Source organism: Dermacentor andersoni, chromosome 9 (assembly GCF_023375885.2).
Source record: "Dermacentor andersoni chromosome 9, qqDerAnde1_hic_scaffold, whole genome shotgun sequence".
NCBI classification, from domain to species: domain Eukaryota; kingdom Metazoa; phylum Arthropoda; class Arachnida; order Ixodida; family Ixodidae; genus Dermacentor; species Dermacentor andersoni.
The window spans coordinates 17,332,077-17,454,768 of NC_092822.1; the positions used below are offsets into that span (position 1 = coordinate 17,332,077).

The 122,692-nt window shown below is 45.3% G+C and overlaps 3 protein-coding genes across 5 annotated transcripts; 2 read left to right on the forward strand and 1 right to left on the reverse strand.

The window, feature by feature from the left end:
• Positions 1-24,313: 24,313 nt before the first annotated feature.
• On the reverse strand, positions 24,314-83,851 carry LOC126527475 (tudor domain-containing 6-like). Of its 2 annotated transcripts, XM_055068569.2 has the most exons (12): positions 81,423-83,851; positions 77,736-77,998; positions 73,667-73,927; positions 69,848-70,042; positions 52,996-53,145; positions 48,669-48,857; positions 48,541-48,558; positions 40,363-40,737; positions 35,330-35,614; positions 32,674-32,802; positions 29,146-29,539; positions 24,314-27,863 (listed from the first exon to the last, which is right to left on the reverse strand). In XM_055068569.2, the coding sequence occupies exons 1-12, from the start codon at positions 83,698-83,700 to the stop codon at positions 24,760-24,762; spliced, it is 7,641 nt and encodes a 2,546-aa protein (XP_054924544.1). In that variant the 5' UTR covers positions 83,701-83,851; the 3' UTR covers positions 24,314-24,759. The 2 variants fall into 2 exon arrangements, with proteins under 2 accessions (XP_054924544.1, XP_054924545.1); XM_055068570.2 differs by lacking the exon at positions 48,541-48,558.
• Positions 83,852-84,189: 338 nt separating this feature from the next.
• On the forward strand, positions 84,190-85,163 carry ND-30 (NADH:ubiquinone oxidoreductase core subunit S3). Its single transcript, XM_050174896.3, has one exon. It carries the CDS (start codon positions 84,284-84,286, stop codon positions 85,091-85,093), a length of 810 nt encoding a protein of 269 aa, XP_050030853.1. The 5' UTR covers positions 84,190-84,283; the 3' UTR covers positions 85,094-85,163.
• A 573-nt stretch (positions 85,164-85,736) lies between these two features.
• Positions 85,737-121,295, forward strand: LOC126527133 (uncharacterized). Of its 2 annotated transcripts, none has more exons than XM_050174886.2 (20): positions 85,737-86,160; positions 86,622-86,753; positions 87,009-87,061; positions 87,135-87,212; positions 87,293-87,387; positions 88,045-88,137; positions 89,674-89,770; positions 98,790-98,857; positions 99,184-99,259; positions 100,826-100,931; positions 101,763-101,865; positions 102,406-102,550; positions 102,778-102,840; positions 103,110-103,292; positions 105,812-105,877; positions 106,221-106,295; positions 110,021-110,092; positions 111,469-111,534; positions 113,384-113,557; positions 114,430-121,295. In XM_050174886.2, exons 2-20 carry the CDS (start codon positions 86,633-86,635, stop codon positions 114,610-114,612), a joined length of 1,917 nt encoding a protein of 638 aa, XP_050030843.1. In that variant the 5' UTR covers positions 85,737-86,160; positions 86,622-86,632; the 3' UTR covers positions 114,613-121,295. The 2 variants fall into 2 exon arrangements, with proteins under 2 accessions (XP_050030843.1, XP_050030844.1); XM_050174887.2 differs by having other exon boundaries at positions 88,072-88,137.
• Positions 121,296-122,692: the final 1,397 nt, after the last annotated feature.

Consider the following 122,692-nt stretch of genomic DNA (forward strand, 5'->3'; position numbering starts at 1 on the left):
CTCGAGCGTACGTCAACCGAGCAGGGCAAGCCGCCGAGCCAGGAAGCGCCCGTGACCGAATGGTCACATACCACGAAATTTCACTCCACTACAGAGAGCAACGACTCCACTATCCTCCGCCTCACAAATCACTCACTAAATTAGAGCAGGTGACGTGGCGCCAGCTACAATCACGCACTTTTCTCTCCCCCGCCCTTCTAGCACTAATGCATCCAGGGCTGTTCTCTCCAGAGTGTACCTTATGCGGAGCCCCAAGAGCTGATTTCCATCACATACTGTACATATGCTCTGAGTTCCAGCCGCCATCAGAATGGCAACTCACTGGCCTCGAGCGATGGGAGGCCGCGGTGTCCAGCTCCGACCCAGCTGTCCAAAAGCAGCTGGTGGGCTGGGCTTCGGAAGTCGCCGGACGTCACCGACTGCTGGCCACTTCACGAGACCAAGGGCCAACCCAGGAATAGCTTAAGATACGGCGCAATATTTATTAACGTTTATCACCACCACCAGCACTGCAGGGACTCGACGGATTGCGACGCGTTCGCTTGAGCGCAACCTCTCCGGAAAATTTTGTCAAGCCGGTAGGATACCGAGCACTATGCGTATGGTTCTCTGTGGACTAAGTGTCTCACGTTTTCTTCGATATTCCTTTGGTAGCCACACTATGTGGCCAAAGTAGGCATACGATTATAGCCAACATGCTTTCCTTTGCGTTATTTCACTTCGCCCCCCCCCCCCCAAAAAAAAGAAAGAAGAAGACATTGTTGCGGCGCAGATATTGTCGCATGGTGAAAGTTCGATTTTGTTACTTCTTTTGCGGAAAGTAATGGGCCACGGGACGCTTCAGTTGCCGGATACTCCTATTATTGCGATAGCAGCTATGTGGAGACTCCAGGTGCATTGCTGCCGTCGCCTTCGCCCTCATGTTCCGTATAAATAAAGCCCAAGGGCGTTAACGTCCTGACCGCGCGCCGCGTGCTGTATGTGCGAGTGAAAGCGAAAGGGGGGGGGGGGGGCGGCATGGGTGAGCCGATGCTGGTGGCTGTCTTGTGTGCGCAAAGGAAAAAAAGCTTTGAGGAAGCGCGCCGCCTTCCGTCGCGCGCGATACATAGGGGGAATGGAGGGATGGAGGGGGGGGGACTGTGATCTGTGAATGTGTGGTTGCGCAACATGTTTATTTGCCTTGTTTGACGCATCATATATAGTGACTTTTTCTTAGATACGTAGATTTATTGGAGACGTATACGTATATTTAAATATATTGTTGCGAGGTTTTGTGTATATGCGCAGTGAACTTCGTTTCCAGTGGCACTTTTTGCCCTTTATCAAGCTATATCTTCATTTGTATATTCCATTGTATCATTGCATTTATTATGTACGAAGGCGAGTCAAGTGAAAGTGAGTCAACCCACCCCGCGCAATAATGGTTCGGTTCATTATTTGCGAGGCATGAACGTAGCACATAGGCATCTCATTTACAAAAGTGACATGCAGGGGGAGGATAAATGATCTTTAATGTTCTCATACACTGGCTCGAACATAACTGCGTGACATAATGGACACTCCAAAAGTTGAACAGCGTGGTGTGGTGAGGTTTTTGACAGATGAAGATGTTTCGCAAAAAGAAATTAGTCGCCGTATGGCCGCCGTGTGCGTTGAACATTGCATTTCATTGGCCACTGTGAAGCATTGGAGCAAACGGTTCAAAGATGGACGCGAAAGTTGCAAAGACGATCCATGGCCGGGCCAAAGCCACCATGAAATCACCCCCAACACAATTACAAATGCTGGTTAGACAAGAACGGAGGATAAGCATCGATGAATTGGCAGGGCGTGTGAACATCAGTCACGGTTCGAGTCACACCATAATTCATGAACATCTCGGTTATCGGCTCTTGTATGCGCAATGGATGCCCAAGATTTTGAACCATCGCCAGAAGACGGAGAAGTACGGTGCTGCTTTGACTCATCTAGTCTGGTAGCACAATGAGGGTGACGACTTTCTGTCTGCAATTATGACCGGGGACGAATCATGGTGCCACTACTACGAGCCTGAAACACGACGGCAAAGCTTACAGTGGAAACATCTGAATTCAGCAGCCCCAAAGAAAGCAAAGGCGGCCATTTCTCCCGGAAAGGTGTTGTTAACTTTTTTTCGATCGTCAGGGGCCATTATTGATCGAATTTACTAAAGCTGGAGAGACTATCAATCGTTTCTGATATTGTGAAACGCCAGATCGGCTGCATGTCGCAATCAAGAACAAACGATGTGGCAAATTGACGAATGGCGTCATCTTGCTCCACGATAATGCCCGTACCCACGTCGCTGATGTGGTTAATACAAAATTGGCAAAGTTCAAGTGGGAAACGCTGCAACACCCGCCATACAGCCCAGACCTGTCGGTTTGCGATTTCTACAATTGGGAGCATTTGAAAATGCTCAAGGGAGCCAGATTCGTGTCGAACGATAACGTAGAGCCAAATACAGATTTTTGAAGCAGCAACCCAAGGAGTTTTACGAGACGGAAATTACGCGACTCGTTAGTTAGTGGGACAAATGTCTAAATGCTCGTGGAGATTATTTTTAAATAAAAATTAAGTACCCCGTTTGTCATATATTCGCATTGGCTCACTTTCATTTGAATCGCTCCCATTTATTTTGCAGAAGTCCTGATTTTTATATGTGCTCTCTGTTGCGACTATAATTTCGGAGCAATTGCTCGCAATACACGACCGGTTACAGCTTCTCCTGCGCAATACATTCTAACAAAAGACAGCATCATTGTGATTTTTCCCTGGTCGTTGCATATCTACAAAAATGTAAACAAGGTTGTAGAATGAGAGAGAGAGAGAGAGAGAGAGAAAGAGATAGAGAGAGACATGAAAATGAGAGAAATGCCAGGAGGCTAACAAATTTTCATTAAAGAATTTGTCCTCAACTTGTACATTTCATAGCCTTTAGATTTTTCATATCAGCGGCATGCATTGCTTTGCTGGTTTCAAACTGATATAGTTCTAAAGTTCGTGTGACATTTGCTTCACTTATTAAATATACGGAAAACATGGAAGCATGCATATCAGTTATTTAGGGCACAATTTTTAGACATACGAGTGTATTGTTTTACGAAGAAATAAATACTTAACTTGTCTTGAATTGCTTTGCAGCATCTTTGGCAATGGCAAGGCAGTTATGATTAATGTTTAATGTATTTGATCTCTCGACTATTTCTATAAGGAGGAGGCCGAGCTGCAAAGTGCCCCCCCCCCCCCCCCTCCGAACGAAATTTCTGGCTACGCCACTGGTTCTGGCTACCCGCGGGCTGCCAGAATCTGCCAGGACGATTTTGGGTCTCCGGCTAGCAGACGACAAAAAGAGGCGATGAGCGCTCGCTGCCATCTTTGTGAGGACCTGACGGATCGCAGCGCGGGCGCTAAGGGCCTTGCTTTGTCAGATGGAAGAGAGGGCAGCTCAAAAAGTGCTGTCCCCTAGTGAGAGTTCAGATCTCAGCCGACCATCATCATCCGTACAACCGCCTCAAGCAAGGTCCCCAACACCGCAGGGGTGAAGGAGATTTGGGGTTCGAGGCGGAGGTCATGTTCAGAACAGGATCAAGCCACCGTACTCTAGCGGGAGCGGCTCTCAGCGCCATAGCACCGTATTGGAGCGCGCTGCCAGCGCCTTTGTAAGTGGCGATCGAGTTCTTCAGAACTCAACAACTATCTTTCCTTGTCGTTGGGACAAAAATATCATAGGTCGGCACCATGTTCGGGAGAATTGGAGTGTACCCAATTGACGTCTCTCCCTCTCCAGGTGGAACCACAGTTCCTTCCTGATTTTTGCCAGTACTTCGTGCAGTACCGGTTGTTTGTCCGTGAACGTTGCTTTGCATCTCGCCAGCCACACCTGATAGCTACACTCAATCATCAGCAGAGTAAACTGGCTTATCCCTTCTTTAGGGAGTGGGTTCATGTACCGGACAGTCAGGTATATGGCACTCCCGGCAGCTTGAAAATATTTTTCACTCTTTCAATCAGTGCTGCCGGGATCAAGCACTCGTAGAAGATGTGCTCGGGCGTCTCTCTGGCATTACAAAATGGACAGTTTTTGTTGAGACCGCCCCTGGCGGATACAAAGGCTATTTTCCTTATGGGCAGACATCCACGTGCAAAGCGCCACATGAATGATGCTCTTCGAGCATCGAGGAAGTCTGCTAATATCAAATGCCAGTTCGGCTTTTCGGCCGGTTTGTTAAGGCACCAGTTGTCGTGGTAACTTCGGTGACAGGTGCTCTATAAGCACTTTGAGCGCCGTACTCGTCAAATCAAAGTTCGGGATGCTCTTCAATGTGCATAACGCATTTGCGGCTTCTTTATAAAAGGGTAGGGGGAATTCTGAGCGGGGAGCGGAATGCGACAGTGGGGGACCAGTGAAAACAACAATTTTCGTACTGAGAAAAAACGAAGTTAGCTTCTTGGTTAAGCGAATGTCCGAGTCTAGGACCTTTTTACCTCGCTCAGCCAGCTGGCTACGGTCACCTTCGGTTGTTATAACGTTCTAATGCATCGTACCGCCTTGCGAGGCGGTGCGATACGAGAGGCGGCGAGCAATGGAAGTTGTGTGTGTGTGTGTGTGTGTGTGTGTGTGTGTGTCTCCCGTAGAGCTTCTATCCGTGCAGCGCACCGCGCTCACATGTGTGCATATTACATTCACCGTGTTCCACGCAGATTGTAGACGTTCATTCCCGCACATTGCGGTGCCGCAAATTTATCGACATCCTGTTTTTCTGCGTCTTGTCAAAGTGTATGATGAGAGACCGCGAACATCGTTAACGCCGGTGAGCGACGCGGTCGCTGCGAGCTTTCGGAGATATGATCGTTTTCACGTGTAGAGTTTTCTCACTGCGCGCGTATCGTCGCCATCTTCTGAACTGTGTTCCGACTTGTGAGATGGTGCGATAGGCGAGGCGGCGAACTTTTAACTTGCTAGTCAGCGTTTGTCTCCTTCCGTTTTCGCGTCCTGTGTATACATACATCTGATTTGTGCCTCGCAGGTTGCAGCTAGGTGCTTCTACGTTGCGGCGCCTTTTGCGGTTTCTGTGGTGGCATCTCTTCCTGTTTCTAACGGGTGGTACCCTCCTCTTTTTTTTTTTCTACAATTAGCGAAGACGTCGGGGTTGCAGCTTTCGATCCCTTGCTCACTTCGCTCCGTACGTTGCAGGATGTCTCTACGGGTGCCCCTCGGAGAAGAAGAAACCGAAATTTTCCCGGCCCTCAAAATGATGACGGACTTACTATCGTAGAAAACGGCCACCCGGTCTACATTACCGCAGGTACAGTAAACTATTCCTCTCATGATCGCGTTATTGCTATTTGTGTAGCTTCTCAATCTTAGCGCATGCAGCGTGGTTTGTGTTGTTGCAGAAGGCGTGCAAGTTCGAGTTCTTACTGAGGTGACAGAAGATGCAGTGCCAGTCCCAGGTCCCTCTCAAAGGAGAGGGCAGAGGAGATGTGGCCCGAGGCCAAAGTATTGTTCCTTATTGAAATGTACAAGAAATATCAATACGATTTAAGAAATAGGAAGAAATCGACACGACAGGTATGGGAAATGCTGGCCGACGCAATTAATCAAAGGTTTAATTGCGAAATGGCTTTTCGCAAATAGAAAATATATGGAGAGCGCTAGGAAAAAAGTAAAGGCTAGTGAAGTAACATAACAGTATGTCTGACAGTGACCGGAGGACCTGCGACGTTGAAGAGAGAAAAATTGTTTAAACCCTTCCCTGCATGTTGGTTCGACTTAATTCGACATTAATGCTCTCGCATGGCTGAGTGTTCGAGCTATATTATATATTCTGCATGGTTAAAATACTGTTTCTCTGTGTTGTTTTGCAGCCACTTGATTGAAGCTCAAAAATAGAAACTACTTCATAAGTCAGCAAATGGGCCAGATTTCAGCTTAATTCCAATTAGTCCACCGTTGTATAGCCGTCAACTTATTGTAGCGAAGTCATGCATGCAGCCGTTCGATATCTGACGCATCAGCTCACCAGAGAGACGAAGGTGAAGGGGGATGAGCTCTGGCAGGGGCAAGTCCAAATTCGCAGGTACGACGACGAGAGGTAGCATTCCAACAACTAGGTTTATTCACTTGGCTTTTAAGTTTACACTGTACAAAAATATCTACAAACAAAACGATGTCATACGGATACCCGTCGTCGACGGCCTGCCTGACCGGTCTGGTCTCCCCTGGTGAAGTCTGCTGCTGTCTACTTGCTCACTCCTCAAAACTACCCAAACTATTCCTTAAATAATTTTCCGCAGCATCCAAGGGACAGGCTTCTCCACCGATGGGTTATTTCGTTACTCCGACCAATCAGGCAGGCCGACATCATCCAATAAAGCGTCGGAGTTTAAGGGGCCAAGAAATGGTCGCGTCAGCACTCCGTATACAAAAGCAATTTGACCATAACCAATCAGCTTTTGACTGCCGAGCGTGGGAAGAGGCCGCGTCATGTGCACGTAGTGACGTCTCAGGTGCGGCGGCGGCGGCCGGGCGGGAGCACATGCGCGCGGCGCCGTCGCTATTATTTCGGTACAAAGGCTTCCCGCGCGTCGAGGAGCCCACAAAATTCCTGGGAAAAAAGCAAATAGGCCCACGGTATACTCATTACGCGGCATTATTATTTATGAAGGTGCATGCTGAAAAGCAGTGTGCCAATTAAAAGCTTGCACAAATTAGTATAGAGGCAAGTTACAATTCTTTATTTTTTAACGCGATAGCGTTAAGGAGCTCGTGTCGCAGAAAAGCCGGTGTCGTCGGCGTCGGCGGCGTTGGCCGTGAGCAAAAAATGGCGGAAGGCAATTCGCAAATAAAAACAACTTGCAAGATGGGCTGAGTGGGAACCGAACCAGAGTCTCCGGAGTGTGAGACTGAGACGCTACCACTCAGCCATGACAAAGCAGGACAAAAGCGCCTCTAGTGAATGCGGTTTTGCCTTAGAAACGTGCCGTAGAAAGTTATAGCGGTGTATATCGGTAATTATGAGCATGTAAATTACAGAAGTCGCGGTTAAACGCGTAGCGAAGTACGTTTCCACTACATTTCTTCTGCGCGTGGCGCGCACGCAGAGCCATCTTGCGGCAAACACAGAAGACCCCCTCCCCTCTTCGCAATGTAAGGCGCTGCCCCGACAGGTGGCGCGCCACTTGCCCGCGCGACGCGGCTCCTCTTTCCGCTCATAGCGCCATCCCCAGGTGCAGCGTCCGATGCGAGACGCCTCTGACGTGATCACTGCGCCGTAGCGCGTCTGGTGGGATAGCGTCCCCTGCCATGTGTGCCGTGCTGCTGGCGAGGAGTCATGCGTCTGCGTGGTGCTCCCAAGCGAGATAGAGGACGATCCCATCGAGGCGTCAGCCCCATGATCGCGTCCGCCTTCATGGCGCGTCGCGGCCCGGCTGTCCGTGCCGACCACGACGTTTGGCTCGCGTAGATCGTTTCTCCCTCCGAGACACCGAGTTCTTTGAGCGACGAGTTCTTTGGTTCGCTCAGGCGCACGTTTAGTCTTTGTGTGACTCAAGAGCATGCCGAGCGAATGAGTAGGCAGTGCGAACGGGGTGCGATATCGCTGTCGCGTTCCACTCTTGAAGGCGATGCTTAAGCGTCTTACATTTTTTTTTCTTATGGAAATGCATTGTGCGCATACCATCAATAATCACCTAGCTTCCATGCCTAAATAGCACCTCTTCCTTATTGTAATTAAGTGATGAGGTAACAAGTACTATTATTACTGCTTGCTAGTTGTTCAGTGAAGAATGCTCTTTATCTTGTAAAACAGTTGAACTTGGGGCACAATATTTTGCCACCAGTGCCCAATCAGCTGCCTCGATCAAGCCCCCAGTCGCCAGCTGTCGATAGTCCCCAGGTAACGACAAGTAGGGGCAGCATATCAGAAGACGTGATGGAGCTGGACCCAGACTGTCCATCACCACTGCCCAGTCCAGCACAACAGCCCAGTCCTGCCCAGCAACCACCACAGGGCCCTTCAGGAAGACCACCCCGACAAGACCCAAACCGGGTGCTTGTAGAAGGCTTTCTGAATTATCTAAAGCAGTCAGAAGAAAACAGAGAACGACGCCACAATGAGCGCACGAGACTTGACCGGGAGGCCTTAGCTGTCTTGAAGCAGGTGGCAGATGTTGTGCAGCAGCATCAGCAGCAGCAGCTTGCTCCTGATGATAGCTAGCTTTTTTGTAACATTTAAATTATAATTTATTTTATTTATTTGATCATGTTTTCATTCGTATAAATTCTCTCAATTTGTTTCATATATTGTTCTTTTGCCTAGCCTTTCCTTAGTACTTGAATTATAATGTTCATTTTAATTCTTTTATTGCACCTTTTCAATAGTATAGATAGTTTTTTTTTCATATATTATATATTGTTCCTTTGCACCCTTTAACTGTTGTGTTGCCTAGCTTTTCCTTAACATTTAAATTATGTTCACTTTAATTGTTGCATTGTGCTTTTTTATTCATATAAACTGCTCCTTTTCACTTGTTATATATTATTTTGTGCCATTTAACTGTAGTGTTGTACCTTTTTTATATGTGAATTATTCTATTTGTGTGAGCTAAATTTATCCAAGGAATAAACATTTCATTGAAAAAAAAATCTTGGGCCGTTGATTATCCAAATCTTGGCCATTATGCAACAAGTTTACATGTTGCAGTGCGGCCTAGCATGTTGTATAGTGTGGGCTAAATAAATTTAGAGCCTCTAATTTTGTATTGAAATTTTGGCAATATTTTAGTCTCGTAGGATTTTGAATAAAGATGCATGCAGTCAGGCAATTGTTCGGAAACTTGTAGTACGAGAACACACTAGTCAATGTAGTAGTGTCAAACACGTGCTGTATGCACATGTGTATGCATCACAAAGAATACATGAGCAACAAGTGCAAAAGTATATTTATTGTAGTTACTGAGCATCAATCAATACACAGGCCTGGTTCGTAAGAGCCATGAAGGTTATTTTTATCATTAAGAGAATAAAAGCTAACTGCCTTTCATATTTCTACTACTGCATTTCAAGAAGGGAACATCACATGCATGTACTCCGAGATGTAGCATGCAGTAAACAACCCCAGGTTGCAGGCATAATGTGGGCTCGGATGAATAGTTAAATCAAATTGCAAATTAGTTGTCAAAAGGGTGCACAAATTGTGTAACACAATGGCACAGTAATCACGTGAAAATACTAGAATGTATACAAACAATTAAGGGATCTTAATTAGTTGCATATATCAAGACTAATCTCTCTTGAGGATGAAGTGAACAAGCAACAAAAAGTACATTCACATACACATGTGCACTCGACATTAAAAAAATAAGCATACACTGAAGAAACGGAAGCTGAAAGTATATTTAATTAAATTTCAGCACAGTTACAAGACACGTGAATATTAAACAACTAGTGCAGGTATATAAAACAGTAGCATATATTAAAATTATATTGGCTTCGATTGATCAATGCGTAAGAATAAAATCAAAGTAAAAAGAAAAAAAAAAAGATGCACGCAAGTGGACGGATACTGAAAAATTACCGACGATTACGTTACTTCCTAATGCGAAATTTGAGCGCAGCAAATAAGCTGTTTCACCTTTTCGATAGATTGAGGCAAAGAAATCGAGCAACACATGTATGCGCTATCACAGAATTTTTTTTTATTTTTCACACGTATTCCTTTAACAAAGACTCCACTAACAGTTCTTGACAGTCATGAAGGAAGCTTTGTGGTCGGAGAAATAGACTGATATATGTTCGACTTGGTACACCAATGCTTGATTCTCAAAGACGAGATCTATACAAGTGCCTCGCGAGGTTGTCACAGCCGTGGGACGCGTTACGAGCGAGAGGAACGGGATGTTCTCCCGCATAAGTGTTAGGAAATTGCTGTTTGTCTTTATGTCAACATTAAAGTCCCCCACTACTAACATCGGTGTGGATCGATGGACGGTTAATGCGAGTTGCAGGAAGTGCACGACGTCTTTCGTGAGTGCGGTAGCCGGCGCTTTGACAACCGGAGACTCGCAGGAAGAGGGGGGAGGGGGGCGGCGTGTACACTGTGGGAGATACGGGTGGTTCTACTCCGTACTCTTGGGACAAAGGAACGACAACACAATAGTGCAAACAATCACAAGGGCATTTATTGCACCTTTCATGGATCAATGCCTGCTAGCCGAGTTCATATCCCCAAAACATGCCGATAGGCGCGCGACAAATCTAGAAGTCCGACTCACCGCGTCCTCGCGAGCGAATATGTTCGCTCCATGCTGGATCCCAACGCCTGGTCGTTCGCGTGTATAGTCACGCGAATCGTGGCGCGTTCCAAGGCGGCCACGCGAGGCGGTCTCGCAGATGCATCGGTCGCCGCGCGCTCGCGGGAGACGTCCTCCGCCGCGCGCCGACCCGCCGGGAAGGAGCCAGCCCCTTGTCCCTCGGCGCCCGAGTAACCCCGCCGCGGCGCGACGGTCGCGACATCTCTCGCACCACGCTTGTACCACGCCGCGGGCGCCAGGCCACGCGAGCCGTGCGGGAGAACAGCATATCAGGGGATGCGCTATGCGGGAAAACATCAGGGGACGCGCGAGAGTCGCGCATCCCCACATCCCCCCAACCTTAAATCACTTCTTATTCCGGCGAAACATGTCACACGGTCTAACATTAACCCGTGCTTCGCGAACAAGGTGGTACATGAAACAGTGGCCGCGCCGGGGAAATGTCCACACGCTGTCCGTAACATGCGAGCCGACTGTCCTTGGGGTACACCGCTGGCGTCCGCCGGTCACAGCAGCAGCTTTGCAGACTCGACGGCATCATTCCAGGCCAGGACTCCGGAGACGACGACGCAGTAGTCGGTACGAGCAAGCGTCGCTCGCGCCGACGCGCCCTGCTGGCAAGAGCCGCCGTAGCTGTTGGTGACCGCTGGCTCCTTTGTCCGCCGCCGAGGGTTGTGAGCTGGATGCAGGAGGCCGCCGAAGTCGCTGCGCCGAACTGGCCACAGCATCACCATCGCCCGGGGTGACTCGATCGTACTCCGGGCAGCAGCGCAGACCATGTGCAGGTGACAGCAAGCCAGGGGTGACTCCAATCACGCTGCGTAAACTCAACATACTCGGCAAACACTACAGTAGTGCAAGGGAGAGGAATTCTGCATGCGCATCGCCCACGTGGTACGATGTTCAACTCGGCTAGCAAAAGATCGGGCAGCTACTCAGATGCTAAGTTCACGTGAACGAAGCTCGCTTCCTTGAGCCGAACGAGTAATTTCAATTCGTGCGAGGCTAAATAGAATGAGGGAAGCAAATTGCAACGCCTCAACGCCACGGTCCACCAGGTTGTGTCCCTCCACGTGCGACAGGCAGCTTCGTAAAGCCTTAGGCCTAAATCGTCGCTACTCTGACAACCGGCATCCAAAAACAACACCCAAAATGGGCGCAAAACAGGCAGCCGCGAGGAGACGTTAGCTCTGTGAGGTGGTCCTACTCCGCTCGTTGCACACAGCATCCGAGTTGACGGCGCCCACCGTCCCAGACGGTGTCGGAGCGCCCGGTGCCAGGCCGCAATACCAGTCAGCCCGTCGTGGCACCCGTGGCCCGCGGCCACCCGGCTCCCAGAGCCGCGACTTCATCCGAGTCAAAGAGATAGAAGAAGCTATTTACATAAGAAATTCGGACCACCCACGAGGCTTCCGTACTCACTCGCTTCAGGCTTGCCACTGCTCCGCGGGCACTCAGCCTCGCTCTCCCAGGATGCAGACCACGTGGCTCTCGTACCGACGAATGTCATTAAAAAAAAAACACTTGCGAAAAGGCTTAGCATGCTGATAAGTTCAAACACACTACAGCCACCGTCGCCTCGCTCAAGAAAGCACGCCGCCGACGCTAGCGATCAAAATCCACGCTAGGCCTACGCTTCGGTTCAAACAAAGGTCTTGAACGAAGCAACACTTAAAATTATCGTCCGATGCCCCAAGAGCCCCACGTTGGGCAGCCAGATGTGGGAGATACGGGTGGTTCTACTCCGTACTCTTGGGACAAAGGAACGACAACACAGTAGTGCAAACAATCACAAGGGCATTTATTGCACCTTTCATGGATCAATGCCTGCTAGCCGAGTTCATATCCCCAAAACATGCCGATAGGCGCGCGACAAATCTAGAAGTCCGACTCACCGCGTCCTCGCGAGCGAATATGTTCGCTCCATGCTGGATCCCAACGCCTGGTCGTTCGCGTGTATAGTCACGCGAATCGTGGCGCGTTCCAAGGCGGCCACGCGAGGCGGTCTCGCAGATGCATCGGTCGCCGCGCGCTCGCGGGAGACGTCCTCCGCCGCGCGCCGACCCTACGGGAAGGAGCCAGCCCCTTGTCCCTCGGCGCCCGAGTAACCCCGCCGCGGCGCGACGGTCGCGACATCTCTCGCACCACGCTTGTACCACGCCGCGGGCGCCAGGCCACGCGAGCCGTGCGGGAGAACAGCATATCAGGGGATGCGCTATGCGGGAAAACATCAGGGGACGCGCGAGAGTCGCGCATCCCCACAACACCCAGCGGCAAACGATGGGGGCAGAAGCGCGCGCAGCAAGCGGACAACACGATAAAGGGAGGAGGGAAGAGATAGCAGCGACTGACTGATGCCGCTGACGCCGATAGTGAGTCAACCCCAGCTGCGGAGTTGGTTTCAGGGACAACGCCGCCGATGCCGACACAAACAATATGATACCCTCGCTTCCGCAGCGCTAAGAACCAGGTCTAGCCGTGGGAAGGTGGTCACGTATTCGTCGACGTGCTGGGGCCTACGTGAAATAACCGGCGCGTCGGCAACTGAAGAGCACCCTATCCACCACACAAGAACAGGGGGGGGGGACCCTTTCCTCCTCTTTCTGCATGGCGGCGACGGTGTTCTATGCAGTCACGTTATCTTGACTCTCTAGCGCGTCAGCGGCATCCAGCGGTATCAGTCGGTCGCTGCTAGCGCTGGGGGGATGAAAGGGGGGCGGAGCTGGTTACGAGGCCGACGACAACGCCGACGACGACGCGAAACCCAGGAACGGACGCCAAAGAGCTGCGCTCTAAAACGAAACGCATATGTGTGTGTGTCATGCGTACAGTAAGAGGATCTCACAGGCAAGCCGCAAATGTAAATAACCCTTGCATTTAGAGGCTCTGGGCGATGCTATCACGGAAGGCTGCTGCCGACAGGGCTGGTGCGTCATCGCCTTTGGCGGGTTCAGCAGACGAGACATCAGTACCGCTGTCGCTCGCTTCGAGGTCCTCCACGTACGACGTCGCCGCATCGCCGAGCCTTGTTGTGCAGCACACAGGCTGCAAGTACGATCTGTACCGCCTGCTTGATGCTGCCGACATCAATATATAGCAGCCGCTGGAACCGAAGCGGCGAAGATCGTTAGTTTTGGGAGCGCTTGTGTTAGTGCGCCTTCAATCGATCTTTTTTAAAAAAAAAAGAGAGAATCGATTTTTTTAAACGTGGCTCAGAGCGTGGCCTGATGGAGATGACATTTTAATCTTGCAGTTACAAAAAAAAAAAATTCTTTTTGGCTATGCATGGTCGTTTTTTTAATCTTCGATATCTTAACTTTCCATTACACATGTCCCGTTGCTGTCTCATTTGATTAGAAATCAGTACATATGCGCATGCGTACGGTGGTGTCTGTTACCTATATATATGTGTACCGCTTCGTGGAATAAAACAATTGTTGGAAGTTAGCGCTGTGTCCGCGTCTTGCCACTGTCTCTGGTCCCTGTTCGTGCGCTAAAAAACTTCAGTTATAAACTTAGGACCGGCAAGCAGCCATCGGCTTCAGCTCGGATGCGCAGCAAGCACTTCCGCAAGGAAGCTTTCGACCTGCTACAGCGTCGGAACTGCAATGTTCAGGGAGTAGCAGAAAGCGCGCACTCTGCCCGGCTAATGTCATGAAGCTTTGATCTAGGAACTTTTGATACTGCAAATTCACTGGAATGGAAAGGGAACTATAAGAAGCACACTAAAAAAGGCATGGCATACGCTCATGTTTGTGTTAGAACCAAACAATGAATCTATACTGGATTATGAAACAGCGAATTGCTCGCCGAGAAACCCGATAAAAATACAGTGCGATGTAACTTGAGAAATAATGACACTGAAAAGTCCAAGAATTTAGAAGAAATGAAAAAAAAAATTGAATCGTCGCGACGACACCTCGCAAATCGCCGTAGGCGCGCCGACGTTCCTACAGTTATAACGAAATTATTTTTCAATAGCTCCGATAGCGTCCACGAAACTATGGTTGCTAGTGTGCTGCCATATGCTGCGGCGTAAAACTCGCGGCAGATGTGAAAACGCGCTCTCTCAGTGAAAGCGAAACGCGTGCGCAGACATGTATGCAGACGCGCAGTCGGTCGCTACGAACCCGTGCATGCGATCGCTGCATTGAGGCTTCATTTTGTTATGCTCCATTTAGTTATACAGACAGCCCACTATAAAAGCATATTTCACATAGTTTGCTTTCAGCGATTGCCGACCTTTCACGCAAGCCGGTTCGGGAGACTCCATCGCGGCGACCGCGCGCAGCGGGCGTTCACAGTGCGTATTCAGCAAAGAATTAGCGTATGTAAACCATTCTGTGCTTCGTTTGCACCAGATTATTTTTGACAGTAACGAACTTCCGCCGTTTCGAGAGTACTTACGCAAATGTCCAGAAGGGCTCCCGCGTGGTCTTTTCATTGAGCGCCGACAGCCAAACCTATGAGGAGCGCGTCGAGTTATCCCTCACACTAAGCAATGCGAGGCGCTTCCGACAGATGGCGACTCCGTAAGTCCATTGAGCGCCGACAGCCAAACCTATGAGGAGCGCGTCGAGTTATCCCTCATACTAAGCAATGCGAGGCGCTTCCGATAGATGGCGACTCCGTAAGTCCTCGCCGCCAATATTACCCCACGGTTCGTCCTCCATCCACTTTCTCTTCGAAGAAATAACCAATTACCACAAAATTTAAGAAAATAAAATTCGAAGTACTGAGCCCCTCTAAGCTAACTCAGCGTTTGCCTTTAGTGTCTTCAAAGCATCACCTGATAGGAGTCCTAGAGTCTGTGTGTGGCAATCGTCTGAAAACACACGCCCACATTCATGAACTTCCCAGTAATCTTGCATGGTGAATGGGAACTTCGATACCTCAGCGTACGTGTCTCAAGAGAACTTCTTGTTGGGCCAACTTGGTATGGATTCATTATAACTATTTCAAGGCGCCAAAGAACAACACACAACACACAAGAGAGCACAATGGGACTGAGCGCCACGCACAACTGCTATATTTTTATAGAAGACATGTACCTATATACACATATATATTATATATATATGCATTCAGTCAGCGCCTGCGCAACAAGCATATTACAGCATCAAGTGCGGTAAAATAAGGTAATTTCAACAACCTTTGAACAATGTTAAGGGCGTTTAACACACAAGCTACCTTTCTTACCGCTATAAAACGCGTCCATAATTTCCCTAGCTTTCATATCTTTACTTCTGGCCAGAATGCCACGTGTCTCCATCCAAGAACTATTTCTTATTAGAGTCTGCACTACGGTGCCCTTGTCTTTCGTTACCAAGAATGCTTCAGGTCTCGCAAAAAGGGGTGAACTTAACCGCGAATTTAAGGAGCACATCGACTGACGTGATTACACATTACTAATATTACCCGATGCACATGTGCCACATAAAACACTGACGGCAGTCTTGCAAGACTTATACACGACGATATTGGGGGCGAGCTAGTGAAAGCTAGAACTGGGAAAGCTAGCGCCACCGTCGGCGTGACGTGGCATGAGGGATCACGTGGACACAGCGGCCGCATCGGCTGCTTCGGAAGCGCCGAAACGAGCTGAAAACGAAAGTCCCACCTGCGCCGCGGTTCTGATTAAGTGGCGAGGCTTTACCGCCCTGGGTGTCTGCTTGACAACATTTGGAAGTACTATAATAGGTAGTGGCTGCTTTTGGAGGCGTGCAGCATGGTAGGCTACTGCTCGGTGCCGCATTGCCGGACGTACGCAACGGAGCCCGGTGTCAGCCTTATTCACACGTAGCCGCAGGGCAAGGAGCTGCGTGAAGCTTGGCTGGCGAAACTTAGATCCGGAAGACAGCCATCGGCTACAACTCGGGTATGTAGCAAGCACAGACGCGAGGAACATTTATGCTACGGCGCCGGGACTGCGCGATATTCGGTGAGTATAGCAGAAAACGCGCACTGAGACGCTCGCCCGCGCCCGCTACCCGGCTAATGTCACAACAGTTTGGTCTATGAACTTGTTGATGCTAGATACTGGCAAGTTAACTGGAACGGAAATGGGGCGTTAAGACGCACATTAAAAAAAGGCACGGCGTATGGTCATATTTGTGTTATGAATTAATGCACTGGATTACGAAAAAGAAGCAGAGGGAAATCGCACGCTGAGAAGACCGATAAACATACAATGCGACGCAGCTTGAGAAATAATATTGAAATGTGCAAGAATTTAGAAGACAAAAAAAAAAAGATTGAATCGTCGCGACGGCACATCACAGTCGCCGTAGCTAGGCGTCGAAGCCTCTATAATGGAATTATTTTTGAACAGTTCTGATAGCGACCACGCAACAATGGTTGCTAGTGTACTGTCAAATGCTCATATGCTGCGGCCTAAAGCTCACGGCATGGTGCGAAAACGCGCTCAAAGCGAAATCAGAACATTGTGCCCGGACATGCATGCAGACGCGCAATCGGTCGCTGCGAACCCGAGCGATAGCTGCAATGAAACTTCATTCTGTTATGCCCCATTCGGTTATACAGACAGCCCACTATCAGAACATATTTCACATAGTTTGCTCTCAGCGTTTGGCTACCTTTCACGCGAGAAGCCGGTTCGGGAGACTCCATTGCGGCGACCGCGCGCAGTGGCGTTCACATGTACGTATTCGGTAAAGAGATAGCGTCTGTAAATTATTCTGTGCTTTCAGTTTGCCCAAGATTATTATATCGACAGTCAAAAACTTCCCTCGTTTTGAGAGTACCTAAATAAATGTCCAGGAGGGCTGCCGCGTGGTGTTTTTATTGAGCGCAGTAAGCGAAACCAATGCGGAGCGCGCCGCTTGATCTCTCATACTACGCAAGGGAGGCGCTTCCGACAGATGGAGACTCCGTAGCTCCTTGCCGCCAATATTGCAGCATTGTGCGTAAATGGTTCTGCGCCTTTAACGCAAAGCAATCGTCTTTCATGAAGAGCAACTTGCGCTGCAGAGAGTGAAAATAGTGCAGAAGGGTTGAACAATGTATTGGTTATACATCACTTCTGAAAAGCTCAAGTTGGCAGAATAAATTCCTTTTTTCTAGGGGTATGCACATGCTCAAAAATTTCGAATAATATGTAACGGCTGTTCGACTGATTTCGCTATTAAAAACTAGAATGTTCATTTCCCTTATGGTATGATGGATTACAACACTTCTTAGAAGCTCAAAGGAGACTAAAATTAGGGCAGTCTCGAATTTTCCTGCCTGAAGATGTCGCACACACATCAGTTCGCAAGCAAATGCACAGGGCAGCTAACATCTTGCTGCCTGCTGCCTGCGAATGTGTAGTCCTCGAATTAGGCAAAGCAATTTGGTCAGTCTACGTACCACAGCATTGCCATAGAATAAAGAACCACATAACCAAAAAGAACCAAGTAAACATGACAGCGATGGCGTAGAGGTAGAGTATCCGCCTCGCGTGCAAGAGGACTGTGGTTCGAATCCCGGTGCCCCGCACTTTTCCACCGCATTACAAAAAGAAATCTGCGTGCTGATAAAATTCCATAAACAGGCCTGGAGTGGGGCCTGATCCCGGTGACCAGAACCGGTAACGCGCTCCCTCACCAGAGCAGGATTGGCCGCCCTGGTGCAGTACTTCGCCACAACCTCCTATATGAATACAACAATCAAACCCCGGCCCTCTTACCGCTAACTCATTGATCGGTAAGAGGGAAAATACAGGAATTCCGGATCAAGCTACAGAACAGGTATTCGGCTTTAACTCGGGAAGAGGACCTTAGTATTGAAGATATGAACGACAATCTTATAGGCATCATTAAGGAGTGTGCAACAGAAGCCGGTTGTAACTCGTTAGACAGGATACCAGTAAGCTGTCGCACAAGACGAAAGATCTGATTAAGAAACGCCAATGTATGAAAGTGTCTAACCCTACAGCTAGAATAGAACTGGCAGATCAAAGTTAATCAACAAGTGTAAGACAGCTGACATAAGGAAGTATAACATAAATAGAATTGAGCATGCTCTCAGGAACGGAGGAAGCCTAAAAGCAGTGAAGAAGAAACTAGGAATAGGCAAGAATCAGACGTCTGGGTTAAGAGACAAAGCCGGCAATAGCATTACTAATATGGATGAGATAGTTCAAGTGGCTGAGGAGTTCTATAGAGATTTATACAGTACTAATGGCACCCACAATGATAATGGAAGAGAGAATAGTCTAGAGGAATTTGACATCCCACAAGTAACATCCCATATATATGCTCATGATACCACTATTTCCATGTCTGATAACTCTTTAGCAACCTTACTCCTTAAACTGAACAATGAACTAGCGAAAGTTGTTGAATGGTGTCAGTTAAATCATTGAATTTTTAACCCTCTCAAAAGTGAGTTCACATTATTTAAAACAGAGCAGAAAATCGTGCAGTTTTCCCCCCGAGTAACTCTCGACAGTCACCGTATTCCTGCAGCGGACTGTGTTTTGTTCCTTGGCATAAAATTACTCTCACTTCAAATTTACTAATCATATTGCGTTTGTTAAACAGAAAACAGCTTTCGGCATAAGAGCTCTCATAAAATCACATGCATTCTTTTCAGAACACGCATTATTATCTTTATACTTTGCGTTCATTCATAGTCATATCACCTATGGTATTGCTTCCTGGGGAAATACGTACAACTGCCACTTCTCTTCTATTTAACACATACAGCACCAGGCTGTTTGCATAATCACCAACAGTTCCTCTTACTCAAATGCTCTCCTGCTACTCCAGGCAAACTTTATACTACCAGTATCTGGCTTGCTTAAGTATCATCTAAGTGTATTCTTTTTTAAATTACTTAACAGCTTCCTCACGAATTTGTGGACTACAAATTACTCACTAATACCAACCACACTAGCTTTGCGCATAATTACAACTTTTTATTACCTAAATGTAACACAAACTATGGGAAAATGGCACTCTCGTTTTCAGCATTAAAAATTTGGAATGACCCACCCAATTCACTTAAACTACCGTCATCTTTGAATGTATTCAAACATGAGTTAAGATGCTTTATTTCTTTTTGTAAATAGTTTCATGTCCTATAACATGTTCTCTGTATAATTATGCTTTTTGATATATGTACTTTTTTGTTTTTCTCTAACCAATGTATTGCATTACAAGCATTCATTTCTTTTCCTTGTGCTTTTTTATATTTGCTGCTTTAACCCACGTTTTGTACACATCTTTTTCTTTTCTTTTTAGAACCGTGGGTCCCATTGCAGTCATTGACTTTGGGACCCTCATCTGCATACTATTTGTTGTTTACTCATTGTTTTTTGAATGACGAATAAACTGAAACGCCGGAAGTAGTAAAGAAAGCCTTGGGGGCTATGCAAAGGGGGAAGGCAGCTGGGGAGGATCAGGTAAAAGCAGATTTGTTGAAGGATGGTGGGCAGATGGTTCTAGAAAAACTGGCCACCATGTATACACAATACCTCATTACCTTGAGTGTACCAGAATCTTGGAAGAACGCCAACATAATTTTAATCTAGAAGAAAGGGGACGCCAAAGACTTGAAAAATTATAGACCGATCAGCTTACTCTCCGTTGTCTACAAAATATTTACTAAGATGATCGCAAATAGAATCAGGAACGCCTTAGACTTCTGTCAACCAAAGGAACAGGCAGGATTTCGCAAAGGCTACTCAACAATAGACCATATTCACACTATCAGGTGATAGAGAAATGTGCGGAATATAACCAACCCTTATGTATAGCTTTCATTGCTTACGAGAAAGCGTTTGATTCAGTTAAAACCTCAGCAGTGATTACGGAATCAGGGTGTAGACGAGCCGTATGTAAAAATACTGAAAGATATATATAGTGGCTCCACAGCCACCGCAGTCCTCCATAAAGAAAGCAACAAAATCCCAATAAAGAAAGGAGTCAGGCAGGGAGATACGATCTCTCCTATGCTATTCACAGCGTGTTTACAGGAGGTATTCAGAGACCTGGATTGGGGATAAGAGTTAATGGAGAATACCTTAGTAACTTGCGGTTCACTGATCATATTGCCTTGCTTAGTAACTCAGGGGATCAAGTGCAATGCGTGCTCACTGGTCTGGAGAGGCAAAGCAGAAGGGTGGGTCTAAAAATTTATCTGCAGAAAACTAAAGTAATGTTTAACAGTCTCTGAAGAGAACAGCAGTTTACGATAGGTAGCGAGGCACTGAAAGTGGTAAGGGAATACGTCTACTTAGGATAGGTAGTGACCGCGGATCCGGATCATGAGACTGAAATAATCAGAAGAATAAGAATGGGCTGGGGTACGTTTGACAGGCATTCTCAGATCATAAACAGCAGGTTGCCATTATCCCTCAAGAGAAACGTGTATAACAGCTGTGTCTTACCAGGACTCACCTACGGGGCAGAAACCTGGAGGCTTACGAAAAGGGTTCTACTTAAATTGAGGACGACGCAACGAGCTATGGAAAGAATGAAGGGTGTAACGTTAAGGGATAAGAGAGCAGATTGGGTGAGGGAACAAACGCCAGTAAATGACATCTTAGTTGAAATCAAGAAAAAGAAATGGGCATGGGCAGGTCACGTAATGAGGAGGGAAGATAACCGGTGGTCATTAAGAGTTTTACGGACTGGATTCCAAGGGAAGCGTGGCAGGGGGCGGCAGAGTTAGGTGGACGGATGAAATCGAGAAGTTTGCAGGGACAACATGGCCACAATTAGCACATGACCGGGGTAGTGTACTAGACCGGGGTAGTTGGAGAAGTATGGGAGATGCCTTTGCCCTGCACTGGGCATAGCCAGGCTGATGATGATGATGAAAGAACCAGAGCTATTGCTCAGTGGCTATGGGGTTGCGCTGTACAGCAAGATGTCATGGGCTTGAACCTGGCAGCATGCCACTCGCGTGGAATGCGAAATTGCTTGTGTACAGTCGCTTCAGGTGCACATTAATGGGCCCCCATACAGCTAAAATTAATCCGGAGTCCCCCACTACGGGATCTCTCATAGCCCAGTGGTTTTTGGATGTTAAACCCCACAATTTGATCAGTCTCGAGTTCATTCCCCTTTAAAAAATGTGAAGTGATGTATATTATTGCACTTCACTTTCATCAAATACAGATGGCAACATGCCATTTGCTTGTTTTATTGTTAGTACCGCCATGGTAGAACAGATAACTGAGCGCACTTATTCATTTACAAGTTCTCAAGCTTACTGGACATCCAGATGTGCACGGTCATTACACACACAAATCAGATGTACATAAATATTATATATATATTTTTACCACACAGACTTCACGCATACGTTTTTGTTTAAAAATGAGAAAACATTCGGTACTCGATTTGAATATCCTGGCGCCATTGCTTTATTCCGTGTTGAACATTCAACCCTGTAATGCCCAATGTATCATGTAAGCTACACTGGTTTTGGTTCGTAAAAATTGATTTAAGCACAAGAAACATAACACAAGACTTTAGCAGTCTGATATGCTGAAGCAAATTTTCAGTTGCGCCGATAATACAGCTGTAGCGTGTGGGGATGCGCGACTCTCATGCGTGTCCTATGTTGTTTTCTCGCATAGCTCCCGTCTCCTGTAATCCAGCTTCGCCGCGTGGCTTTACTGCAGCGGTCAGAGGTGGCGCGAGTGTTGCTCTGCTAACGCCACCTAACGGCAAGGTTACTTGGCCGCAAAAAGGAGAAGGCTCTTCCTCTTTGGCTCGGGTTCGGCAAGCGGCACGGACGTTCTTCGTGTGCGCTGATCCATGCTTCTGCGAGAGTCTCGCGAAACCCGCCCCGGAATGGACGAACACGATCGTTCGAACGCGCCACCGTTTAGGTGATTGTACGCACGAACGACCAGGCGTTGGTGTCCAGCATGGGAAGAACATGTTTGCGCGTTATCCGTTTGCGGCGAGTCGGACCTTCGCTATTTGTCTCGTGCCCATTGGCATGTTTTGTGGATAGCAACTCGGCTAGCAGGCATTAGTCTATGAAAGGTGCAATAAATGCCCTTGTGATTATTTGCACAACAGTGTTGTCGTTCCTTTGTCCCAAGAGCACGGGTGAGAATGCAAGCGAGACATCCATGCCAATAATGAATTGCTCTACTACTTCTTAAAGGGCCCCCGAAACGGTTTGGACAAATTTTGTAGACACGTAGGGTATAACTTAAGTAGAACATTCGCACCACAATTTAAGATGAGCGTTACGTATTAATGGAGCTACGAGCGATTACAAGTTACCCTTGTCCCTAGCCATGCTTTTCCTCCTCAACTCATTCGCCGAGCCATCGGGGCTAAGCTCCGCCTTCACTGGTTCTGTGTCACGATGCGACGTCACATTGTCCACTTCCGGTTGCTTTGGAGCCTGCCCGCGCGAGATCTCTCCGCTAGCCGCTTGGCCGTTGACCGCAAGCGAGAGCTATCGAAGCAGCGGCGTTGCGAGCATTCTGTCGCAGCGCCGAACGTGTCTGGTATTCTGTTAACCACGCACTAGCGGAACGTTTCGACTGAAGGGTGGAAGCATAAACTCAAGCTGATGAAGGAACTTTAGCGCAGACGTACCTCAGCTGCCTGATCGGTCTCCATCGTCCAGCCACCCGTTGACGCAGAGCTTAACCAGCCAAAGAAAGAGCTAATATTGCTCTAACCAAGTGTTAGAGTGTAACCAAGTGTAAAACATTTTAAACATTTACAAAAACAACGTATTAACGATTACACTCCTGCTAAAAATTTACACCAGCAGAAAAGAATAAGTTTTGTTACTGCTACTGTGTCTGGTTGAGCTCTATGCCACCAAGTGGCTGCACCGTGCAGACCATTCACATTTGCACTTCTGTTCATCCTATGAAACGACACGCAAGGGGACACGGCCAGGCCCTGTCCCCTTTGCGCTTGCGTTTACCCTAATACCGGACTCGTGAAATGCTATTGCGTTAGTAATCTTCCGGTGTAAAGTGACGGCCACAATCGCGCAAATCCTGGCGCCGATCGGATAGCAGCAGTTGGATGCGCTGCAGCCAGTCCGCTCGTGTACTGGCTTGCAGAGGGACACGATGTCGCAGCTTGACATATTGCCAGTCGCTACGTTTGCAGTCCACAACGCAACAAAGTCGAATTATAGTGCTCGCGAAAAGACAAGCCGACACTGACGGCGGAGCTCTCGTCGAAGACTAAGCACGTTGTAACACAAGCAGACGACGCTTGCTGTGTGCCGGAAATGCTTAGGTGTACTGAAACATTTTTTTGTTCATTCGCTTCATGTTACCTTCTTTTTATAAAAACAAATTAACTAACATTTCAATTATTACGAACATCATTTCTTTACCATTAAGTTGGAAAAATTATCGATCACGCGCCCTGGTCAGCCAATCGGATACCTCACCCCACTAACGTCATATGGGTAGAGGCGGCTTAAAATTCCGCCGCGCAGTGTGCTGCGATTGGCAGCGATGTGCATTTTTAAAACCTTTTAATAAATTACACGCTTTACGCGAACACTTAGATGCGTCAATTAATGATCAGATGGACCTACTCTAACGACTTGGTACGTTTGTAGAAAATCGTCAAAATCGTTTCAGGGTCCCTTTAACTCAAAATACGATTGCACTCTTCATGGCCAGAAATAAAGGTAAAGAAATTGTTCTAACTTTCCTCAACATGGAACTATATTTGGGCATTACAGGGTTAAGTTCTCCAGTTCTCCAAATTCCATGATTGCTTAGTTCCTTTGAGGATTTTTTTTCTCTTTTGTGCGCCAACTGTCATGCTGCCTGGTCATGGAAGGCTGTGGTTAAGCCAGTTCTTCAGTCGACCACATGTAGACGTAGTGCAGTGGAGGAGCACATGTCAACTTCTTGCACATGGCAGGGATGGGACATACTACCTGAATACCACCTGAATGTTGCTGACACATGTCAAAGAGCTCTCCTCTCTCTATGAAGCTATAAAGAAAGAATCTTTAAACAAGATCAGTGAAAAATATATCTTTATTTTTCCAAACAGCAAACAAAACACACTATAAATCTTATACACACAAACATATGAACTGGGAACAAAGATTGCACAACATGGAAAAGAAGTGCAAAATGTGATTCGATATACACGAATGTAGGAATGAATGATGGGCCAATAATGAAAAAAATATATTTCTGGTTAGCGTGATGAAGCTGAACATGTATTAAATGTGCATTCATAAGCGCACACTTGCCAGAATTCTTCATGAAACAGCTCAAAATTTAAATAATTATATCATAAGGATTTATAAGGTTTATATGCTGGAATAAAACTGAATGCTGAGGATGAAAATAGACAACGAAGGAAGGGCAAAAGGCAAAGCTATAATGTAAGCCCTCTTGGCAGGCACTTTCACAAACTGCCACACACTTGCACTAGCAACCTGTCAATGTCTTAGTCCTCAGTTCACATTCTCGCTGGCGACTTCCAGCAGTTCTGCGTTGGTGCAGGCGCCAGGAATTGGGCAGTCGTCCAGGCTAAGTCGCTTCCTGAAGTGACGTGGCGTGATGGGACTGGACTGTGCCATGGAACCATTTGGAGCCGCTGGTGTTCCATCCCCGCCTGCCCCGATGTTTGAGATGGTGGTTGGTACAGTGGCAGCTGCGCCCATCGCAGAGCTGTCATCCGCGTCCGCTTGTCGTGATGAGGGAAGTGCATCGCTCCCTTTCGGTGTCGGGCCAACTTCTGACACAGCGCTATGGTGGCAGCTATCCGATTCTCTCCCTGGACTCTCCTGCTGCGCCTCCTCACTCCGTGCCTTGGCAACGTGCATATCACCAGACCCTGCCAAGGCAGACTGCTCGTCAGCCACATTGACAGTGGCCAAGCCTGCCGATATTTCGGCTATGGCGTAGTCGGTGATATCATTTTCTGGCTGCACTGACACACTTATCGGCACAACTGCACTCTGATCGATGTCTGTGGCAATCGTATGTAAAGACCATCCACCTTCCTTGGCAGCTTCTGTGTCTGCTTTGTCCTTAGACACTGTGCCTTCGAAGACTGTTGCCTCGCACATGTCTTCCGTCAGGGTGCTGTCCTCAGCTAGAACCGACAGATCTTCTTCTCCAAATTCAGGTACTTCTGGAAGCATGTCACCATCAAGAATGGCTTGAGAATCTTCATCACTAACGGTGGCTTCCTTTGGAAGCACAACGTCTTGAAGTGTTGCTGAACGATCCACTGCACTGTCCAGAGGTGCAGGCACATTGGAGCGTGTGGCACCGTCATGCACTAGCAAGTTTTCTCCATCAAATTTGGCTTCATCTGAAACGTTTCTATTAGAATCTACCAGCACACTTGAGCCAGTGCACTCTGGTTCATGAAGTGCATCCTCTTTAAGCAGGTCTTCATAGGCTCCACTGCCCTGAGTATCCTTGAAAGCTACAACATCTGGCATTTCATTTAGTGGGCCTTCCTGCTCTAAAGACTCAGCTCCTATAGCAAGCCCCATGGCCTCCTGGTCTTCTAGAGCTTCTAGGCTGATTTGAGTCTCCAAGCACTGGGCAAGTACAACTTGATGTACTGGGATGGCTTCTGCTTCTGAAACTTGTGTCTCCTCGAGAGCCTGTTCAGCTGTACTGCAACTGGTGGCCGCCACTGTGAGAGATGCGTTATCTGAACTGCCTCCTTCAGCAACATGTTCAGCCAAAAGTTCCGTGAGAGCGCGATCGTCCATGTTGTCTGCTCCTTCAATGGCAGGGGCCTCGGGTACATCCTCAGGTACTTCGGTAGGTCCTTCAAAAACAGAGTCATCACCTGCGACATCTCCGCTGCCACCTTCTGAGGCGTCTCGCGCGGCCCCCTGCAACTTCTCCAAGACATCCATGCCCATGTCCAGAAGACGAACAACATAGCAGCCATTCCTCTCTTCCAGGAATTCAGCCAATAGTGAGGAGGCTGGCCCTGCATCTGCCAGAAGCTTGAGCTTCTCAGTTGCTTCCAGGCCCAACTTCCCTTCAGGGATATCAAGGGTGCAATTGACAGCAAAGAGGGGTTCAGCCAGCAGTGCATCAGGAAGCTGGCAAATTCCGGCTCGCTCCACAGTGTCAGTGTTTCCATAGTCGACAAACTTGACTAGTGCTTTTGCTGTGCCCCCGGGTTCAGAGTTATTCTTGTCCTCGACAACAGCAATTCTGTACGGAAGATCGTCGATCCAGTAGACCATGCAAGGCAGTGACGTATCTGCTGGCATGTTTTCATTTACTGGAACTTCAAGCAGCTGTTTTAACAGAGCCTCCAAGGCATTCAGACGGTCATTGAAGTGAACAAAGAAGTTTGTTGCCGACTCAACATGGATGATGTGGACATGAACTTTCTGGTGAAGTGGAACTTCCAGGGTCCTGTACCTCCTCTGAAGTGGGAGCTTGGACTGCAGACTGACGCCGTCTAAAGTGAAAAGCCGAACAGTCATCGGCTTTCCTGGCTTCACTGTTTCGAACAAAAGATCTGAGTCCAGGACAAGCTCTCTGAATTTCTGAATAGCATTGACATCGTCAGCATCTCCGACATCAGCGAGCTGACATTCAATGCAGAATGGCTCAACACGCAACTCTTCAGAGTCCAGAGACACCACAGACTCCACTATCTCAGCATTTCCATAGTCCACAAAACGAACCTTGAAGCCACCCTCTTCTGCAGGACCTTCAACCATAGCCCTGTACCAGAGGTTGTCCTCGGAGTAAAGTGCAGCATAGAGAGTGCTATTGTCGGGTGCGTCAATTATGGTGGGAGCATTAGAAGCTAGTACTTCTTGCAGCTTGTCTACTAGGTCGCTGAGAACGTCTAGCTTGGTTGAGTGCAACATATAGAATGAGCGTAGGCTATCAACGTGGCTCACTGTGCAAGCTTCACGATCCTTAGCATCAGTTGGAGAAGGCTCAGAGGTAGGTGCACTCTCTAAGCAAACAGCAGGCTCCTCTGGGGCATCCACTTTCAATGCTACAGGTTCTGAAGAGACAAATCGATTCTTGAGCGCTGTAGTGATATCCTGGCCTTCCCTAGAAAGCCTAACAGTGACCTCTGGACCCCAGGTCATCACCTCGAGCTCTAGCTCTGCATCTGCAATCATCTCTTTGAACGCACAGAATATGCCAGGAACATGGGCAAGGTCTTTTGCCCCATCCAATTTGCATTTGTAGCAAAACGGCGGCACCTCGAGAAACTCTGCAGCAATGGCTCTAACCTCAGGAACTATGTCAGTGTTGCCATAGTCAACGAACTGCACACACGGGCCATCTCCTGCAACCTTAGCACGGTACCAGGATTCATCCTGTGGGTAGAAGACCACGCAAGGCAGTTTGGGCAGTGGTTTCACAATGGGCTCGGGAGTTTCGACATAGTAAGTTTCAAGCCGCATGGCAAGATCTTCCAGGGCATGCTCTTGTTCCTTGCGCATGACGTAGAAGCAGGAGAGATCTTCGGCGTGCATTACATAAGCTGCCATCTTGCCAGATATTTTTGAAAGTGGAGGATAGCATGGCACAATCGTGTGGCTGCTGGGGCCTGTGTGAGGGGGTGGCGGTGCCCCGCAGTGAGAGAAGGGAGAGAGAAAAGCACATTCAGAAGCAGACCCACACCACAACAAACATGCAAGCAAGCAAGCCACAGCAAGTCATGGCTGGCTATTAGCTTTCACTTCCCAAGAGCAGATGCATGCAGTGAGCTAGGGTAACCCGCAGCATTTAAAGCCATGGGCAGTAAGTCAATTCCCAGAGCTAGCAATTACTTGGTGCCAGCTAAGTAGAAATGCTTAAAGGTGTCGATGAGCCGTGTGCCAACAAAACATGCAGCGCCTACTTAAGCGAGCATGCAATTAAATGTGTCACCGTGTCACAATTTTCAGCAGGATATACTAGCTGCATTACTAGAATTTAGGCATTCATGTAGCAAAGCATGGAGGATAGCCCTTGATACACCAACTGGAACATTAAAGCTGCAGCGTACATAAATGTCACTAATGCTGTGCCAATCTTCCACGCAACAGTGGCCTTACTCTGTTTACACTTATGAGTGCAGCTCCAACTATGCTTCCCCTTGACTGCTCCCGACACCAATGCCAGCACACCATTGCAGTGCGACACAGATGGAAGAGGCTGTGCTCGATTATGTTACATCAAGTGAAAGTTGTATAGCTACCACTTGCTGCAAACTCCTCACTCCTCATGTGGCCTGTAGCCACTGTCCAAGGCATCAGCATCACTGACGTGCAATTTGTTAGAATTATCAGTTGCATCACCAGCACTAACTTGTTGATCATCAACGACACTCTCACGACAAACATTGCTAACATCAACATTCTCATTTATACTTTTACAACCATCGTGGCCATCATCATCACTACTGTGCTGGTCATGAGCGTTGCTTTTGCCAACAGAATCAACATCATCGTTACCACTACCATGCTCAGCGTTGCCTGTGGTGTCACGACCACTAACTTGTTGATCATCAGCAACAATTTCATGACAAACATTGCTAACATCAACACTGTCATCGATACTTTTACAACCATCATGGCCATCATCATCACTACTGTGCTGGTCATGAGCGCTGCTTTCGCCAACAGAATCAACATCATCGTTAGCTCTACCATACTCAGCGTCGCCAGTAGTTTCATAACCGCTAACTTGTTGACCATCAGCAACGCTCTCATGACCATCAATAGTGCTTCTACAATCACCATGGCCGTCAACAGCACTGCCCTGCTGGCCACGGACACTGCTTTCGCCAACACAGTCAACATCATCATTAAAGCTACCGTACTCGTTGCGAGCATGGTCAGGCTCACCCCGATAGAAAGGTGGCCGAGATGTCATTGTAGGGGGCGACGTCCTAGCTGGAGCTGAACTCCTCTCTGGAGGCAGGCTGGTCACTTCACGCTCAGGAGGTACAGATTTGACAGCAGGAGGGGCTGTATCAGCCACGACAGCACTGTCTTCAAGCACGGGTTGGCTTTCCTGCACTTGCTCTGCTGGGGTAGGAGTTTCTTCCGGGATGGGAATTTCTTCCGGAATGGGCATTTCGTCCCGGATGGGAGTTTCTTCCAGGATGGGAGTTTCCTCTGGAGCTGGGGCACTATCTGGTAGTGGGTGTGCAAAGGTGTCCAAGATATTCACTTCGTTGTCTCCGGAGGTGTCAAACAGGGACCCAATCACCTTCGCAGGTTCCAGCTGCTGTTCAACCTGACAAAGGGCAACACTTGTGAAGAAATAGACATCCTATAACTATCCATGAAGCTTACCCTGTCCTACCTCACCTGACTACCAGCCTACACGTACTGATGCATGATTTTAAAGGATACTAAAGAGAGATACTTGTTCAATTTACACTCAAAAATTATTTTTTTGGAACCTTATTTTTTTGTTAATTTCCCTATAACGGGTTGATTTCACAAGAAAAAATGAAGACGAAAGCTCGATCGTTCTTTTTATTTTTGCACTGAAACCCCAGTGCAGGTACACCAGTGTAATGTCACGGGTTTCAAACTAGGCTAGAATTTCATTAACGGGAACTTGAAGAGACCTGATAAATGTGTTCTGATTAAAAGGAGTTCTGTATACTGAGAAAGATGTGCAGAGGAGCAGCACTATATGCCATACACGCTCTTAACACTGTTAGATATGTTAAAGGAGTCCTGAATTACCCTTTGGGCTTGGTGGGGAAAAAAAAAAGCACTCAGTAGATCGCATACGCTGCTGTGAACATCTCAGCCAAATCTTGCACTCGGGCGTGGAAGATGGGGCTCACAAGCAGAGTGCGAAATCACCTTTTCTCAAACGCTCTCTTTAACAGAGTTCTTACCCTCCCTCTTTTCTAGCTGCTATATTTCGTCATATAGCAGATTCCAATAAACTACTGCTATTGGCTGACGGCTGACATCAATCAAGTAGGGTGTTTGGATCAGTGCACTTCTTCCTAGTGTTACTGTGTATATTAATTGACGCAGTTTAATAAACAGGCTGAAGTAAGCAAAAATCTACATTTCAAATTTTGATAGGAATTACGTACTTCCAAAAGTGCGACTATCATACTATCGTCTGCTAACGCTCGCCTGCACCAGCCCCCATAGGAATAAAACTTTAGCCACACTGCTTATCACTGTGATAGCCATCGGTTCTTGCTAATTTCCATTAGACTTGAACTCTCAACTAGCCTCGAACCATGCAAAGTGTAAGGTCAGATCAGACGTACGCTTGCAAGCGCGTGCACACTTCTGGTCATTCCTGGCTAGGCGCCTTGGCAGACTTAATTTCATGATGAGCTGTTGATGGCACTTCACAATGAGCAATTTGGATGTGGCTACAATCCGTTTGTCAAGCCGGTGCAGGACAGAGCCGGTCTGCACGGCAGCACGGCCAGAATGGAGCAAATGAGCGGGAACGTGCACTCCAGCCGTGTCGTAAACATAGTTAGCCACTACAGTTGCACGTAGCTGCGTCTAACATAGCGTAGCATAAATGCTGTGGCCAATGTGAAGTGCTGTAACGAGTGCGCTCGGTGAGCTCCTGCAGCTCACCGAGGAAAACAGCGTGCTCTGATCGGCACCTATGGGTGGCATGACTCAAGGCCCTAGCATCAACATCTGACGAATAGGTCATCTAGTTTCCGAGTTGCACACGCTCGAGGTGTGTCGCCACCATGGTCGAAGCTCAGTATGTTAGGAATACCTTCAACGTGAATCCAGAGTGTGGCATCCATCGCTTAGCTGATGCGCGCGGCCGACATGCTTTCAAAATCAAACACGAAGATGAAGTTTGTTCAACCCTCGGAAATGATGCGATTGTCGTAGAGGTAAGTGCGAAAGGAAATGTGCTACTCATGTGGTAAGTAGAGCACTTTCTTTAGAGCACTTCTACATTGTTTATAGTGAAGCTATCTCGATATCCGATAGAAAGACTCATAGATACTGAAAATGCGATTTTCAAAAAATTCAATTTTGTGGACATCATTTGCAGTGTGAAAGCCGCATTCCCCCTTAAAGGGATGCTAAAGGCAAACATTAAGTCAAGCTAAAGTGGTTAGTGCTCACGAATATCTAAGACGTCAACACTATCACAAAGCTTTTGTATTGCAGAAATTAAGGTAAATGCATGGCACGTTTGGAGACTCTTGCGGGACATTGAAGTACTAGCCCGAAGATGAAGGCACTACTCATTATAATTTTGTCACCAGTACTCAACCACTCGTAATAAAAAGATCATTGTGCTGCATCATGAGATGAAAGGAAATGCTATTTGTCCAGTTCTTGTTGATATTTAGAAAAAAACTAATTGGCATTAACCCTGATGACGTCAGCGGTGTTCAAAAGGTTTCGTTTTCTTCACTCAGCGCAGTCTGCGTTTTTCTGTTTCAGTAGTTTTGTTATTGCGTATTGCTACGCTGGTTCTGCTGGCTCGCAAAACACATACAAACTGCAACTAGGAGAGAGTGCCACGTCCATGCCACTTGAGCAAGAGCAGCTCCAGAGGTGAATTTAATGCTCTGTCTTGGCTCAGTTTCTTCATGACCGCACATTTCCATGCGAGTGTGGGTGATTTGAATTGAGCTGATGGCATCAGTTGGTTAGACGGCGCGGGAATGGTACAATATTTGGTTTAAGGTAGTTTCATGATGAATTAGATGCTGATAAGTAGAGGAAAGGTAGTTTATCACATATACAGTCATAATATGCAGTTTTCTAAATACAGTGTTATCTACGAGTTTTTGGTTTTCGAAGACCACATACTCCTGAGGGTCAGCATCAAGCTTGCGAAGGTTTTAATGTCTTTAAGAAGCAAGAATCAAACTCAATGGATGACATGCTGTTAGTCATTAACAGTGATAAAAAGCTCCAACAGTGATGATGACAAACATCAAGCATGAATTCCATTCTGTGAAGGTAAAATTGTGAAAGTAAATTCTTTTTAAATATGAAAGTTGAGTGCATACTGCCTTTCCTTAATGTAAACATAGGGTGTCTATTAGATTTGAGAGCACAAAATTTATTCACTTTCAATCTGTAAAAGCTTGGTGCGTGTTTGATTCAGGGGCTCAATAAAATTGGGTGAATGTGGTGCAAGCACACACACATGACCCTGCCCAAATGTAAAAGGACACACTATGACACAGTTGGAGACTTGACGAAGACTCAGCAAATTTCCATGTGGGCAAGGCTTAAAAACTTCACGTTTTTAAAACCCAGGTAAAGATTACAGCAAAGATTTTGCCTCTACACTGGATGGCACAGTAGGCTGGCATGGAGTGCAGCTTAATAGTGAACTTGAAGGTTAGCAACAAACGACCGCCATGCAGGCAACAAACAGTGTAGAATGCTGACCTGCAGCACAAGCTCCTTGTACAGTATTTTTGCTGACAGTTCGGAGGCATCGGCAGGAAAACTGCAGCTGAGGACACACTGGAATGCATAGCCGGGCTGGGTAGTCAACTCTGGCGGTATTTGTTTCACCTGAAGAGAAAGGGAATATAAAAAAAAATTGTTTATTAGAGGGAGAGACAGAGAGAGAGAGAAATCAAACAGGCAAATCCTGCAAGATCTTTGGTTGGTTGTGTAGAGAGAGAGAGATAGAGAGAGAGAGAGAATGAAGAGGAAAGGCAGGGAGGTTAACCTGATATGAGTCTCCGGTTAGCTACCCTACACTGGGGATGGGGGATACGGGTTAGAAAGATGACAGAGAGGAAAACGCAAAAAAAAAAAAAAAAAAGGAATGCGCACACATGGAGACACACACACAAAAGGCGTTGCAGTTAAAGTCGTTCACACAGGCCGGTAGATCGCAAGAAGCGCAAAAGCGCTTGCACGGCCTTCGTTGGTTGTGTAAATTACTTCTATCATCATGCTCCTCAGAAGGCATTGGCCCATCCTGAAATGATCTAGTCAGTCACAGTAATGGCCAAGCTCTATAGCTTCCTATCACTACGGTATCACTATCACTGTGATGGTAAGCTGGAACATTCATACCAAGGCCCTGACACAGGATTGCGAAAAAAATGATTCTTGTGAAGCATGGGGACATAGGCACAAAATTAAAATCTGCATTACTTTTTGCAACATACATTTGTGGACTAAGTGCTCTTTTGAAAACATTTTTGGATTTTACAGTGTCTGATGCATTAACTCTGAAATTTTCATGCATCTTGGACCAATATTTTGGTCGTAATGGTGTTTTATTATAGCATGTTGGCAAGTTGTACGTTAACTGATGAATGTGCAAAAATGAGCCTATTTAAGTGATGCGCAGTTGCCGTTCTAAGTGTCTGATCACAGCCACCTTAGTCTTGTTTGAAAAAGCCACCCTTGTTTAGTTTTTGTGCCCCTGATACTCTGTGCACCGAATGGCTATGAATACCATGCCATTGGCGGATTTTCGGTGGCATCTGCTTGGGCAAGCGAAACTCGGCACGAGAGGATGTCAAACTCGTTCTATGCCGACTTCAAAGATGTCATTACTTTTTGTGTAGTTGTTATACTTTTTGAGTTATGTGATGCACTGTGCTGTAGCTTCTTTAGCTCTTTGTAGATCATAAAGTGCTGATATCTAGCGAAACAGCATGTACAATTACTGAAACTATGCAAGAAGATTAGGGCATTTCCAATAATTTGTTTTTCTCGATTCTCTGAAATATAACCTTGTCCTTTTGCAACTGCTCCTGTGAGATTTTCAAAGAGAATTTCAAGCAGGTATCAGCACTGTCTAAATCTTCAGGAGTATGTATGCCAAATTTCATTAGCATAAGACAATTATAAATGTTTAAGGTTATTCTCATGTGATTGTGGAAAAAATTAGTTGAAGTGTCTGATTTTTTTTTTCTTCATAGTTGCAGTTGTTGTAGATGCTGTTTGAATAGATATCCGCACTTAGTAGTCTACAAAGAGCTAAATGAGCTATAGCGCGAAACTTTTTATGAAAATTTATTACACAATAAAGGGCCCACAAAATGTGTAGGGCATGACTCAAGAACTATAGCGGCTACACAGAAACTAATGACATTTTTGAAATCTGCTTGTAATGCTCTATAAGTGGGTGGATTTTCAAATCTCTAGTACAAATATTTAAAAAAAGCTTTTTCGAGGAGTGTCTCCCCTGAAACTTTCGAAAAATGCGCAGTGCCTTTGGAAGATGCCGGCAATAGTTTGCTACCCGTGCCGAGCACCGCCGAAGCCTCCCGCAGTTACTGTGGGAGGCTCCAGCGACGCGCGGCAGCCGCTTCGCCGCCGGAGCTGATCGCAGAGGCTACGGCAGCCGTAGCAATGAATAATCGCGCCGCTCCAAGAAGGGCGGCGTTATGGACGGCTGCGGTGGTGATGACACCAACGCGGAACACAGAGCTGTTGCAGCACTTGAAAAAATTGCACATTCTACCAAAGAATGACGGTCACCTCGAGGATCCTGGCTGGAGATTAACTTCCAATTAAACAATATTACTGGATGAGGACTTCGAATTATCGAGTGATTCCTTCCATAGGATTACATGCAAAACTGACGGGACCAGCACTTCACTTCTAATCAACTGAAAATTCCAATCAAGCGGCTTCGAATTATCGGGAGTCGACTGTATGGATACGCAAAATATAATTGGATATTTAAAATCAACACCAAACACTGAATGAGCATATGCAGTTCTACCAGACTGGATCAAGGAATAACAAGGTTTTCTCAATAACCGATGTCCCCCTTCCCATTAGAAGTGCCACACCTCCACAGAGCAGAAAATTCACATTTTCCCTGGACCCAGCATCCTGTAAACTTTGTGGCTGACTGTACACTGTGGCTGGCTCCCTTTGCTGCAAATGGAACAAGTCAGATTCAGTAACCTGACAACAAAACTTGTATGAGTGTCATGTAGAGCGTGTGTAGCAGTTTATGTCGAGAAAATTCAGACCTTTATAAGGTGCTGACAAAGCATTTTCATGGTCTAAATCACCGTTCTCTAGAACTCTCATGAGGGAAGAAAAGCGCTTGTCATGCACGCACCTCAGTGTGGTGCACCACCCTGGTGCCTCCCACGTCGACAAAGAACAGCTCCAACTTGGCCGGCGAAGGGCGTGACCTCACCACGGCGCGTGCCCAGGGTGTAAGTACCGCGTCGCCTTCAGCACCCTCATTCTTTGCTGGCAGCCGTGCCACGCAGGCTTCGCCAGGCACTGGATTACGCAATTTTGGTGCTGCATCACCAGCCTCCTGGAGAGCTTTGGCCATGGGTTCCACACATTCCACAAGGCAGCACCACACTTCTGACATGGACATGACGGCTGTCACCTGTAGCGCCACAGGGGAGAAGGACAACACTGGTAAACCAGCACAAAAAGGCACAACCACCAAATTCCCCCATCTAGAAACACGTTATGACTTAGTGTGCGTCTCCTCCTCAACGAAAGTAGTCACTGTGTCTCTATAATCTCTGCTTTACAATTTTTCAGCTACAACTTCTGTTATCGGGCACACTTAAACGTGTTTACTGCAGTTGCGATGCAGTAACTCATGGATTGCAGTGTATCAGTATCAAAGGTAGTCCTGTTATTTTAACTCCTTTATGGAGGGGCCCCCTTGGTGCTAGTACATGAAGCACCAGACAAGAAAATAGTATTTAACAACGGAGGTAACATTGTTACAACACGGGTGCGTCAAGTGATTTAAACTCAATACAGTCAACCATTTTTCAGACTTCCTAGAGACTTCGAAAATGTCCGAAAGAATGGTTGCATGTCTTTAACTGCCTTAAGGGCTCAAATTGCCACAGCCATGTCCTAAATAGCTTTAAGTCCTGCCAGTACAATTATTAGGTGTCTCGGTGCTCGTACTGTGACAGGAGACTGCACTCTTGGTATGTTTCACCGTATAACATCGCATATGATTGATCGCGTAAAACCGCTGCATCGTGGCGAAGCTGACTTTCGGGAACCAGCATTATGAAACGCTTTCAACCCTTGCCATGCTTTATGCACTTTGGTGTCATCGGCAAGGATTTAGTTGGCACTAAATCTTAAATGAAGAACATGGCACTGGGGAAGCAAGAAGCTAGATAGCAAATGTCGAAGCTGTTAAGCCTAATGACGGCACAAATCGACTACAACGGCTACCAGCAGATGGGCACGTGACAGCGCTGGTTTAAGGCTGCAGGATAGTCAAAATGGCAGCGGAGATGGTTTCAGTTAATGCCGTTATGAACCAGCAGCCACTGCAAAAAAAGAGGAAGGCAAAGAATTTCAGCGTCTGAAATTTCAGATGTCCTTATACATTGTCTCCATGGGGTAAGTGGTAGTGCCACGTAGGTGTTTGAATTTTCAGGCATGTCCAAAAAATCGGTCGTTGAATGAACAATTTTGTTGAAGCTTTTGCATTCGTGCCAGCCTGGAAACAAAACCAGCAAAGCGGGAATATTCTATTGGGTCTGCTGGCAGGTATGAAAATGCACACATGTTTACGTCTTGTGGGAAGATTATGAAGATATACAACTAATTAGTCCTTGAGAAAACACGGGTTTGCTGGCACGAAATATGGTCGTGTATTATAGTACTTGAATGCAACAATACGCAGGCTGGAATTGTGTGATACTCGGTGGTGCGATACTCGACGACTAAGGCATCTATGAATATTTTGAGGATGGAGTTAACAAAACCCAGGCTGTTTATCTAGCTGCCACTTCCCTCTAAAACTGGCCTGAACACAACCCCTTTGTGGTCACACTTGGTGCTTTGGAGCAGCTTGGGCATAATTCAAGGCATTTTTGCGGTTTTGGAGCAGCAAGTTGCAAATGTAGCACTTTGGCACAATTAGAACAGCTGTACTATCCCTGCACAATAAACTCACAACTGAATGTTTTACAGAACATCCACAATATTAACACGCATAGCTTGGTACTGTCTGGTTCTTCACTGTCACTACAATGTGACAATCTCTATACGACTCAATAACAGGCATCTACGCATGTGAAAACTGTATTACAGTCAAGCCCGCTTATAACAAACCTGAGCATCATGCGGCATCCATTTGTTATATGCCGAAGTTCGTAGTAAATGGAGCACAGCTAAAGAAGGAAAGTTGCTAATCAAAACACAACATTTATTTCTTTGCAAAAAAAGCCCATGATGCTAGTCTGTTTCTGCAGTGCAGATCCGATGAGGGTGGTCTCCAGTTTATATTAAAGCAGAAGCTTGCTCTTTGCCGAGGCCCTTGGCATAGACAAGTTGCCCGAGGCCCTCTATGTAGCCCATTGCTATAGGCATGCTTATAGTTGCTGGCTCTGAAGTTTCACCGTCATCCAATTCCTCTGCATTGCTCTCGGCCTGCACTTCACAAATGATGCCCACGTCCGTGCGCGGTACCGCAATATCAGCGTCATCAGCTGAATTAAGATCATCCCAACCAATGTCATGGCCCCCCATGTTGGAGTCAACGTGCTGCCACAACTCGCCGCCTGACCATCCTCTTCGGAGAAGGCTTGAAATCAGGTACTGCGCTGACAGAGCCAGCCTTGTGGAAACAGTTCTCTAAGCAAGCTGCCGTCACGTTTGCCCAGGCCGCCTTCATTATCTCAACAGCAGAATACAATGAACTCGAAGCAGCAAGTTAGCGGCCGGGCTGTCAACAGCGACAAGCAAGTGCTCCCCAATGCAGCACCTATATGATGCCTTCAAGGCGTGTATTATGCCGAAATCAAGCGGCTGCACTTTAGCAGTGGTATTGGGAGGCAGGAAAAGTTGAGTCACTGCCATCAGAGAAGTTCGCATGTGGTGCAATGAGCAGCTGTTGAGCACAAGCGACACACACCTCTCTCGCCTCTGCATGTAGCGGTCAAGCTCGCACATCCACTCTGCGAATAAATTGTACGTCATCCACACATTAGTATTGTGCTTGTAGCGCATGGGTACACAGCCCTGAAAGCAACGCGGCGTCATTGATTTTGTGATTTCAAAGGGCACGCGCCGGTCACTGCCATACATATTAGTGCACAGAAATACTGTAACACATACTTCACTGTGTTTGCAACCAGCGCATGAGCCGCCTTTCATGGCGTGCGTTTTATCTGGCAGCATATGATAAAATAATGCAGCATTTGCATTATGCATGTCCTGCTCTGCACAGCTTGCAATAGCGGCTTGGTTTGTTACAAGCCAAGTGGCAACATCTTGGTCACTTGCTGAAGCTGTCTCGCCGACAATCAACTTAAAACCAATCCAATGCCACACTTTGAATCGATGTAGCCAGCCACTGCCTGGGCAGAAGCCAGGAAAATCCAGCAGGAATGCAAAGTTTATGGCTTTACCCAGCATCATTGGTCTGCTATCAGAATGTTGCGAGCATGTGCGTTGATGGACCACTTACAGGGACATTAAAGACAAAAACTAAGTCGACATGGACTGTTTAAATTCCATTCCAGAAACCTCGAAACTTTTTTCATGCCAAGAAAAGGCTTAGTTTACGAGGAAATTGTATCTTAAGGGTCCGAATACCTTTTTTGAAATTGAACCTCGCGACCTTGTGTGATGTTGCTATCGCATTCATTGATTGTCCCTAATGACAAAACAGAGCGGCAGATTTGCTGCTGCAGCTGGTTTTTGGTCAAGTGGTGTAGACCATTTGGGCATCCTTTGACATGACATGGAAATTGAATTCTCTGCTACTTGCAGTTTGTGCGAGTTTTGCAAGCCATCAAAACCAGTGGAGCACTATGCAATAACAAAACTATCAAAAGGCGAAAGCCTGGCTGGTGCAGAGTCAAGTGAAAACAAAACCTTTCAACCGCCCGCATCGTTGGCAAAGGCAATTTCAATGAGTTCCTTTTTTCTAAAAATGAATTAGAACTAGGCAAATAGCATTTTATTTAGTCTATAATACCATACAAAGATGTTTTTTGCATGAGTGGTTGAGTACTAATGACAAAATTTAACTGAGGAGTGCTTTCGTTGCTGTGCAAGTACTTGAATGCCCTGTGGGAGTCTCTAATCATGTCCTGCATTTACCTCAATTTCTCGATTATTAAGGCTCTATTTGTGATAATATTTCTGCCTTAGAGATTCTCGCGCACTAATCTATCACTTTAGCTTGACAATATTTGTCTTTGATTTCGCTTCAGCAGCGCATCCTCTACGTCCACATAGGTGGCCTTCCACAGGCGCTTTCTGTCCGTAAATTTGGTGATCTTTTCTTTGTTCTTCAGAATCGTCAAGATGGTTGATTTCAACACGTTGTACTTCTTCAACAGCTCGCAGTTTTTATCACCTTGAGACAGTTCTGTCAAAATTGCTTGTTTTGTTGCCATGTCCAGCAATTTTCGTTTCGTGACTGCTGCAGGCACGGCATTCCCGTTCGCCATCCTGAATAGAACTCATACCCGACTAGAATGAAGCGCTTGTACCACACAAACCAAAAGGGAGAACAAAGCACCGCAACTGATGGAGCAGACGAGCACGTGCGACAATCAAGCAAGGAAGCATGGAGACTAATGCAGAGAGGCCTGCTTCTTGGTAACAGCCAGAAAACAATCTGGACTTCAAGCTGGCTGCCGATGCCGTAGCGCGCCCGCCGACATTGAGGAAAGGGGAGTGGAGTTACGAGGACTTGCGGGAGGGCGATCTTGGAAGCCACATGCTGACACTCATGGCCAACGCTTATCCACAGGGAGAGGGGAGCTCACTTGAGAGGGACCTGAAACGGGTAGTATGCCTGTGAAGAGGCTGGGGAGAACAGCTTGCGTGCTTGCGGTCGGAAGCAGTCGTCATCGTGCATCCCGGTGCCCGGTTTACATCAACTGTTTGGTGTAGCCAATCGGCAGGGCTCAAGGACGTTCATTATACATGCGATTCTGTGCCATTGAAATAATGTATATTTTGACGGTCGCATGGGTCTCGTTTGTTTCAAGCTAAAGTTCCTCTTAAGTGGGGCAGTTACATGTGGCCTCGAGACTGTACTGCCACTTTAGCATCCCAATAGGCATGCTTTGCTTAATCAGCTAAATAATAAAAAAGTAAGTTTACAGGACCTCCCCACCAAGCGCAGCAACCCACCTTGACGTCAACATACTGCTTCGGATGAAAAACAAACTCGGCAGGTGAAATCACAGCCCTTAGGGTTTGCTTCTGGCTCTGGCTGGCCTCGGACATGGATCCCAGCTCACGGGGAATGGTGGTCACGTCCGCAGCAAGCCCTGCAGCGACCAAGGTCTCGACGAGGGACGGCCCACCACCTTGGCGTTCGAGGTCGACCAGGTGGACACCATCTTTCTGCGCGGCTGGTCGGCAGAGGAACACACCCTCAAAGGCCTGCTCCAGTGGCTTTTGGTCTACCAGCTCTGGCCATGTCGAGTGGCCACGTGGGGGAGCCACTGAACGGATCCGACACCGAATGGCCTGTGCTGGCAGCTCTGCATACTTTGCCAGGATCTGTGCAGCATGTGCAACAGGAGCTCAGTAGAGGACAACTGAAGCTGTGAGCACTTGCACATATAAAAAAATTTGGCAACTTAGTACACGGTTGCACATTCATATCCGGACTGCTGGTGCCGGTAATTTTCATAAGGCTAATTTTAGATGGTAAAGCTACAGCAAGCTGTTCTGGCTACACCACAGAGAAAGTGTTTTCTGCTAGTTATTTCAGAGCAGGTCAGTGTTTGTGACCTGATGTTTCATATAAACTTGCTTCACAGTAATCTTTTTTCACCACTGACGCTTTCAATTGAGAATTCAGGAACACAACGTGTTCTCTCAGATGTGATTGACAACTGTCACTGCTATCTGATGCAGATCATTATGTTTCCCTCTAGAAGATTTGAATCTGAGAAGTACAACCAGATACAATTTCTCGCTTGGGTGTTCATGTAGCCATTCATAAAGAGCAAAAGTCAGGAAGAGTGACTGGCTATGTTCAACTGGGCTGGTTGCTTTTATCAAGCCACTTGCAAACTTCTTCAGCAACCAGTCACGGTTTCTTGGGCTTTCGAAAAACTTCCTTTTCTATGCCACCATTGCTTCGAAGAATACAAGTTGTGGCAGTTCTTAGTGAACTGAAGAGCAACTATGGTTTTAAGCACACTGCTTTAACCCTTTGAGGGTCAATGACGCAAATATACAGCGCCGCGAACGAGTCCAAAAATGGTCGATGCTGTATACTTACGGAGCCGTCTGTACGTTTAAAAAGCGTGCCAATTTCCCGACTTTTTCTTTTCTGTCATGTGCTGCCACTATGTGGGAATACAGGGAATTTTTTTTTGTGCGCCTCCCCCTCTTGGTTTTCGTTGCATGGGTTGTTTTTGAGCTACTTTGCTCCGGTGCGTCTATATACTATCGCTCGCGCATTGGCAGGCAGCAGTTTGGGTTTGTTCCGCAGGTGGTTTCAGCTTCTTGCGCTTGCAAAACTGATGGCTATCTCGTTACTAATCGGTCAAAGGGCAATCGTCTCTTTCTCGCTCGTTTAGTGCTCACAGGGGTGCTCATAGGAAATATGCTGCTGTGCATGCGTTTCCGTTGCTTTGTTTCTTTTTTCTGACACTCGCGAAAACTAATTGCTGCTGGTTGGCAATAAGATAAAGATTAGCGGAAGTTTGTCACACATGCTTTTTTTTGACGGGCACACAACCACACAGCTTTCTTGAGTGCACGCACCTACGCAGTTCGATTATGCTATGGATGTACATATTAGATATCAGTGAGAGAGCAGGAACATTCGAATCTTGCTAAACATTCTCATGTGCGCATTTTCAAGGCCTTGAACTATGCGTATAAGAATGCATCAAATTTTTAATTCCTATAAGTTTATTTACTTTTTTATCGTTATTCATGAATTAAGAGTACAGTAAAAACTCTCTAAACCGTACCCGCTTAAACAGTAGTTTCGTTTTAAAAGTAGTAAAGCCAAATGCCCGACTCAGCGGCCATTGAGCATAACGTGTTTTGTATCCGCATATTGCATACGTATCGGCTAACACGTAGTGTTTCCTCTTTTCGTTGTGCAAACACGGTGGTACGTGGTCTCCATCGGGCGGCCCGGCAGAACAACAAGCCTCAGAGATCAGAACGGCCTCCAAGTGCCCTGTGCGTTTGTGCGTGAAGCCACATCAACATCAACGTCATTTTGGCGCCTTGCCAGAGAGCGTTGTGCAAGCGAGGACTCGCGCTACTGCCAAAGCTCGGATAATTAAAAAAAAAAAAAAAAAAAAAGAAAGAAAGAAAAAAAAGCGGGTGCTCAGCATAGAAGAAAAATTAGACATAGTTCGTGTTATTGAACGTGACACGAAGTCGGCGCTGGCACGCGACATGGGTCTACTGTTGACTATGGTGTGTGGCATTTGGAATGCGAAGAAGTTCCTCGGCAGCGCTGCTCCGACCGCGAAGAGATGTCAGTTGCGAGGTTCGACTTTTCACCATCATTGCCTCTGTTGTTATCAAAATGTCGCCTAGCAACAGTGAAGAGGACAGCACGGGGGATTTAGGCCCGACAGTTGAAGAAGCTGCGAGTTACGTCAGCCTCATGAATGCAGTAGTCGCAACGAGAACAGAACCCCGCAATGAAAAAGGCGCCCTGTGACTTCTGAAACGCCACCACACCTGTGCACGGAGAATATGCTACACCAACAAGAAATCTGCCATGCGAGTGTTTGCTGAAAGAGGTGTATGGCTGAAAAGCTGGCTCGCAGCTTCAGTAAGTTTGAGGCCGCAGTAGCATCAAACGAAAATAACACTTGTAGGGTAAATTGAATAGATACTGCATGTCTTTTCCCCCTTTCACTGCACTCTCTCTGAGTTCCGTTTTTGACAGGGAGGAGGTCGATCTCATGCTATTCCGGTTAAGCAGTACTACCGTTTAGTACATACTTTTTCCGAGCGCCAGCCAACTACGGTTTAACGAGGTTTCACTGTACATATATACCAATGCAAAATATTTTTTTCTCACTTTACAGTCACCCTAGAAAAATTGCGGCAATTTTTAAAAATATAAGTCCCAAAGAAGAATTGGAATCTGCAATAAAATAAAATCGACCCTGGGCAATCGCATATGGCAAAAAAAATCGACCCCTCAAAGGGGTTAACATTCACTTTCCTTACTGTGGCAAATCAGCTTAATAACCAACGGTTATTTCAACATTAATACCTACAATGTTCTTGTGCATTTATAGGTTATGCCACTAGGAAACAACACATCAACGTAACAGTTAGCTTCACGAATAAATTCTCCCAGAGTTAATTTCTTCCCCAGAACTATAACCAACTCACTGTTTCAAAGCCACGTCACTTTAATTTATATTGAGTTTTGAATTGATGTAACGATTTTTTGTCTCATTATATTTTGTCCCTTTTGAAAAACCTTTGTGTATCCATGCAGCTATAATCGTGGACAACATGGCAGCATAGGCAAACAAGCAAGCACACTTGACATAAAGGGGCAGAGAGGGGAAGCTAAAAACATTCTAAATATAAGCAGGGTTCAGGAGGGTGGCACTTTTCACAGAAAGGCAAAACAGCTCATCACAGATAAGCGAAAAGCACCAGTAAAACAACAATGTAACCATGGCGAGCACTTACCGTTTATCACATTGATAATGACTTGAATGAAGTCGTGCAGTAAGTGATGAAAAATTATGTCTGCTGTGAAGCCGTCACCAAGCAACACATGCAGGTGTGTATCTCCCACAGGAAAATGAGCACAATGCCAGAAGCCAGAGTTGATGTGCTCCCCAGCTGGCAATGTAAATGAGGTGCTGGCTAGAGTGATGCTCAAATGCACGTATACAGTCGAACACACTTATAACGATACTGATTTTAATAATACATTGGATATTACTATGAGCAGCTGATGCACTGGCAACTTTTGTATGTGTTCTACGGCGAAATAAACTTCTTACTACAATGCTCCCATGCCACGTTATCAGTTATAGCAATTAAATGTGGCTAATGGGTGTGTGCTACGAAAGACGAAGGAATGGAAAATCTTTGAAAGAGAAACAAAAAATGTGAGCTGCTGCATCCACCTGCTTGCTGCATGTTACCCCTTCACTGCAACCCCAACACATTGCCTGCCTCCCATGCCTCTAGCCTGCCTTCCTTCCACCCCTCCAACACCGGCACAATCGTGGAGGAAGGAAAAGTTGGGAGAGAGTGTCGCCCCACACGATTGAAGCAAAACTTACTGGCCCAACTTGTGATCGTTGCGTCAAGAGCGCACGGCAGGTTCTGGTGCTCCCACTGAGGGCAGAGCTATGACAGTGCAGCCAAACAAGTGAGCCTCACGGAGAGTTCGCTTGCCAAGGCTGCTTGCATGCCGCAATGCTCTCTCCTAATTCATTTACTTCCTCCATGGGTGCAGTCGACTCGTGTATCAGAGGGGTGCAAGGGGAACGGGAGACGCGACAAAGGCAAGCCATGTGAAGTGCACGGCACAAAGGCACATCTTACTTCCTCAATACTGATGCGCACCTTTTTTAAATGAAAATAGGCACCAAAATCGCATATGCGTTATAATCAAGTACAAACCGAAACTCACCCCATAACTTCCCATCACCATTACAAGGCAGTGGCAGTACACTTTTTGCTGGCAACCATGGCAGCACATTTCCCCATTGTTTTCTACAGTCGCAGCGATCATATTCTATAGGCTGGCCTTTGTTACAGTGAGCTGTACCTGTGTGATTTACTCGCATATTCACTCCGCAGACTATCGTGCCCGATAAATGGATTCAGCGGCCATGAAGGCGTGCCATTTCCACTGTGACAATGGCTTTAAGTGTAAAGTAATCCTGCGCACAGAGGTGAGTGGAAACCAAGCTGTGACACGCGATTTCGGCGTACTGGAGACTTACGTTTGCAAATGGCAAAAACTGAAGTCCACTTTTGACAGTAAAGCTTCAAGTAAAGACCACCACGGTCCGTGAACAGGAGGGTTCCCGAACCTTGAAGACGATATGGCAGACTTCGTCCTGAAGCTCTGAGTGGACCACATGTTCGTGACCACGGAGGCACTGCAGGTAAAGGCCATTGAACTTCAGGACTCGAGGCCTTTCGAGAAGCTAATTTAAAGCAAGCTGTAACTGGATTAGCAGGTTTACGACCCAAAGATTTTCTTTGTGAAGACGGACTGGTACTTGCCAAAAGCTGCCACAGGAATTCAAATAAAAGCCATTTTCTTTTCAGCGGTATGTTTTATGGTTGCGATATTGCAACGCATATCAACTAGGCCAGATCAGCAATGCCGACCAGACTCCGGTGTACTTTGATGCGCCTGCCAACACAACAGAGGAGTCAATGGGGGCCAAACAAGTTTACATGCTTTCATCCTGCAATGAGAAGATGCAGGTCTCGCCAGGCAGGTCTTGCCACACAGACCTTGTGGTAATAACGGAGAGCATGACTTTCCAGCTGCAGCCATTAGACTTGTGTAACAAGCCTGTCAAGGCCTGCATTTGGGCACATTATAGTGAGTGGATGATGAATGGATGCCACACAATCACAGCCAGCAACAGGTTAAAGCATGCCTCTATCGAGCAAGCGGCAAAGTGGGTGGCAGAAACTTGCGATGGGATCCCATTGGCTATGTTCAGCACTGAAGACTAGATGCTATGGTCCAAAAGTGAAAGGGGGCTATCGGAGAGTGATAGCAAATGAAGTACAGGCCTAATAAAGAAGTTGTTCACCGGTGGAAAGAAAAAATTATTCAAATTTCTTTTTCTTTTGGTCACAGAAGTCATGTGTGCGTTAGAATTGGGGTTTGAAACTTTCTTTCTTTTTGCAGAAATCGGGTGCGTGTTAGAATCAGGGGCGCATTAAGACTAGTAAATACGATATGTGCAGAAGGTGTGCGGTAGCTCGCATTTTTGTTCTTGTTTCAGATTTCGTGTGCCTTTTCTTTTCGGCGTAGACACCTAGTAGCCAGATTTGATTGTTACAGCTAATAATTCAGCATGGGAACCTTGTAGTAAGCGGTTTATTTTATCATTGTACACACCGAGAAGTCCACGGTGGGGTGGCTGCTCATTGTTACATACGAGCATCGTTAAAACTGGTAATGCTACAAGTAGTTTCGACAATAGTACTTCTTTATGTCTAAGTAAACCGATTGCATGTTTGTCCTTTCTGCTTTTTTCATGCAGCTCAGTTACAACAACTACTGGTTACAGACCCCACAACCTTGGCTAAGCGGCACTACTGTGTCCCTTGAGAAGCGCCCCCAATGTTAAATAGTGCCTTATCGTGGTCACACAGCTGCGCCACTGTGTGTTGCCTCTACAGCAGTGCGCATGCTCTTGTTGCTCACAGTGCTTGCGCTGCGTTTGCTCCTCTTTTGTTTGCCCACATGCGGCACTCAGTCGCGCTACACATGCTCTCAGTGCTCATGGCGGTCGCACTGTGCCTGCTCTCTCTCTTGTTGCTCGTGGCACTTGCGCTGCGTTTGCTGGTCTTTCATTGTACAACAGGCGCTCTCTAAGTGCTTTATAATAAACAATGCACATCACATCATTTTCCATCACGCGGCTGCTTCACAGGCTCACAGAATATGGGAAGAATTGCCGGAAAGCACCCATGATATTTGCACTTTAAGCTGCCGCCCAAAATGTGCTATTGTATTTACTCCATTTTCACACAGCCCCTTAACCACGACTATGCTTCTCCCCCCATTAGCTCGTCCTGCAGGATGCGTCTTTTCGATGGGGCCCACTACTGAGTGAACATGCCCGGGTCTGTAGTGTATGTAAGGGGGCAACTCGAGTAGGAAAATGCGCTATTTGACTGTGTACAGTGCAGCGCTTGTCTGACCTGTGAATTTCTCAGAAAAAAAGCAATTTCACGGCTTGGTGTTTAATCTTTTCAAGGCTGTTGTGTCCCTGAGCGACATAAAAATACTGTGTACCAAGGTTATGGGATGACGAAGCCAAACTCGCCAAAGTGTAAGCATAAACAGTGATAGCACACAGTCCAACACAAATGGGTGTGCTTGCTATAACGGGAAAACAGGCGTCCAGCGACAGAGGAATGTCTGCAGGGGATCAATTAGTGCTATTGTCGCAGGCAGAAACTTGAAGTTGTCTATCTATAACAATGGCATTTTCTTGGCACTCGAATACTGTTATAAGTGCATTCGACTGTAACAGAAAGAGATAATGCCACTCATGGAGAACAATAATATATAGTAGGAAAAATCAAGGGACAATTCTGAAACTAGGTCGATAAAGCTACTGTACAAGACCCATCCAAGGCCCCTCTACAAAACAAATTTCAAATATGTGGCCACTTTTGGTTGTCATTAAGTGGCTAGAAAGAAACTAGCATGTATTAAAGCGGCTGGGCTATGCCTGAAATTCCAAATGTCAAGTCTAGCGTTGAGACGAGCTTTGGCCCTAGACTATGGTATTTTGCTTGCAACAACAGATGGACTCCTCCATGAGTGAAGAGCTTGCAGAACCTAACTGTAACTAATCTCAAGATGACAATGAATGATAATGATAAGTGCAAAAGGAACAAAACCTGCGTGACAGAAAGAGCATCGGTGATTGCAAACAAAGAAAAGCTTCAGCATACAGCAACCGTACTGCCGCTAACCATAAAGCAGACAAAGTATAGTCGCTGACGAGTTCTTCACACCTGCTTGATCATTCAGACTTCCCCGCACCACTATTGACAACACAACAAAACCAATGTAGCACAGTGATTGAAACTTCGGACTCTGTACGAGTGCTGTGTTCGATTTCTCAGACAGATCCGTGTGCACATGAAGTCAAAAACATGGTGATTGCAAACCACACTGACACTATTCAAGTGTAGCACATGCCACCTGTGTCCGCATTATTTTATATTTTTCTGTTTAATTTGTGGGCACCATCTGATCATGGCTGTGGAAACTAAGTGTGGTCTGCCATGCCATCCAAAATTTGTTCTGTCAATTTGCATTTACTTCTAGTTTCTTCATGTAATGGTCGTATGTCAATGCATTCTTAAAAATAAATAATGAATTTAGGGTGCGATAGTTGTATGCCAAAGCTTTGTTGAAATAAAGTTCACCCAAGTTGGCTCAATGGTTGCCTAAACAGAGCGCTAGCATTCTTGCATGCACTTAACAGGTAAGAAAAAACCAAAGCCAGCTCCTTAAAAATAAAATAAATTCATACACCAATGGTGATAGCAAGAGCAAAACTAATGTGCAGGTGCGAGCATGCATGCACAACCATGAAGATGAGGATGAAAGCAGGCAGGTGCGCTTACCTTCTTTGCACGGCGATCCTGCGTGGAAGTAGTAAGGGCAATAAATTTAGCAATCTCGAACCTAACTCCCACAATGAGGTACGTCCCACATCTTTCCAAGGCATCCTCCCTTGTGGCTGGGAGCTTACCTGACGCACAGAGCCCTCGGGGATTTCTTCGCAGTTTCCGTAGTCGACATACTGAACGCCCAGCAATCCGCCCTTCGCGTGCACCACGCGGGCACGGTACCACTTCCCGTCTTCTTGGTACTGGGCTACGCATGCCTGGCCTGGGCGAATGTCACTGCTGACCACGTCGCCAAGACTGGCATAGTATACCTGCCACAAAGCAGAGACGGTGCAGACGGCACAACATATGTATAAGATAATAGCACAGTCACAGCCTGATATGAAAAAAAAAAAAGCAAGACCTTAAACAGACATTAAAGGGCCCCTCACCAGGTCTGGCCATTTTGAGCTGACAAGCGCAGTGCATAAATTGTGCACTAACAATCGTGTCTGCTAAGAATTACAACGCTATGCGCCACAGAAAGAGCTGAAATTTCAAACTAAATGCTGTTTACTCTTTTCCTTGCAGGCACCCCAGTCTAACGGGGGGGATGACATACATCAGCAAGTGCACCTACGTACATGTATACAACCCAACCTTGATATAACGAAGTTGTACTTGCAGCAAAAGGCTTCGTTAAATTGCGAATTTTGTCCCGTACTGTATTTTAATCGCGCTACCGTACACCCCTTGAAGATGAAGTCTAGTGTTGCAAAATGGGTAAGTGCAAAGCCATGCCATAACGCTTCGGAAGCGGTACGTCAATATAAAATATAATGAAGCATCCTCGTAGCAGGCCACAAGCGTCCCAGCTAGCACTGCAGCAAATGTGCTTAAAAGTACTTGAAGACGTTCAGCTGACAGCCGACAGTGACAGCCGACGCAGCCTTCCGAAAGAGCGAGAGAGTTCACAAGTGCCTGTCATCTGCGAGAAAAGTCTTTCGTTCGCAGCGAGTAGGCGTCGTAGCAGACGACACTTGTAGCATTCCTCTCAAGGGCACAACACTCTCACAATACAAAATATTTATTTCCATAAATACTTGAGTATGTTTATATAAGTACATGCATGGTTGTTATTGCTACTGTAAAAATAAATAATTATTCTCTGGCGTTAAACCGGGAACAGAATCGCACGAGAATGCATACCCTGGTGTGCCCTGGTAATAAACCATAGTAAGCCGTGCTTCAATCTCAAAGTCATACAAAGTTTATATAATGTGTTGTACATTATATAAAATACTGCATAAATAAAATTTGATTTTACGTGATAATATATGATTATAGCTTCGTTTACTGCGCCACAAGCAAACGCCGCTAGTCTAAAGATCGAAGTCAATCCAAACCCATGCAGCACGTCAACTTGCTCACAACTGACTCTGTGCTTCGCAACACTCCCAAAAGTCCCATTACAACAGCAGACACGGAAGCGTGCACTTCACGCCTGGCTCTCTGGTCCACCTATGATTGCCTTGCCGCCGCATTGGCCTACTAGAGAAGCTCCTCCCACTTTACATCGGGCCATACAAGGTGCTGCGTCAACTTGGTGATGTCGATTACGAGATTATACCCCTGGGTCCTGCTACTTCGACCTCCTTGCTACCAACTGATGTTTCCAGAGAACAGTGATAACATCGGTTGAAAAAATGAGCCCATCATCAACCGTATTTGGACGATTCTAATGAATGAATGTGTGTTGTTTAGTGGCCCAAGGGCCAGTCTGGCTAAAGCCCTATTGCCCTTCTAGCTCTGCACTGTCGTAGCAAGCGCCAGGATGGCGCTTCCGCCACCGGAGGGTGATATTAGGGAGTGATCGATACATTAATGAATGTGAGATTTGGCAAAGCTATGAAGACGACGATGAGGTCGCTTGCACGTGGACCGGATCAGGCATCGTCTCTTGCCCCAGATTTCTTTGTAAATATTTTGTAAATATATTTTTCACCTACATCTTGCCTCTGTCAAAATATTTCTACCTTGGCTATTAAAGAAGCAATTTGAAAAATTATTGCGGTAGAATGCAACAACTTTCATCGTATAACCTAAATTTGCTACGTGGCCTGGTGAGGAGCCCTTTAAAGAGAGAATTTGACCTGCATTAGTAACTAACCCTTTTGCAACACCAAAGAGCTATTTTTATAGGGTAGCAACGTTGGCTTCAAGATTTTACAGCAGTGCGCCATGACGTATTAGATCTTGCGATCTGCTGATTTAAAATGCTACACTGTATTCTAAAGGAGCCAAGGATTAAGCATAGCAAGTTTAAAGCAACTGACAAGAAATTTTCACGGTACCTAATTTTTTTAATGCAATGGAAAGCTTACCGATAAGAGTGTCTAATCGTGGAGTGGTAATGTGGCAAACACCGTGGAACATATTTTGTCAGAATTTTTTGATCTGCAGTGAGGATGTACTCCTTCACTGGATGGATGCTGAAAACGGTGACACGTGAGCGCAACAGCGATTATACACCGGCATTAGTGGGATGCAGACGACAAGTGCGGCCATAACTGTGAGAAAGTATTATTTTGTCTACGACTGCGAGGTTCCTGCGATTCATGCTTTCCGAAGTGTTAAAGTATCTGCGGTAATAGCTACATGTTTCTATGGATTCCTGTCCAACTGCTTTACTATTTGACCAGTCAAAACTAAACCAACCGGATCGAAAACGAAACGAAATTTTTTGCATGTGATACGCGGTTCAGCGTGTTGCGGTGGCCACGTGTGTGCTTTTGATTTCCAAAGCATAGAATAAAGTGCAAGTGTCTCATAATATAGCAAATGCAATTTTAACCCTTTGAAGGTTTTCGCCGTACATGTACGGCGGCGGTTTTCTGTCCCGCAAGGTCTTTGCCGTACGGGTACGGTTCCGACCCTCCGTTTGAAATTTCGCGCCATAATGACGATGAGCGCTCATCGGGAGGTGCTGCCACCTCTTAGCACTTACAAGATGCGTTTGAAATTGGTGCTACCTTCTTGGGGAGGTAAACAGAGCTGATTGCTAGCTTCAGCGCGTCGCTCAGACTGCGGCAACGCCCCTTTGGCGGTTTCGGTTTCGCCGCGTGATCGCAACGGAGGCGCGCGAAACGTCATTTTTTTCTTTGTCGGCACTCTCTTGCAGGGCGGTGGAAGTTGATTTCTATCTTGATTGGCGCTGCTCTTAGCTTGCTTATAGCGGCGTTCGCGAGGTATTCCCGCTCTCAGTGGCAACGCGCTTTCGCGGTTTCGGTTCCGCCGCGTGATCGCAACGGAGGCGCGCGAAACGTTGTTTTTCTCTTTGTCGGCACGCTCTCGCAGGGGCGGCGGAAGTTGATTTCTATCTTGATTGGCACTTCTCTTAGCTTGGTTATCACCACTTGCTTATCAGCGCCGTTCGCGAGGTATTCTCGCTCTCCGCGGCAACGCGCTTACGCAAGAGGGTGCCTCAGACCTCTGCCCAAGGCAGCCGCATGCAGAGATGGCATGTGTGCGCCAACACAACTCCTCGCTTCAAGAGAACAGACACGCATTTTAGGTGTGCAGACTGCGATAAGGCGCTGTGCGTAGACCCGTGTTACAAGGAGTACCACGCTCGGAAATACTATTGAACATTTTGCAATTCTGAGTGATGCCGACACCAAAATACTGTTCCTAATTATTTTTGACTATTTATTCCCGACTTAATACATTTTGGACATTCAAGATCCGCAAGAAAATAATTTGACCACCTGGGAAAGTTTTTTTCAAAATAATTCGACCCTCAAAGGGTTAAACATTAATTATGTTGTACTTAATAAACGCAAACAGACGTAAAGTAATCTCATAGATTATATCCAAAGTACCAAGATCTCAGTGCCAGGCCTTGCCACTTACTAGTTTTCAAGACGTTCTTTGCTAATTTAAAGTTACAATTCCTACTTCAATTGCAAACAGCGTGCTCGATTCTATCACTGTAAATCATGGTCATCTCATTTGCACTGCCGTCTCAGAACACATTCTGGTCAGTTGTCAGTCCCTTTAAAGAAACTTTACAAGGCCAACACAGCCAAAATACAAAACTTAGAAAGCATTAACATCACTCCTACGCACCAGAGCTAGAATGCAGCACAAAATTTTTTTTTTTTATGGAACTGCGGCAATTTCACTTAAAATATTTATTTTACAGTGAAATTAATGAAAATTCAGTTTTATAAGAATAGTTGAACAGCCAAGCTATGTTTCGCTTTAATCTTCACCCTCTTTTGTGGCCCAAGTGTGTGTGCGGCGGCGTGCAAAGACTACGAGAAGTGACAGTTGAGGTGGTTTGAAGGGCTCGCTAAGCCCAAACCCATGGTGGTCGGTACTCCAGCGAGATACGAGACTCCCACAACATGAACAATTACCCTGAAGCCCTCCACTACGCCATACCTCACAACACACGACACAGCTTACCTGCATTTCACTCATGAGTTGCTCAAGGGCACCCTGTGTCTCTGTAAGCTGAACGAAGACTTCGCCAGGCGTCAACACCCAGCAAGCTTCAACGGGCACCGCAACACCTTCCATCAGAGCCGGGTATTGGAAGCCGCCCACGTGGTACAGCTGTAGAAAAAGGTTGAGTTCAGGTGAACCTCCGTCTATAAAAATGATACAACCAATAGAGATTGTGATGGGGGGAAAAAGTGTGCAGATATAAGTTTCGAATAGGGATACTTAGCTTCAAATATTGAATAATATGCACATGCATTTGTTAGCAAGTTAGCTGATACGCATGCCACACAGGCACAGTAAATGACATTACCTTGCTAATGCCTTAAACTTTAATGCAATTTGCGGGTCGCCACACGGACATGCTTAGTGTCATTAAAGCTTAATGCCATTCGCGACGTAGTGCATTCTCGTAACTCACTTGGCCACCAAATGCGTACTCTCGTTCCCAGTGTTTCCACATTCTGATGAGACTAAATGAATTCTTAGTTAAGAACAATTAACATATTCTTCACTTTCTTTTAAAAGGAGCTCTTTTTTTCACGGCGTAGGGCGTTCTTACAAGTAATACAGCTCACTTGACCATCGAATGCGTACTCTCGTTTCCAATGTCCCCGCTGTGGCCGTGGTGACCACATTCTGCAATATTAAACTTGTAGATAAAAACAACTAACATATTCTTCACTTTTTTTTTTAAACAGGAGCTCTTTATTTTCGTAAAGATCAGCAGGCGATCTTGCCAGTAGGCACGGCTACAGTACTAATCATGAGTGCGCTAGCCATGAGAAACTGTTCGATTGCACGGTGGCAACTCCTTGCCTTGTTGGTCTTATACTGAAGCCTTAGAATTTTTTTCTCGACGATGTTTGGCTCGAAGAAACACATATGCCACAACACACTGGAGCAAACGATCAGTTTTCAGGATTGCTGCTTGAAAGCTTTGAAGCTGTGAGCGCCATTTTTCCAATTTTTATGCGTTGGCTACGCTATGAATTGGCCGTTCAGCTAGCTTCGGCGTCAAACAGTTCACGGCTGGATGTCACAATGACATTCCTGAAGTAAACTACATAAAATACGTCTATTAATGTTTCTCATGCCATTTCTTAAACATTTGCTTTCTAAATAACTGTTTTTATTGTATTACGATTGGCAAGCAAACTTAATCGTTTCACTGTTGCTATCATCATCGCGACGTTTAATGTCATTAAGTATGCACGTGTAGCAGCAATATAATGCCATGAACCTAACCCCTGTGGCACGGGTATTATTTTAACATGTTGAATCATTGCAATTACATTGTCAACGGTAAAAAAATAGACTAGTAAACCGTTACACTAAAGGATTGCGTATTTGACTCATGCAAGCTTCGTACAGAATATTCTATTCAAAATTCAAGGAGGGGAAAATAAGCCTTATTCGTAAACTTACAATAAAAAATAGTAAAATCTCCTTAGCTGCAATTTCTTGCAGCTGAGCAACTGCTGAGTCGTACACATGCCTAAAGCTCTTTAGGGGGCTTTTCAAAGTTGAGTTTTCCATTGCAATGATTTCAATTGCCTCCCAGCCTGAGGGTTAGTTAGTGTCCAGCTTCAGCCAAAGAGACTCATTGCATCAAAGCCAAATGGCTGAAACTTACTTTATATGATGGCTGCAGTGTGAACTATAAAAACAACAAAATTAGTGGCACGGCTTGGTTGCTCCACCTGGCTTCATCTAGCTCCACGACGGCAATGTCAATTTAAACAAGCCTGTTGTTGGATGCTGACACACACGCCACATTACACTGCTTAGCAACACTGAAAAGAAAATATTTAGGATCATCTTCCAATAGGCACTGTCCATGGCATAGCCCATATGCAGTGTTTGTAGGTTTAAAAGTTGCCCACCACCACCGCTTTCAAGGAATTCAAGGAGCGCATTTATATTCAAGGAGTTTTAAGAGTTCTTGAGTCACTTTTTCCAAATTCAAGGCTTTTGCAGGATTTTGATGAGGTCTAGGAACCTTGCTCATGTTAAATTAGAAAGTTGAGGAATTCACATTAGCTGTCTATTCTATCCAATATGTGCTTTATCAAATGTTCCAAACTCGGAGCCATTTGACCATGTGCCAGCCATCACTCATTGCATTTGCGGTCAAGCAAATACAATGAGTAACCTCATGAATGGGGGTGGCATTTCAAAAGTAACAAATGAGCATGGTAAAAGCTGCACTCAGACCCAACCAAAATGAAATGGTGCTGCACTGTTTGCTATGGCTGTAGCTTAGACAAGAACTACTGAAGAACATTGTCTTTTATTTTTCCCAATCTTTGTGCCACGTGCTAGCAGGACTTCATCAGCACAGCTTGAGCAGCAAGCACCTTCTGCTTTCCTCCAGTGTGAGACATCTGACCGACTTACTGTTGTCAAGGTACCGCATTCACAAGAATATAGCGCAACCACTCACATAATGCGACGTGTACAGTTGCCGACTGATTTTTCGGACTCCAAAAATTCGGACATGCTCGATTATTCGGTCTGCTTCGCGGCATCGCCATTCTCCCCATAGACCATAATGTATAACAACTGCCGAACGTTCAGACACCTTGCAACCTCTTGTCTGATTTTTCGGACACTCCTTGAGTCAGCTCGATCGAGAGCACCATGCACCGACTCTGACCGGTGCATGGTTAGACTTGCTGAACGCCATTTTTGTTTTGAGCGGAGCCTCCTTGCTGCCCCACGAAGTGGCACTCCTGCAAGTCCCCACTCATCATCATCGTTTCTGCCTGTTTCGTAGCTACAGCAGCTCCAGTCTCAGCTTAGTAAGCCATGTCAAGACAATCCAGCTGCTGATTTGTTTCTTTCTTCGTGCACGACGCTGTGAGTAGGCCAAGTTTTTCGTCTGTACGACTGGTGTCGGCGTGACAGCGTGGTGATGTTTGCTTTGTGTGCTGTGCCAAGGTTGCGGTGATGCAACGCGGCATACGGAAACATAGTGTCAAGTGTTTAATGGCACCGACAGTGCCCGTGCAGACTCCAATGGGGAATGCCGGCACGCGGGTTCCGAGAGGCCTAGTATTTGTCGCCTTCCGGTGTGCTCCCTATTGACGCCGAAAATGTTCTGCCGAGACCTGCGCAGTGGTTGCATTGCGATTCTGGACACCGTCTCATTTGACAGTTTCACAGGTGCTGATACTGCTGTACTGACATGAGCAGAACTCCACGACAGCGAGATCATTCGTCATTCTGCTGCACCGCTGCCGTCGCATGTACAAGCAATGACTGTGCTCTCAGGCACCTATAGTGACCGTACGACCTTCTCCGGCTTATTCAGGCTTATCTGATTGCGCGTAAATGGAACAGCATGCAATGGCGCATTCACGATTTCTTCAAGCCCACTGCCAAGTCCGAATAAGTGCGTGGAAATAAAGGATTTCCTCTTTTTTTTTCTTAATCTGCGTTTTTGGACACTTGTTTATTTGGACATTTCCGCAGTCCCCGTGAGGTCCGAATAAACGGTCGGCGACTGTACTACATGATACAGTTAAACATTGATATAACAAAATTCTCGCTACAACGAAGTATTTAACTTTTCTTAACCTCTTGCCTATAGAATACCATGTAATTAGAACTTCACTATTAAGAAGTGTGTTTGTAGCAATTTCAATGTAACAAAATTTCACTTCCGCAGCAAGGAAACGCCAAGAAAATAAATGGAAACTACTGCGGATGCAGATGGTCAAATGATTGAATTACAAGTGGCTGCTTGCAAACTCATCTCTTAAATCGTGCGCAGCACGACAAGAGCGACCTCCAAAGTTGCATAATGTTCCATATAAACTCAGACTGTGAAAAGATCCTGTCGTGGGCCCACGCACTATGTGCTTTAAGTGCAAGTCAAAGTGTACGAAGGTGAGAGAGAAAGACGGCGGCTTCACGCACAAAAGCCACCTTCCAACACGAGCAAATAGAAAGAGGGGGAGGGGCGCGAGCTCGCAGTAATGCAATCAAGCGCACGCGAGAGTCGGGGCGGGTAAGTTGGCGTGCCTCGCAATTTCTGCCGCATGTCTCGGCCATGGCTGTGCATGGCTGTAAGCACGGCTGAGCACATATGCAGCCGTGCACCCTGCTTTAGAGGTAACCTGCTGCGTGTGCAAAGAGTGGGCGTGCCGAGACAGCGTGGTATCATGTAAGCTGTCTTCCCGAGCGTTTAGTATTGGAGGTTGCGTAATCTCGAGTTTTGGTGACCCACTGGAAGCAAGAGACAGCCGAAGTATTCGCTCCCTGCTGCAGGCGCTTTTCATGATAGCGTCATGCCAGTGCAGGTGACGCTATTAACCGCGGGGGTGTAGTACATGCGAAAGCGTGGCTGGTTTCGCTTAATTTGCACCACCGATGTGAAGATGTCGTTTACATGGCATGAAACAGTGTCATTTGTGGCCAACTTCCAAATTCATCAAAATGAGTTGTTTTCTCATTCAAATCAGCTTTTTTTGGTTGCCCAATAACTCGGAAAATTCTGCGGCCCCTCTTTGTGTAAGAAAAATCTATCAGCTACTATACTCATTCACATACAAGGTCGAATTTCAATACAACGGAATTTCGATATACTAACAAGGTTTAACTGTACTACAGGAAGAAGGGAGTGGGCCTCTTCGACTGCATGAAAAAGAACGTTCTAACTTCAAGTAATCGTGTGTAATGGATTTGTATTTGTTTAGAATAGTGCCTTCTAACATACCACAATGCACTCCAGCATTTTGGCAAAGCCCATCATGGAACATCCATTGCCTGTGAGGTCTGTATTAAATGTCCCATATCTTGCTTGGGCGCACATTGCAGTAGCGGATTGGCCATTGCTCTATTATGAAATGTTGGATCAGGCATGTGGTACACTGCACCGAGGTGCGGCATGTGCATGTGGCAGTGAGCTGAGTACTGGCCCATTGAACCTACACTCCCGGAAAGAGCATTCTTGTTGCAAATATGTTCTTTTACACATTGGCCCCCATCACTCTTTGTTATGCCTTAAGTGCAACCTCACTGTCCACAATCCCATGCCCTTGCTTTGAGAGGCTGGTTCTTTTGCAAGGCTTAGACGTCTAATGGTCGAGCGTGCTTTTACATCCTAAATTTAACCAGCAGCATGTAGTCATCACAATATTCCACACAAAAAAGACATATTTTTCAATTTAGAAACAGACGCTGAGAACTGTGTTTGCTTTTGCACAGCAAGCAATATATTTGATTTGTTTCGAATACAAATATCAAAAATGTTATATTTGATGACATTAGAGATTTTCTAATACAGTAGAACCTAGTTGATATGATCTCATTTTGTCTGATTTCCCAGCATCAACATATGCAATCGAGTTCCCTAAAGTGACCCAATGAAATGACCCAACACAGCAACGCTTCTTTTCTGCTGGTTAATATGTTCCCGGTAAACACAATCTTTCAGCACCAATGTCCAGTATGCTACCAAACTGTGATTGTACGTTTTCCAGCCCCTAGCCACTGTGTGAACAAGAAAATGCATGAGGCAAGCTTGATAAAGGTCAGTAGATGCCCACGATGGTAGTTTCGCCACAGTACTCACCTGCCAAGATGACAAAAAAAAAAAAAAAAAAAAAAAAAAAAGCGATCTGCGTTTTTCTGGCTTTGGCAAGCATAAGCCGCAAAAATAAAAAGGCACGTCGGCATCTTGTTTTACAACGATTTGCTTAACATTTCAAATTATGTAGATCAACTACAGTCCAACCTACTAAATATTTAAAGCGAAGCTTCCTTTCCCTGCCATCCTATGATTTCGCCTGGGTCAGTCAGTTGGTCGCTAGTTGGGTTATTTTTAAGTAGATAAAAAAAAAAGCTAAGTAAAACAAGCATGCATGTGGTGGCCAGATACTAAACTCTGCATGCCAGCGCAGCAGTCCGATGCTCTAACCATAATAATGATGACTCCATACGATGACACATATCCAAGAAGCGGGTGGTACAATGGCACATGCCCACAACGGAGGATTGGACAAGAAGTGGACGGCACATATAGTGCCAATGCCTACTATCTCTTTGACATGATCGCCATGTGTTGATTACGATTTCCCACCATGGCACAGACTCAAAACGGGGGATCGGCCAATAAGTGTTTCTGCACGTTAATCATGACGATGATGATCACTGCTATAGAACCATACATACCAAAGTAGCGGGTAGTACAATGGCACATTGTGAATAAAACTGCTACAGACACGACATGGAGGGAGACGACAACAGAGGGCGGTTGTTTTCGTGTGTTCCAGTCTCCCTCCGTCCCGTGTCTGCAGCGGTTTTATTCACAATGTCTCACTGACTGGCCTACAACTTTACCCTGCTAAACAATGGCACATACCCACAGCGGGAGATTGGAAAAGAAGTGGGAGGTACACATCGTGCCTCCAAGTAGTCTTGAGATGAAGAAGTGTGTTGATGATGATTATGATTTTCTACTATGGCACATACCCACAACGGGGGATTAGCCAAGAAGCATGCCTCCTTACCGATATTGATGATGACGATTTCCATACAATCATGCATACCCAAGTAGCGGGTAGTACAATGGCAGATACCCAAAGCAGGGGATTGGCAAAGAAGCAGGAGGTACATGTCGTGCTTCCAAGTAGCTCTTCGTGAGCTGATTGCAGCATGTTGATGATTACGATTTCTTACTATGGCACATACCCACAATGGGGATTGGACAAGAAGCATGTCCATCTGTTGATAATGATGATGACAATTTCCATACAATGGCACATACCCAAGACGAGGGTGGTACAATGGCATATTGGCAGTGGTGACAGCGGCAGAGCAGAAGGCTCAATTTCCAACTGTTGCACATGGCAGATTTGCACCTACTTCAAGGTGTCACTGCGACAGCTTTATCCGATGGGCAGGCAGGACTGCGCAGGAAGACAGCGCAAGCCTACGGAAAAGAGTGGCAGGGCACAGGCTGGATGGATGGAGGGGTGGATGGATGCTATGAGCGTCCTCTTTGGAATGTGACACTGGGTTGCCCCACCAAGCTCTTATTATATTGCCTAATTGCCTAGTACCTATATTAGAGAGAGAGAGAGAGAGAGAGAGAGAGAGAGAGAGAGAGAGAGAGAGAGAGAGAGAGAACCAGGAAGAATTCCTATAACCAAACTTCCTCAACCCCTATCATGAACTTCGTTTTTGCATGCCTCCGTTGTTTGTCATTTCCCTACTTTTCTTCCACCAATTGCCGAATTGGCGCTTACTAATCTTTACTGTGGACATGTTTACTTTCAGCCTGTTCTTGCTGAACCCAAGAACTTCAAGAAGGACAGAGATTACTAAATTGACCGCTGGGCAGATATCTTCAAATTCTAACAAAACATGCTCCATCATTTCCATAGCTTTACCACAGCAAGCGCATGAGTCTTCCTTCTTATATCTCGCTTTATAGGTGCGTGTTCTAAGGAATCCTGCTGTCCCTTCGAAAAGTAATGAGCTCCCCTTTGAATTATTTTAAATTGTTTCTTTCCTGATCTCGTTTTTTCCTCTTAAGCAGTTACTTATAGCAGCTTTCTTTTCCGTTGCCGCCACCCAAGAAATTATTTCAGCCTCTCCGACTTTCCACTTGACGTTTTTTGTTGCTGTGTTTCTCACTTGACAGGCCTCATACTTGCTGGGAAGCTTCCTGGTTCTTTTCCTCCACTGTGAATCAATGTTTTTCCTGTACAAATACCTCAACCCTCTGCCAGCCCATTTACTTTCTTCCATATTCCTCAGTCGTTCTTAATAATCAATTTTACTGTGAGCTTCCCTCACTTCAAAACTTGACCAGCCCGTCGCCTTGCACAGCTTCATTTGTAGTCTTCCCGTGAGTGCCCAATGCGAGGCGTCCCACCGACCTTTGGTTGCCATTAAGTCCTGATTGAACCCCTGATTTCAAGCAAACCACTTTTCCAAAAGGAAGTCCTGGAACCTTTACACCTTTCCACATACCCCGGAGCACTTCGTACCTATATGTTGTATCCCCATAGCGCTCTGTTCTTCATTATGGCTGCATTTCTCTTTCCTTCACTGTTATTGTTCTTTTCTGTGTTTCTATATATCTACTGCCTTTGTTTATCCATATACCAAGGTATTTATATTCTTTTACTTGAGGTATTTCCTGGCCCTGTCTGTTCTCTGTTTTCATTGAATACCATAACATCCGATTTTCTAATGCTCAATTTCAAACCTAAATTCTCGCCTTCCTGTCCACAGATATTAGCCAGCTGTTGCAAATCGCCCTGCTTCTTAGCTAGCAACACAATGTCGTCTGCATAAAATAAACTTGGAAGCTGCTGCTCTACTACTGTACCCGCCCGCTTGTGTGAGAGATTAAACCCGATATAACTTCCCTCTAGTGCCCTCTCCATCCTCACCATGTACATCATAAACAGCAGCGGGGATAAAGGGCACCCCTGCCTCAGTCCCTTGTTGATATCAACTTTGTCCTCACTCCTCATCCCTTCCCATTCAATGCAAACGGTATTTTCTAGGTAAATCTCTCCCAAAAGCTGTAGACAATCATTATTTAAGCCTTCCCCTTCCAGAATATCACACAATATGTTGCGGTCTACTGTATTTACACGATTGTAAGTCGACTCCTTTTTTAACATTTGAAAATCTGAAGTGTGGGGGGTTGACTTACAATCTAAACCAAAACCTAGCAACGCAAAAAACAAGTGAGACCAACGAATATCATGGGAGCTACAATGTAGTTCCCAATTTTATGTTTGCTCTACGGCCCCACCTGTAGCTTGCCGCTATACCATTTGTTCGCTTTTCGGAAGAGTTTTTAAACATTTTTGAGAGTTTTACAGTGCATACAGCACTCATGTGGGGGTGTTGATAGTTCATGGAAGTGCCGCTGTTCCATTTGCAGCGGCACACTCAGAACAGCGGCGCTTGCGGGGAGTATCGATAGTTCATGGAAGAACAGACACTGCTCGCGGCTCGTGTGTTTCTCTTTCCCTGTAGCTCTTTTCCCTGTTTCATGCATTGGATTTGACAGCCAGCTATGTGCTAGTTCCATGCTTCCTCAGTCGTCATAAGTGCTCCGAGTCCACTAAACATTCGGCGCTCATTCACAGCGGCATTGAAGAGGACTTCCATCCTTTACGCTGAAGAAACAAATAACTGCGCAGTGGGCCGCAAGTTTGATGTTTCTTAATGTGGAGCTGTTGGGCACCCAGAAAGTCATCCATTGACTGTGCACTGGCAACTTCTCTAGCCGACGACACAGCATCAAAAGACGATTCGTTACGACCCTTCTCTGTTACGCGAGCCAGCATTACTGCGACTTTCGTTCCCTTTCAATAAAATTACAGCTAATTTTCCCTGATAGAAGCACAAATTCCCCGAGTTTTCCCTGAGTATTTTCAGACGATTCAACATCCCTGAGAATTCCTGGTTGGTAGACGCCCTGGAGTTACTAAACAAGAGCACTATGCATACCAACTGACAACCTTGTTATAAATAACAAAAAGGTTGACGGGACCGAACTAGTTAACCTTTTTAATGTTTCTGCTGAAATTGGCACTGGTACTTTCTGTCACGGAGCTACTAATCATATTCTGAGATTATCTCCTACAATGTACTTAGCCGCGTATTCAGAATTGCATCTTAACTTGAAGCCCATGCTTGACTTGATTTAAATGATGCCTGTTATGAATGCACTGAAAGAAATGCAATGAGCATCTTGGGCACGTATGCACCAGGCGTCATTTATATCAAGTCAAGCATGAGCTTCAAGACAAGATGCATTTCTGAATACAACGGTTAATGTCAACCTCTATCCCTGAAGTAACAATATTGTATCGGAAGCTTAAAAATAGTCGTAGCCGTGATGTAGATGACTTAGAAATAAAACCAATCAAATATGTTATAGATTTAATTGCACCAGCACGGTGTTGATAATGATTTCCTACCATGGCACATAACCGCAACAGGGGATTGGCCAAGAAGCGTGCTGGCATATTGATAATGATAATTTCCATACAATGGCACATAACCAAGGAGTGAGTGGTTCAATGGCAAATGCCCACATTGGGGGATTGGCAAAGAAGCGCGTCTGCATATTGATAATGAGGACGACTGTTTCGTACAATGGCACACGCCCACGATGGGAAATTGGCCAGGAAGTGGCCCATACATATTGTGCAAATGCCTACCATCTCTTCGAGATGATCGCCGCATGTTGATTATGATTTCCTTACTATGGCACATACCCACAACAAAGGGTCAGTCAAGAAGTGTGTCTACATTTTGATTATGATGATTTCCATACTATGGCCCATACCCTTAAAGGGGGATTGCCAAAGAAGTGCGTCCTCACGTTAATTAGAATGTTAATTTCCATACTATGGCGCATACCCACAATGAGGGTTCAACAAAGAAGCATGTCCCTGCATTAATTAGGATGTCAATTTCCATCCTATGGCACATACCCAACACAGGGGATTGGCAAAGAGTGTCCACATGTTGATTATATGACAATTTCGATATTATGGCACATACATGCAACGGGGGATCGACAAAACATGTCCCCATGTTGATTGGGATGTTAATTTCCGTATTATGGCACATATCTGCAACAGGGAATCTGCAAAATTGTCCACCTGTTGATTGTGATGATTATTTCAATACTATGGCACATACCCGTAACGAGGGATCGACAAAGCATGTCCCCGTGTTGATTAGGACGTTAATTTCCATACTATGGCAAATATCTGCAACAGGGGATTGGCAAAATTGTCCACATGTTGGTTATGATGATTATTTCAATACTATGGCACATACCTGCGACGAGGAATCGACAAAGGATGTCCCCATGTTGATTAGGATGTTAATTTTCATATTATGGCGCATTCCTGCAACGGGGATCAGCAAAATTGCCCACGTGTCGGTTATGATGATAATTTCAATACTGTACTATGACACATGCCCACAACGGCGGACTGGCCAAGTAGGCGGTACATTTCGTGCCATGAACTAACTTTCTGATACAGTAAAACCTTGATAATTCATACTCGGTTAGAAGAATTTCAGTGGTCCCGCCATTTTCAATGCAAACTCTACAGGATAATTTGAATAGCCCGCGCAGCTCAATCTGAACAAGTCATAGTTTCCGGCCGGCAGCACATGCGTCTCAAGGTTAGGGTGCTACATACAGTTGCCGACCGATTTTCCGGACCATGCGGGGACTGAATAGTCTGCAAAAATCAAACTTATTAGGCTAAGGGTGGCTTTAAAAAAATCTCATAATGCCCTGCCTCATACTATGCTTGGAGGTGATCAGACTTGCTTGGATTTGCGGAAGAGTGATGTCTCCGTATACGCTCTATAAGAGCATCAATGCGTTGGCAACCTCCGCCAACGCAGTTCGCCATGGAGATCAAAGAAACGAGCTTCGCACCACTTCGCTCTAGCGAACACACAGGAGGTGGCAACAATCACACAAATGCGAAGCGCGTACACACCCACAAAGATGTGGCGTCTCCGAGACACACCTGCTCAGTGAACACACATACAAAATAGAAACCGAAACTTTGGTACATACTAAGAAACAGATCATGCATAAAGCGATTATGACGATGGTGCTGACTGAAAAAAGGAAAGAGAAAAGAAGTGCCGTCAGCCAAAGAAGAGTGGGCATGGCTTCCAAGACTGGAGGATGGCGCGTGCTCTTTACACTAGGTCTGCTCGATTTGCCTGCACCACTCTGAACCAGTTCACGGCGGTTCATGAGAAGCTCAGAAATTGTGCAGCTTGATTCCTGAGGTGTACGCCCAGCGAGACACTCAACATGAATGCAAAGGTGCAGACACGGTGCAGGCGTTATGTCAGACTAATGTGCACGCAGAGGTCCTGAACTGCAGGTATGATTGGGCGTAAATACACACCACATCTGCGTAGACACATCAGACGTGCATAAGCGGGGTTTTAAAGCCAGGGACACATGGAGCGGAAAACCGGCATCCAGGCGACAAAATACGCCCGGCAGCGAACACTGGCCCCTTGACGTCCAAAAATTTGACTCCCGCTGGCTACCCTGACCAATCGGAAAATCGCCGTCGGAAGTGGCAAAAGCGGCTTGCGCGCTCGCCAGGCGTCGCGACGATTGATCTCCCTACAACTTCCGGCAGCTGGTTGGTTTTTGTGTATTTTTGCTTTTCCACCGGAGCGTCCATCGCGCGGCCGCGCTGAAGCGATGGAATGCGGGTGTTTGGGCTAGTTTGGCGGCACACCTTCTGCCTCTCTGCACATGAAAGGGGTCATTACAGCTGTATACTGAATGTTTAACCCTTTCGCTGTCGGACCTTTCTGGCCGTGACGCACCCCCAGTGTCGGCTTGGTTTCAGGGAGCGAGCATAACAGGGAATGAACATAGCAATTTATTTTTGATTATGATTGGTATACAAATAACATAGTCAATGCAATATGCACATTTTAATGTTCTGCAGCTGTTATTAGTAAACATCATCATCATCATCAGCCTGACTATAACATCCGAATCTGACGATGCGGAACTCATCTCTTCGTCGCGTTAGACGCTGTCCGAGTCCAAATCCGAGCTCAGCTCGTATTCTGAATCCTAAGAGCCACCGCTCCAATGAACAGACGAAGGTCTCGAGCTGCTCAGCTATCCGAAAGTAACCGCGCGCAGGGAGGATGCGCTTTCAGTCGCCCGCGCAACGGAGATAAATGGGACGTTGTGTGATCAAGAAGAGGGAGATAGAAAAAGGCTAAAACAAAGTTCGAAGGGCTTTACGTTTACTGCTGCAAGTCGGAAGCGAGGGTGCGGCGAGAGAGCGAAAGCAGCAATCGAGTCACTCTTTTCGGAGAGGCAACGGCGGCGCGTGCGCCTGAACTTGACGCGCCGGAGCAGACGCACGAACAGAAGAAAAATAAAAACCTTCAAACCGGCGGAGATGGCAGAACAACCCTTGAACCCATAACCACACGCGCGCGACGCATGATCCAGCGAACGCGGAGCCACCGCGCCACTCGGCAAAAAGAGAGGGGGGCGTGGCAGTCGCACCGTACTCTTCAATACGTGTACTAACACAGGCCGGGGCGAAAATACGAACTTGTAAGAAGAGTCAACAGATGGCGTGGCCAAGTCCAGGAGCGCCAGCTTTGCGCTCAGGCGCGAAATTTTGAACGCGCGATAGAGAACGTACCGGTACGTCAGTGACACTGTGGGGGGGAAGCGCGATGACGTACCGGTACGTCGGTGACAGCGAAAGGGTTAAAAGTACAAATTTGTGTAAACTTACTTTTTGTCCACAAACTTAAATGAGGTGTTCACGAAACAGATAATAATTATAAGTGCGGTGCAGCTTTCTTACCAATTCGATCGAAGGTTCCATGGCACAAAATAGTGAGTGCACTGTACTGCTTTTCTTATTATTTTCTCTTTTGTGTGTGTGGTGCTGCCCATATGGGTTCGGGTATAGGGGACGAAACGGTTGCTCGCTCGCGGCACCCGAAGCTGGTTTTTTTTTTTTTTTTCCCCCCTTGCTGTAGGCACGCGTGCTCGCAAAGCTTGGTTTTGTGCTTCTTCGGTCAGAAACCACCCCCGCTCAACAAAAGTCCCTTCTGGTCGAGTGCCTTGAGGGAAAACAGCGACGACAGATTACAGTTAGAAACCGACCATGCCTGGTTCTGTGGCTGTTTGCATCTGTGTGGGCCTAGGAGATGCACGGAATGCCTAGGGCATTGGGAACGAGAGCCGCTGACAGGCCCATTTCATGTCAAATACCGATACTTCTATCCTCTCTGGCTGCAGTAGTAAACGCTTGTTGTTGGAGGAGGCTTTAAAACAGGAACAGAAACTGAAGTAAACATGAATAACCGCAACGTGCTTTTACACAAAGTAAACTAAAGTGACAGGTGGAAAACCACAAAACTTTCTGCAACGCCCGCGCTCCGCGGTGTCACCGCTTAACATAGCCAGAAGGCTCAAAGCCAGCTCGCTAAAACGCTTACAGCTCAATGAAATATGCAGAAATCGTTTGTAAGCACCTCTATGAAACTTTTTTTTCCAACTTGTTTAGTCATTAACAACAAATAATACAATAAAAAGCCTATTTAGTATTTTTTTAGGGCCTAGCACATTCTTAGGGCCTGGCAACACTGACAAATACGCGGTGAGCCCGCTGCGGCGTCCGCCTGTTTATCGCTGAATGTAAGCAATGCCAGTGAACCATCGGCGGTGTCCTGCCGCAGCTATTTGTGCCGAGCGATGTTCGCCGCGAAAGTTCACTCCAGGCTTAACTGCGCTCGTGCCCATGTGCTGCACCTGCTGCGCCGCTTCTTCCCACTTGTACGCCAGCACGAAGTTGGCACCGACAGTCGAGTGGGTGCAGCAAAATAATGAACCAGCTCTGCACCTTTCCTGCACCTTTTGAAACAAATGGCAGAGTGCAGCACCTCGAGAGCTGGTTCAGGTGGTGCAGGCGAATTGAACGTACCCACTTTGAAACAATGTACACCCCCTTTGGGTCGTATCTTGCCACACAACAGTAATCGTCATCAGTCTTGCTTGCGTTTCCTTGCTTGAAAACGCTGCGCTCACTACTTTCCTGTCGAGAATGCTCTGTCATGCTGATAACGCACATGCCGTTCGTGGCTTGAAAGTACCGGGCTCGTGGAGTTAAAGAAAGGAAATGCGGACAAGACAAATGACGATAATTGTTGTGTTGCAAGATATGACCCAAAGGGTGTAAACTTGTTTAAAAGTGTATTGAATAGTGTGCGCCTCCCAATCTAGGAAGCCATAGAGCGGGCCTCTGGAAGTCAAGCCAGCAAAAAATCCAACATGGCAGCCTCCAAGAATGCGTATCGTGGCTCGGAACGTGAGACTTAGTCCAGTAAATCGAACTTTGGGGCCTCAATTCATCTGAAAAATTGGTCCCGACTATACATTAGCTCAATGGGAACCCCGACGGTGCAATTATGAAGTCCTGAATATCCACCAAGACAAATTTTTTGGAGTGAAGCGCCCTCTTTAGTGGCGGTTATCAATTCCGTGAACGTCGTCTGCAGCTTTGTTGAGTGACCGGCGGTGATTTTTTCCTATGCCACGTGTTCCGAGACATCTGGAGAACATCGCACTTGGGCGAACTACTGCACCAAGCAATCCCGCTTCAGTGATTATTTCAACTAATTGTTCTCGGACATAGAAAATAAAGGCGATTCCTTTTTTGTGGCAAGTTCTTGTTTTCTTTTTTTCCCTTCATTTTGGTTACTTAGAAAATATGCTTAACTCAAAGAATTTTCATGGTCCGGCAGCCTTCCAATTATCGAGGTTCTACTGTATTAGGCACAGGAATGAAATGGGCAAATTTATAGCATTTCATGAATCGCTTCACAAAAGCTTCATTTCACATGTGCGTTGGATCTGCTTAACCTATGAATTTTGGCTAATACTTCTTTCTTAAATAATCATATAGCAAACTTTATGGTCAGCTTTGATTCAGGGACTAAAGAAATATGCCAACATTTAATTTAAATTCATAAATATGGCGCACAGCTAGTGCCATCTAAAAAAAATCTGTTTCACAGCCACAAGCCGTGCCAGTAGCCAAATGAATTACGAGTGATGTCGCAATTTTGACCTGTGTCGTATCAGCGTGCGGCATGGCGTTAACGTATTGGCACCAAACAGCCGATGCTGTAGTGCCACTTTCAACTTTCAAACGAGAAGTTATGCTAGCCGCAGAGGCATCGTCAAACGTTCAAGCCGGGCGGAACTTCAGCATCAATGCGAAAAAGAAAAGTTAGTTTCGCTCGAAAGGCAAAGCATCGATTGCAGTAGCAAATTAGTGGACAGCTAGCTGTACAAAGTAAGGACAGTAGTTTTATTGGCCATATAAACTTGTAAACATAGGCACACTACCTAAATCAACAAGCATGGTGTCACACACGCACAAGCAAACTTATCTGACTTGATGAGCGTGGAAACTCTGTCAAAACGCCAGAGTGAGGAAGCAGCAGCGAGCGAATTTACCTTCGTGCTGCATCTCGCATTAACGCTAACTAAGCCAAGAAAACATAGCGCAGCTGTGTTTTCTCTTTCAAAATACAGCGGCATGGCTGGGCATGCGCGGCTGCCCAGAGAAGAACGCGCACCCACTCCCTACCCTCTCCCTGGATCCTGGCATGCACTGGAGGGTGGCGCACTTCCTCCCCGCTTCGAGCTCGGCACGTTCATATTCAATAAATGTTGTTTTCATTTTGTCAACGCTGTCCTCACTTTTTTGTTCGGCCTACATTCGAGGTAATTTATATATTTTTTTTCTGGCTTCAGACTGTTGGGGGTCTGCTTAGAATTGGGGCCAGCCTAGATTTGCGTAAGTATGGTATTTTCTTGCGACCTTGAATCATTCGCTTTTCTGGTTAATACTTTTTGTTAGTGTTTTCCTTTCTCCAATATGTATGAACGAGGTTCTACTGTATTCGAACACCTTTAAAAAAATTTTTACGCAGGCATCAGCAAGAATTTTATTTGAAGAGGTCATACAAATCATTACTAATGCCTAAAATTATCAATCCAAGCGGTGGGAAACTTGGTGAGGTTATGCAGCAAAACTTCTGGTACCCTAAAATACCAGTTTCAAAAAGCAAAAAAGAAAGAAAAATGAATGAAAGAAGAAAGAGTGACAAACAAACGACAAACAAACAGACGAGTACACCTGAGAGAAAAAGACAACCACTTTTTCAGTCTTTCATGTCTCCTTAATGCCCCTGGCAACACTAAGAATGGCTAAAAACGCCTGACCTCCGGAGAAGACATCTGTGGAGGTGGCACGTGCACAGAAGGCGCTGGAGGCTGTGGAGGACAAGCAAAGCCACCCGAACACTGCAGGAGTCCTTCCTGAATCAGCTGATCACGAGCGTTCACTCCAGTAGGGAGAATGACGTCCACATCATGGACCTTGTCAAGGCCACAACCATGCACCTTGATGGTCACCTCCTGTAAAACAGATACCACAGGCTTGGTAGCATTTGGAAACTGCTTAAAAAGCAGTAGTAGTTAAGGAATTAGGAAGAAACCATCAGAGCATGACTGCCAAAGTCAAACAACAGCTTCCAGGAGGATCCGCTGAGATGCGCTGCTGTGGACACTTATTCGTCAACTTTACCGTTTAAGGGCCAACTACAACGAAATTTTCGACCACATAAAAAGCACAGTTTCAGATAATTTAGTTACGCAGTAGCCTCTGTGCAAAATCTTAGGCTTGAAATACAGGTCAATGCGTTGCAAAGAGCTAGCAAAAATCTATGTTTTTCATACTGAAACTAGAAAAAATGCTGCCATTATCGCCTAGCGGAAGTGACGTACAGCGAAGAGTGGAGAACCATTGCCCGTGCTGTCTGCTTTCCTTGCTTGTATTCCGTTCTGGTGCATCAGTGAACAGGTCCCACATGTCTGCTAGCCACAGAGTTGGTACACTTTGTTAGCTGCTTTGAGCGCTGTGACAACACCGTTGTGCGCCCGCGACGTTCTTTTCATGCAAAGTATTCTCAGAGTCCAGCCAGTTTTCTCTATCTGGTTGTCTACGTTCAACAGCAGGGCCTCGATGCATTCTGCTCCCGCTCGAAGGAGAGTGCACTGGGGTGGTCAAGCTAAAGGTGCGGTGTAGTCCGGCTTAACGCGGACACGATCCACGCGTGGCGCAGTTACGCTACATTGGTGAAAATTGGACGTTCTTCTGTCTTGTGTGGCTGGCGTGGGAGTAGAACATCGTCCTATCATACGCCGGGGCAGCTGGAACGAGGTGCATTGCGTGCTAGCTTGGCTGATAAGCAGTATGCCGTTTGGGTGTACTGAAGCGAGCATGTTGCATGTGCGCCATCAACAAACAAAGAAGCGCTCGCTCGCCGTGCACTTGTCCGCTAGCGCTGCGGCAACAACTGATTGCAGTGCTGCTGCGAGTCATCTATAAAGCGCAGGGTAAAATTTTAGCTATCTTAGCATCTTATGGCCCAACATATCCGACTTCACCAGCTGCTGCCTGCCACACTGGAAGCGCCGGGCTCGTCGACTGATGAGACCAACCAGACAACTACCGCCATCTGTAGTAAAGGATGATAAGTAGCTGAGGCTGGCACAGCTGGGCTAGAGGGGCTCGGTGCTAAGTGTGCATAAACACACGACTGGACTAGCCAAACTGCGACCGTGATAAAACATCGGCCATTTTGCTCTGGTGGTATTGCATTCCTGCATGGCTTGCTGCTGCTTCTACACCATGGTCGCCAAGCCGCCTTCTCCTTCATGCCAAATACAGCACGCAGTTCCTGTTCGTTTTTGGCGCTGTGTCAGAAAGAATTTTGTTCGCCTGCTTCGATGCGTCCGATGCAGAGACGCACGAAATATCTTGAAGATGATGCACTACTGGAAATGATCACTTGACAATATCGCCCTTGAATACAACTTACCTTTAAATGCTACCTTTGGTTTCCGTGCGCCATCGCGGTATGTAGCACTTATATACAGTAGAACCCCGCTGTTACGTTCCTCACTGCTGCGTTTTCCCGGCTGCTACGTCGTTTTCATCCGGTCCCGGCATAGCTTCCATAGGATCCAATGTATAAGGAACCCCGCTGTTACGTTGTAGCTGTGAAAACGTTCCCGCATGATACGTCGCAACTTAGCACCCCGAACCCGCCTGGGCTAAAGTAGACAACGCACTCCAACCGCCATTTTGGCTTTTGACGAGTTTTGGCTGGGCTTGGCCGGGCTTGGCTATGGAACTGGCTGCAAGAAGCCGCACGCCAGTTTGAGAGGCCGCATGAGGCCGCCACTAAGTGGCCGTTCGTGAAAAATGATCTTACTATCATCACTGTGATTACGGTCACCGCATGGTTGTTGGACGGGTCGACTCACGGAGGAAGGAAACTCGGGAGAGGCCCTGACGTCACTCTTTGTGAAGCTAAAGTGAAACCGGAAGTTGGCGTTGCTCGTAGCGTTGCTCCGCCTATCGGGCCTGCTCTCCTTTCTTGTTTACGTTTCTCCCACGCCGCGCTGCGCGCAACCGGGCGGCTCGGACGCGCGCGCTCCGCAGCAATACTAAACAATCGTTAGCACGTTAGCATGATTACGCCAAAGAGGGCAAAATTTCCCGCGGATATTCGTTCGTCCGTTGCCATTGCCGTGGCACAGTGACGACAAGGAGCACGAGCCGCATGATGCCGGGGAGTTGCCAAATCCTAGCTTTGGAGAAGCCGTCGCGGTTCTGGACCTCCTCCGCAGGTACGTCGCACCTCACAGCGATGCTGACAGCAATGCGGCCTTCCAGGGTATTGAGAAACGTGTGGCGATTTATAGCGAGCGAAAGAAACGGCAAGCCACCATTCTAGACTTTTTTAAGTCCTAAGCGCACTCTGTGGAAATAAATTGTCTATAGTTGAAGCTGCACTTTTTTCATTCATTTTCGGAGCTTTCCTCACTGTTGCGTTTTCCCGGCTGTTACGTTTTTTTTCCCCGGTCCGGTGAAAAACGTATGAACGGGGTTCCACTGTACACCCCAAAAAAGCATTTGCCAAGCAGATCTTGATAGGCAAGTGGCTGTGCTAAATGTTTAAATGGAGCTTATACAGCTTCATGAACTGCAGTTTATGTGCTTTGTGCACATTGGCTGGTCCGCGTCGCCCATTTGCCTGCTGCAACACAATGCACGCTTTCGCTCTGAAACCTGGAACAGAAAAAATGTGTTCAACATTCCTCTACTCAGCGTTCTGCACTACAAAGCCACTGCTCGTGCTCGAGCACGTATTCAAGCACCTGCCGGCCATGCAACGCATCAGCATTCTTGCAGCAGCTCAAATCACGAGTGCAACAGTGATAACGCATTCTGAGAGAGACATCAGTCAACTCGCAAATGATGAGCGAGCAATGCACCTGGCTGCCTAGGTGCAACATGGCGTGAATGAGAGCTCAATAGTTGTGCACGGCTCTTCAATATTCGCCATATTCGCATTGCTACTGCTTTGCCGCCAGGTGCACGTGTCGTCTGCATAGGTGCTATTTAATAGCTGCTAATAACAATACTAGGCAATTACCAGAACTGCTGCTTTGCCAAGATTACTTTGACAGTATATGCCCAAGTGAAATTGGGAACTTGGAAAATTTTGACTGGTCAACTAGGAGGCGGGTGGCATTTCCACCGCTGCCCACTGTAGGTAGCACCCTGCACCTTAGCAATTTTTTTTTTATTTCGGACATGCTGAATGTGAGGCAACTTGGCCAAGGCCATGCAGAGCATCACTGGTTGGCAGGTGGGGCAGTTCAGAACACACATCATTTTCTCCTGAAGGGGTAGGCTAAAGAATATTAAATCCAGCACCCGATTAACAATGTTCAGCAGTTCAGCAATTTTGCATACACATCATGTTAAGGATTGAAAATACTTAAAAAGGGCATAAGTAAAAGCTGTATAAAAATGTGAGAAACCATCGTGCAAGAACATCACAAGGCAAAGAAAGGTTACACACAGGCCTTTCCTTGCCTTGTCCTGTTTTTGCAAGTCGTCATGAGCAATGCAGGGTAATGAACTCTGCAACCTCTGAAGCAAAAGCACTGGCATAGGAGGCGAACCTGATCTGCGAGAATCTCATCCAGCCTGGCCGTTGCCGCAGCAGCGTCCATGGCAATGGCACCACTCAGCCTGAAAGCCACCGCCTGGCATGGGATAGACCTCAGGCTGTCCGGCAGTTGCTTGACAAAAGAGTCCTCCACGTTCTCACTGTTACCATAGTCGGCAAAGAACACGGTGACACTTCCAAGGTGCAGCTCCCGGATGATTCCTCTATACCAGCAGCCATCTTCAGAATAGAGGGCGCAACAGGCAGTGCCCACCTGAAATGCCACAAGGGAGCAACTTAGCCTTTCACAGGCAAGTGAAAGTTGAAACCTAGCAACATTTTTGTCTTCTTCCGCTGCAGTGTTAATTCGCTACCATTTATGCATTGCCTTTGTTAGCACTTGCTGTTTGCATCTAGCTTTTGTTGTCTTAAACGGTTCCTGAACCAATTTTATCGAAGTCAAGAAATGCATCCGACGTTAAAACAGACTACAGTTGACTTCCATTAGTTTCTCAGGAGATTAATGAAATTGACCGAATTATCCGGTGGGCTGAATTAAACAAGATGCAGAAAAACTGCCATAACACACTACCGATTCATTTGGCAGTATTTCCCAAATTTTTAACATGCCCTGGAATCAAATGCGTGCCCACTTCTTGTGTCCAAAGTAGAAACCTAATGCACAGCCGATGTTTTAGTAAAGAAAATTAGCAATAGTCTAATGTGTGCTGCATAATGGCGGCCGGTTTTCTTTACAGCTGTGTTATGCGCTGAAGCATATAAACATCGAGAACAGAGTTTTGGTTTCATATCCACTGCACTGTGCAGAAAGTTTTCTATGTAATCTTAAAAAAAAGAAAAAGAGACACTCGTTAGAACAAACTAAATACTACGTTTGTATATTGTGAGGTACCATTATTGCTTCAAAATCTTCCTAGGGTAAGCTGAAATTGGGCATTTTTGAAGGGCTATTCACTGTCCACTAAGCTCTGCCAAGTCAGACGCTGCTAATAAAGGGTTGCTGTTGGGGTCACCTTAGTGGTCAGGTGGATGTGTGCGGACCAGTTGAGCTTGAATTATTCAGTGAAGGACAATTTTAGGATCGAAATAACGAAAGCTTGGGCACATAGTAATTAACGGGCCCCAGCCAAGACCTTAATAGAACTAACCGAAAAATTACGAAATTCTATTGTACTTCAAAAATAACTCCCAACAAAAAGTACTTCGATGCATTCAGCAGAAGCATATTTATTGGCAAAGATCACCTGTGATCCTCTTTGCAGTGTTCCCACTCCTTCTTCAATGCCTTGCATTGTGAAGGCTACAACAGAGCAGGGTGGTGCCCACAACATTCCACTTCCTGAACATCACTATGGTGGGCAGTTCAAATTTGGTTAGAACTTGGTTATGGACGTTAGCATAGATGCCACTACTTTTGATTTTTGCACCTACAATGCACCAAACCCTGAGGATGTCCCTCAGCTTACGGTTAACGGTGTTGCATTACATCGCTGTGCTACAGTGTACTAGACAGCTGCGCTTGGCTATTCTTGCACTGAGTGACAGGAGCAACACATTTCCTGTTGCATTTATCTCTACGACAATCACACAATTTCCGAGGGTCAAACAAACTTTTTATATTCACTCGTGCGAGTACGTCGGCAACGCACACATCTGCTAAGCAATGGATACCGTGCTCCGGACTCGCGCTGAAAGGATTCCTAACATAACGAGTTTCGACCATGATGGTGACACACCTCTAAGGTGTGAAATTCACGAAGCAGACAACCTGTTTGTCAGATGTTGGCGCTCAGACCTTGAGTCACGTCACCCAAAGATACCAATGAGACCACGCTGCTGTTCTCAATTTTACCCAATAGCTAAATATGTAGCAAAGACTGCCAAGGCGTCTAGCCAGGAGTGAGTGTACGCTGGCAAGTGTACATCTGGTCTGACCAGATGTACGTAACATCCGAAGTTTCGCCTGGTTCAAGGCTACTTTGAGTGCTCAAAACTAATAGAAATTAGCGAGAGCGGATGGCTACGACACAAAGCAGTGTGGCCAAAGTTTCATTTCTATGTGGGCAGAAGCGGCTGAGTGTCGGCTGATGATAGGCAGTAATAGTCGTACTTCCGGAAGTATGCAATTCCTATGGAAATTCTAAACGCAGATTTTCGCTTAACTCAGGCTGTTCATTAAAGTGCATTAATAGATATACACAGTAACAGTAGGAAGAAGCACACCGATTCAAACACCCTCCTCGATTGATGTCAACTATTGGCCAATAACAATGGCATATTAGAATCTGCTATATGAAGAAATATGGCAGCCCGAAATTAGTGAGGAGGAGGCTGTTGTTGAAAAGAGTGTGAGAAAAAGGTGACTGCGCTCCAGTTACGAGCACCATGCGACACACACTATTGCAAAATTTGGCTGAGGTGTTTACAGCAGCGCACGCTATCTATGGGCTGTTTTTTCGATAAGCCTAAGGGGTGGTTCATCACCCCTTTAAGTCTGCTGCAGCTCAGAATACAAACCTATATCAATTTGTCCACTACTACTACTTTCAGGTATGGTAGTGCTAGAGCGCAGACCCCTGCATCTCCCGCTGAATGAATGATTTAGCTTTTCATTAACGCGACCTGGCCTATAAAAGTGCCATAGATGCAAAAAGAAAGCTTTCTTCCAATAAAATCTTCATAAAAAATCGTATTTCTCCTGCAATACATCTTGCACTAATACTCATGCACAGTGTGCGCAAACCTTGTCCTTCCTCGAACTGTAGCAATGCACCAGCGCTGTTTGTATTTGGCATAACATTACAGTGCTGCTCATGCACTTACATTTAAATAAAAATAATTTTTTCACAATTCAGAAAATAGAAGTTTACACACTGTTTTGGAGACTCAACTATTGTGATAGACAACAATGTTCGTCAAATATGTCTTCAAAATTTAGAAAACCCTTCAGCTTCACCTTTAAGAGTGGAACGCAATAGCACTCAAAGATCCCCCCCGACTGTCTCTCACGCTTCCCGGCAACTGCAGCTTATGTAACCGTAATGTTGTCCTGGAAACACTGGCAGCGAACGCTAGGCATGAAGACGAGCTTAAACGACACCTGGAAAAGTGGTTTGTGTTTCTGCGTAACAGAATTACGTTTTCTCGTATATTCCAATTGCAGTCCGATGCTATCATGTCTGGAGGTTGTGTTTAAGTTGTACTTTACAAATTTTCTGGTGCATTTTACTTTCAGAGATTCAATTAATTGAATAATGCCCATGCGCCATGTGGAGGGCCTGCGTGGATCGGGATGCGTGGTTCGAGATGATTTTTCTCGTATGGACAACGTCGCTGCTGCCAACACCGGATTTTCCGCGACACGGGGCCCTTAACGCTATCGTGTTAAAATGTACTCTTAAAGCATCAAGAAAGACACCAACCCTGCATTCCCATACATACAGCAGGAATGTAGCACTACTATTCCTCAAGGTAATTGCCTGAAGCTCTGTGGTCCATAGCATTTCCTACAAGAATTACTAAAGGGAACTCTGGTGCTGTGATCATTCAGCCAACGCAAGAATGATGGTTAGTACATGTCTTTGTCTTATCTTTGTGCTTGTGGCTTTATTACAGTTTTATATGCCATCATTTGTCTAAACTTGAAAGCAATCTACACTTTGTTGAATGCAGAAGGCAATAAATCTCTGTAACCATGCACAATAGCGAATAACTGCAGCTGTTCTGCCTGTCCATGCGTCTGTGGCATGATGGTTTCACCATTGGGGTCTTGAGCTCGAGGTCTTGTGTTCGAATCGCGGTGCTGGACAATTTTAATGTTTAATTACTCATAACGCACAAATTTGTTTAAAATAATCAGCCACAAAGTCATGAAGCCATTCAAAGCCAGAACGATGAAGTTTAGGCAAATCCACAAACTAACCATTTCAATGCTGGCTGTACCACCCTGCTTGCAGCTCCCGTAAACACTAGTGCCACATTTCTCTCTAGCAACTGTATGAAACTCTATGCTGTTGTATAACCAGGGTTGTTAGTTGAGGGGGAGGACAAAGACAACTTGCTTTGCGAATAGCTGGTGAAAGTCCAGGCTGCGCACTGGCAACACTGGACAGCACAGTGTCCACGTTGCTGAGTTGGCCATCATTTCTGGTCAGCTGGCCATAGAACTCCGACAGTGACTTCACCACGACCACTGTGACCTGCTCTTGCTTGCCGGGTCCAAGCTGGAGCTGTAAAAGGCCTTGGACAGGGGCCTCCCCTCCACCAAATGTGTTCATGTTGGCCGGAGCTGATCCCTGAGCAGGCGCCACCACTGCTGGGGCACCTGAGCAGATGAGCATCAATCAAAGAGATTTAACACTTTATGAATGAGTGCTGCGTACAGGCAACAAACCAGCAAAATTTTTATTTCTTGCAGAGTTTGTTTTGAGTATGAAATGTTTGGCAAATGTCTATGGCTAACACTTGAACGATGGGCAGCACGCTCCTTTGATGAATCAGAGCAGGAACAGGGGACACAGAAATGGTAGTTTGTCGCACAGCTTTCTTTCTTTTGAAAGCATGCAAGACCAATGCAAGATCCCCGGCTGCAGAAGTATCACACAGGTAATGTGGAGGAAGTACAATGTACACCTCCTGTTCCACATCCCAATGAGAAATGTGTGTAAAAACTTCACACGAAGCAATAGGTGGCTTGAGGTACAGCTTGCTTTTAGTGTCCTGCCTGGTGTTGCATACAGGCAATAAACCTATTGCCGAGCAAGTCACCGAAATATTTGTCTTTTTGTTGAATATCCGTATTCTCAGTGTATTGTGTATTTTATTTCTTGCCGTTAAAGGCCAACTTGAACTTGTAGCTGCACTTGTTTATAATCCGGTTTGGCAATCGCTTCAAAGTGCAAGACTCTCTCATATGCATGAACTAACACAAACACTCCCCCACCCCCTCTTTTCACAAGTGCACTGTGAAGAAATAGGAAGGGTGTCCTTTCTTGGGGTGTTTGTGTGCAAAAGCATGAGTGCATGTATGTGTGTGTTCTCTTGCACTCTGAAACAAGTTACCATGATAAAGGCAAACGGTGATAAAATTTTGGACTGCGTAAAAGCCGATCTTCAAATAGTGCAGCTATAGGAACGTAAGTCAAAGGTGAAACTGCGCAAAATTGTATGTGCCATGAAAAGCTTAACCGTTTCTGATGCTGACACAGTAAAGCGCCCCCTACCTACAAGATTAGGTAGTGCCCACAGAGCGCCAAAAATCTTGAAGGCCATGTGCTGGGATTTGTGCCACAACCACTAACCACCAGATGCACGTTTGCCTTCCACTCAAGAGATAAAACTTTCTCTTAAATGAAATCTAGAGATGAATGTTCCTGCTGCAATAGCAGATCCCACTCCTGCAATAGGAGGAATGTCAGTCTTACCATACACATCACCTTAGTAGTCATGAAAAAATGCAAAAACAAAAGACAGACTTGAAGTTCATGTGCTAACTCCTCATGCCATCACAAGATTTGCGCAGGATCTCCTAAGTAGAGTTGCTTAACGTCTCAAAGCACCAGGAAGTCAAGGCGAAGTAAAGGCTTAAGCTTAGAAAAGATAAACAACAAACTGCAGACAAGACTAAAGGAACAGGGTGACACCATGTCACAGAGGCCATCTCTGCCTCTGTCCCTGTTCTGTCATATGCCTAGCTCATTCAACCAATAAAAGATGTGAGAGGCAATATTCTTGAACATTCCAGATTCATTTTGACCGTACTGTGCTCCAACATCTTGGTGCACAGGAGGTTTTTGTGTTCTGCAAGAATGCCCCTGTAATGCCCGATGGAAACCCATCACGAGCTTCACTGAGCTGCAGTCACAAGACCCGCCATTTGTTTTGTAGCTGCCACTGTGACAACCAAGAAAGACTGGTGTCAAGGTTACGTCTTGGCTAGGCTACAAAAGAGACTAGCAGACGAATCTGTGTTAATCTTGAAATGCTTTTCCTGGTGCGAGAACATTTCTACACTCCACGTCTTTCAGGGAGTGGTTGCTTTGGCCTGTCTTAAAATAAATGCGAAGTGGTACACACTTCACAAGACCAGCGCTGAACCAGTACAGTGGTGAAACACTTGGCCCTGCACTGCCAACAGTCTTAGCTAATGCAGACGAATCGAAATTATTCACAGATAAGATTTCCCTATTGTTCATTGCACTGCCATCATTTGTCACTGCTGTCACCTGTCCACAGCTTAAAGCGAGTCTTTCTAGATTCATGGTGAAGTTTGTGTCAGCAGAACTGAACGTGGAGTGTCTGCAAAGCATCATCATGCCATATGAAGACAGATTAAAGATAGATTAAATAACGAAAAATGATAGATAGTACTGTTAGTGAATGATAACGTTATAATAGATACTGGTAGAGGTTAATGACTACTAATGACTTGTAATTACTACTAATGACTCCGAAATGACCAATATGTCTAACAACCTGTAATGACTACAAACAATTAGAAATTACTAAAAATGCTTAGTAATGAATGACCAGTAATGACTAAAATAACTTGTAATGACTACGAAATGACCAATATGTCTAACGACAACTTGAAATGACTACAATTCATTAGAAATGACTAAAAACACTTAGTAATGTCCAGTAATGACTAATAATGATTGAAATGACTTGTAATGACTACTAATGACTGATATGTCCAACATGTCTAATAACGACTTGTAATGACCACAATTGATTACAAATGACTAAAAACGCTTAGTAGTGAGCAGTAATGACTAAAAGAAAGAAGAGAAAGAGGCGAATGATAAGAGGAAGAGTAGGCTCTTGCCATTCACGTCTAAAGAGAGATCTTAAGAGACCCTGTAATTTTTTCTTCCTGGGCTGCGCAGTCTTTCAATAGAGCTCCAATACGCCTAAGATGCCAGCCATATTGGTGCCATATTTGAAGTCTCAACTGAACGGCTGGAGATCAGCTAAATACAGGCATCAGCATGCAATGGCACAAAGGCTAGAGACTTCCCTCGCTGCTTGCATTTGCGACCAAAAAATAGTGTCACATATGAAATAGAGGTAAATGTTCTGTAATCTGATGCTACACTAAGCCTCATATTTATGTTGAAAAATATGCCACTGTTACATGGAAGGTGTCGCAGACCTGAAACTTAACAAACAAGCGGAGTGACATGTTTCTGCGACCACTCACCACACAGCATTGCTCATGACAGCGTAGTATGTTCCATACTAGAAGCATGGAGGGGCACAAATACAAGATTCGTCATAACCTTGTATTTACAAGTTGTAATTTATAAAGTAGTTATTCCACAGAAGGCCATTGCAAATAAAAAAACTGCACTACGAAAAGTGCCGAGACTTCTACAACTACACTACAAGCTTCTGTAGTGTTTTTAAATTCCGAAGTTTTACGTGCCAAAACCACCACATGATTGTGAGGCATGCTGTAATGGGGGATTCCAGATGCATTTTGACCACCACGGGTTTTTTAATGTGCACCTAATGCATGGTACACGCATGTTTTTGCATTTTGCCCCCATCAATCACTGCGGCTGGGATTCGATCCCATGCCCACAGGCTTAGCAGCGCACCGCCAAAGCCACTACACCAACACAGCAATTGCTTCCATAGTTTTGCCTGTTAAGTATGAAACGGAGTACAGTGGTTTTAGTAAAAGTGACATGACAACACCACAGCTATTTACAGCTACTAAGTAGCTTCTACAAACACAAACAAACCTTTTGATGGAAGACTCTGCCCAGAGCTGGTAAATGCCACACTGTGGACATCCCCGTGGCATGCCAGAAAGCGTACCTCCACTTCTGTGTCGATCATGTCATCTGAGACCTGCCCCGACTGCAGCTGGCAAGGTATGCCAAACAAAGTAGGAATGGCAAACTGTGGTTCCAGAGGGCGCACATCCTGCAGCATCACGGTCTCCTCATTGCCATAGTCCAAGTACAAAACATCACACTGTGAACCGTCGGCTGAAACTTTTTCAACTTTCGCTCTGTAGAACTGCCCATCCTCAGAGAATCGACAACAGATGTGATCGCCAGGCTGTGGTAGGAAGGCCGGGTTTGGCGACGATGCAGAGTAATAGTCTCCGAGTCCTTTCTGCAGGACGTCCAGATCACCCTCTGGGATCTTCATGAACTGGCCAAAGAACTTCTGTGGGGGAGCAACATTAGTGACCAAGAGTTTCTCCACGGGACACACAATGGGAGATTGTGCCTTTGCTGAGCCCACTTGACGAGTGCTTGCCAATGCAGCATTCAATTCCTTGATGATTGATTTTGGAGGGTCCCCAACGAATATTTGAACAGAGTGGGTGCCATCAGGAAGGACATCAACAATTGAAACATTTGCTTCAATGTCCAGAAGCCGTTGTGCCAGCAACAGCTCTATCTCTTTTGAAGCCTGCGGCAAACACGTAAATCCATCCAAAGTGAGCTTCGTAGCATATGCAGGCTGCAGAGTGTACTTAAGGTCTAGCTGTCGGAGTTCAGAGATATCCAGTGTTGCAGTGTCCCCATAATCAGCAATCCAGACCTGCACTTGCGAGCCTGGCTTGATCACTTCAGCCCTGTACCACGTTCCTTCATATCTGCAGGCCACAGCCAAGCCGGGCATGATATCTGCAGGCGAAAGCATTGCAAGTGAAGGGGACTCTGCTTCCAGCTGCGTCGAAATCTGATCAATTTCATCCGCCATTTCTTTCAGCTGTGCATAGAGAACTTCGGTAGACTCAATAAATGTGATGTACATGACGTGCCGACAGCCTGGGTCAAGCCTCAATCGTTGTATCTGGGTGTGAAGGGCAGTCACTGGCAGCCCATTACACGGAGCATAATTTACTGCCGGAGGTGCTTTGTTGCCATTCAGAGCCTCAAACTTAACGGTATATACGCCAGGTATCACTCCCTGCGAAAATGTGCATGTCAGCTCTTGCTCTGCAGTGACTTCAAGGAAGGTATCCTTGTCTAGCCCTGTGCTAGACGCATTGCAATGGATTGCAAAGACAGGCTCTTGGAGCAGTTCAGGAGGGATGACCAACAAGTCTGACGTTGACTTGACTTCACGATTTCCGTAGTCGACAAAGGCCACCCTACAGCTACCGTGGAAGCAGTCGACAACAAGGGAGCGGTAGAGTAAAGAATCCTCTGTGAAACGTGCAAGACAGACCGTTTCACTCCGTACCAGCGCGGGGTCGAGTGGGACAGCGTCCGCGTACGTGTTCTGAATCATGTCAGAAAACGCCGCTGGATCCCTGGTCGCTAGATGCAAGAACACATCGCATATGGCTTCAACGTGCGCGACGTATACCCTGTAAGGTACGCCTAGTTTGATGTCGGGTATGGTGAAGGCGGGCTTCGCGCTAGCCGGCACCATGGCGTTCGTAAACGCCGCCGAACGCGCAAGCATGTCCGCTAGGCTCCTCCCGTCAGGCATGGTGACGGACACGACAGGCCTCACGCAGTTCACCTGCACCTGCTCGTACCTGTGGACTGTGACAGTAACCTCCACGCTCAAAAGCTTGGCCTTTGACAATACGACAACTTTCTCTGCGCCATCCGGCGTGGCAAGGCTCAAGTCGAGTTCGTCGAGAAAGCACTCGTAAACTCCGTGCGGTGTCCTGAAAATAGGGTCTGGGCTCTGGCGTACGTCATCAACGCATACCTCTTCACAGTTCCCGTAGTCTATGAACGTCACTTCGACTAGGGTCTCGTTGTGGCGCGGCCAGGATGACACCACGGCACGGTACCACTTCTTGTTCGAGCAGCGCGCGAAACACGGCGTTCCTAACGCTATCTGACTCTGATGCATAAATCCAGGCTTAGACGACAGCGCCGGCTCGAGGCCCTCGAGGTAAGCTTCAATATGCTTCATCATTTCGTGGTTCCTCTGCACAAACAGTTTAAGCCATCGGTGTTCGGGCGCCACGTGCGTTACAATAGCTTGGAATGTATCAGCCGCGGCACCGGCCGCGTTCCCCACGATCGTCGGATGCTCCATTGTTTAAACACGTTCCCGCTCGTTACCTGCAAGTCATTGCCGGTGCTGTCGAAGAATGGTTGCTGCTGCCTGCCACCAAGGAACGAACAAAATGAGCACGCGAAACCAAACGCAGCCCACAAACTGTCAAGCAGCAGCTCACTTCACAACCGCTCTGTCCTCCAATTCTTTCGCGTGCATTCGCGAGCGCCGCCGCGATATGTCAGACGGTACTCTCGAAGTGGGTGCTATTTCCAAGACACAGTCCGGTTGCGCACGAGGGCAAACGGAAGCGTAATTGTCGCGCAATTCACACTTCTAACACCACAAAACGCGAGCGCAAACGCAGCAAAGCTTGCGCTGCGGTATCATCAGTATGGTGATAGGTATTGTTACGAAATGCCTGGCACAAGGAAAAAACAAAACAAAACAAAAAAAAAAAAAAGAAACCCTAGACGGCGCTAACTGCGCTACCCTCGAGAAATTGAGCTATCATCATTAACTGTGCCGCGGTCCCTGCGTCGCTGTCTCCCTTATCGAAAGAAAGGTCGCCAGTCAAGGAAACACTCGATATCAGACATTCGCGCGAAGCTTGTTTCAAGAGATGTCTCTTCTTTTTGGAAGAGCTCGATGCCTAACGAGGCTGGGCAAGATTATCAGGCAGACTACGCCATTAGCGTCCGCAGCAGCGCGGCGTTACGAGAGCAAAGACTCCGCCGCGGCGCCGACCCAAGAAACCAGACCATCGGTCCGTAAGCCCCTGTATGTACAGCGCTCCAAACTTGAAGACTTCGGAAGGTACGTGGCCGAGTGCATGCCCAAATACGTCCAGAAGGTCCAAATAACGCCTGGTGACGAGCTAGAGATTATGATCGCCCCCGAAGGAGTCGTGCCTGTGCTCACTTTTCTCAAGGAACATCAAAACGCTCAGTACACGAACATAGTCGATATTTGCGGCGTCGACGTACCATCGAGGCAGTACCGTTTTGAAGTAGTCTACAACCTTCTGTCTGTGCACTTCAACTCGAGGATTCGTGTCAAGACGTACACGGACGAACTCACGCCTTTGGACTCCGCCACAGCCGTGTTCAAGGGCGCCAACTGGTACGAACGCGAGGTGTGGGACATGTATGGTGTCTTTTTCGGCAACCATCCGGACCTGAGAAGGATACTGACGGACTACGGCTTCGAAGGGCACCCGTTTCGCAAGGACTTCCCGCTTTCGGGCTATGTGGAGGTCCGCTACGACGACGAAGTCGAAAGGGTCGTTGTCGAACCCCTCGAGCTGACGCAGGAGTTTCGGAAGTTCGATTTGTCCACGCCGTGGGAAACATTTCCAAGGTTCCGTTCGGGAGACGCTGCACAAGAAGTCGCCCTGCCCAGCGGTCAGGAAGAATCCAAAAGCACCAAATAGATCGGTTTGTTGGCTTGGTCACGAAAAAAAAAAAAAAAAAGAGGGGGGGGGGGGGGACTTGCAGTTTCGACAGTTTCAATAAAGACATCGCCAGTGAAGTAAACCATCGCCGCCTCAGCGTCTCTGATTATGCATAGAACCAGACTATTCCTAAACTTAAAAACCGTGGTTGAAAATGGCTCCCCGCCAAATAATGTTTCGCATGCAACATATTAGAACGCGTGGCACTTGCCTGTCAGAATGCGTCGAGACTGTCTAGAGAGAGGAAATGCAGAGTCAGTGCACACGGAAGTAAGCTGCTAGCACGCGTTGCGAGGGCAAGATGTGGCTTGGCCTCGACACAAGCGCTGGAAGTGTTCGCCGAGAGTCTGTACAGCTGTCAAAAGGTAAACTAATCTCAAAGCGCAGTCAGCGTTGTCGCCGACGTTACGAGACGCTAGTTAGCAATTCACATGGCGCGCACTGTGGGGTTTGAAGACGCGCTTGCCGGTACAACACACTCGCCATGCAAAAGTTCACACGTGCCGCAGTCCAGCGCAAAAACAACCAAGCGCGTTTGATAAGAGTTTCGAATTGTATGGACTACACATACACGGCGATTGTAATTCTTTCAAAAGACAGCCACGCCGCGTTGAACTTACTTGGGTGCGATGTCACAGCGACGAATTCCGCACAAGACAGTCTTATTACGCTCCCTAGCTAATTAAAGCCGTTCAAGAAAAGAAATAGTTACGTAACCCTTCTTCGAATAGCCTCGCGTTCGCACTGTTCGCAGTGCAAAATTTTTTTCTCAATAGCGCTCCCCAGATAGTTCCCTAGAAAACTCCCTAGTGAGAGGGAGAGATAAAAATTGAGAAAGAGATGTGCACATGGACGCAGATCGTGCGGAGCGTATTGCGGAGTGAGCCGTAACGTAGTCTTGTGGAGCAATAATTTTTTCCTAACAGTGCTTTAACGGATAGAGTTTTCAAAACAACATAGGATGTACTAATAGCTCCTCAATATTCACAGTCTTTAGGTGACCTAGAAATTTACAGTCAGTCCCCGCCCCTCACCGGATAATTGAGGTGAGAAACTCCGTGTACTAGTCTACATGTGGTTATGTGCCAATAGTTGTATACAATGATATCAGTCGCGAGTGCTCACCCAGGCCGCGACTGTATAGGTCATTATTTCTGGGCGCGGCATGGCGACGAGTCGCGATTATGCGACTTTTTTAACTCCCTCATATCAATGTCACTGCAGAGGCGTACGTAGTAGTACGTCGGCGTGAAAGCGAATTCGCGGCTTGGAGTTGAATTATATGCGGTGTATGAGGGTCGATCATCACTCATATCCATCTGCAGTTTTAACAGAATCGTGCAAATTCCTATTTCGGCGTAGACGTGTGTGACGGTGTTGGTGCGCGCGCGTTTTGGTTTAGGATTGCAAGCGTATGTGCGGCTGCATTCAAAACGATATGCACGTGTTTCTTACAGCACCGAAGATCCATTGCGTAAGTCTTGCCAATGCCTCCTTTGTCTTGCAGTGTTTTGAAAAATGCCTGGAGATGGTCATGGCAGTATGAGATCGGGCATGTGGTTCCTGGTCAGCATTCCAAAGGAAGACACTGAAAAGGCGGCACGCTCTTGCGCGGACAGCCGTGCGACTTTATCAGAAGGTATGCAATGCTCGTGCACTTGTACCACCAGCTTTTATCGCTGCATTGCTTGTGCATCAATGGCCAAGACATAACACAGTAAATTGATGCGTGCATCTCTGTGCATGCATGCTGCTGAAATGGCTTACACAAACAAAAACATTTAGAAAGCATTTACTATCAAGCAGTAATAATAATAAAGCCTAACCTCACAGTTGCGTGCCTACAGCTTTTATTCATTATTTTTATTATTATTTTTTTGTTATTCATTTGTAGATGACGACCGTGAGAATTTTCGCGATAGCAAGGAACATCTTACTTTGAAGCAGGTATATACAAGCCTTGGTTTTTGTTCATTTCCATGCAGTATCAAGTAATCACGGTGTACCTTCTCTACTCTAGGCACTGGAAGATTGCCTAGAGTCATACGGAATTCGAAATGCCATCTGGAATGCAACAGCCCAAGATAAATTCTATCAGGTAACGTGTACACACGCACAAGCAATCCTCAGTATGCTCCAACACCCTTGCTAGTCCTCCTAATTTCAAATGTCATTTAGGTGTCCTTTCCGTATGAAAGCGGAAAACCAACGGATTGCATCCTTAGTGACCTGACATCTCGGGGAATTGGTTCGAACTATGACTCAACTATTGGGTGAGGTTACTTTCTGTTCCTTTAACGAGTGATGTATATTTTTATTTTGGCTGCCTTACTCCAAGTTTGCATGTCGTAGCAGTGTTATATATATATATATATATATATATATATATATATATATATGCTCTGATTGCACAAACTGCCATTGATGCGCTTGCCACAGTGCAATGTGTTCGATGACTTAAATGATGTTTTTTTGCATCTGCATGCGCCTTGCAGCCTCAAGAGCTTCTATAAAATCTGCTCTAAATTTATGTGGAAGCTTCTTTTAGCTGTGCCATGCACTTGAGCCTTGGAGCATTGCTGGTGCTTTGTGTGCAACGAAGACGCTCTTAGCCTTTCTTAAACACACTGGCCATGACCAGACACTCTAGTAGTTACTTATTTGTTACTGTCTGCTCTTGTATGTTGTGTATGTGTGTACTCTGTATGAATGCATCATCACTTTAAATGTCACTCTTGTCATCTTAAGTATCATGTTAGATGTATGGCCATAGCAAATCATTCATTAAAGAATGTTTCTACCTCTTTAATTAATGTTATGCTATAGATACTCTTCAAGTGCCATCACAACATATATAATGTTGACAGGCCTTGTGTTAGACATTACTCACAGATTGACATTGTTCCCGCCTCTGCCCTTTTTATCCACAGTGTATTTCCATGTCCAATATTCTACAGAGCTGTTGAACCAGAAAGTGATGATGAGGAACAAAACACGATAGCTGATGTTAACTATGAATCAGGGTGAGTGGGTACTGTGATGTTGCAAAACCATGTGCATGAATAGTTTGCCATTCTGGCTTAATTCTGCCATGTAATGCATAGCAATGGGCATGGCACAATGTTCTACATGTCAAGCCTTGCTCATTGAAGACACTTTTTGCAGCAGTTATGACAGCCATGTAATATCATGCCAGAATTAACTACTAGCTCCTCGATCACAAATAGCTCCTTTGTGCAGGCTGCAAAAGGGGGTCACTCGCAGTCTAGAAATTCGATCCTGATTGGGCTAGATTGCAATCGAAACTACTTGATTGGACAGGTGTAATGTTTAAAATTGTGATGTGTGATTGTTGTGGAGCCTTGTGCAGTTTGTGCTCTGGCCCTAAAATTAAGCATCTGTAAACTTATCACCAGTGTCACATACACCAGGTGCATACAAAAAGGAAAATGCGCCCTCTACTTTGTTTGCTCATGTTTGCCTTTCATTTTGGTACCTTGGAAGCAAATGTCAGTCATGTTCTCGTAAATTCAAATTATTTGCAGGCCACATCAAAATTAATAGGATGCACAAAATACGAAACATAGCTTGCAGCAATTGTGAGTCTATGTAGTAAAACCACGGTGATACGTCTTGTATTTGGTGTGATATTATACCGAGGCATGTATTCTGTTACCACATGTGTGCTCTGTTGTGTAAAATTCTGCCTTTCCCAAATCAGCTGTAAGATGAGACAGAACTGCCTGCAAATTGTGTGCGCACCTAACCATGAAAATATTGAGTGCACAAAAGCTGTTGTTGCTAGATATGTATTCAATGAGAACTGTCAAAGTAATGACTATAAATTCAGTTTCACTCGTAGAATCATGTTAGATAGAAAAACAAACATAATTATTACCTTCAATGCATTTCTTGCTCTAGCAAACAACTATGCTCTGAGCACGGTACCCAAAGAGATGACATGCATTGTACCTAATTTCTTTTTAAGTCATTATAGTAAAATATTTTTAACACGAAGCAAAAATGATTAGTGGTTTGCTTTACACAAAAATTTTAAAAAAAATGTTGTGTAAGAAATTGAAAAAGGAGTCACCGTTGCTAGTATGCAAGACTATCAGATGCTAAATGCTAGGGATGTGCTTTGAGAAGTTAAAGCAAAGAGTACAGTCATTGCTTTGTTGTGACAGTAGACATATCTGGACCATCAGCTTGAAACAGAAAGTGCATCTGTTTATGCTGAGATGTATAGGACTTCCCCTTTTGGTAAGGAAATGTTTCATAAAAACTACTACAAGTCTGCACTTTAGACATTATGTCAGACAAACCTAACATTTTCTTGGAAACATAAGAGTGAGTGGTTGTAAAGGCAGAAAGGGCAGCCTTACATAAATCAGGACCTTAATTTACATAGTCAAATCAGTTAGCAAAGCAAAGATGAACTGATCCCATTTTGTTCAGCTAGCTAGCTTTGTTTGGCATATGAAGAGTACTAATAATCAAAGCACTACAATGTGTTTGGCTTTACCCGGTTTATGGTATTGACATCTGTTTTCTTTTAGCGATGAAGCAAAAAAGGAAAAAGAGAAGGAGAGTGGATTTCGATCAATGCAGAAGAAGTTTCTGAAGTCTGTTAAGGCACGCCTTACGGTTGCTCAGGTGTGTAGTTTAGTGATCAGGTGATTACTGTGCCTTGGATTGATGAAGGTGCTTCTCAAATTGACAAAACTAGTGTGTGTTTATTATGATGACTTTGCTTTTTGGTGTCTGGGACACATTTGGGAGTATTCGTAGCATTATAGGCAAACATATATATATATATATATATATATATATATATATATATACACACACACACATATATATAAACTAGAACTAGCAGGACCATCTCTTAAGTCTTGCAGCACTGCTTGCTTCTTTTGAAAACCCTATGATTTTAGTATGGCAGGAGTTGTCTTTGAAGAATTATTTTGAAGTTCAGCATTCCAGGAGTAATGATAATACCAACTTTTGAAACATATTGCCTACATCTTAGGACACTTCTATTATGCCTGTGCTACAAAACGGGCAAAAATGCACAAAATATTTTTTTCAATTGCTTGACGATAGTTGTCTGAATGGCCGCTGGTCATAGCAGTAGATACATTGTCTCTTTTTTTTGTTGCTTTTTGTTGGAATGACCCATATCAGGCAAATCTTTAATTGCACAGATTACATTTGCTTTTATTCCCATAGATAAACTATTTTCAATATTCAGGATTGTGAAATCCTGAGAAATCCAGTGAAAAATTGTACATTTTTAATTCCTCCCTCTGCTGTCCATTGTTAATTGATGCTGCATGTGGTAGAAATATTTTAAAGCAAAATTTTCTCACTATAGAGTTATTGGCATTGAAGGGAATAATCACTAATTAGTCCAACATTGCTGCTTAGCTATGATAGGTCCTTCTTTCATGTGATCGAATTTGTACTGAACTTAGTGACTGAAATGGTTGTGCATACTACATTACTTAACACAGTGCAGTATCTGTTTGAAAGGTTCTGAAATAATAAAAAATTATCAATACTTGTCATTCTCCCCAAATGCTGCTCATAACAGGGTATACCATATTCAAGAGCAGTCCTAATTTTTATAAAATTCTGTGCATAAATATGAAAGTGCAGTGTATATAATTTTATAAGTGTAGAAGGAAGCCTCAAAGTCATAAGACAGCTGCAAGACAATTTGTCAATACATACATCAGAAGAAAGAAAATGCTACAAATTTTCATTAAAGATAATTCACTGGTGAAAGGTAGGGGTAGGCGCTGCGATCGCCGAGGAGTGTAGACATGCTCGCGTCAGCTCCGTGTTCGTGAAATGATTCTGCAGCATTTTCTTGCGAATTGTGGCCTAATTTTTACACCAGTCGATCCGTGAAGATACCAGGACTCCGTAGACGCCTCATTTTCAGGTGGGACGCTCCATTTCCCTGTGCTACGGACATTTTCCTGTGCTGCGAACATTTTTGTGAATCGCCCACGCCGCCGCCGCGCGTGTGCGCCAGGCGCACCGGATGCGTGGCGCGCACTCGAGCGAGCTCCGTAACGCCGATCAAGTTTCTCTGCCCCAGCAACGAGCATGGAGCTCGAAGTGGCCGCCGAGACGGGCTGGCGAACAACTCGCCTTCACCAACCGGCGAAGCTGAGGGACGACTCTTCACCCCAAACTGACCCCACCCAAACCTCAAGCACTTGTTCTCGCTCCAAGACCAGGCCACCAGTCAAAGCACAAGTTCTCAAGGCTGGACGCATGCCTCCGCTACCTTCCAACCAAATCAAGATTATAATTCGCCCCAAGGGTGCCCTCAACATCGCCAAAATTGGTGGTCCTACCGTGACTACAGCCGTTCTCCAAGCCGCACAGCTCAGCCCAGCAGATATTCAACAAGACACCGTGTGCCCCAACACTCAACAAAACATTGTCGTTGTCAGTACGCCAAGTCTGCAGAACGCCGACCGGTATGTCTGCATAAAATCCATTCAAGTCAATGGGGTCACGCACGATGTTAACGCGTATGAGACGGCCGCTGAAGACACCACGAAGGGAGTCATCCGCGGAATCCCCGTCTCTGATACCCCACAGCAAATCAACGCCAATATCGTCAATACCCGCAACCCCCTCGCACTAGCCGCAAAACGCATTGGAATGACAACCAGCGTTGTTATCGCCTTCAGTGGCCCCGACGTGCCATATCTGGTCCGGTACGGAGCTACCTTAATCCCATGCTCATTATTCCGCAAGCAAATGGAAATTTGCTACCAATGCGGCCGCCTCGGACACCGCATGGATGTCTGCCCTTTTCCCAATAACAAGATCTGCCGAGGTTGCAGAGTCCGCAACCCACCTCCCGATCACACGTGTAACCCCAAATGCTCACTGTGCGGCGGCGCTCATCTTACAGCGGACAAATCGTGTACGGCTCGCTACAAGACACCGTACGTTATTCGCAAGCGCATTGGGGAACGCCGAGCTGCAATGCAAGCCACCCTTCAAGAAAGCGACTTCCCGCCCTTGATCTCCAAGCCCCGCTCCAGATCCCGGTCTCCATCACGCTCGAGGCAGCATTGTTCCCGGACCCCTTCACGTTCGAGACAGCGCCGTTCCCGATCCAGATCTACCTCTACCCCACCCGCCAAGTCTCCCACTAACAAGGTGAGCTTCGCAGAAGCCCTTAAGGGCGCCTCGCGAGAGGGTCGCACCACACCTTCTCCACAGTCCATGAACACCAATGATAACGCAGAAATAGCCCACCTCAAAAAAGAAAATGCCATTATGCGCAACCTAATCCACAAGCTCTTGCAAGAGGTTCACGATCTTAAACAATCCAAGGCCCCCGCTCCTACACCACCCGCCGAAGCGTCCCACTCCTCTAGCCACGACGCTCCACTGACACCAGCCCCCAAAAAGCGGGCCCTCCAAGAGGGAGCCACGGGCCAAGTGCGCTCAGAGGTTAAGGACATGCTAGTCTCACTTCAAAGCACGATGAACACACTCCAGAACGCAGTAGAATCCATGCAACACGCCGTTCTCGCCCTGGCACAGCGCGTCACAAACATTGAAGCCCACCTACAAACTCTCCCCATGCCCGCTCCCCCTGCCCTCGAAAACCCGGCACTGCCCATGACGGCATCCCCCAATCCTCATCATGGCCCACACTAACAGAGATACACTTATCTGGCAGTGGAACTGCCGAGGCTATCTCCGCAAACAGCCAGTCATCCGTCAACACCTTCGTACCCTCACCCGGCAGCCGGACGTCATCATAATTCAGGAAACCCATATCGATTCGGTCACCCTCCCAGGTTACCAACCTTTCATCCCGCCGCATGCTTCTCGCCGCCTCTGCACTTTCGTCCACAAGAGAATTACCGCCATTGAACACAATCTCCATGACCGAAACATCGAACACCTTCTCGTTGAACTTATCCCCACCAGGAGACGTAAGGAAAGTATTTTTCTCCTTAACGTGTACAGCCATCCCTCTGCCAAAGTTCGAAGCCGTTTTCTCACCCTCTTCAAGAAGGCCCTTAACATAGCTGGCACCAACCCCCTCGTTATCGGTGGAGACTTCAATCTCCCCCACACGGTATGGGGATATGGCTACTCGACGACGGCGGCTCAAAACCTCTGGAAAGACTCCCAAGACCTCGGCCTCACTTTCATTACAGACCCCACCTTCCCCACACGCCTCGGTAGTTCCACTTCCCGCGACACGACCCCCGACCTGACATTTACCAAAAACGTCACCAACGCCCAATGGAGCAACACACAACATGATCTCGGTAGTGACCATTCCATCATTGCCATACTTATCCCTCGGATAGCTGCAGTTACCGCCAAACCCCGTGAGTTCACTTGGGTTGACTGGGATGCATTTCGCAAGCATCGATCCGCTGACCAGCACGCGGAACGCATAGCGGAGATTGATGCATGGACCCGAAATCTCCACTCCGATACCAAAGCAGCCACGCACACCGTTACCACCGATGCCACTGTCGAGCGCATGGACAGTAGACTGGCCCATCTCCTCGCGGCTAAAACATCCATCCTATCCCGCTGGAAGGGGCAACGTCTCAACAGGCGCCTCCGCGCTAAAATAGCTCTCCTCAATAAGGAAATCGAAGCCCATTGCCTCACTCTGAGCCGTCAGCAGTGGACTGAACTGTGCAATACTGCTGACGGACAGATCCACTGTCCCTCTTCTTGGAAGCTTCTCAGACAGCTCCTCGATAGTCAAGCCACCCGCTCTTCCCAACAAGAACGCCTCACTAAACTTCTCTACACAGAAACGAAGAAACAGGGCCGCGCCCAAGTCTTAGACTACCTCACCAACAAGTATCTCCCCGTGGGCCCAGGGCAACCTCATGGCTCCTACACCGGGGCCCCCAACCCCCCACTGGACGAAGACTTTAGTGTCGCGGAGATCCAAGCCGCCCTGCATAAATTAAACAGCCGCTCTGCCCCTGGCCCCGATGGGATCACTAACAAAGCCCTCCGTAATCTGGATGATGCCTCCGTCACCCACCTGACAGATTATATCAATGACTGCTGGCGTAATGGTGCCATTCCGCCGGCCTGGAAAACAGCAAAAGTCATCCTTATTCCCAAACCTGGCAAACCTTCTAGCCTCGATCATCTTCGCCCCATCTCACTTACCTCATGTGTGGGAAAGGTTATGGAGCATGCCTTCCTCACCCGAATTAACACCCATCTGGAAGACACTGCAGCGTATCCTCACTCTATCATTGGCTTCCGGGCCCACCTGTCGACCCAAGACGTCATGCTACAACTTAAGCACCATATACTAGAAGGTAGAACAAGTACTGCTAAAGCTGTACTCGACCTCGAAAAAGCCTTTGACAGCATAGCCCATTCCACCATTCTTGACCGCATCTCACGCCTTAATATCGGTGCGCGTGCTTATAATTACGTCAGAAACTTTCTCTCTAATCGCACGGCCTTCCTTTCGGTGGGGGATCTCCTCTCCAACGTCCAGACTTTGGGCAGCGCGGGAACCCCCCAGGGCTCCGTTATCTCCCCAATGCTTTTTATTCTTGTCATGATCGGTCTTGCCAAGGAGTTGCAGCAAGTGGACGGTGTCACCCACACCATATACGCTGACGATATAACCATCTGGGCCCACCAAGGCAGTGACGGCGAAATAGAGACGGCACTACAATCCGCCATTGAAACAGTCGAGACCTATATCCAAGGCACGGGGCTTCGCTGCTCCCCAGCGAAGTCCGAACTCCTCCTCTACAGGCCTACTCTCCGTGGCCGCCGTCCAAAATACTCCACCGCTAAACGCCATTACGAAGACATTGCGCTTCATCTCACGGATGGCAGCCCCATACCCCTCGTCACCAATATCCGTGTGCTCGGCTTGCTCATAGAGGCGAACGGAGCAAATGGCATGGCCCTTGCCAAAATCAAGATGAATACAGCCAACACCATGAGACTTTTGAAGCGGGTCTCCAACCGCCGTGGGGGTATGAAAGAGGAGAATCTGCTCCGATTAATCCAGTCATTCGTAATTTGCCACATCACCTACGTTGCTGCGTATCTAAACTGGTACAAGGCTGAACAAATCAAGCTCAACATCCTCCTACGCGGTGTCTATAAACAAGCCCTCGGCCTCCCCGGTTGCACCAGCACTGACCTCCTCCTTCAACTAGGCGTCCATAACACACTGGACGAGCTCATCGAGGCCCAACGTCGCTCTCAGCTGGAGAGACTCACTCTCACAGCGACGGGTCGCCATATCCTCACCTCGCACGGCATCACATACCACCATCAACACGGCCATAAGCACCAGATCCCCTCCACCATACGCGCTTGGATTCACGCCGACCCTATCCCCAGAAACATGCACCCCGAATACAACCACGCACGTCGCACAGCACATGCCACGGTTCTCACCAAATCCCTTACTCGCCACGACGGTGTGAGTTTCGTCGACGCCGCCGAATATCCCCACGTTACCCGCTTTGCTGCCGTCACCACGCGTGGAGGCTCTCTCCACCATGCTATCAGCCTAGTAACCCCACACGCTGAGGAAGCTGAAGAAGTGGCCATCGCGCTAGCCACACTGGACCTAACATGCCATACCATCGTCTCTGATTCCCGCTCCGCCGTTATCAACTATATCAACGGCCGTATTTCACACCAAGCCTTGCGCATCTTGCAACAAGCACCCCGCTCAACCGACCATCAGGTTACACTCGTCTGGTTCCCGGCTCATGCAGGCGCCGTCCATCCGCACCTCCCCAACCTCAACGAGGTTACCCACTCCCTAGCGCGAGGCCTAGTTAACCGCGCGGGAGAAGGGGAGGCTGCCCCCACCGGTAGGGATCGCCTGACACGCTACAATGATCTTGTGAAGTCCTTCTACTTAGAGCGTAGAACCTTCGCCGGCCCACACAACAAACTATCCCGAGCGCAGGCTACAACTTTCCGCCTGCTACAAACCAATACTTACCCCTCGTTACAACTTTACAACAAGATCTACCCAGACATTTACCCCAATCCCACGTGCCATATCTGCAAGACACAGCCAGCCACACTTCCACACATGCTTTGGGACTGTACACACCAATACCCCGACACTAACCCCACGACCCTCTCGTCGAGATGGCACGCTGCCCTGCGTAGCTCCAACCTTGACGACCAACTCTGGGCGACCCAGCAAGCCTGCGAGGCGGCGAAGAGGCAACACCTCGACGTCCCCACGTGGGAGGCCTAGGCCCAGCCACCATCTCTTGCTGGTTTCAATAAAGTTTATTCAGTTCAGTCAGTGGTGAAAGGTAAAACTGCAGGCAACAAGAGCAGCTGCAAGGTCTGAAGCAGAAACTGAATTTTGATGGCCCAAAGAAAAAAGCCACGCTTTACGTTTTACAGCTTGAAACAAAGTGGCCATTATCTCTTTGTCTGCCCTATTCTTAAATGGTGTTTAGAGATCGCCAGTTCTTATATTTCTGCATCTGAAAACTCAGCACTATTTTTGCAGGTTTAATCCGTGAATTGAGATTTTGTTGCTTTTTCTTGTCTGTATGGTGAATATTATTTTTTCGGTCATTGTATTTTTCATGTGACAGACAAACAGTTTTCCTAGTGACTGTTAGCATCGCACTATGCCTCATTTTGTGACATTTAGGGTACAACTTGAAATAGCATAATGTGGTACCGTGTGCTTCTTTTCACTAACATATTATTTGCTACAAACATAATATATTAATGCAACAGCTGTATGTTTTAGTGACTGTATGCTTGCTTCTTTTTATTTCGGAAAAATTGCTGTGGACATTGATGGTCACTGGGTGATTCTGTAGTGAGTTAAATGCAACCTACATACATTCATTCATATAGCTAAGTAAATTTACTCAGAAAGCTGTCGGCAGCTATGATGCAGTGACCAAAAAGGCAGCAATAATAAGGGGAATATCAAATTCTAATAATACACATGCACAAAACCCCAAAAGCTAGGTTGAATTCTGAATCCTTCTACCACATCCTTTATTTCAGAAATTCTTTTTGTCATGCATTCATGTCGCTTTGGTAATGATCAATCCCAATTTATTATTGTTATCAGAATAATTATCATGGCTTTTTAAGAGCTTCATCAGTTCTTATTCTATATTGCTAATATGTGCTGCTTGTACGTGAATGCAATGGATCACCAGAACTTATTGAGTGTTAGACTGCCTTTCTCTCTCTCTCTTCTCAGGCCGCTGCTTGTTTTATCTTATGACGATGTACATAAATATGTATTCTGTATAACTTGAACCATGATGCATTTGTGTATGCTGCCAATGTGAGAGTTCTTAAGGACCGCAGTCGGTTCTTTATTCTATGAGGAATATGTAAAGGTGCTCAAAGCAGCTTTTGTGCCTGGAAACCTCCCAGTTATCACTGGAGAAATAAATTTACATTTGAATTGCAGAACCTTTTAGAGAAATTGCATGCATATTTTATTTTTCCCGTACCATAGTGCCTTAGATTGACCTCTTTAATCATTAAGCATATGTTAATGAACTTGGCAGTGCCTCTCCAATGTTTTTTTTTTACTTTAAAAGGAACTTTAGCTCGGGGGCTCCCATCTAAATACTTGAGGACGGAGAAATTTTTTTTCTTGACAAACACTGCACCAAATTTAATAATGTTTGTTACCCTTAAAAGAAAAGTTAAGATCTATAGTGACTGTATAAAGCTAATTTTTAGTTAGGTCATCATTTATTTTTAGAAAAATTACAGAAAATTGGGCAAGAAGCAACACAGAAAGAAGTCAACTATCAAGTTTATAACTTTGTAACTTAGCAGTGAAGAATATTTCACAATTGTGTAAACTGCACCTAATAACACATCTAAAGTGGATCAAATCGATCTATGATACATCACTTTGAAATATACTACTAATTAGCTCTCATAAACATTGCAACAGTTTTGTTTAAGCTATATATTAATATATTAAATTTTTTTGCTTTAGAGTCTCAAAGAATGCAGCCTACAGAACTGCAATATCTGCTTTAGGTGCACAGTTAGGATTTGCAAAGTTTAGGCATCAGTGTTTTCTTAAGTTTACTCATTTTAAGGAACTTTTGTAAGAATTTACTGGCCCCAAATCAAAATTCTGCTTCATACTCTCATTAGAAATCTACTTCGTCAAATGCAACAAATTTCATTCAAATTGTTCTACTGGTTGTCTCATGAAAGCATTTGTGCATTTTATTTGTATTTGAATAAAAAAGTCGTATTTGGCCCTGAGCTAAAGCTTTTCTTAACAGAATGTGTCAAACCATTGCTGTTTTAGCACCAATCCTAGTAACGCTTTTGTGCATTTGAAAACAACATCTTGTATATTTCTTGAATGATTTTTTCTTGAAACAATATCCAAAATGAAGGGAACAATTACTGTATTTCATATGCTGAAGGTCCCACTCAAGAAGTTTTTTGCTTTCATTGACAGTAATCAGGTGAAACTGGTTGCAAACTGGTTGAAACTGGTTAAAACTGTAAACTGGTTGTCATTGCTGGAACCATTTCCACATGCATGATTGTGACCATGCCATTAATGTGTTTTGCATTAAGGTGGAACACCTTCTTTGAGACTGTCACTGATAAGTCATCCTTTCTTACCTAGGTTGTTGCAGGTGTCAAGGCTCAGGGAGAGCTCACATTTGATTTTGTTGCCTTCATAATTCTTGCAGGGTGAGTAAGTCCTTTTGCTGAACTGCTTATACCAAGCAGTACACTCTCTTCTTAAGAATTATTTTATTCTTTCTTTATGATAGCCCAAATGGTCACTCATGGCACATGTCTATACATCGGACACAATCTGTCATACAAAGAATGACAATGCTATTCAACAAACTTATGTAATCTCAGACTGCACACATATAGTGCAAGTAAATGCACGACAACGCACACTTATTGCTAATTAACTATATTGTTTTTAATTCTTTTCGTGTTCTCTGTCTTGAAAGGGTAAACATTTATTTAGAGTAATGTCTTCGTGGGCTTGATTTCATTTTCAGCATGATTGCTGCCCTTGGCCTGATGGACAACAATGTGGTCTCAATAATTGCTGCAATGTTGGTATCACCTCTTATGGTGAGTCACAGCACAACTGATTGTTTTAATGTTGTCTTATTGCACAAGCTATGAGCTGCTAAACGCTTTTTATAGTGTTTTCCACTTTGCCAGTTATTGATCTGTGGGTGCTCATTTGACTTCCAAGCAAGTGCCCATTTTGTTATTTTGTTTTGTTCATTGCACAGCAAGAAAGGTGCAATTGGACTAACTTGAGATGTGTACATGAAGATGTTGCTTCAAGATATGTGATATCTGCATGTTATCTCATGTAATGCCTCAGTAGCTGTGTTGTTCTGCTGCTACTTTCAAAGTCGCTGATTTAAGAGGATGCACTGCTTTGGGTCCAACTCCAATTTTCTTATTCAAATATATGTGATATGCATAAATGCTCATGTTAGGCAGCGGATCAACTGATTTCAATGAAATTTTGTTGCATTTCAGGGAGAAACTTAAATTCTGCTGATCGTAGGAAGTACATTTTATATTTAAGGTCTGAAATTTTTTACTAATATTGCCAAATATCAGCAAGTCAAAAATTAAATAGAAATTGACCACAACGTTTACAAAACCATAACTTTGCACTGATACCAGATATCGCAGTTCTGTAAACTACATCTTTTAAAACATCTGAAGCTACAGCTGGCTCCAGCAGCCACATTGGGATGGGGCCAGAATGAAAAAGTGCTCATGTCGCACATAAGCACACAGGCACATGTTATAAAGAGGCTCGTATCCTCAAAGCCTCTGTGTTGCCTTGGCATGTTAATCGAGAAATCGAAAAACAAACTCACTTACCGATTGTTCAATCAATCATCTGCATGCAGCTGATCACAAAACATTCTGTAGCCACCAAGTTCATTGTCCAAAAAGGAATCACGCTCATGTCACAAATATTGATGAATGAGGAGCCATAAATATGCATTTTAAATTTTTTTTTTCTTGTTTGAGTTTCATTCTGGCCTTGCAGTATGCATATGCTTTAGCTGAGGCATTATTACCAGATGCTTCCTTCTTTGTGTGGAGCCATGCTGATTCGGAATATGTTATGCCATATGTGTTCTATTTCTATGTTAAAAAAGGTGATCAATGTACTTTCTATAGTTTGTGCAAATATTTTTTTGTTTTAGTTAACCTTGTCTTGACACATTCTTTTTCATACTTTTGCCTCCATATTCACAAGCATACCACAACTTGAAGCTCATTCTTGACCCTGCCACTCTTCACTTGAGTTCAGCGATCACTGTGCTTCAGTAAGGCTGCTTGGTGAATCAAAGCTAAATTTGAGTCATCATGCACTTAAAATGCCTTTTGAAGATACTAGAATTGTGGGAAAGCTTTGATGTCTGTTGGGAAATTTATCGTTGCTGTAATCCCCGAGTAGCATTATTTAAGTGCAGTGGCTATTAAGAAGAGTGCAGTGGCTACTTTAAGGAAGGATTGCTGCTTCCCTTTACCCCACAAGGCCGGGAAGGGATTTCAAGTCTAGGTGTGCTTGTAAATACAGGGACCAGTGCATCAAAAAAGTGCCTCAATCGATTTTACTCTTACTTTATGTTTTCATGTACATTTCACAATCTCTCCAAGGGTCCCATAATGGCAATCACATTTGGCATCATAATTCGTGACACAGCTCTCACTAAACTTGGCTTGAAGACAGAGCTAATTGGCCTCTTCATCTGCCTGCTCTTTGGTGAGTTCATGTAGCAGTGTGACCTTCATAACTTCTTCAAGCCAGGGTCCCAGAACTAGTTTTGCAGAATTTGCCTCACTTTTCTGACGTTATCATTCTGCTACAAATTGTATTTATTTAATACTTTTTCTTTATTAGGGGGCTGTGCATCTTCTGTAATTTATTTGATCACTGTAGTCCAATGATTAAATCAAGCTGAGTTGGTGAAATAACTGGGAAAACTAGCAGATGGATATGCTTGTATGCTTTCCATTAACATTGTGTTCACACCTGGGGTTTTCTTTCAGGGCCTTTAAATGAAAAACTAAGTAAAGAAATTAGAAGTTTATGGATCCTTTCATGATAGATATTATACACAAATATATATGCAGTTAGGACCTGAGAACTCAAGTATGATTTTTGAAAGGCATTACAGTGATGAGCACTTGCAATTCAATAAAACGTTGACAAAGAAAATATGAAGTCATAATTACAACATGTGCACAGGTAGGCTCAAGAAATTTATAGAATAAATGCTAATTTAACTCAGTACAGGGAGAACATTTCCTTGGTGCTTTTCAACTCATCCTAAGGCTTTAACTGATATCCAAGTCATTGAATAATTATTGAAAATTAAGGAACATGATAATAAATGATTAATTGGGATATAGTGCAAAAATGATTAGTGAGAGAGACAGCTGGTAGTAAAGCAAAGTTGTTTTCATTAGTCTAGAGCCTTCTGTTACATTTTAATAGTGTAAGCATTCAGTTAATGTGATCTGTGCAAAGGTATTAAGGCACGCAATTATATCTGATTGTCATGAGAAAAACTACTGCTCTTCATGTTCACAGGCTTCTTCTTTGGTCTTCTGAATGCCTTCTGGGGTGACATACCGCCTTACGAAGGTTCCAGTTGGAGTCCATCACGATGGCCCAACCCTGAAATGAGCTCTAGGTATGAGAATCTGTGTACTTTATGATAACGTGTGGTCAGCAGTAGCCTAAGCATGTGGTTACTTTCCCTTTCCAAGACAACGACACCTTCGTCTTGGAAAGAGATGTTGAGATGTTGACATGTTGGAGAGTTGTAATCATAGATTTGAAGCCTGCCAGTAGATGAAACGTAACCATTCACTGCACCTAGAAGCACTTTAGAAAAATACGTAGTCAACTGCACTGTTAGATCCATTGCTGTTTCATTAGCCATGTGTTGTCCTGCATTTTTCTGAAATGCAGAAACATTATTTTGTCTCGAGTCCCATATTTTTAATAATAATAAAACATAATTGTTGCTGGAGTACCTACCATACAGATAGCATAGAAGGGATTACGTAACCATGGCTAAAATTCTCGAGGGCTGTCATGGTGCATCAGACAACCTAGCAGTCAAACAGAGGTTGCCACTATTGCTTACATATTTACTATTACTATTGCATATTTAGTATTTACAGCTTTTACTGTTTACTACTATTTTAGCACTAACTTTTTCATGCAGGGGTCACTGGCGAAGCCTCTGGGTGGGGTCCCTGGTGGCTCTGCCATCAGGTGGGGGCGTTGCCATGGCAATTCTAGGCGGGAATTCTGCGTGCTTGGTGGGCGTAGCCATCTCTGCCTCGCTCTTGCCACCGATCATCAATAGCGTCAGTATTTGCTCTGTCTGGTACTGGCTGAACATTATACCGACTGAACACACACTTCTCTAGTTTGGTGACATGAATGCAGTTGTCACGTTCTAATTTTTTGCCAATGACAGCTTTATCCAAGCTTTTTTAAACTTTACATGTGAGTTTCCCACACAACAAATCTAAATTTGTCTTCCTTTGGTCAGGATCATTTTCTTCCTAACCGTTCTTGTGTTTTGCTTTAGGGAATCCTGTGGTCACTGTCTCTGGTGAAGGTGTTCAAGTCAATGACCCAAGACCCAATTGAGGTAAACAATATCATTACATTAATTTGCGTGCTATTATCTGCTAGCCACGTTCCTGAGGGGCATGCAGCTCGTTTGGTAACCATGGTTCAATCCTAATGATGTACAGTCGGCGTCACCCTTGTGTAGAGCTTGTAAATACAACTGAACACAATGTTGCCAGAAGTGTTGCTGTTTTTACCTCCATCTCAAGTATTGTGTCTACATCAGATTAGAAATTTCTATAGCCTCAAACTGTTTTTCACTGTATCAGGTGGCCACATTTGTTTCAGGTCAACGTAACGGGGACTACCCTGACAGTGTCCCCGGCCTTCATAGCGCCGCTGGGCTACAGCCCTTACTACTTCGACAAGTACAACATGCACAAGGAGTGTGCACTGCTGGGAGTCATTTCCTTCTGCCTCACAGTAGTCAACATCCTCTGCATCATTCTTGCAGGCACACTTGTCCTTAAGGTAGGTACTCTGTCTTAATTTAATTAAAGCACTGGGCCAGTTGGTGCAGATGCACGTCGACACCAACTCGGTGCTCAAAGCAGTGCTGCCAACTTCCAAAGCCAGTTTCTGCTTACGTTGAAACTTGGTTGTTAATCAGTTTGTTGATATGATTTCTGTGAAGATAAATTTTTGTTTGTATTATGAGAATACACTAAAAGCTTTATAGTTTAAGTTTATTTCTAAGCTTGTTTCAAAATATTCGAATACTGAAGTCACCGCACTCATGCTGAAATGATGTAGCAGTACAAGGTATTGTGCTAACAATAATGCCTCCTGCTTAAGCCAATATTCACAGAAGAAGACGTCAACATGTTTAAACTTCATTGTCCAAAGTTGTCTGGCATGTAGAGCAAAGTGCCAAGATTACATAGAACCTCATTCAAATTGTTAGGTGCCAGGCCTGCCTTAAAGAATGTAACAGTGTCAGAACAATGTGCTACTTTATGACACCAATGTTAAAGATTCAAATATATATATATATATTTTTTTTGCATGTCGTGATCTGAGGTAGCACTACCACACTTACACATCATTAGCAGCGAAGCAATTAGATACGCAACCAATTTTTATGTTTCCTCTAAAGCAAAACTAGCCCAAACACATGACCACCGGGATTCTGTGCAACATTACTCTGCCTATGAGTGGTTCCTGGTAAATTTCAATATATGTGTGCGTAGTCAGCTGCTTTGCGTTACAAACGCATTGTCATAATTTATGCCCAGATTTGCTTGTGCTGCTTTGTTCAGTGTTGCAGCATATGTTTGTTTTGCTAGCTACAGATAAATACAGTCAAACCTGGATATTTCTAATCCACATATAATGAATTATTGTGTATAACGAACAGCAGTAAAAGCCCCTTGAAAATTTTTGTATGAAATTGTTATTTTATGTATTGAATTACCTATATATCGAACTTTCTTGTGATCCCCTTCACATTCTATATGTATCTGAGTTCAACTGTATTTCATTCAGCGTGCACAGACATCAACAGCACAGCTAGATCCACTAGCGACAGTATCGCAGAAGCAATGATTCCTTGAAGGGGCCCTGAAACACTTTTTGAGCATAGTAAGAGAATGTTGTCAATCTGTCGCAGAGACTGGTGTGAACATGTGAGCCAAATATTAATGCACTACATGCAGCAGGGAATTTACAATCTCGTTTCAAAAACAGCGAAAGATTTCTTTCTTTCGCTTCTGCAATGCCATCATGCAGCACTGTGGAAAGCAGCTGGACCCACCAACGCTATTGGCTGATTTCATGATCGCAAGACCCTTCTCAATAATTGATAATTGCTGACTTCAAGTTAAATAAATGAAATATATGTATGTCTGTGATCTCAATAAAACAGAAAGATCATTTCATTTTTGCACTGCGCGTAGCTGCGTCAGCTGCGCATCGCCTGCGAGATGGCAGCAGCATGCTGAGTTGCATAGTCTACCACGACCGCCACAGGGTGCCGTGACGAGCCCCTTCACTGCTGCGACGCTTTTGGCTGAGGCTTTGGTCTCTTGTCTTCTCCACTGTATAGCTTGCAGCACAGTAGTGGAGATGAAAAGAGAGAGAAAGCTGGGTATAGGTGCACTTATGGTTCAAGGATTCGAAACATTTTTGCACCGTGAGATTTGTGAGATGACATCCTTTAATAGTGAGGCCATTCTGTGATTAGTTAGAAAAGTGTTTCAGGGCCCCTTTAAAGAGATCAGGACATCTGCACCCTGTTGTTTACTTAGCGAGATGCGTTCACTGTGCTGCAGTATGATCAGAAGTCATACTTTGCTTGCTAATACAAAAGTATGACTTCGCACCCGTGCTTTGGAGTGCAAAAATTTGGAAAACAAATCTTACAAAGTGCCATGTGCATGTTGCCATGTGCATGTACTACTCACATGCTGGTTGATCCCCGCGAGCCACTGCAAGATGGCACTAGTTCGTGCCCCCCAAAATTTATTTGTGACTGTAAATGTGTTCATAGCCAGCTGTCAGTGGTTGCATTTATTTGCATAGCAGTCTGATCACAGTTCGAGGCTTCAGTGAGTAGTCATAAGCCTGCCTCGTGTAAGGCCCGCATCAGTAAAAATTTAGAAAAAAAACGGTGTGGGCATTACACAAGCAAATACAGTATTCTGTGTCATGTTTTGTTGATGAACATCTCGAAACTGGTAATTTCTGCTAAGCAGACATGACTTCACTACTTCTTGGCTTCCATTTCAGAATTTAAACATGTGTCCTAAAGGGAACAATTAAAAAACTAATTAGTTGAAGATTGTTAATCAATGTGCTAAAGATTATGATTGGCCATGCAACTAATGTTTACCTCAGTAAGTAATCCACTTGATCTGGCCGAATTGTGCGATATGCCCCGTGCAATTCTTTTTAAATATGTGTTGTAACTAAACAAAATATGTTGTTTATGTTGTCTTTAGCAAGTTCTAGTGCAATAAAGCTGAACTTCGTCATGCCCTTTTTTTGTTTAGATCAAGGAAATTGCACCTTCTAAAAGCCTACAAGGTACAAGAAGGTTCTGGAAGCATGACATTAAGGTGAGCAGACCATTCTATGTCGAACAACTTGCCTTGTACATCTCATTGTGATAAACTTCTTAGAAGGTGTTGCTAATCTCTGACTGCCCAAGCCATTAAAGCTGGTTTATGTGCATTATATTTTGTTTGTCACTGTAACCAAAAGCCTGTAGTCAGTGCAGCTTTTGGCCTTTTTGTGTTAGCAAGGATGATGACTCTCTATCGTTAGCATTGCTGGTGTCGAGGAGGTGAGGACTTGGAAGTTGAAAAATGAACTCTAAATTTCATGTGTTGATACATTTAATAGCGCCACTATTAAAACCGTGAAAGCTTTGTACGGAACTGATTCTCATATTTTCTACAGGTTGCGAGAGACTACAACAAGACCCTGGGTGGTGCAGCAGCAAGCAACATGGGCAAACTCCTTGAAGAGTGGAGGGTGCGTTTTGATATCATTGCTTTTAAATTTTTTTGTATGTATAGAATGATCATGCCTTTTATATGAGCTTGGAAGAATGTAAATGCAAGTTGTATTGCCTCCTGTTTTGCTCATCCGTCTTCTTACTTAATGCTGAGATTGTGGCTTAACAATCAGTTAAATAACAGGAAGGAAGTATGAGTCTAGTCAGACTTTTAGTCTCCTTTGTTTATAGCATTTATGTTTGACATGCCATTATGTCAAAGAACCACGTCACAAAATAATGCATACCTATACAAGTTGTAAGCAGAAACACATTTTTTCTTTCATGTTGTGAAAGTATCGGGAAAGTACCACTGCGGGTTCAAGCTTAGCGAGCCACAGGGCCATGTCAGCCTCGCCTCTAGCGCGAGCTCAGGCTGCAAGGGGCTACCGAGCAACGCGAGCAAGAACACAGTATTACCCTGAGTTAACGGAAACCATTTATTGCCTCCTGTGGCACCCAACACTGCACAAACACTCAGTCCCAACACCCGGTCCCAGGGCGGCGCGGGAACCAAAGGGGTCCCACACCAGGAGCAAAAATACACAAAGGGCACCCATAGCACATTGCTGCGAGAGCACAGGCTCCACCTGAGACATGGCGCTAGGAAAAGTCCTGGCAGCTATGCTACTTGCTCTCGTTATAATTAATGGGCCAGCTCGCGAGAGCTCGGGCAAACTCCTTCAGCTTGGGCCTCCGATAAGTGCGGCCTGGCGGGGTACAACCTCGCGCAAGCACTAGGCACCCGTCCTTTGGCTTAGCATCCAAAAAGGATCAACACAAAGTACACGCTCCCCGCAGGGGAATAGGCACCATGGGCAAGCTCAAGTCCTAGTCATAAAGGTGTCGGCAGATGAGAGGGAAGCATGTACAGACCTAATTCTGTCCCTGAAGTAAGAGCCCCATGAATCGCCGAGAGAAGCCGACAGCGGCCACATCATGACGTCAGCGCCCCGCCCCCACCGCAAACCATCGTGAGTGGAGCGCCACCACCGACAACTGGTCGCGAGTGGAATGGGTTGAGGCGTAGGGATGGCAGAACAGGTGAATGCCCGCGTAATGGCACCGACGCATTCCTCAATCCCCACAAAAGAAATGTGTTTCGTGAAGTTATTGATTTTCTTTAATGCTTTTAGTTTTTCTGTAATTGAACAGTTACGCCAAGATGATAAAGCTTGCCTAATGACTCTAGTGTCAATAAGAGGTCAACAAAATGAATCTGTGCTTGTATCACAGTCATTGGTTTTGCAAGTTCTTGTGCTCTGCCATGTGAAAATGACTATAGTCGACGATAACTTAAGAGTGTGGTGGCTGATACACCACTGTCCAACTCGTAAAGAATTTGTATAGGTGCACCAGCCAGGTACATTTACTCGTTTTTATGCCATCACAATGGAGGTAATCTTATTTTACTGTCGGCGTTCGTCAAGAACTACGTTTTGGAGCATAGAAGTACAGGCAGCTGGTGCAGTGTGGTTCTGTGGGCGCAGCTTGTACTGAATTTCTTTGTTGTCTTGGGATGTAGCAGGGGTTTCTCTCTCTCTTCTTTTAATGTGTGTTAAATCCCTTGTAAATATTTATGATGCACGGGTGCGATGAGAAGACTGAATTTCTGTTTTTGAGTCTGTAGCTTGTTGCGAAAACAGGAACTGAGAAATTTACTGTTTTGCTTGCATGCACAAGCATAGTGTGCACCTTTTAATTACCATATTTAAACAAATATAATGTGACTATGATTTACAGTTAAAGGAGGAGCTTTTGAAAAAAGAGAAAGTAAAAAAAATTTATAGTGTTATAAACACAATTTATAATGTGGACTAACAAAGCGTGATGCAACCGTAGCTGTACAGCCGTACACACCTACCGATGCGCCTCATCATTACAGGTTGTGTGTGTGTGTGTGTGTGTGCGTGCGTGCGTGCGTGCGTGCGTGCGTGCGTGTGTGTGTGTGTGTGTGTGTGTGTGTGTGTGTGTGTGTGTGTGTGTGTGTGTGTGTGAAAACCTTTATTGTAATGAGGTCCGGAGGCTCGACTTCTTAAGCCAAGGCGGGCCGCTCCCACATTGGCACTGTCAGGCCAAGCCTTTCAGCAACCTACGTACTATTCTTATTACAGGTTGTGCATTGTGCTGTTTTAATCGGACTGTGATGCACATTTGTGTATACTCCGTTTCACACATAGCAGGCAATGCTACGAAGGCTAGAGAGTCTTTCACTGCTTGCACGTGTGAGCAAAAGGTAGTATGTCGCATATGAGAGAAAGATATAAGTGTGCATCATGTTATTAGATGTTACACTAGGTCTCATCCTTTTATTTCTCAAGATATGATATATATATGACATTGAAGGTGTAGAAGATCTGAATTATGTTAATGAGTGGAGTGATACATTTGTGTCACCGGCGACCGCAGTGCACCGCTTGCATTTGCAGCCAAAACATAGTACATGCTGGAACAAACAAACATGCTGGAAGCACAGGGGTGCACAGATAATGTGTGGTTTGACGTGAGCTTACATCCACAAGTTCTACATGTAGTATTCAAAGTATGTAGTTATTCTCCAGAAAGAGTCATAGATCAAAAACAGCTGTGTTGTAAATTGCTTGGAGAGAGACTATCATGACAGAACTACTTTGGTAGCTTCTGCTGTGTTGCCTGCTAAGTATGAAACAGAATATGAAGCTTGGAGCGAAAGTGCCCAAAATACGCCCAAGCCTTTTTAAGAAAGCAAGCTTAGTCAGACCTTGTGCGCCGTCACCTTGTTTTCTCTCATTGTGATTTTACTTCCTCACCGACTGGTGTCTCCAAATATTTCGATATTATGAATGTATTTTTCAAAATGAATCAATAAAAATGATTAATTGATTGAAATGTACACTTTCTTCTGGCACACCGACAGGTCTGCGTTTTAGTGAAGCCCTGTCTCAGGGCAGTTGAAAAGAGGGAACTTACCTTGGAGTATACGAGAACATATATAGTTCCAAGTATAATGTGAGGAACTTTCTCATATTCACAAATATGCAAGGAAAAACAGTAAAAGAATTCAGATTTTTCGCTGATGCTATATACTGTAGACTTTGGCCGACGGCATATGAAAGAGACTGTACAGCCGACATCAATAACATGAAAATTTAGTACTGTAAAGCCTAAGCTGTTCTGACTGCACTTCCTAAGTGCTTCATGGTACTATTACCTGGTGATGCACAGGCGGGCATAAAATGTGAACTACGGAAGATGAACTAGGTTGAAGATCTTCATTTCAACTTTTGCTGGTCTGTGTGAAAGTGATGTGGTTTATTCACATATGCTGCATTTCTAAGCTAGACCATATATTGATAATACTCACCATGGTTGCTTTGTGGCTAGGGTGTTGGGCTGCTAAACACAAGGTCGCGGGATCGAATCCTGACCTTGCATTTCGATGGGGGCGAAAAGTGAAGACACCCATGTACTTAGATTTAGGTGCACATTAAACAACCCCAGGTGGTCCAGATTTCCAGAGTCCCCCACTACAACGTGTCTCATAATCAGATCATGGTTTGGGCACGTAAAACCCCATAACTTTTTCATGTATTGATGATGATTATGCATACGTTCAATTGTGTGATTACGCATAGGATGTGTAGTACTTTGTTTCTTTTTGTTCATGTTTTATTCACACCTGGTCGTGCATCTTGGGAATCAAGTTCCTGTACATGCTTTGCAGAAGTTGGATGGTAAGAATGGAGACCCAGCCTCAGCAAGCAGAAATCTCCAAGACCTTCAGAACATGATAGAGGTTTGTGCCAACTGTTTTGTCTATCCCGTCACTGCTTCTAGCTTACCACAGAAGAACTAGCTCAATTGTTCTCATTGTTGTAAGCAATCTGCATTTTTGTGTGAAAGCAGCCCAACATACATTTGCAATAATTAGAAGCGCTAAGCTTCCTTCCATGAGTGTACAGCCGCCCTGATTTTTAATAATATAGCGCGAGCGTCGACTGAACTGCTGGTGAGCGCCTTATAACGGCGATAAGGGTGCAACAAGGCGAGAGTTCGCGCACGAGCAGGAGCTTTCTTCCTGCTCGTGCGCGAACTCTCGCCTTGTGTCACGCTTATCGCCGTTATAAGGCGCTCACCAGCAGTTCAGTCGACGCTCGCGCTATATTATTAAAAATCAGGGCGGCTGTACATTACCCTATTTAGTTGTGAATTGTATTGGACAGCCCATGAATATATCATAGTTACATAAATTTATTCCAAAGAACTGCATACTCTATTGAAAGAATGTCCAGGTGCAATAAATATATATTCTAAGGAATGCAAGTTTCTCCAAGAGAATGTCCAGGTAGTAGAGTGATCTTTCATGCACTTTCTAGCTAGTCCTCTCAATTACAGAATAATTAAATCTTGATTTAGTGCATAGTCAGTCATGTTGCACTTCTTTGCAAAGAACATTGAATCTCTGGCCCAAAGTGCATGCACAACTTAATTATTGACTGCAGCTGTTATGAAGAAGGAAAAACTACTTCAACATTGCTGACAGAATGCAGCACATTGAACATTCTGTGAAACATGGCAGTGTGTGAATGAAAGTCGTCGTGTGTTGCAATACCTGGCAGACTAAAGTGAAATAGAGCCACATTGAATGAGAGGCTTCGATTTAGCTACAGCTTAATGTTTGTGGCTTTATCTTTGCCACTGATGGACATAACTGGTATTAACGAATCACCTACACCAGTGTGTCCACTGTGACTTAATGGGTTAAAAATGCTGTCTGCATTATTATGTCATAACCCAAAAGAAATAGACGCATTCTTGTGCTTCATGCATCTGCTAAGTGTTAATGAGCATTTGAAAGGTATCGACATGAGTGGTTGATTACAACGAAGGCGGAAAATAACACAACGGACGAAGGAAAGCGACAAGGGACAACCACGTCCCTTCGTCCGTTGTTTTATTTGGCGCCTTCGTTGTAATCATGTATAACCAACTTGCTCACCAGCACATGCTTGCTGAGTGGTTGAAAAGAACACACGTGGTCTCACACATGGCCTGTCTAGAGGTCTGCGAGATCACTGCTGAAATCCAGCCCTGTAGAAAATTACGCATAAACCTGCTTGTTTTCATTAGTACAAGTTTGGGTAAACCTTGCCTGTTCTTTTGTGACAACAGGAGGCAGAGGATGATGATGTGTACCAGACAGTTGTGCAGCAGCTGGCCAATCATCCTCCACCAATGGTAAGGCAGGACTCCGTGATGCTTCATAGACACAGGCTTCTCAGTAAAAGCGTCAAGTTTCACAGTGAACTGCACACGGTGGCAGTACTGTCAGCTTTTCACCCGTGCTTTGGAATCCTTCACTCCCTGTCCACCTTGCATTGCCGAATGGGGTGCGAAGGTGTGAGACTTTCACTTTCCTTATTGAAGGTTAAGATGTGCAGTTCAGCTGTCACTGCTCACTTTGTCATCGCACACGCAGCACTTGCAGGTCGGTAATGACACTAAAGAGAGAGAGGGACTCTTTATTAGAAAAACAGAGAATTTTGCCGGCACGTATATAACTGCTGGCATGCTACTCTGTATAGGGATAGAGAATGGGATTAAAAGATTCCAGAGGAGAGTGGGAGAAAAAGAGAACAAAAATAAATATTAAATGTCCAAGTGGACCTGATACTAATATTTACAAGTGACATGGCAGGTAAATTTAGGCTTTTGTATATGAAGTGTGCAATCTTTAAACCTTTCCTAGTAGACCAATTTCTGACAGGTATCTGAACAATAAATCCAAAACTCGCCGTTGTTTTGAAGGGCCAGGCATTGGACCTAAGATGCTCAGTAATGTTAATGGTTCGTGGGAAATCATGTCCATTTGTCGCTAAAAAAATTGTCTCTCGTCGCGTTACGCGGGGCATTCTAGTAATATGTGCTCCATTGTCTCTAAGTTGCGACAGTTATCGCAGTATGGGTTAGTGGTAAGCCCTATGGGGTAAAGATAATTGTTTGTGTATGCCACGTTCAGTCGAAGACGATGGTACAATGTCTCTAAGCGCCGAGGAAGTGGTCGTGGAATTTTCAGTCTCATTTCTGTGTCAATGTAACACAGGAAGTTATCTTGGTGAAGCGGCAGATCCCAGATGCGGTCTTTTTCTTGATAGGCATATTTTCTTGCTATGTTTGAAGCGTTAGCTTTTGTAAAAATTTTCTTTTGAAAATTGCTCTTTCATTTTCTGAAATGCCGGCACGGCCAGGTTTCCACAGGAACTTGATGCAATACCCAGCAATTTTAGCCTTGTGGTGAAGATAAGCAATGTCAAATGCTGCAGGTTGATTATTGCAACGCTTGTGCCTGTTCCACATACTTTGTAGGGCTGCTTTTGAATCCGTGAAAATCACCCATGTCTTTGGCGGCTGCTGTCGAAGTACATACACAAGGGCCTCCTCAATGCCATATAGCTCTGCTGAAGTAGATGATGTCACTCACTCAAGACGAAACGAGAATCATTGCCCTGTAGAGGGAACAAAAAGTCCGCTTGATGAGCAATGTGGAGTTGTAGAGCCATCTGTGAAAATGTGCGTTGTGGCTGCGTATTCTTTGTGCATATATTCCAAAGCTATCTGATAGGTCACTGCTTGAGGCATTTTTTTTTTTTTTTGCACTGATTTCAGGGATATATGACAAGATTTCACGTGGGGAAATTAAAGGACCTATGTAGTACTGGCATAATTGTGTATGATTTGTAGGTTCCAAAAGTTGGGCAGACGCGCTATCAACAGCTGAAAGGCTCAAGAGCCAAGACTTGTGGGAGAGAGTACATCTTGGTTACAAACAAAGAGACTTAGCTCATAAAATCTACAGTCTTTGTCAAAAGTTTGAATGCCACTGTATGATTTCCAAGACCTGTCACTGGGCCCCATTGTAGTGCTGCTGTAGTATATCCAGCACCCTGAAGGTGCTTTGAAATAACAAAGGTCCTGCACCAGCCATGGTATTATGCTGCCTGGTGGCAGGTCTGGCAATGAGTGCAGTTGCATTGAAACTTTTGACAAAAGCTGTACGTCGCATCCCATCGGCATTGTGTGTATGCAGAACATGGTGCGCTACCTGTCGAGGGCACTGTCCACACCTGAGCAAAAGGAGCACCCTGGTGGAGGCCGCATGAGTGTCTGGGAACTGGAGAGCCTGCTTGGCAGGGAGCCGTCATCTTCGCAGACAAAGCCCAGGGTCACTTTTAAGCTCAGGCGTAGCAAGTCAGAAACCATGGTACGCTGAAGTTGTTTTGCTACTGAAGATTTGTGGGGGTGTTTAAGCATTTTAGTGAAGAGCATGCAATAAAAGATTTAAGTCTGCATGTTTTCTTATCAATTCCTTTTAAAGGAACCTTACATCAAAATACACATGTTAGGTAAAGCTAAATAAATCTTCTTGCTGGCTAGTTGGTTGTCCCTGCCCTCTTGTCTTTGTCTGTTTTGCACATTGTTTTCTTCTTTAACATGTTAGGTAAATTTGTAGATTGCACTTCTGAAAGAGCAAATAATTGCACACAGCATAACACATGGTTCAAAGACATATTGTGCTATTTAACAATGACTGCAAAACCAGCTTTACATGCTGTAAGGTTGCAAAACTTGCAGATTCATGTGATGTGTTCATGCATTGGCCGTCACTCTGCTTATTAGTTCCACAGTGGCAGTGGAGCACTCCATGTGTTTGCTTTCGTAATGGTGCACATTTGATGCATAGAATGAGCAAAACAGTGGGTTTTTTTTTCGGTCAAACGCATTGACATAATATCTTTCTCTGATCACTGAATTGATTTCATCTGTAAATTGAAGTGTGACAATGCAAATTGCGGCTGAAATGCAGAGGCTTGCAGCGCTATGCTTGCCCAGCGATGATACACGGATAAGCCGAGAAATCCTCTGAAGTGCTAGAAATGCCTCTGATGTCTAAGATGTCTAAGAGTGCACGATGTGGACCTTCAAACCATGCATCTTAACTGTGCATGTTTGCTTCTGGTCAGCACAAGATCTGTAGAGGGTATGTTCACTGCTGTTAGCTTTTTATTGGAGTGCGCTAGAATCAAAAGTGTAACTCATTAGTTCAAGTAACCTTGTCATTTTTAACTTGTGCAGGAAGCAGATTCTTCGCCAAGCCGTGGAAAGCAGCCAGGTCGCAAGAGGCCGGGTTTCTTTCCATTTCGTCGTGTGTCACGCTTCCAAGTGTCGAGAGTTCCAAGTGATGAAGGTTCTGCGCGGCAAGAACCTTTGCTGAGAAAGATGAGAAAGCTCTACCGCAGTGCAGAATCGCCTTCGTGATCACAATCACACAAACACATTGTCAACCTTGAGAGCTGTGCGCACTAAGTGAGCCTAATGGAGGTTGTCTCAGCTGAGTCAGCACTAGTTTCCATTGTATTCGTGGCCGTGTGTTGTCTGCTGTAGTGGTCACCGAACTCTTAGAGCTTTTGTGTTGTCATGCTATGTTGCCCTGATAATGATCTCTATTCAAGGTTCTTACAGTACTGTGTCACTCTTATCTTTTTACATTGGGTAAATTGCATGTGAATAGTAATGTGTGTTGCATCATCAGAAAGCTGGGCCAGTTGGAACTTAGACATCTGAGGCATTTCCGGCACTTCAGAGGAATAGAACAAACACCATAGAACAGAGAAAAGATGACAGTACAGGAAGGGTGCTGGTCTTCAATTGGCTTTACTGCATTGGAAACTATGCTCTAAAATATCATGTGGAAATATAATCAAATGCTCAAAACATGGCACGTACATCAGACCAGTTGTCACACATGAGTAGTACACATTTGTTGGCATAGATAGTCATTCCTTGATAGATAGCCAGTGTTCTTCCCGTTCTGTGATTTTTTTCTCTGTTCTATGATGTTTCGTCTTTAATGCAATAAGCATTCTTTGGGAGCTTCACCCAATTTGTGATATGTCGGTCTGTCTGTATGTCTGTCTCCATCTAACCTTTTTTATGCAAACTTGAATCACTGGGTATGCATGGTCTAATAGATAGAGCACGAGCTGTGATGCTGAGTAAAACAAGTTTTAAGCGAACAATGGGACCAACTTGGGTCACTGGATATGTGGCATTGGTTATTTGCTGGTCTTCAATGGTAAAAAAGAGAATCTTTTAATATTTCTCCGGTGCTGGGCGGAATCGAACATGCGTCATATAATATTCAATCTTGTCTGAATAAAGATAGGCACCACGCGGCAGACTATGCGGCGCCGCCACTAGATGGCGCAGCATTTTCTAGAGAGGAAGCACGAGAGAGGAGCCCAGCTGAATACACACCTCATACATGACGTGTTTCGGTGGTGGCAATACAGTGTGTCACATTGCTTAACAGCTAATTGCATTAACGTCGGCATTCATCATGAGATGGGATTTCTTTTTTGCCCCTAGGTGCTGAAGTGTCTTGATTGTATTTCTTACGTTCTGGGTGTTATGTTTTGTTGAAACACCAGCTGCAGATAAACAGGGGTCAAACAAAAGATGTTGCCAAGAAGACTTAGCTTTACCAAGGACGAAGACAAGTCTCCTTGTCGAAATGTTGGCTACAGCCTGGGACATTCTTTGCTCAGCCACCGTTGATAACTTCAAGTCTCTATCATCCTGTGAATCTATCATTGGAGTGCCGTGGACAAGTTCTTGCTCGAAAAGCCGTTGGCATTGATGCAACTTGCCTCCATACAGTTGAAACTCAATATGATATATCTGAATTTAATGAAATCTATTATTTTAATGTTTTTAATAATTTCCCAATTTTAGCTTGCTTAAGAGTGTGAGCTAAAGAAGTGAATTTGCAGCACAGTTCTGATCCAAGTTCTCAGTAAGCTCATTCGTATGCGCTGAACGTAGCCGAAGCTTAATAACCACACTTCGTTGAACAAAGTTTTTGTCTAGTAGTAATGTCTCAATATACGGAGGTTTAATCTCCAGTATACCCACGGACATATTTTAGTGCAATGTCAAGCATTTGACAAGAAACTTTGTTGCTCTTTAAAGAGTTAACTAAAATTCCTAGTCACGCTAATCTTATAGAATTCTGATGTAGGTAATAGTGACATTTAGCTGGTCCGTAAGCTTCTTACCATTTGCGGATTACCAGTTTACCGGAGCTGTGGACAGCAGTAGCAAAGCTGGTAGCGACATCTTGTGAGGATATGTACAACTACATAGCATTGAAAATTTTTTTTTTCTGCATGAATGTTCTCACTGAAGGAAAATTATATATAGACTGCATGTTAAGGATTATGTTGCTACCAACCCTTAATACCAGCAGTTAAGTAGGATATGGTAGGTCACTGCAGTACTATCTTTGCAGTGCACTCTCTGGTTAAGCCATGCATCACAAGGTGCCACTAACAGTGTTGTTGCTGCCGTACACCTCTCTTGTAACTCGGTAGTCCACAAACGCTGATATGTTTACAGATAAGCTAGAACTCTTTAATAGCTTGAGAAAATGCTAACACCATGCATCCATTATGCAGGCTGTTATGTAGCACAAGTGCCTGCATTGTGTGCACACCTCTACATTGTTTGTTCTGATTGTAAAACTATTTGAATTTTCACCATGGTAGCACGCTTTTCTTCTTTCAATGTATTTGCCACAACATACTGCTTCTTTTTAATACTACCTGGTTAGTGTACAGCTAGGGTATGTGCATTATGATCTGTCCAACCTGTTCAAACAGCTGCTGCAAGAACCGATGAAAGTACACATTCAGTAGTTCATTGCTGAAATGGGCACAGTACTACTAGAATATGCATACCATGGCATACCATGTTTGTACATATTACTATATAGTGTGATTGGGAAGATAGTGTGCGAGAATTTTTTTAGGTCTGATTAAGAAAAAACATTTTATCACGATTTCAATGTGAGCTGATGGCACTGCGCACAATAATCGCAGTTTATACCTTAAAAACAGCAATGACATGCATGAGTACCTTTGAAACAGGCGTTCGTAAAAAATTAATTCATGTCAATAATTTCCTCTGGTCAGCCTTTTAGAGTCTATAACTGATGCTAGCTAACAAAGATGGCGGGCCCTTGTTAACTTTGATCTTCTGTACTTTCGTTACACCGAACTGTATCACTTTGTATTTCGCGTGGTGTCATGCTTGAGGCATGAATAAGTTTTACAGGCTCTGAGGGAGTAGCATCGGAAGTACTGGGATTCAGTCTTACAGGAAACGAGTTGTCTTTTCCGGAACTAGTACTGATGTTTGCCTCCTGTCTGTGCCTCAAAACTCCTCATGTGAATTCCTTGCCAAGGTTTGGAGTACAGCCTCCACTCCTCACTGCACTGCTTTACACCAGGCAATTTAAACCACAAACATTTTGATTGAAGGGAAGTCAAAGAAGTTGTGCACTGTAGCTGTAGACGTCGAATTAGGTGTAGGCTTGAAGAACTCTGCTTGCAGCTTCTCATGATAGCAATACAAGGATGGTATGTTGTTGCGAGCCCATCATAACATCTCAGTGTCAATGTAGCCACTGATGCATTGTCACTGCAGCCTACAGCATAACTGCTGTTTGCTTTGTATGATGCGTAGTTGCCAAAGCTTACTCAGATTTCCTTAATCTTTTTTCTTTCTTCTTCTTATGAACTTGTCTTTGAAAAAAATTAAGCGTTTGGTTACTTGCTGGACAGCTCTCATACAGTAGCTATAAAATACACATGTCATCAGTCCCTGCACCACAGTTGTCGGTTGAGATGCTTAAGTTGCAGAGATAAAGTACTCGAGCTTGTGCCTGAGCTATTCATGCCATTGATAGTACCATTAAAGGCACTAGCATCAGCGTATTCGCGCCATCTCCTGTCGTACCTGCGTAATTATGGCGCCGACTCTGTCCATCATGCATGTGTCATACAAGAAGCCAAATTTCAGGAAATTCTAGAATGTATAGTCATGCTGGGGAGATAAATGTAGGGGGAAGCAAGAGAGTTGAGCATCCCTCCAAAGTCCAAATGCACTTTTTATTGACAAGGTACTTACCGCATTTGTTTTTGTCTTGTTTGCAGACAATTTTAACCTGGAGAAAGTTGCTGTCAGCACACATGAAGCATTTGCATAATGACATTCAGTAGTTAGTATTTTCACCTTGACTTGGTCAGTGACCGCAATTTCTTCATCAACATTTAGTATTCTTTATGAATGCTTTTTCATGACTGTGTACTTCAACTTCTTTTTTAATTACTGGCTAATATTGGAAGGGAATTGATTAGTAGTGTGACTGATATTTTAATTGTATACTTTTTCTTCTTAATTTATTATTTATGGCAGTTACTGGTTGTACTTATATTTCTGCTAGTCTGTCATGTTTTGGTAAAGTTTATTTAATTTTACAAAACCTTCCATGCTAAAGAGGCTGTGGGAAGGGCTTACGAAAATATGTTTGAAGAACTAGCATGCTTGATTAGCTGCTGTTAAGACTTGTGCTTTAAGATGTTATGATAATATGATATATTTGAAGCAGTGTTCTTACATTATCGTGGCATTTTCAGGACTATAGAATAGCACTGTCGTACTTATGTGTTTGTACTATGTGGGCAAATTGCACATAATGGGTGGCATTTTCATGTGTTCTGCGTATCACCTCATGGCTTGTTTTAGCGATGAACAGCTTTCTTTTGCAGTCATTTTATATGTACGATTGTACAATTCTTATTTGCAGACAGGTCTGCGGTATTTGTTGACAAACTTTGGGATTTAATGCCTCTAGAACAATCTGGCATTACTTGCCTTTTCATAGAAATGCCGAGATCTGTTTTGTCTTCCATATGCATGACTGTTCAGTCTTGTTTTGTAGATTCTTGACTGTTATTTTGTTAAATAATGTTGAAATTTGCTTTTGGAACACTTCCCATCATTGTCAAAAACTGAATACAACACTATGAGGTAGGTTGTTTCCCTATGAAAACACAGTATGGAATAGGCAGTACCATGTTTGTATTACCAAGGTCGCTCATTGTATGTCTGGGAACTGGTATTGCATGCTGTCTTGAATACACCAATTCGAGACAGCATGTCGACCCCATTTAACCTCTTGTGTGCAGCTTATGTGCTCAGGCTCACACAGTAGCAACGTTAACCAAAGCTGCCATTGCTAGACTTGCTTTTGTGGTGTTACAGACAAAAGATAAAATTCTTTGCAGAGTGTCTAGAGAAAACACCACAGATTGGCTTGGATATGACCGATTTAACAGCCATTTCACTATACCTATCTGGAAGGGACATCAAATGCATAAGAAAGATACTTGGGGGGGACTTTATTATGTGTGTCTCTCCCATCATGCAACGTATTACAGGTCTCTCCTGCATGAAGTTGTCACTTCTGTATAATAGTCTTTGAACAGCAAAATGACTTGTGTAATTTGTCCATGCACTATGCTCGTTACAGTGGCTATGCATGGTCACATATCACATTTCCTGGTGGGCTATGTTCTATTATTGCTTGAAATTGCTCTTGTGTGATTGCTCTGTGGCCATGGCTTCACTGTATATTGTGCTTGCAGTGAAGGTGCTTAAAGGCCATAAATGTAGGCATGGCGGAAGTGCTACGGGTATTTTTATGCTTTCTAGAAGTGAACATTGCCTCGGCATTTGAGTGGTAATGTGATGGTTGCACGTCACGTACGATGCAGTTGCCAGCAGAAATTTAAGGCTGCATCTACTTGCACCTGTGCGGAATTTGTGTACACATGCATGGGCATGCACACAGGCACATGCACAGCTTAACAGAGCATGTGGACAGATGCAGCGAGGTGTAAAACGATAGAATATGACTGGTCTATAGTATTGTGGATGGTGCATGTACTGCACTGGGTGTGATGTAGTGCTTTTGTGGAGACTGGGAGAGAGGCAATCCAAAGAAACAGCTGCATCTGCGTGAGCCATTACAGTGCCTCTACAGTACTACTTGACTAGTCAAACAACCATATGATAGACACAGATATAACAAATTATTGTGTATAAAAGGTAAATTAAATAGTGTTTCTTGGTGACATTAGCGTGCAACAAATATATACTTATAATGAATATCAGCTAGCACGAAGGTACCTTTGCCTCCACGCAACTTGATTACGAGGATTGAGTGCAAGTGGACAGGCAGCCCGCACAAACGTCAGTGAAAGATACGGTAGCATTTGTGTGCAGCTGTTGCCCATATAACAAACAAATATCAGGGGTGCTATGACGTGATCTGAACTTGGCTGTAGCAGTATGTATGTGTAATGCTAACACGATGATGACATGTTTACGGTGTGGCACAAGGTGATAGTAATATGTGTGTGTTATGTGTAGTAGAGTTTGTAGCTGCAGATCCTCCACGCAAAAACTGTGATGTGTTTGCAGCCAACATCCCAGTACGCCATTGTTCAACTTGTGATAGATTGGCGCTGCCGTGTGTGAGGATCGATGCGACGCATTCAGTCTGTGTGTGTCAACTATTTCTTCTTTGCCATCTTAGACTTATGCATAACGCACTTAGGTTGTAGTTTAACAAGCACATGAATTTACTGATGTGCTCTGTGATGGTGTTTGTGCCTTATACACTTGCCTTAGAGCTGCCTTTTTTTCTGTTTCCTTATGCGTGAGGCCTTAATGTCATTATAAATTTAGGGATATTTTTGTTGCTTTGTTTTAAAAGTGAGACATGCATGCACGCTTGGCAAATCCTTGTTTCCGGTGAGCTTTAGAAATAGCACACACAGAAGGTTTGCCTATTCTACATTAGTGCACCCAAAAGGGACATTAGTGCACATAGAAGGGATATTATTGTGTCCAAAAATTTACTGCTGGCTTAGCATTTGTGGTGAACCCAAACTCTTTTGCACCTAGAGCATATAAAGCGTCTAGCTTTAGAATTTGCTATCTCAAAATGCTCTTTTATTTGTTGCAATAAAATTTGACATTTTTACCATTGCAGAATTTGGGCCTAACATGAATAAACATTGAAATGTTCCCGAGTCTTGGAGCCTGTGTTTATTTTAGATTACTTCCCCGTACTACGGAGCAGTTTTCTCTCTGCACTGTGCAATTTGCTTTCCACTGGTTTATTGATTTGCAACAGGTTTATGTTGTCCGCTGGCTGTTTTGGATTAACTCAGTGAGTTACTTATTCCTTTTGCTGGGTAAGTACCTTCCCCCCTTCCTCTCCGTTAATTTCTGTGCAACCAGGATACCAGGCATATGCATAAAACGACGTGCGACAATTAACACCTTCCTGCCACCCTTTCTCTGAAAAAGAAACAAAACAAAAAATCCTGGCGACGCCACGGCTTGTTAGGTGTGTTCTGCATGGGCCAGTACTGTAGAGGTCTCGGGGAAGGGGTACGCAAGAATGCCTCCCCCGTCGAAATTTCTGTGCGCTAGGGTGCCTTCTGCCGATCGCAGCCAAGTTGGTCAAGTCCCCATAGAATGAAGAAAAGTCCCTAGATATTCTCTGTACCTAGAAAGGTTAGGTCAAGTCACTGTAGTCAAGTGAGTTTTCTCGCACACCTCCCTCCCTACCCCCTCACGAAAAAATTCCTGGCGACCCCTCTGCAACAGTGCTATGATCGAATTGTGACAGCGTTTATGGCCCTTGACAAGCCACAACACTAGAGGCTTTAGAGCAAAATATTATGGGAGCTTCAAAAGAGTTGTAAAAATATTTGGGAAATGGGGAAATAGCAAAGTGAGCGCTCTCTTGCTGAAGTGGCTCGATCACCATCGACATCACAAAAATCGTCTGGCCGCCGTGGTTTGCCATGAGTCGTGCTGCCGGCTTTTTGTTTACTGTCAACTGTTGCGCATTTGTGGCTCACATTTCAAGCATGCAAGCTGACTCGAGCACAGAGACTGCGAACTAGCTGAAATACAACTGTGTAGGCAACGATCACCAGCGATGGCAACGGTGGAAGTGCAGGTATCGCGCTACATCGACAATGTTTTGGTGAGTACCAAGCGTTGTGGCTGCGTCGTCGACCGTTTCATCTGCCAGCGGCTGAAGAAAATCGTGATGAAGTCTGTGCGCATTTCCACCCCTCAAATTGCTGCACGAAATGTGACGCGAGTTGTTTACCGTTCGCGGAATCGCCAGCTTACTGCGTTAGAACCGGATTGCCTTTATGCGAATTCTGCTGTCGCGCGATCACTTTCAGTCTTCGTTGAATTTTGCGAGCGCGCTTGAGATGAGCTTCTAAGATTGGTCGGTATCAAACTGCACTGTGTACTTGTTCAACGCGCAATGAAAGGCGCCCGTGTGGTAGCAAAACTCGGGTGGCCATTAGACGCGCAGTATGTGCTTAATGCCCCTGTCACGCGAAAACCATCCAGCGCGTTATTAGTCTACGCTAGTCGATCTCATGGCTGGCCGAGCAAG

Excerpts from the sequence above, each read along its gene's own strand:
- LOC126527133 (XM_050174886.2), top strand. The coding sequence starts at position 86,633 with ATGCCTGGAGATGGTCATGGCAGTATGAGATCGGGCATGTGGTTCCTG. Across the intron at positions 99,260-100,825 it reads TGTTGGTATCACCTCTTATG|GGTCCCATAATGGCAATCAC; the intron begins GTGAGTCACAGC and ends AATCTCTCCAAG. Across the intron at positions 100,932-101,762 it reads CTTCATCTGCCTGCTCTTTG|GCTTCTTCTTTGGTCTTCTG; the intron begins GTGAGTTCATGT and ends TCATGTTCACAG.
- ND-30 (XM_050174896.3), top strand. The coding sequence starts at position 84,284 with ATGTCTCTTCTTTTTGGAAGAGCTCGATGCCTAACGAGGCTGGGCAAG.
- LOC126527475 (XM_055068569.2), bottom strand. The coding sequence starts at position 83,700 with ATGGAGCATCCGACGATCGTGGGGAACGCGGCCGGTGCCGCGGCTGAT. Across the intron at positions 73,928-77,735 it reads TTTCACCAGCTATTCGCAAA|GTGGGCACTGCCTGTTGCGC; the intron begins GCAAGTTGTCTT and ends GTGGCATTTCAG. Across the intron at positions 32,803-35,329 it reads GGGTGGTGCACCACACTGAG|GTGAAACAAATACCGCCAGA; the intron begins GTGCGTGCATGA and ends CTTTCTCTTCAG.